The following is a 119,943-nucleotide window of genomic DNA, read 5'->3' as shown; positions in this document are numbered from 1 at the left end:
GGGAATTTCTTCAAATTATTACCAGCTGTCACTTAAAGATGAATTGATTTAGTTGTCAGACGACAAAGATCGCAGTGACCTCATATTTTTGTCAATGTAATATGTCAGGGACACGTAAACGGTCTGAGACTACACTGGCTGGTGGAGGCATACAACAGCAGGGTAGTAATTCAACTTCTAGAATTGTCTTTACTGGAGAAATCAGACTTCAAATCTGTCCAGATCAGCAGTTTTTTTCCTCTGTCCAAGGATCCTCCTGTTCCCCAAACATGAGTCCACCTCAAAACTATGTAATTTCATCTCTTCTGGTTCCTTTATTAGGCGATTTGACTTAGAACATTATCACACCTCACAGCCACTGGTCTCCCATGAGGCCGAGGATGTGTGTGTGTTTGTATTGGAGGTCCAGGAACCATGCAGGGTCCTCTGGGTGGCGGGAGCTCAGACTGGAATGTCCCTGAAGGCACCGACGCTGCACCAGTTCCTCACCACCTGTCCCTGTTGCCCTCACTCAAACCAACCTGGAAAGAATTTCTTAACCCTTATTTAATCAGGCATGAGAACACAGCACCGGCCTGGACGAGTAACTGCAGAGGGATGAAGTGTTAAGTGGCTACACACACATGCACACATGCACAGGGGTTGACAGGTACTTCTGTCCAATGTCATCCACTCCACTGGAGATCAATGCCTTGCTCGAGGGAATCTAAATTTGAAGAAGACAAGAACATCAGGTTGTAGGTTAAAAGTTTTTCTTTCTTCTTTTTCTACTCTTCTAGTTTCCAATAGCATCAGTGACCAGTATCTCTCAATGTATTTTTCCATTAATCAGTGAATGTTTAAGTTGATGTTAAAGACATCAACGGTCTCAAGAAAAGTCAAACGATAAAGCCAAACCAGACTTTCCGATGGTCCCCTTCCTTATTTCAGACATTAGCACTACACCACAATATATACCTATTTCAGTTGGATGGTGGTTGACATTAGAATATTTCTTTTGGAAATGTGTTGGCCATAATCTCGCACATCTTCCCACAACAAAATATGTTTTTTGCTGCTGCAAAATAGCTAAATACAATATCTCTTCATCAAACCAGTTTATCTGAATTAGAGGACAAAAAGCTAAATGCTGTACAGAAAGTATTACTGCAGTATTTAGCTTATATGGAGGACTTTTCCATTGACGATCTCGTGCAAAAATACTTTGACAAGTAACCAAGTAAAAAGTCTGCTGTCAGAAAGCTACAACTGGTTTATTTTTAGCAGCTCTCATAAACAACATTGCTTTGTGTTGACACATTTTGTTGTTTTGTGGCTGTCAACATCGTGGGGGAGGGGGGGTAAGTCTGGTCTCAAAGGATTCTGTGAACTGGTGACTGCCTGCAGACGCAGAGAGAGGAGCGTAAGAATGTGTCTCATCGCTGGAAAGAAGTCAAGAAGTCTGGACAGTGTAGCACCACACAGCTAAACACTTCAAAATGAAATCCTTATGTCTTGGTGAGTAGTAGTCCACCATAAATCTACTGCTCAAATATGTATTTGTTTGAGTTCATTATAAAGAGTGAGGGCAGTGATCTAAAGCTCAATGACTAAGTGCATGAGAATATCTCAGTTTATGATCTATTTCTCCACCTTACATATTTGTTAAGTCATTATATATACAGTATAACCTTTCATACTTTACATGGATATTGCAAAATCAAGCAAGTTACCATGCTGATTTGATTATTTGATTAATTAAGATATAATGCAAAGATCTTTATGAAAATAATAAAGCATGTGTATTGTGCCAATATCAACGAACAGTTGACATCTGGTGCAGATCCAGATAATGATCTGGATTTTGTGATCTTGAGATCTTAATTCAGTTACTGTATGGTAACAAATATTCAACCTTATCAAAGAATGGATATTTTGACTATGTTTAAATATTGCAGTCTGCAGAACATTTCTGTCTACACAGTACATGCAATGTGGTGATTAAGTCGCCAATTAGCCTTGGCAGAAGTATTTAAATTCAATTCTATTTTCATTTTAAGGTACTTTGCATAGAACGTTGAGACCTTCTAGTTTTAAAATCAATCAAATTTTAATTTCTCAAACAAATATGTATGTTCAACGCAGTTCTGGTGAGTTCAGGGCTCAAATACACATATACACACACACACACACACACACACACACACACACACACACACACACACACACACACAAAGGCATTTTGGTACAATGAAGGTATGTCCATTAATGAACAAAACGGGCCCATGAGCAGATTGGTAGAGGAGCTGGCACACAGAGTAGAGCTGTTTTATAAATTGTGTTCCCATAGAGGAGGTCAGTGTACTAGAGCAGCTTTATTATAATATTATAATATTCACTTACCAAGTGATGATGGCTGAGCAATATTATCTTCACAATTCGTGTTTGGTTGAAGGACAAGCAATAAACCTAAGCACTGGTTTGGAGGCTGCAGTGTTGACGTGCTCGACCCTCTGATAAACCTGAGTGAGATGTGGCTGCCAGTTCGTTCCACCTCACAGGACCAACTATTAGTTTCTCCTGGAATGAACAGAGTGCATTGTTTATTGTGAGTCATGCCCTCCAAAAAAACAAAAAAAACATAACCACCTGAAACTGGAATTTTATTTCTTGGTTTCAAACTCTGGATTTTATTTAACATAAAAATGTAATTACTGCCTTGCGGTTGCACACCTCTGCCAACCAAGTTGCAGGAAATATGGTCACAATCACCTCTCCTGTTCCTAAACTATGGTGTTGAATCGTGGCCAGAAGAGATTTTTTACAGAATAATACGAGCTCAAACTGAAGTTGACCTTTGACCTTGGCTTATATATTGTCCTTATTAATAAGTCAGCCAATTCTAGGAATGATTGTTAGATAACATCAGATTAGGCAGCAGTGCGGATCATCTTTCAATGCTAGCACTGGTGAAAATGACCAACACTGTCAAATATCTTATTCAGCTGAAGTGACTTATAGATAGTTTGTCCTGTGGGAGACGTCCAGTGGCAGATCAATGCATCTCTTGTCTGATGTCCGGTGTGAGACCATAGTTCATTCATCACGTAATGAAGCAGAGTTCATTACAATACTTTAACATTGTAATGAACTCTGAGTTTTGAGTTTTGTTGGAAGACATTGGGGTTAAAGGCACATTCCTGAGCAGCATCAGTTAGGATGATCCGTGAGGAACCAGCTGTCTACAGATACATGCAGTCACACATATACTCTATATAAAATACCCTCTGTATTATAGGTTAGTAGACAGACTCACATTTGGAAACATATTGACACACAGGTTTCACAATATTGACAGATTCATAATGAAGCCACTGTCAAGCCAGAATTAGACAATGGCTATAATAAGCTGCAGTGCATACACTGTATGTATCATGGCATAGCTTAAACCACTGAACTACACATAGATCTGTTTTGTTCTGTCGAATGAAACAAAGAGGCTAAAGAGAACAATGCACCAAGTCTTCCAGTTAATTCATTTTGAAAACAATCTCAACCTATACATATAATTACACTCCACTGCTGTAGGTTGTACATGCAAAACATTCAGACCACTTTTTTAAATTAGGAGGCTTTCAAACAAACCATGTTCCATTTTCTATTATAAATGAAAAGCCTTTACCTTATCCAATTTTGTCACTGCTGAGTGATATGCACCCAGTTAATTAAATGTACCTTCATGAACTTAGCCTGGACTTTAGGTCGTAGATTATAAACCACTACATAGACCACTGTAGACTACCTTCACACATCAGGTCTTTCCAGGAGATTATTGTCAGTGGACTCAGGGTGGACAGACCGTAAACTAATTTCATCAGCCATTATAAAGCCATCACAAGCAAAACTGAAGCGGGGTATTACCTTTATGATCAGCAATAATTAGTTAATATCTTTCGTGTTGGTATTGAACAGACATCCTAAACGTTCACGGTGGCAGTAGAAAAAATGAGCAAACCCTTTGAATTTGATAATTTGTCGGACCACCTTTAACAGCAACAACCTCAATCAAGCACTTTCTCTAACTGTGGATCAGACCTGCACAACATGAAGGAGGAAATAAAAATGACCTATGTTGTAACAGTCTTCAAATGTCTCAGCTCTCTTGAGTTCTCTATGGGTTTAGTCTCTGGACACGCCCACTTCTTAGGTTGAGGCCATGCAGTAGATTTACTTTAAGGGTAAAACAGAACAAGTTTAAGGGTCATTGTTCTGTTGTCCTTCTGTTGTCCTTCTGTTGTCCTTCTTTTGCTAGGGATGCTTCCCACTCACAGGTGCTTCTTGTGATAGGTAATGTTTGAGTGTTTTTTTAACCAACGCCTTTAACTTTGTGTCACTGATATGACTTGGACTGACTCCAGTCACCTTTTGTTAGCCTCACAACTTTGATTTTATAAAATATGGACAACAGTGATACAATGGGGTTTTTGACATGTCCCTTTAGTGTCCACCTTCATAGCTGCTGGATGGAGCTGTCCACTTTGTCCTCACTGAAAGTAATAAATTAAATAACTTAGGTCGGCCCAGGTGACATGTCACTGTGTGTGTGTGTGTGTGTGTGTGTGTGTGTGTGTGTGTGTCTGAGAGAGAGAGCCTCTGAAAAACGTTTTAACTCTAGCTCTCTAACCCCCTCTTTCATCTTTCACTCTCTCTCTCTTCCACACACACTCCCTGACTGCTAAACACACACACCCACACACACACACACACACACACACACACACACACACACACACACACACACACACACACACACACACAGAGAGAGAGAGAGAGAGAGAGAAAGAGAGAGAGAGAGAGAGAGAGAGAGAGAGAGAGAGAGAGAGAGAGACTATATAAAATCTATTGCAATCTCACTCACTGCACACACACACACACACACACACACACACACACACACACACACACACACACACAGAGAGAGAGAGAGAGAGAGAGAGAGAGAGAGAGAGAGAGAGAGAGACTATATAAAATCTATTGCAATCTCACTCACTGCACACACACACACACACACACGCACAAACACACATGACCACACAGAGAGAGATAGAGCGAGAGAGAGAGAGAGAGAGAGAGAGAGAGAGAGAGAGAGATTGTTGCACTCTCACTCTCTTCCCGACACTCGCTGAGTGCCTCACACAAATTTAGAGCGTGAACACACATTGAGAGAGAGACAGAGAGAGTATTATTAGTATTAGCACCGGCAGGGGGCGTAGCAGAGGTTGTTTTCTGTCATCCTGTGTCTTTGTGCGTCAAAGCAGACTCGCTGGAATCACCGTGGTGACCGAGCTCCGCACTTTCTACTGCGCCAGGATTTCAGTCACAACTGTGAGCACGGACCTCCTGAGCTGCATGGATCACAGCAGCTGGTCGGAGGGGGAGATACACACCTGGATTCCGGCCATGAGGAGACCTGCACGTGGAAGTGGATCCATGAAGGCTGCAGTGTAGGACACACTGAACAGAAAGTTCACACAACTCCACCATCAGGAACAAACAGGTACGTCTGCTTATCACTTGTGGATTTATTGATTATTTTGCTACAATAATGATTATCATCATCATAATAATAGTGAGTGTGTTTACTGTGTTTCTGCTGGTTCACACACTGAGACGTGTCTGCAGCCCTCTCCACCATCCTGTCTCCTTCAATCAACTTAATTTAGACAAGGTGCACTGCAGAGCTAAGTTATACGGTCCAGGGTGAGGGGTCAAAGTCCTTCTCTAACTGGGTCTCAGACCTGCTGGTGAGGAGGGTGACATGCTTTCACCAGGGGGAGGGTCCCTCATTAGGAGCCAGAGGTCAGAGAGGTCAACTCACACGGTCAAGTGGGCAGAAGCCCTGTATTTATTTAGTCTGAGTCAGTGTCTGCAGGGATTGTCAAGCAGGGTGATGAAGTTGCAAATGAGAAAAGTGTCAGAAGTTTGACTTTAACTGACACTTATTGAGCCACAGACCCCATTTGACAAGAATTATGGTTTTAAATGTTTTATTACTGTACGTGTAGGAAATTCATTACCAAAATAATCATACATTCAATCAGCATGTAACTTATGGATGAAATTAAAATGAATTAAGTTAGAAATATATAGCAAATTATTTCCATTTTTGAAGGGGACCCCGGACCCCACTTTGAGAACCCCTGATTTATACAGTCACAGCTACAGGCACAGTAATGTGATTTTTATTTTTTTTTGTACTATTTACTGTTAATAATCCAGAGGGATAAAACATTGTGTGGAATCAACTGTAGATGGACAGAGATTAAAGCTAAAGTTGGTCTTCACCCTCTTGTGCCTCTGGCCACACAGACAACCATTGTGTTGAAAATGCCAGGTAGCACTCAGGTGTGCGCTAATGTAAACTTCTGTCTTTACACTTCAGTGTCCTTAGACTCCAGGAGAGCTATGCAGGGAGCCTGTATCTGGATTACCAGGTAACCTCATCGGATTGTTTTTATTTCTTTATTCATTCATTTGTATTTAAATGTGGATGGATGTCTGTGATCTTATTTTTTGTGTGATTGGCTCATTCTCTCCGCACCATTTCAATTTCTGAAACCATTAAGGTCATTTGAGTCCAACTACCTCTGTGTTTTGTCTGTAGAGTTTCTGTGCTGCTGCTGTTGCTTTGCTCAGATCACCTGGACTGCCAGCAGACAACAGACCACAGGAAGGTGAGCAGCAGTTGTGTAGCAGGTGGTGCCACTGGCAAAAAAAACTCTGTTTAAACATGTGCGATCTGTTTTTTACTCTCACTCTCGTAATAGAGTACTTATACAAATATTTCCAGGAACTCTTTTATCAGCCTAATCGCGCGTGGTTGGCACAGGCGAGTGGAAAGCTCGTCTCCAAACATGACTGCATCTTGTTAACGTAGCAAAATGCCACCTCAAGATATAGACTTTCAAACCACATTCTTTTTTCCCAGGGGAAACCTGACCCGGGTGCTAATCTGTGAAATAGCAACTACAGAGTGAAATGTTGTGTTGATCGCAGCGAGAACCAGAGGGCTGATGTCGGCGGACCACCTCTTGATCTCTGGGGCCACAGGAACTGCATGGATGCAACAAGTGTATGAAGATGACTGACAGATCAACTATCATGTCAGGGTGTAGGGGTTTTGGTGCGAGTCAGCCCCATGTGTTTCCATCGGGAGTCCAGCTGTGTGACCTATGGCTGACACGGGAGATGACAGTGGCGTAGAGTTACAAAGGCTGAGACAGGGAAAGGGGAGGTGGAGGGAGGTCTGAGGTCTCTCTGAATAGCTTCGCAGGCTGATTGACAGCCAAAGAGCTTCCTGCCAACTCTCCCTACTGCTCCTGTATTCTCTTTCCATCCGCTAAAAGTCATCGCCAGCTGAACTTTTTACGATGGCCATGTGTTTGCCCAAAGAGGTTGCTGTGAATGGAGACAAAGTGGCCCTTAAAGAGCAGGATTTCCACGCGGCTCCACGGACAAAGTCGCCTTGGCACAGGACTCCTGCTGGCAGGTTCCTCAAACAGAGAGTTCAGTGATCGCAGCTAATATGTCCCTGGCGGGGCTGCACAGGGGATAGAATCAACATTTAAAAGTGCAGGTAGCCAATGGGGGATAGGCCACTAACAGACAACCACTAATCAGCCAAATCACGGTTTTATAACCATGAACAGAGGTTTGTTTCATGAACAGTGGTAGGAGGCAGAGGAGCACGATAGTCATGATGGTGACATTAGGTCACTGACTTGAGCTTTTATACAAGCCATTATCTGGCGGAGATTAAAGTACCGTTGATGGAGGCTTTTCATCAATCCTTGGCATCCACATCTTGTAGTGCTATCCTGTTTCTTTGCACTTGTGGTGTGAGTAATTGTGGTTATTTCTGTCTCCATACAGGTTCATCAAAGGGCAGAGCCCCAACAGGAGTTCAAGGCAGAACATGGAGAAATTCAGGGCTCCTGGGGTGCCTGGGGGTCCTGGTCAACCTGCTCCCGGAGCTGTGGAAAAGGGGTACAGGAGCAAAGCAGGCCCTGCCTGCCTGCTTACACTCCAACCCAACATTCGTCAAGAAGATCTGGAAGTCATCCTCAGCAACCGGGCCACGTCATCTCAGCCGTGCAGCCGACACTCTCTCTGCACAGTGACACGGGTAGGCCTATCAACAGCAGTCGTCGAGGTGAGCTGAGGAAGGAGACCCGACCAAGTGGACGAAGGTATCACTCATGGTTCTGACTACAAAACAAATCTATGTTGTAATCGTTGAATCTCCAAACTTTCTACTGCTGTAATTGTGTTCAGAAGTGTTCAGATATAGATGAATAACAAAATGAAGAGAATAAAGCATGCAGGTGCCTTCATACAAGGCACAAGGATCACTGAATGCTTTGAAATGAAATAGTCTATGTAAATGATGTAATTTGTAAGAGAGGTGATGTACAGACAAGTATAATTTATGTGAGGCATCTTCAACAGGAATGAGACAGGTCTGATAGTTACTGGTTTTATACTTAATGATGATTATCAAAAATGTTTCCTGATTTTATGATGCTGTAAACACGAAGTGAAACGTGGAACCATTTGGCTATCACCATTTGAATGAAAAGATCTGCAGCTTCTCTGTACGCTGCTCACACTCATCGTCTTTCTACCAACCGAGAAGAAAAAGGTTCCAGGTTCACCTTCATTCATAAAATTCTGATTACACCGACATTCCTTGTTGGGGCTGTTAGGTGGCATGGATTCGTTGGTCCCTGGCACCACACCAGCTCCCCTGTGATTGCCAGAAATCCAAAGTGTAGCCGACAGCAAATGTATGATTAATCTGAAACATTCATCAAATTGGACAGCAAAAACATTAAGCTTGATTACCTTGACTACTGTCCTACCTACCTTGATTACCTTGACTACCGTCTGTAGTTTCTTCGGTATATTGCAGCTCATGTCTTTGCTTGGATATGCAAGTCCTTAAAGACCCTGTAGGGCCATGATGCATGCTGAGTAGCCTGGTCTAAAAGTGACTCTGTGGAGCTGTCACTGTGGGTCATCTGACTTCCCTCCAGTGGAAAGCTAGTCTTTTATGGCCGGAGTCAAAGGCTCCGCTTGTGCTTGGCAGCTTTGTGACCTCCTTCCTGTTGTGCTTGCCTTTAAACAAACAGCACTGACAGCTGAGTAATGGGGGGTTGTTTGAGTTGGAATCTAAGGAGCCAAATAATGACAAAAGCTCCCATGATTTCTGGTACTGGGATCCTGGTGCTCCCAAAAAGTTCTTGTCCGGGTAAAGCTGCTTGACAGTTTTCTTAGTCAATGAGGACATTTAGCTTAAACACCCCAACAGAGGAAGAAACTGATCCAAATATACTGCATGGCCCCTGAGGTACAGGATGTAGTTGGCTCTTATAGAGTTAGTAGGCAATAATTTCCATAGTGAGACAGATGATAGGTTAAGTGGATTCACTTCTGTTCTTTTCAGCTGGGTCTTGTGTTGCTCCAGATATGGAGGTGATCATTGGTATACTGTCACTGGTTTAGGTGATTGTCTTGTTTATATTTTCAGGAGGCTCGGTCCCATCGTCCCAGGGAGGTATGGCTATGGGAGAGCTCCGTATGTTGCTCCGTTGCAGACGGACACAGGCCAGGGATCGGGGACGGCTGGCCCCCGCAGACAGAGACGCTCGGCAGCTGCCCACCACCCCACAGCCATAGGCCAAGGTGGCCACAGGTCAAACAACCTGGACCCTTCTAACAACCTCCACCGCTACAGCATACCCTACGTGCAGCCAAGGGCACAGCAGCCCACAAATAACCAAGTCTGGGCCCCCCTCTACCAACCTGGATCAGTCCACCAGGCTGAGGACCAGCAGCCACAGTCAGGCAGCCAGACCTCAGGGTCCCAGCAGCACCACGCAATACCCTATAACCCTTTACCTTCTTCTTTCTGTACGGGGGAGCACGCTCGCTACAGGATCTGTAACAGTAATGTACGCAATATTTTCATATCATCTGTGTATGATGAGAGGCATTTAAAGGATTTTATAATGTCTAAGCACATCAATGATAACACTCATCACTGCAATGTCTTTATCACTTTTTTGTTAATTAGTTGGTGAAAACATAAACTCTCCATTACAATAAAACAAACTGGAGCTGGCAAATACCTGAGATTTTCTACATCGTTTGGATTTAAATATTTACTTGAATTTAAAGCTGTTTAATACATTAAATATTATTAACTGGTAGCTTTAGGTAAAGCTTTTGGCTTAGGAAACCTCATCAGTTAAATCCCAGCTGTAATGCACAAGTGTGAGCTTTGCTTATCGCATTCATGGAGTCCATCCTTTGCATCAAAATACATCTAAACAGACGCTGGTTCTGTATATTGTCTCTGGTGTGCCATGACGCAGATATTTAAGCAAAGTAAAGCAGACCAGGGGCTTGTTTAGACAAAGGAGATATGAAGAGACACGAGGGAGATTAGGTTTCACTGGCGAGCCTTCATAAATACTGGAATCTAACTACGTTTTGGCAAGAACGAACGAGCCACAAGTGGAAGGTTAAAACAGTTAAAACAGGGCAGGTTGACTCCAGCAGTCAATCAGAGGCTGCAGAGCATGACAATGAGAAATGTGAGCTTCCTGCAGCACTGAATCTTCATGGAAAATAAATGTATGTATGTGTGTGTGTGCCTGGTCCTTAGGCCTGTCCTCCATCCAGCAGAAACATCAGGGCTGTTCAGTGTTCTTCTTACAACAACCGACCTTTCATGGGCAGACTGTACGAGTGGGAACCCTTCAACGAGGGTAGGTTTTATCGCACATATTTATGTACTGCATGTGTCCACAGCGTGTGCACGTATACAATAAATGTGTATGTGAGAATATTTTCACATTTGCAAAGACTAAATTTTAGAATAGTCCATAGTTGTAGTTTTTTCTGTGGATCTTAGGACCAACATGCTGTTTAGCTCTTGTGCTGGAGACAACTAACAGTGATATAGATTTTAACAAATGAGTTGTAATAACAAAATCAACTTTTATTTAAAAAAATATTAACAATGGATAGTGTTACATCAAACAAGGATAAACGTCACAGTCATGTGGTGCTATGAGGCTGTACCTAGGCAGAACAGTGCTATTTCACCCAAAAATGAAAATTCACTCATTATCTACTCACCACTATACCATTGGAGGGGTGGGTGAAGTGTTTGAGTCCACAAAACACTTTAGGAGTTTCAGGGCTAAACAGTGTTGCAGCCAAATCCTAATTGAATTGTAGTAACTGGTGACCTTGTCTTCAAACGTAAAAAAAAAAAAAGAAAAGAAAAGAAACATAAAATGCCTCCATACTGCTCCTATGGTGTCAAATGTCCTGAGCCCCGAGATTCAGATTCGATGCGAAAAGGCGTCATTTACACCATGTTTTTAGCCTAAATGTCTGCTAAATGTGTGCATTAGCATGCTAACGCTAGTAATTAGCAATAAACACAGACCAAACACAACCAAACTAGCATTTCCTTTGCCAGAGCCAATGCTAGCGTTGCTAAGACAAAAAAGGTCTGAAACATAGACTGTATATAAAGATGGATGATATGTCAGTCACCAAAAAGTGAAGCCAAAGCATCTTGATCGCCTCCTGGTGGTTGGCTGTAATATAGGTCAATAAACCCTGCCTCCTCCATCTTCGTGGATGGGACAAGGACCAAGTCAAAATGAAGTACACATGAAATAAACTTTTCTTAAAGATGGTTTCCGTCATTTTAGGTAGTTCTTATAACACAGATGAAAGTGTTCATTCCCCCTGTAAGTTTGATTTGATTAGTTATTGGTAAAAATTACTCAACACAATAAAAAATGTGTTAGTTTTAAATGTGTAGCAGCAGCTCCCTGACCAATGAGCCATATCAACTAAGGTGTGCTGTGATGTCAGACCTTCAGTATTTTACCTGTCTGCCTCAAAGATAAATGTTCATTCACACAAACTCTCTGACCCTACTCACTCCACGTATCCAGGCAACAGTCAAAACACCTCCTGAAATCTCACTTCTCAGAGAACACTAATGGAAATAAAAGTTTCCAAATTAATATCCTGTCACACAGATGTGTATTTTGAGATCTAGTCTTTGTCCTGCAGTATTGACTGACAGCTAATGCAGATGTAAAGATGAAATAACCCCAGGTAGATATATGAGCCTGGATCACGTGACACCCATCTTGAAGAGTGTTTAAACATACTCTTGTGTATCTGTCTGAGAAATATTTGGCTTTTCAGGTTTGAGAAAATATCTAATTGAATAAGCACCTGAACATACTGGAAAGAGCAGGGATCGGGATCCTTTCACTGCGGTTTTTTGTGTCATCAAATAAAACAGGGAATGTAGTTCCAAACAAATTAAAGCTAACATTTATTGCTTTTTAATGGGACATTATGTTACTATATAAGGGGTTTCAAAATTATTTTCCAAATTTGAACTCCTTTAGGGCATCTAGCACACATTATACCTAAACTATTTAAAATGAAACTTTAGGTCAAGTCACAAATCAACCAGTCATTTTGTTACTTTTCAATCTTATCTGATGTTGTTATAGATCTGTGACTGACTGAAATGAAACTCATAATTTGAATCTGACAGAATACAGCTTGAGGGTCGGACTTCAGCAGACGTGCCAACTATTTACATTAGTACGATGGTAACTGTTGTGGAAGTTTTCTGGAAGCTGGTGAAAGGAGAACTCAGGCAGCAGCTGATGTCTTATGCAGAAGGTTTTAATGTAGACTTGATGTATCAAGGAGACCAGAAGGTGGAACAAAATACAAACGCTAACAGAGTAACATGAGCAATTGTCACCCCCAAGTCTGAAGATGTCTCCCACAGCATCCCCATATATCTTCCTCTACTTGTGTCACCCATTCTAACAGCACATCCAAGAATTGCTGTTACCCTCTATGTTACATGTAGGGGTTTGCATCCTATTGGATATTTAAGCCTAAAGCATGCATTCCTGAATCACGTTGTGTCCCTATGTCTTTTCACTGGTGAAATACGCAAAAGAGTTAAAGTTGGTGAGAGTTAAAGTTGGTGCCTCTCTGTCTGGCTCATCTGCCTCATCACCCTCAACGTAGACACTACAATGCACTGTTGGTTGGCCCTTTATCTATAACCTGACTTTGGGTACTGTTTAAAGAGAGAAGGGAGTATCTGTGTAACTAAACAGGCACTATTCTCCTGTACAGATATAATATACGAGCAATATATGAGCAATATATGAGCAGATCCAAGTTAAAATCTGGTCTCATTAATAATGTATCAATAATATCCAATCTTCAAAATTGCAAACCTGAGCCTCACAACAGTTTGAGATCAATAGTGGAATTGATCTCCAAATGCAAATGCCGAGGGATGCAATCTACTGAGTTTCATTGTAGTTATTAGTTTTTGTTGTTCATCATGTTTTTGTTAATTTTGTTTTGCAGTTTGGTTGCCCTCTATGTTTTGTCACTGTGTGCTATGAAAGTAATATGTTGTCAAAACGTCTCTGGATACCTAAACCAATATCAACAATCTCCTCTCAGTTCCTGGGGATCAACACTGTGAACTCAACTGTCGGGCCATAGGGTTCAGGTTCTACGTGCAGCAGTCAGACAGGGTGGTTGATGGGACGCCATGTGGACAGAATGATACCTCTCTGTGTGTGGCGGGAAAGTGTACGGTAGGTCTTTTATAATTTCATACTCTTTACTCTTTAAGCTATTAACTTTTTTTCATGTTGGGATTTGATCCAGCAACCTCTCAGTGACAAGGCAGTCATGTTACTTCCTTCCATGGTGTTTGTAGAGACGTTTACCTGAAAATAATGCAGGCATGTGTTTTGCAGAAAAATTCAGCCTTAGCTTTCTCAGGCTTCTGTTTTTATCAGTTGTCATGTTGTCGTAGCTCTGCAACCTTCACATTTCAATATCTTCGAAACAAAGTACAAATAATATAAAGACATGGATGATGGATGGAGACTTAACTGTCAAACTCATTAGTGGATTACTGCTTCCACCCAAATGTGCATTGTGAATGAGCAGGTTATTTTAGTAAACACTTTTTTGGATTTTGGATATTCCATGGTGCAACATTATCATATGAATCATATTTGACAATGAGTCATTTTTCTGGTATATGTTATCTGATATACAGTATATATCTCTATGTCTTATAATCAACTAACCCAACCAAACCCAACCTATACTTTAACAATAACCCAGTCTGAAGGTTTAATCCCAGCCCAGACTCATGTCCCATTTAACTCACACATCACAGTCACTTCATTATATAAGGTGTGTAGGAGCCGGACAGTTCAACTCTGTAGTGTGACTGTTTTGCACATGTCAGGCACCAAGTCTGACGCAGTGATGGTTGTGAGCAGCAGAGGGCACTACAGCATAAGACAGCTCCGTGAAAAGCATGGAGGAGTGAAGTGAAGGTCAGGGTGAAGCTCTCACTTCCCCCTTGGGCCAAAGCTGCAGATCTGGGATCTCAATGTAGCACATAGTTGCACTTGTGACCCCATATTTAATGCACACCATGAAAACACACCTGTGAGCACAGAGCTGGAGAGACATGAGTCGCTGTGTGGGTCTGCTTATGGCTGGCTATGTATTCAGCGTTCTGGATTCATGACTAAATTCCTTTCAGCAGAGAAATATGTTGAAGAAAGGAGGTCGTTTCCAGTTGCTCGTGCTGACCTTGCTGTGTTAACCCCATGTATTTCCCATGCGCTGTAATCCAGCAGAAATCTTTGCAACATCAAGATTTAATCAAAACAGAAAACCCTCTGATCTCTCATTTTGGCCTTGATCAGAGTCTCACTGTGATCACAGTCAACACAATGACCCTCCATCTGGGTAGGTTGAATTATTACCAATAATGTAAACTTAACCATGATTTATGGGTCTGAATCAAGTAATAACACACAAAAAAGTGAATAATTTATTTTCCTGCCTTCTACTTTGCTGGATGATTATTTTAGGTTTCAAACTCATCATCAGCTTTTCAGAAAAGGGAGTTTTTTTCCCCATCTATATCCCCACTGAGATTTTCTCAGCTGGTTCAGCCATTTGAACTGGAGATCACCCAATAAGAAAGCCAAGAGATAATATAAAAACATCTGGATAATTTAATTAAAATCAGAGCTGCTCTCAACAGTGAAATTAAACATGATTGTTTGGTAGTTGACCCGACAGACTCTGCACTCCCCTCCAAGGGTAACAGGGTAACACGACTCAGCAGATACATACAATGACATATGGAATAAACATAAATGCACAGGAGAGATGATTGTATGTATTTTGATTTAAAAAGGGGGGAGGCTGGTAAAGAGAGTAAGTAGCCCATCTATTCAGTAGCAGCAGAAGGAGCATGGAGCATGAAGGAATCACGGGGAAGAATAAGTGTCATTCACTCATCTTCGGTCCACTGTGCCTGACGTAACGTGATACTTTTCAAAATACTATAACACCAAGCAAAACTTTTGAATTTTAATGTTTTCTAAATTCAAAATACCAATCAGTGACATTTGATTTTCATATACCATCTTTTCAAGAGGTTTAGCATAGTGTGCACATGTCATGACTGTGGATGACACAAAGACTGTGTATAAAGATGGACGACGCATCCCCACTTCCCGGATATGTACGCTGCTATCTTGCACAATTTGACCGAGAGTGTGAGGGGATAGAGCCGAGTTACACACGTTCGCGCAGATACACAAGCTTGACCAATCACAAGTTAGTCTCAGCTATCAAGTGTGACGTTTCATCCCGTTTTTGTGGCATCAAATTACTAATTACAACCAGAAATTAGCACCTGAACATACATCAGTGTAATAAGAACTACCTAAAATGACAAAGACCATCTTTGAGAATACTTATTAGGCATGTCCAATTAATTAACATGGATGAGGCAGGACCTATGTCCTGTACTGCAACCAGCCACCAGGTGACGATTAAGATGCTCACTTTTGGGGAGCTGTCAATTATTTCCATCTTTATATACAGTGTTTGGAATGACATTGTCTGTATGTTGGTTCACCATTTCGGTTCTGACTAAAGTATAGGATGCCATAAAAATGCCATGCAAAGCTGTGACATTTGCTCAAGATATCCAAGGTCTCTGGATAATTGCTACGAATATGGTGATGACATAATTTTTTCTCGAGTGCCACCAGCAGTTTAAAATACCAATTTGTCCGATGTTTTGATTTATAAACATGACTGTAAGAGTGATATTTCCCTTACCCTCAGCTGCACTCTGTCTTTAGTAAGTAACACATGTTAGCATGCTGATGGAAGCATTGATCTCAAAGCACTGCTGTAGAAATATCACTGAGCCATTAGCATGACCGTGTACTCTACAGTTTAAAATACAGATGACAACTGACATCCTATTATTGAATCTTGTAATATCATTTAATAGCTGATTGGAAACCAAAGCACAGCTCTGCACCACAGTTACACCCTCTCAGATGAGTAACTGACAGCGAGACTGATGCAATTTGTCTGGAATATATTTTACATGAACAGGTTTGATTTCATTTTAGACCCCTTTGTGAATCTCATTACAATTTGACATGTTGTTGCATCATTCAGCTGTACACACTTATCTAACAGCTGAGTAATATAATAACCTTCAGGCCTTAGTTTTTTTGGGGGCTGCAGCAGCAGCAGTAAGGAGCCATGTGGGATAAGTGACTAGTTTTGATGTGGTCTTGACAGCCTCCAGCTCTGCCCAGAGGCCAACAGGAGTCTGCACAATCCATTGTGTGTTTGAAAATGTGTGTGTGTGTGTGTGTGTGTGTGTGTGTGTGTGTGTGTGTGTGTGTGTGTGTGTGTGTGTGTGTGTGTGTGTGTGTGTGTGTGTGTGTGTGTGTGTGTGTGTGTGTGTGTGTGTGTGCACAAATAACAATATGAATAGTACTTGGGATATAGTAAGATATTGCTCCAGATGAGAAGATGATTTTAGAGCTGATTAGTGTGGATGTGTGGGACGACACCCCTTCAGTAGAAAACTGCATGCTTGTTGGTATCCACTGAGTTTAGGCTGAATCCTGCCTTCCTACCAAAGACGGTAAAATCTTTATGGATGACCACCGGCCACCGGCCACCCACACATTTTTCCCAGTGCTGTTGATGGTTAATCTGACTCTGACTTCTGGTCAGTGTGTTGGTGTAGGAGAGAGCGAGAGGAGGAGTGAGGCAAAGAGTGCTGTCTTCTGGTTGTTTAAGATGCCATTCGGTTTCAACCTTTAAAAATAAACTGCAGATTCACCTGCACGTGCAAATTTTCTCTCTGCACATGCAGCACTCTCTCTCAAAGGGGATGGTGGGGTGGCAGAGAGTGGATGGCAAAATTGACAGTTTATTAAACGGATAGTTTACTATGAAAATTCACTCATCATCTACTCACTACTATGTCAATGGAGGGGTGGGTGAAGTGTTTCATTCCACAAAACACTTAAAAGCTTTTTACCCCTAAAACTCCAAGTGTTTTGTGAACTCAAACACTTCACCCACCCCTCCAGTGTCATAGTGGTGAGTAGATAATGGGTGAATTTTCATTTTTCGGTGAACTATCCCTTTAAGAGGGTTTGTGTTTTTGTTATTTTGATGCTCTGGATCTTAACAGTTCAACTTTCTTTGAGTCTGTCTGTCACATTTATTACAAAAGAATTAGGGTTTATTTTCCTAAAACTATTATGGGGATTATTTTCAAAAAATAACCCCCAATAAACACAATAAATTCTAGTAAAGTCAATTTGAAATGAAAGACTTGTGCACTACATGGTTGAGTAGTTGTCTCACACACAGCTGCTGTGAACTGGTGAACTGTCCCTAAGGCACAGAGAGGTGTTACTGATATACTCCAACCTGGAGCTGTGCCAATAGCTGAAATGCATCTGATTCAGATCAGATCAAAGCAAACAATTATTTCAAACTAATTATACAATGGAAGCATCCCGCAGGTCACAGCCTGTCTTACACAGATACTCTACATTTTTCCTAGAAGCCCAAAACACATAGATGACTTTGCCAAAGGAAGAGCTATTTGTCATTGGGTAAATGTCTCTAAGGATAATTTTGAGTTGACTAGTTGTATGTGTACGTATTTATCCTGCTCATTATTTAAAGAAGTATGCTCTTTGTTGCGCAGTGATAACATAAGCTGCTTTCAGACATGCACTGAACTCCTGAAATCTCCTGAAATTATCCGATGGAGCTGTATGTGAAAACTGAAAATGTCAGGGGCTGTGGACATTCTTCACAGTTTTTCTTCCAAGCTCACTAGTAAAAACTCTGGATAATATCCGAATGAGCCCATGTGAGAATATAGCAGGAGATTATGCAGAGAATTTAAAGCGAGAGAGTGTGTTGATGACATCTCTAAAACGCGATGGATGCAAAACTGAAAAATCGAAACAAAAAGGACACAAATATCTCGGGATGAAAAAGAAGAACCACACATGTAGAAGACGCTGATGAAGATGTCAGCTTGCAAAGACAAGATTCAATAGCTATTGGTGATAAGGGTCGATGCTGGTGTCGATGTTTATACACCATGTCCTGCCTCCTGCATGCTCTACGCAGACACCACCCCTCACCTGAACGCTCGTCATATTCTCCTGCTGTTGTGAATGTGTCTGACTCCTGCGCCTTTCTTCATCGAATGTCCAGACCCAGTTGTCCATACATTTTCCCAAGATCATTTCTGAAAAAGGCTATATTGTATGCACTATATGCAAATCAATACCCAATATGATACTGAACATTTTGAGTTTTAAAGCTTGAGTGTCAGTGTCATTAAATCCAAAAAGTTTTTAAGGTCCTTGTTTTGTCAAGGTTTTGTACTGCAGAACCAGACTGTTGCCTCTGCTTTCTGTCAAATTACTTTATACAACGTCAACCACTAGTGCTGTGTGTCTGGCTGCTCTGGTATGTTCTATAGCATTGTTTATTTTCAACTTCTGCCCCTGTCGGACAATGGTAGAGTTGTCAAGTCAGAAGTCAGACAGAGTCAGGAGCTTGACCTCACTCACCTTTTGTGAGTTATTAAACCTTAAGTTATATTTTTGGCTTTTGTTTTAGTCCCCCTGCGTTTTTTTTCTCTGGCAGTGAACAGATTTTTATACACTTAATCATCATAATGAAAAATGAAATATAAACATTTTGACTGTACCTTTGTGTTAGGGAGAAATGTGACTTAAATATCCTGTTATTTTAACTTTCCATAGAAACCAAACCATAGAGGCCATGTGATCGCTGCGGTGACACATCGCTGTTGATTTTAAGGAAACACTGTAATGACCACATGGCGTGCAGTTTGTGTGGTTCCTGAAACCTCTCTCTGACACCTTTTATGCAGCAGGTTGAATAACAACCTAACTATGTCCATTCGACCTTTGGCTCCTGGTGCCTCTGCAGGCGGCCTCCATCTCACATTTCTGAATCTGACGCTGGGCCACCATCATATTGGCCTGTAACAGAGACTTGTGACTATCTTGTTTTACAACCTGAAACTAATGAGACAAATGAAGGTCTTTCAAGGTTCATACCCAGTAATTTGCAGTGTGGTTTTTGGACAGGACTCTCAGTGCATGGATCGTTGGCTTCCATAAATTCTCTGTGATATTGGAGTCTAAGTACTTGTACTGAACGCTTTAGGTTAGATGATGTAGTAGTTTGAACAGAGCACAACACGCTTAGAGGTCTATAGCCTAGTAGAGTGCAGCGGGCCACCTTTTTCTGACTGAACCTGTCCAAAGCCAGAGAGAAAAGGAACCAAGCCCAATCTGATCCCGACAGGATTTACAGGTTTGTTTGTGCCTGAAAATGATGCGAGCAGTTAATGTAAGCTGCACTGACTTTGTTTCACTGAGTGTGTCCTTAATAGGCATGGCTACTTCTTGTTTTCCGTGATCAGCCCAGCCAATGTGATCAGCCCTAACCCAAATACTTCAAAAATGTTGTCTGAACCTGGCTCGCCCCGTCAGGACCTGTCGGGACCTTACGTTCAGGTCGGGTCATAATAATAATGATAATAATGATAATAATAATAACTTCGAAACTGCAGTTACAGGGAACATAAAAAACAAGAATACAAAAGATCGAATACAATAATCAAATTACTACAATGTGCACATGTATCTAAAATCAAAGACAACAAATGATATGACACAACATGATTGAAAATGTCCACACTCAGTAGTCTGGACCATTTCCATCAAAATATCTAAGTGTGACAACACGTGTAATGAGCCTAAAACAATTCAAAGGTTCAGTAAAAGCACATGGCAGATTTCAAGGTAGATCAGTTTTTATTTGTTTGTGCTTGTGCTCAGTTACACACTATCTACATCCTGACTGTAAGGGAGTGTAGGCAGCTGTCCACTTTGAAGGACACTCAGCTTTGTGTGTGCTGCTGGGTCTTTACCTCCCTTCATGATATGTCCTGTCTCAGGTGGCTCAGAGGAGAGACTTCAAACCTGCTCAGCAGCACTGCACTGTGGATTGGAAGGCTCAGCAGAGAGCTGATGAAATATATGGGTTTGGACCAACAAGAAAAGGACAAAAAGATTTCTCTGAGGGTGAATTCAGTGGTGGATGTAAAATCAATTTTTTAAAAGAAAATAAAAGCAGGAAAAAATACCACACAGACAAAAAAACAAACTAAAACGATGACATTACTCTTTGAAAGTTGTTCTTAACGTGCTAAGAGAGGGTAATGATTGTAAGTTTAGGATGTTCTGCAGTTCAGGAAGAAAAACAAGTAAAAAGTACAAACAGCTATAAACCTGCACGTAAGTGAATGGAAAATGTATAAATGTAGACGTGCAAATAGGAAAAAGAATCCCAGTTTGGACAAATGTGCAAAACAGGAAACTTGCAAAGAAGATAAACAGTAATTTAACAGTAAATCAAGTGTAGGTGAACTGAATGAAGTGTAAAGTGGGTCAACAGTAAATTAACACTAGAGCCGGTGACAGTCTGCAGTAAGAGGAGTGTATGACAAGTGTATAAAATATCTAATCTGCTCCAAAAATAGATTGGTATGCTGTATGATTCTATTCTGGTTCAAATAACTTATATATCATACATAATCATGTATAATTATTTTTCAGTTGTTTTTATTTCCTTAAAGAAAACACTGTACATAATTTTAGAGATATTATAGGATTATCTCAAATACTTGTTATTGTTTGATCAGTTTCTTTGGCCTAACTTTTTGTCCTCGAAAAGTAAACCACTTTACATTTCTCAGGACTCGCATGTCGACATGAGCACATTGAAAAAGCCGGTGCTGGAACTCCCCCTGAATGCAGTCACTCATTTCGGATGAACAGTGAAAGAAAGATCCCTTTATGGTGGGAATTCCATTCAGCTGCCACTTCTCTCCCTTTATACCAAGGAAGTGCATTTGAGAAGGGTGTGTGTATTTTTAAAGGGCGATCACTGACCACACACTTCTCTGCTGGCCGTGGTGGGCCCAGCTGAGGGTAAAAAATCTATCTTGCCTGGACTATTATAGACCCTGTGCTTGGTTTGCACTGCTGAGCACACTGAAGTCTGAGACGATGATGAAATAACATTGTGTACAGTTGTGAGCGATGAAGTATAAATCGCTTTGATTCGTGCGGATGATAAATGTGCCACATTTTACACAAGCCTGTAGAAACTCTTTTTATCAATATTAATGTGTGCTAATAAGCAGTGCAGCATTGACCTGACAGTTGTCAGCGCAACGTGTGATGTATTGTTGTCTCCTAATAAAGATGACAGATAGAATGAGGCTGCGTCTGACCTGGTGTCAAGGTCTCAGCCGCAGTCCTCCTCTCAGACTGGCATGTTTCCCAGCGTGGCCCCGGCACAAACTCATCAAACAGGCCACTCCTTCTTCTCTACTTCTCTGCTCTGACAGCTGCATCTGTTTTATTCATTCTCTCACTGTGGTGGACGGGCAGACTTGTTAAAAGGGGGATGAGTGCTCTGATATACAGCCTGGCTGGCACAGACTGGTGGAGGTGCCTCCATCCCATCTCTGTCACGACAAGCACCAGCTGTAGGCTCACAGGGTGTCCTCCATCATCACCCACAGCACATGGTTATGGATTCATGTCAGCACGGCCTCTCGTCAGTAATTGGACTCAAATTAGCGCTAAATAAATTCAATAATGTAATCGTCTGATGCTATAAAAATGGGGGAAACCATGATGACAGCATGGTGACTTATGATTGGTCAAGCGCTTGTATCAGGGGGACATCCGGGATTGGGGATGGTTTGGCTTCATTTCTGGACAGTAGGAGGAAGTGGAGACACGTCATCCATCTTTATTTACAGTCTATGGGTTTAACTAGTTTGGCTATCCCCATTGGTCATGTGACCCTGATCTGTGGGGTTGTCACAGTCGGTCAGGAGTCTCCTGTGGCTCGAGGGATGTCAGTGGAGGTAGGTCAGCTGCTCCATCACTTTAAGACTGAAATAATGCAACAACTAGCCAATTGGATGGCTTGTCAGACATTTTGTAGAAACCTTCATTGTCTTCTCCTCAAACTTTTCATCTAGCGCCATCGAACAAATAGAAAGTTCAGTTTGTCCGATATCATTCTTTGTCTAATAAATACCTGAAAAAGGAATACTGTTCCCATGAGTGGCCACAGCTGTACTTTTCTTCTTCAGCAGCAAAAGCGTGCATGCTAACTTGCTGGACTGAGACATTGATTGATTGATTGATTGATTGACATCATACCTATTAAAAGTCAGTAGGTGTTAAGCATGTAGCATTTAACGCAAAGCACAGCTGTGTCTAAGTTCAGCCTCACAGAGCTGCTAGCCTGACTGTAGAGGCTTACTCTTGTTAAACCATGACTTCAAATATCTTAAAAGACTTTACTGCCAGGAATAGCCTCTTAGAGTGCCAGTATTACTTTGTCTGCATTGTAAAGAGAGAGTATAAATGAGCTGAATATAGGTTTTGATGTAATGCTCAATTAATCCGTGGAACAGAGATACACTGTTTCTTCTAACCTTCCTCCGGGGAGTCAGAGTTCAGGTTCAGCTGTAGAGCAGCAGCAGCAGCTCTGGAACAGGGATGATACATTATCCTTCTTAGTGACACTTCTTAGGGCACTTGTTGCTGTCTTTTTGGATATGAGAACTCCAGGTTGGAGGGTAGTTTAGACACTGGGAGGTTGAGATGTGAAGAAGATGACAGATTGATGTCTTCGTTTTGGTCTAAACTTCCTGGATCTTGACGGGGTCCTCAGTCCCCCCTACTGGCTCTCACTGGCCCATGTCGGCCCTTACTGGCGCTGTGTGGCTGGTGCTGTGTTTCCATTACATTTGATTTATCTCTGGCGGCCCGTCACAATATCAACATTGTTGGCCACTTATTGATTTTTTATGTATTTATAGATTTTTTACAGTTTCACTTTTATGTCACTGTAGAGCTTTGTTTAGCACCTCTCTCTCTCTCTCTCTCCCTTTCAAACACACAAACACACACACACTGAAAACGTGCCCCATGGTGGGATCTCACTGGGTCACATTGGGCACCTGAAGCACTGGGAGGGTGGGCCAGTCTGGAAATAACCCTCACCAGCCTGACATGATATGACATGATAGAAAGTATTAATGTATTGCTTTGTCACAAAGTGGAGTCTAGCTCATTGTATGTATTTGATAATAAAGACACCCCTCGCTGTCATCTAATGCCACAAATAGAATCTAACTCTGTGCACTCTGCGAGGAACACTGAGGTTTAACTATGGTAGTCTTGTTTGCTCTGGGTTCCAGACACTTGCTCTACCCTGCCACACGTCGGCTGGCCTCTGCCACAGCTCATAAAGTCTTTCTTCAGGAGACAGGGGAGTGTCCAAACCGCTGACCCATTTGATGTGTTTCCATCACATCGGTGGTTTTACTTTTCATATCCGGTATTTTATATTAGGTCTGTTAATTTCCCCTCAATAATAGTTGTTTTTTTCCCCCCTCAGTTCTGCCTTTTGTCACTCTTGAAATGATATTGTAAAGCATAGAAATAATGTTTGTATGAGCAAATTTTTTAATACATTGTCTGGATTATGTCAGTGTGGTGCCACACAGGAACACAGGACCACAGGGAGAGCAGAAGTTGAGCCGGTGCTCGGCTCTGTGTTGAACTTCCATTTCCTGATCATATTCCCGTTGCTCAGCACAACAACAACTGGGCCAGAACCCTCAAATACTGATGTCAGCAGAAATAAAGAAAGTATTTGCACAATCAGACCTGTGTTGATTTTCCTTTTTGGTCTTTTGGAGTCAAAGGAGCACCAAAAATACGATGAAGGGAGATAAAACAAAGTGTAAGAGAGGAAATGAAACCCTGTGTGGAAGATTTTTTATGATTTATTGTTCTTTATTGCCATTTTGTTCTGTTTAATCTACTGAACCGCTCTTTTGTGATGTATGTTGCACCGTCTCAGTGATGCACTTTGTAGTCCTGACATGATAACATGCATTTTTCTCAGAATTTTGCAGACTCTTGATATCATTAACTGACTCATGATGGTGTGTTCAGTACGTGTGGAGACCAAGCAGGTGGACAGATCTGATAGATGGATACGTGGCCGATAAGCTGGACTGATGACAGTGTCTGGGGGACAGCTGATGCATATCGCGCTATAGGTGGCTGACACACAGCAGGTTGAGTGCAGTGAGCCCCAGGGTCCAGTCTTGGAGTCAGATTTATGGGGGTGTACTACACAGATACGAGGTTGTATATTTAGCACTCCGCGGTCACACAGGTCTTCCTCAGACAGACGGCCGTTGACAGTGATTGGCTGCTATCTGGGTGGCTGTCAATTGAAGGGACAGTTGAGCACATTTTATGCCTCATCGGTTTGTTTGGAATGTCAGAGATCTGGAGCCGTTGATGTGTGGTCAGCACTCGCTGGGTGCCAGGAATTTAGGGTCGTTTGAGAGTAAGATAAAAGATGAAGAAGTGGGTGTGTGTGTGTGCTTGTAATTGTAGGTGTTTGAGAATGTGAGAATATACTATATTTGTGTGTTTGTGTGCTTGTAAATGTGTAAATCTATTACTAAGTGAGTGTATCTACACTGTAGGTTATCTGTTGCCTGAGGTCAACCCTCTGGTAAGTGTGTCTCTTATCTGAAGGCGTCCAGCTGCACTGTACAGACATTAAACACAGAATCTGCTCCATTTGTTCCTCGTCTTGTCAGTCAGTCACAGTTTTGTGTTTCACAAAAGCCTCTTGTTAAGGTCAAGTCTGCTGAGTAACTAATGGGGCTTGGAGCCTTCACAGGCCACATTCTGTGACCTGCTATCAAGTCTCCCTCAGTGAAAAAATGCAGTTGTCACTATTCAGGCAGACTTGGTTTTAAGACAATAACATTTATTTTGGATTCATGTCTGTTCCAGGCTGAAATCATCAAGTTTCCAGTTTTAATCAGTTTCTAAATGTCCAGACAAAGTTCTATTATGTGTGAACATTATGAACGCATCACTAGAAGTCCAGACATTTCCTATAACGCTAAAAAACAAAATATTGGTCAATTGTTCAATAATAGTCATTTGCCAATTCAGATACACATGCTTTCTTTGTCTTGGTTCTGTGTGCCATAATGATGAGGTGGCGATTTAAAGGGGCATTCCACAAATTTGATATATGAAGATCATTTTAGTGTCTTGTGTGTCTTCTGTGGTTGTGGTTTGTTTGTAAGCAGCATTACACAAAAACTACTCAACCAATTTCTATGAAATTTTTGGAATGGGCCAGAGGAAGAATCATTTTGGCGTCGATCTGGATCAGGGGGCAGATCCAGGATTTCTCTTTTACTTTCTTATCATTGATTAATTCATGGATCTCATGAAAAAATCCGACATGTTTAGAGGACTGGTATTTATGAGTGTGTGCAATTTGGTGCCGATCCCAATCAAAATCTGGATTTAGTTAATTTAAATGTGGTCTCATGAGGGGATTGTTCAGCTTTGGTGGAGGTTTGCACTTTACTGACATTCTGCTTTTTGTACTTTGCCATCCAGATATGACACCCTGTTGTGAAAGCAGAATTATGGAAATAAGCGCTTTAGCGCGCAATCTTAAACCAATCGGATCATCCTAGGAAGCTAGAATATACTGTATGTTCCATTGATGGCCATGATGTTGATCCAAACACAACAGACGGAGATGGGAAAGCAATCACAGACGTCAGCTGCTGGAGTGTGTGATTGAAATGAAAGCCCACAAGCAGAACCTGTGCAGATGCTCCACGATGGCATCTGGTAGGAGACCTCTGATGTACAATAACTGTTTTATATCTCCCTCTGCAGACTCGTTTTTTTTTTTCAATGAAGCCAATATAAACAGCAGCCTGCCTCAGCCACACCTTGCCCCTCCCAGCACCAAATCCCCTCAGTCCACATGCTTTATAGATCAACTCTCCTCCCTCCTCTCCACTCCTGCCTTCATCAGTCAAACACATTTCTTAAAGGGAGCAATCATGGGAGGAACATGCCCGGCCTTGCTGACTAATACATATCCCAGATGCACAGAAATCATGTGTTCTCTCTTCCTGTGTTCTTACTAATCAAGTTAACAGATTAGGCTGTTTTTGGAGGAGGTGGATAAAAATGAATAGAGATGTTGGAGTTGACATTTGTTGGATATTTTGAATATACCTGCCAAGAAGTGGAAGTGCTGGAACCACATCCTCTTCCCTCATCCTTAACTGTGGACATGTATGGAGAATGATGCACGGGAGATTAATGACAGAAGCATTACAGCTGCCAGGTACAGTGTTTCCCTCTGAGGCCACACCTGCTAAAGTGTTTGCAGTCATGGTTCTTCTAATGAGCTTTGGTTTTAAATGTCCAACAAAAGCAAAGTGAGGCTGGAAAGGTGACAGAGACTAAGAAGAGGGGCTGAGTACAAATATTGTGTGAGTGTGTGTCTGACAGTGCACAGCCCACCTGCTGTAGAGCATGACTCTGACGTGTGTGCGTTGGCCACTGGAGGAATCAGGCGCCTGGAGCCAAAGCTGCTTCGAGGCTGACCCACTTGTTGAAGGAAACAAAGACCCGCGGGTGTACTAGAGCGTCAATCTGGCCTCTGGGCGCTATGCCTCCATAATGAGATGTGTCCAGATCAGAAGCAGCTCAGGGGGAGCTGGAGACCACGTCTGTAGGTCCATCATGACGGATGGGCTGCTGAAAAGGGCCGTTCCTTCCTACGTGTCTGCAGCTGGACTGTGTTTTACTAGAGAGATTACTTAGCCACTCACTGTGCATATACTGTATGTGTTGCTCCATGGTGTCTCTGGTGTCTGTGTGTGCGTGCGTGTTTGTGTCTCGGTTGAAGCCGTTCCAACATAAGCCAAGCCAGTTGCAGGTGTGAAGATAGTCGTCTCATGCTACTCTTCTGCCGTTGGAGAATATCATAAAAGGGGGCAGGTGGTAACTTGACATGAATATCATTACCAACTAAATACTTTGCAATCTGTTCAGCTAATACCTGGTATAGTCCCAAGGTTCATAGTAGCTGTTAATTTTACTGGTGTTTAAAACTTTTCAAATTTTCACATGGTTGTGTCAAAGCCAAGGGAATCCTGTAGCCCATTAATTCAATAATTCATTACATATATTTATCTATTTACTCATCTGTCATTCTTCTCTATATCTGCCTAATGGACTGTAATAGTGTGTTTTATTTTAGACATCTTACATCTTTATTACCTGAAACTAAACCTGTGTTTTTGTAGTAATTTTTCATGCACATGGAAAAGAAGTGTATGCTTATAGCTGTAGTTGTTATCCGCTGTGTAGTAATGCAATTTTTAAAATGACAACATTTTTTAATTACATACTAAAATGACCCTCAGGAGAGCACATATCTCTATCAATGTCCAACAGTCCCCTTTAATTCAATCAAGCTGCACCAAATTTCACACACTCACTATCAAGATCAGTGAATTATTCCCTGGGAAAACGGTGAAAATATTGAAAAAAACACCCTATTTCACAATGTTAAAGAAAGTGCAAAAGAAACCCTGTTTCCACCCTCTGAACCAGATCAGGTAATTACGGGTAGGAATCCGACGTAACTTTTCTATATTTCAAGCAATACATCACATCTACATTATGATCTATTTGAAAAATAAAATAACTGTCTTGTCCTGCCATTCTGCTTTGGAAAGCATTAATCTTAGGCTCATTTCATCAAATCTATTTATTGTATTATTTGTTTTGCTAGCTCTGACTGGACTTAGTAAAGTTGGCTGGTATATATCATATACTGAAATGGATAAAAAGTTTGTAAAAGTCAAGGAGGATCATTATAAGTTGCAACAAGTAAAACTCATCATAAAGATTTGTACTAGTATCGTATCGTGTCATCTTGTCCATCCTTTAGTTTCCCTCCATGTGTGCTCGGCTGCTCGGCCCATCTGACACACAGCCTTTCAGTGCCTGTAGTAGTTGATTGTGCAGGGGCCTGTTGTGGTCTCAGTGTGCCACTTCAAACCAGAGAAGTTTTCAATTATCTCATGTATATTGAAGGCCCAGAAGTCTCTTTGTGCAGGACCAGGTCCAGCCACAATGTCCCAGGTGCATTTGGGCCTGTCGGTGCAACTTTATGAGAAAACCAACTGTCAGAAACGAGGATGAAGAGCGGGGCCCTCTTCTTACTGCAGTGTGTCCTGGTGAATTAGGGTTAAATGTTGTGGAAACAACGATGGGACAATAACAAAACCATATGATGAGTTGGGTCTTATTTGCTGCAGCAGTTGTGCTTCCAGTGTTGCAACGTGGCTCGTAAGGAAGTATTTGGGGCTCAAAGAGGGAAAGGGGCCTTGTTGTTTTTGAGTTTTTGTTACTGTATCTTGGGAGTGAGCAAAGAAAAGTATTTAATATATTCCCCTCAGGATCACAAGGCCGTGAAACTTTATTATTTCCCTCTTTTTTATGGTGTGGTTGTATTATTAGGAACAAGCATGAAGGCAATCCCCTGCTTTAGTGTGTAATTCTGTACTTCCTATTTGCTGGCATCCCTTAAAGATGGCAAGACCACATGCCAATTATTTTCACACAGTGTAACCATGGTGGTTTTGCTGACACATTCATTTCAGCCGCCCTGCATAGTATTTCCTTCTCCTCCTACTTTTTCACATTGTCACATTTGAAAATATTCCCCAAAAACTTCCCCCCTGACATCCAATTCACTGTCAGCTGCTGCCCTCTCCTCTCTACCTCCTTTCCCTGCTGTCTCCCTTTCCCTCCCTCCTATTCCTTTTCTATCTCTCACTCTCCCTCCTTTAAAAAAAAACTCTGGTCCCCCCCCCAATTCCTCCCCAAGCTGGACCTCCCCCAGCTCAGTTTACAAGGGGAGAGCTCGTAGAGATCTGCTCTGTAGTGAGAGAGCTTCATTTTTTTGGGCATTCTCAAAGCTGCTTTGGCAAGGAGGAGGCTGACGGGAGCGGCCGCTGGACTCGTGCGTGAGCCTGAGTGACTGGTCGGACCATTTGCGTGGCCACATGAGAGAATGCTGTCAGGACTGGCTCCTCTGCTGCTCCTCTGCCTCCATGTGTATGTGCAGGGGAAGCTGCGGTCACAGGTAGGACCTGCTTCACCTATGTTGGCTCCTGGAAGAAGAGAGGGGATTGCGATGGAGGCTAAAACTCTGCCTGTAAGAGTTGCATTGCATGATTTGTTGCTCAGTGTTTGCTCTCTCTCTCTGCAATTAGGTTTAGGACGTGGTTGACACATTGCTGCATGCTTGTCAATAAGAGAAATGTTGTGTTTTACTGGACACGGTGATGAAATTAGCTCAGATTAGGACGTCAAAATCCCTGGGTGTAGATGCAAGTAGGCCTGGAACTCATTTCCATTTAGTTTTAGTGCTTGTAAGCAGAATTGGAGAGCGTCACTCCATTGTTTGGAGATCGTCAGTGCAGCCCTGTGAGGTGGTCCATCTCCTGAGTGGAGGTATTTACAGTATGGCTGTTTTCACTGTGGCTGTTTTCACTGTGGCTCTGCTCACTCTTGGAGCTGTTTATTTTTCCACAGCACATTCACTGGCTGCTTGTGGGATTAGATTTCTCTCCGAGTGGAGGACTCAGTGAGTCAGGCCTGTCCTGGGACTATAAAGATGTACTGAACTCTATTAGGGATAGACTGCGAGCCTGAATTAGCCCGTCACTGCCTGTGGCTCGACTCAGTTGGTTTTAGCTCACCTGTTTGCAGATGATTAATGACCCCGGTGTGAGGTGCCTGGGGTTGTAAATGCAAACTTGTGACGTGCCAAGGTCTTGATGAGTACGTCTGCGCCAGTTCTACATGGTTTCATTCAAATATTGGAATCTTTCAACGCACAAAATGTGGGTTGAGTTATGAAAAATAATAGAGCAAATCTTTGGGGAAATCAAGCTGATAGAAGGAATTATGAATATTGGATAGAATTGGATCCAGCTATTACTACTGTAGCATGATGAGTCCACACAGTAGTCTTGTCGATATAAATTTAGCTATTGTTCAATCATGGGAAAAAAAGTTTTGCTGTGCCAGACACATGGTTTTAAAAGGTTCTACCTAATCTCTTAATTATTAATGGATGTTTTACTCGTAAATTGCAATGAAACTATCACTGTGTCATCTCCCTGTCCCTTTAAAAGCCAGGTGTACTCGCGTCTTGGCAGATTTATGTTACAATGGTGAATTTTCCAGGTAGTAGGAGAGAACGCTTCTCTCCAGAGGAAATGGATCTGCTGGCTCGTGAAGGCACGACAGCAGGTCATCAATGTGTGTAAGAAGTAAAGTGTTAGCTCGATGTGCCCCTGCCCATGTACTCACATATTACTATCTTGATAATGTGTCATTGACTTCAGAAGTTTTTGTTGGTCAATCATGAAATCACTTTTCGCTGTCTCAAGATAGCAATACGGCAACAATGCACCTGACCACACCTCATTTTAAGACCAGCATGTTCATGGGTGCTCAGATGGACATAAGTGCATTTAGTTTTGAAACAGCATGGGCGCTGAAAGAACTGTGTTGGCATGAAACCTGCAAAGCGGTTGAATTGTACTTGCTGCCGCTTTGGGCCACGTGTAAGATAGAACCCCATTATCTTGTGAGTCAGTTCAACTCAGTCTCACTGTCTGACCTCTTTGGAGCAATTAAAAAACTCCAATATTATACATTTAAAATAAGGGGGCGGCTGTGGCTCAGGAGGTAGAGAGGGTCTTCCACGAACCAGACGGCACAGTGGTTGGTAAAACTGAAAAGCGCTACATGAAAACAGCACATTTACCATTTAAATCTTGGATGTGGGATTTGGGAGGAGTGTCAAACCAGTCGCAGATATACAAGATACAGCGGATCCAACAGCAGATAAAACAATCAGGAAAGAGGATCTGTAACAAACGTACAGAGCCACATAGTGCAGCTCCTATCAAAATACCAACCGTAATGTAACTGTTAGTTATGTTAACTGCATTATATGTTGAACGTCCTCCCTTTATCATGTCACCAGTCCATTATCTCCTGGTGTTAATCCCCAGCAAAAACCATTCTGTCATCCAGTTCCCAAAAACAGTCAGAGCAGTGATGTCAGGTGAAACCCTATGCATTTTAATGGCTGTAGATCCACCGTGCTCACTGCTATTTCGGAGTGCTTTACAAGCATGGAAGCCTTTAATGAAGATGCTGTGCCCTTCGCCCCGGGTTATGAGGGCAGCTGGTGGTATGGACGAGGCCTCTTTTTTACTGTTAGGATCAAAGGTCTCACCGCTGATTCCTATCTGCCGTCACCACTTGGCTTTAAATGATCATGTCTGCAGTTGGCACGATATCCTGTCAAGTGATGTTACACTAGCATAAAGTTGAAGAAGCTAAAAATTTGTTGGAGGAATAACTCCCCCTTTGTTTGTCGTCAGCTCGTCTCCCTCTTGTTACAGGAAATAGTCACAGTGTCTGTGTTCCCATTTGAGTTTGACACATGTTGCTACTGACTACAAGATATCTTATGTTGTGGAAAGTGGAAAGCTGAGAGATTACTGTCCAAAACACCAAAATGTGTTTCTGTTTGTGGCTAAAAATAACCACAGTCCTCTAGTTAGTGTTGCCATTATACCAGAGCCAGAAGTGAAATCTGAGGAGCAGAGACAAATTGAATAAATCTGAGCTACTGATGAAGTCACATCTTCCGTAAAGAAGCAGTCCAGAGTCAGAGTTTGATTCCTCTTGGAGCATCCTGCATTAAAAAGCTGCTCCTGCATCACTCTTTAATAAAATGTCCACTGAACACACACACACATATATATATATATATATATATATATATTCTCTTTGTCAAAATACAATGTCAGGTTTTTGATGAAGGGGTTTGGTGGCTAGATAAATAATTAGAGTCTGATCGATTTATTAGTACATACATGATTTGGTAAAAGACCAGGCATGGAAATAAAGCTGCAGCATTGTTCTTGTATTTCAGTGTAGCATCCAAATATGTCCTGTTGTTATGGCAAGCCTAAATTTAAGATTTGAAATTTGACTTTATTGTAACTCTGTTCGCTCACTCTGTTTATTCCAAGTGACATTGGATCAGGTTTACATCCAACACCCTAAACTCGTATAGACCTGTTTCAACACAGAAGAGAAATAATGAAGAGTGAATAGGACTGTGGAGGAAGCTGGGAGAGCACCTTCACCTACCCCGGAGGCTCTGGCTGTGTGTGGGAGAGCCCCGTGGCATTGTCAACTGCCACAAAGACGTTCATGAGTGGGACTTTTAATGTGACATCTAGACTCATAAATGAATGTAGTTCTTTGGTCTTCAAAGGAACCCTCTCTTGCCAATGGTAGAACAATGAAGTGAAGTCAATTCCTCTTGCATATCCTATATTATGTGGTATTAATGCAAATTCATATTTTTAGCTCGTATACATTTACTCCTATAATATATAAGGATTGTCTTCAGAACATCATTACCAATTATTGATGTGCCCTAAATCATGTCCAGTGTGACGCTCACAAAGAGGAAGTGACACTTCACTCAGTAAAGACAGTTAATCAGGGCTAGTCTGCGGTTCACTCCCTTTATTAATGAGCGTGTCAGATGTGAACTCGCTGGCAGTAGCTTCCACAGATGCAGATGTGTTTGAAGTGCTGACTGAAGAAGAAGCCGTGTCGCCTGCCCCTGCTCATTAAAACCAGCTGAAAGATCCACAGCTTCCCAGCATGTGGGAGGCAGATGCTGGTAGCCATGACGACCGCAAAGTGCACGTCACATGAAAGACAGGGGGTCTGTTATCGTGACATATTTCATCCTTATCTAAACCTTACTTTAAATCAATCATAATCCTACCTGATTTATTAATTTTTTGGTCTTTGAGATCTTTGTAAGATCTCAGTAATGTCATTTCCAGACGCAGCGCCGTGACTCGTGGTCACTTCCACTATAAATTCTTTGTCTTGTTGCTTCTGTATTCTCACCTGGAAGTCAAGTTAGGGCCTGATCGCTTCCCCAGATGAGCTGGTGTGTCACAGCTGACCAAGTCGTGATAACTTCACGGGCTGTTGCCAAAGAACGCTGCACATTTTTGATGTGTGAAGAGCTGTGGAAATCCCCAGTGTTCAGCACACAGCCCCCTTTAACCCAGCGCTCATTAATATGTTCAAAAATACTGCACCTCTTCCATCCTGACATGTTTTTTTTTTATTATAGGAGTGCAGATTATAGCATACCTTTATTCCCAGAGTTCTCCAGTGAGGAGCTGTGCTAATGTCGCAGCGTCATCTGTCTGACAGGATACACACTGACATGAACAAGAGAAAATCATTTAGCTTTGGAATGGAACTTGTACATTTTGTTTACAGCAGTGTAAATGGTACATTTTAAGTCACGGAGAATATGTTTTTAAGGAGACAGCAGTCCGTGTCTCACAGTAAGGGTTTTTTTTGTTTCGCTTTTGGCAGTCAGTAGGAGAGCTGAGCAGTAAACCTCACAGACTCAGGTTAGAAGGTTCTGCTGGGATCTGACTCTGAGCCTCAGCCAGTGTGGATTCAGACTCAGGGGGGGGGTTGACCACTGCACCATATCCAGACTAAGAAAACATCCTTTTATTCATAACCCCCTGATTTTATTATTGTTTTACTTTTTCTTTTTTGGACCAGCAGCATGTAGCCATGTTAGTTTTTAGTGGTTGTTAGTTTCTTAGCCGGTATTAAAGGGATAATTCACCAAAAATTGTAAATTCACTTATTATCCCCTCACCACTGTGCTGATGGAGGGGTGGGTGAAGTGTTTGAGTCCAGAAAATACTACTGGAGTTTCAGGGGTAAACAGCATTTCAGCCAAATCCAGTACAATTGAAGTAAATGGGACCCCTTCTTCAGATGTGAAAAAAACACAACATGCCTCCATACTTGTGTGGTGTCCAAAAGTGTCTGCAAGCCCCGGCATTCATATTCAACTAAAAACAGCATCATGTGTTTTAAACATAAATGTCCTCTGTTATCCTCCTTGGAGGCATGTTCACGTTCTCATGGACACCGGAAAACAGCACACACTCTCGCCAAAGGGCACGAGTGGGGTGTGCGTTCGCATCGCTACGTCCGTTAGCATTGATATTTCCTGTAATGGAACCTTTAGGCTTAAAACACTGTGTAAATGATGCAGTTTCCAGTGGAATATGAATGTTGGGCTAGGCGCTCACTTGGATGACACCACACGAGCAATATGGAGGCATGTTATGTTTTTTTTCAGTTGTTTTAGTACCTTTGAAAAATTGGTCACCAGTTACTTAAATTGGATTGGATTGGGCTGCACCATTGTTTACCCCTGAAACTCCTAAAGTGTTTTGTGGACTCAAACACTTCACCCACCCCTCCATCGGCATAGTGGTGAGAAGATAATGAGCGAACTATCCCTTCAAAAGCTGCTGTGACACAGGCTGCACCAGGGAAATACCCAGACATTGCTTCAGTACTGACTCCTTATATTCTCTTGGTGTGAATATTTTTTACTTTGTGTGGCCTTGGTAGCAGCATTAGCTCCCTGACCTACAGTGTTGTGGGAATGGGACATAAGAAAGAGGCAGCAGTCACATAAACTTTATATATGCATTGAATTCTGTCAGAGCCCCTATAAACATTGTATGTTGACATACTGATGATTTACTCTGTGATTTGGATACAAGTCACTTGATTTATTGGGAATCACTGTTTTGAAAAAATATTTGTATGTTTTTATATGTTGATGTGATACAATCTAAATTGTGTGTTTACTGAATAACTGGACTGGATTGAGTAATGATGAACACTAAAAATTTATAAAATGCACCACACAGGCAGCTGGATACATTTCAGGGATAGAGGCAGAAGGTGAAAGAGAGATACATGTTAAACCTTGTGCAATATGTAATGTGCATATTTGAATCTGTTCTAGTGGTTATAGTTTGTGTGTATGTTCCCCAAACAGCTGCCAACATCTGGATGCTGCTGATGCAGTGTAACTCGGTGGTCCAGCCATAACCATCTGCTGGTGTTAACTGTCAGCCTTGAGCTTGATGCTCAGGGGCAAATTATTCTGTCTCAGCAGCGTAAAGTCTCACTGACAAATGTACACACGCCACACACAGACACACTTTCCAAACTCTCACACATTCATTGTAATTTTTAAATACATTTTATATCCATAATTCCAGTTTACTTGCCAATTATCAGACCGAAAAGAAAAATAACTCCTAAATGAAAGTCACAGAAAAAAGTGCATCACTGTGAATATTACCCCAGTTTGTGCTTCTCATACATGAGTAACACATACTGGAACTCGGTTGAGAGGGAGCAACCTGAATACACTTGTGTTCCATACAGTACTTACCGCTTGCCCTGTAGTCTACTTGTCTGTGGAACTTCCACCAGCTCAGCTCTCTGTCCCTCACCATCATGAAATGTGGCCATTGCAGGCTGAGGCTGCCCAGCTTGAACATTCACTTCTTCTCCACTCAAATGATGCTGCAAGACTTCATGTATGCTCCTGCTGCTGCCGTCAATTTGCGACATTTCGAGGTGTCACACTACAGGGAGTCAAGCCTCACTCTTTCTTCCTGTTTTCTTGGATTTTTATCCATATTGTTTTACTCGTGCACTGTCTCATGAAGTTGTAACCATGGTATTTGACGTAAACTGTCTCCATTCGAGACTCACACTGCTCACACTCTGGCCACTCATGGGCTGCGTTCAGAAAATCCGACTCCACTATCACAAAAACGTACGTCTTTTTAAAACAACTTTATTTCTAACAGAAGGTATGCACAAACTGTATGGTACCCTGTGCTGTAAGTTCGCTGACAGTTATAATAAAGTTTCCTGTCTAAAACAGATTGGCACATCCTGAGAAAAAATGCTTTCAGGTTTTACAGGGAACATTTAATCATTACCCACTCACAGAAAATAACATGGAAACAGAATTAATTGAAAATGAAAATAAAACAAACTGAGCTGAAATGTTGAAATAATATAATAATATGAGGAATATTCGTGGAGAAAACCTTATATAAGTGAAGAAAAATCTTTTTTGTATGTGTGCATTCCACAGTCAGGGGGTTGAAATAACCTTTATATTTGTAATTACTTCTGATGATGTTTTTGTGACCTATAAATTCAATATGCTTGTTAATCACTGTGACTTCTGACTGGACAGAGAAGAAATCATCATGTGAGGATTCAGTTCTGGATCATGTCATGAGAATAAAACAGCCGTTCTGTTTTTTAGATTTACGTGGGTGTGTCCAGTTGCAACTGGTTGTGTTGCTTTAAATCCGGGGGCATTTAAGAAGGTTCCATAGCAAAATGGACTATTCCAACGCACCCATGCTCTGCGTTTCAGGTCTTACTTCTTCTTGGGTGATAACTTGACGCGCAAGAACCAAATGTTTACAGTAGTCTGAAATTAGGATGTAAGAACAACAACTACAAGACAATAATCCGAAAACTATATTGAAAGTGTCAGTGGTGGCGAACAGCTCGTGAGGGGGAATCTGGATGCCCTGCTCTTTTTTAAAATCTTTGCTGTCCCCATCGCCTTTTTAGCAAACACACCATTTGAACCACTTGCTGAGACACTTGGGTGAAATTACACTTTACGTGAAGGAAATTTTAAACCCTACACATTACATCTGACATTAGATATCATTCTGAGCAATAACCTTTTATTCATATTTACGAGCCACAAACCAGGCCTGCTACTTGGATAAAAGCTCTAATACTGTAACATTATGCCAAAGCGGTCGTGAAGAGATTTAGTGCCAGTGCAACTATATATCTTGACATTGTGTATGTTTAATCTTGGGGACGATGCAAATGGCTCACATTTGCCACATTCTCCCTCACACTCTCTGATATTGGTTTAGACAGTTGTTCGCTCGCTGCCTTTAAATCTTTATTTCAGAAAAGAGACGCCTCCGCACATGTGTAGAGAAACATGAGTGAAACAGCAAACTGGGAATTTTTCTTCAGTTACACTTTAACAGACAGATCAAGGGGCCTGTGCAAATCATCACTTATATCTGGGCTGCAGAGCGAGGCTCAGCAGTAAGTATGTGACCTAGATAAGAATTTAACTGCTGAAAGTTGTTTGAGCTGAAAGTTACAACTTGGATTCAGTGTGATACAGGATTTTTTTACACCAAAACACATGGATTGCATATGCAACATATCAATTGCACTTGTCAATTTACCCCTGTTAAAGCTGCACTTATCATTATTTATATATTTTAATAATGGTTCAGATAAGTGTGTCTGTGTAAGCTGGAAGGTGTTACTCATAGTGATGAGCCCACTGTGATTTATCTTGTGACTATTGAGCAGCGTTGACATTTGTCTAGTCACCATAGACATAAATGGACAATGTGACAGCTCCCCAAAACTGAAGCCAAAAAGTCTTGACCACCACCTGGTGGCTGGCTACAGTATAGGTCATAAATCCTTCTATGTGCTAACCCATTAAAGGCACCAAATGAAACACTCAAATGATCCCATAAAACCTGAGGGTTTCACAAACAAGCTTAAACATTTGGCTGTGATTATAAATCATTGCCTTTTCCCTAAACTTCATGAACATTTTTTAATAAACTGACAAAGCTAGCAAACTCGCCGAGATCCCACCATTCTTCCTCCTCCTCCTCCTCCTCCTCCTCCTCAAACATGTCTTACTGACTGAGCCTTGGGAGAGGCACACAGAGATTATTAACAGATTATTGTTTGATAAAAAACAGTTTGAATATGATTGACAGCTGAGACTGATTCGTAAATGGGCGATGGTGGATCACATCTGCGCAGATTCTGGCTACAAATGTGCAAGATGGTTGCGTTCGTATCCAGGATATTTTAGCTTCATTTCTGGACAGTGGGAGGAGACACACATCTACAGTCTGTGTATTGTCCATTGTCTGCTGGATGTGTTACTGTTCAGCATCTTAACTTTATAAAAACATGATATGACATGATGTTTTGTTCTTTGTTTGTTTCCCAAGTTGCCAAAACCCCCTTTCATACTGCTCTAAAATCCTGTTTTTATTGAAAAAAAATCTCCTCCAACATGTTTCATATCACTAACAAGCCAAACAATGGCATTTCTCTGTAGCCTGCAGACATACTGTGGTTATGCCATAAGCCTGGAAATAAAGGAAACGAAAAGCAGCCGAGGGTTTAAGAGGTTAAGTGAAAGGCCAGTGAGAGCCCTTCCTGCTATTTTTAAGGTCGCGAAATTCGCATGACCCCAGACGATAATTGTGGTTTTATTAATTTTAAGAGCCAACACAGCCATTTTGTGTGATAGAGTAAATATTTAACCCCACTATTTACAGTTCACATGGTGGCTACTAACCATAACTCTGAGCCCTGCAAGTCAACAATAGGCCCAGACCTCAATGTTTAGGAGGCCCAAGTTTATTTTTAGTATTCAACCATTAAAGCTGCACAGGGGGGAAAAGTGCCACCATCATACCATCTGTAGGTCAGTGTGGAGGTTACAGTATGCTTCAATAAGAACCAGACTAAAACTTACGCCTGAGAATATCTGGGTCTAATTCCTAATGTCTTGTTTTTTTTTTCTGGCAGCCTGTGGCAAAACGTGTGTGTGGTTTCACTTTGTTGGAAATACTCTGCAGTACGATGAGTTTAACCCAGCTGCATCTTGTGGGTGCATAACGTCAGGATTAATTAATAGATGATGCTACTTTCTGTGGTCATGAGTTGACTGATTCAGCTATCCTGACACATACATGTAACCAGTTCCAGATAAAGCTAGTTTTTTTTCTAATGAAAACTGGGCAATTTCCCTCAACAGATGGCACAAGCCAGTGCCACCCACAGAAAGAGGGTGACAAAAGTCTCAGTGCGGAGAAACCCTACCACACTGAGACTTCTGCTTCTGCTGATGGGAAGAGCCAGCGAGCCGTTCACCGAGCCGTGGTTTCACTCATGTGTCCCGACATCAGCGACACCTCGGTTTGACGGGTTCACGGTTAAGGTCACGTTTGTCAGAGACAGCCTGGAGAGCAGATGTGACAATCTGGGGACGGGGTTTATTCGGGGACAGATTAGGATGTTATTTTGTGCTGCGTGCTACCGCAAAGCTGAAAAGTTTGTCCTGACAGTTTAGCGATGTTAATGGTGCAGCTGTCCAAATCACTAGATATCAAATACTCCCTCAACTCTCTAATGCTTCCTGCACTGGAGGTGCAAAACCTCCCGGCTTTTCCCACATCAGAAGAACAAAATCCCTGTGTGAGTTTAAATCCAGTCATATTATATTAAATCAACTGCTCAGATTTGTGAGGTCGGGTAAGTTACTCTGCTTATTTTCCACTCCAAGGTGAATATGTTTTATTTCCCCATCCCAATGGCCACAGACGACCTCTGACCATGTCAGCGTCTGTTTTATGAGAGGAATTTTTTTTTCTTCACTTTTTTTCAGGCAAATGCTGCTGAGCTGCTATAACTCTGTTGGTTTAAGGCGTTTATGGTGGGAATGGAGATATTCATTGGTAGTCATGTCACCAACAGCCCTCCTTTGGTGGTTCCATTTGTATTTGTTTTCCACAGTGAACTTACTGTAGCTAGTTCAAATGCCCACCAATGTGTTTTACCATGCATTATGCATTCCTTTATCTCTGCACTGTAGCTGCTTTATATTCACTGATGTGTAAACTGAGCGCATGAGACGCAGCAGTGTGTCCCTGACTGTTATCATGTTGTGTTTAGTGATTTCCATCCTAGCTTTCATTCTTGCTCCGTGCTGTAACTGCCACATAATTCCACGTTGACCACAGGAGCATTTGGCAATTGTGAAGTATTTTTCTCAGCACTCACAGTTTGCTGTTCTCTTCTCTCATCACCTATTTCCTGTGTGGAAGGAGGCACTTCATGTTTTTTTTGGCACAGGTGGTGTTTTGGCTCAGAACGGAGTGATCTGCTGTGGGTGGGAGCGAGCCAGACTCTCCTCATTTTTACTTCCATCTTCTCATCCCTTTACTTTATATTTTCTCATCCCACTGCTGACCTTCTTTTTTCGCCTCTCTGTCGTTCCGCTGGTCTGCAGCTAACTTACGGCTGCTCTCGTCCAGCACAACCTACGATTTTTATGACTTATTAGACACTTGCTGTAAATTAGTTTAAGTCTTTAGAGTTTAACACCTCACAACCACATGTAGAGCTCCACAGCCACACATTTGGTCTGCCATATTTTTTATGAGCATTATAACCAAGCAAGTGCACGCAACACAGTAGCTCTGAGAGAAATGTGTTTCTGTTGCAAGATGGAGCAAGAGAAATATGTCGACTGCGATCAGGGCATCCACGTGGAAGCCAAGCGGGAGCTGCTCACTAGAAAGCCTGGAGATTGGCTGCTGTCCAATCACAGGAAGGCTTTGGTTTATTACGTCTTTCCCCCCCACATGATGTCCTCTCAGCTGGTTTCCTTATTGGCGACTGTGGTCTCTCTGCGACTGACCCGGTGTCCCTGAGTGTACGGTAGCTCCGCCTCCACGGGACCAGTTTTGGCTGCTTCACCACCTGTTTGCACAGCGAGTTACTTTTACTGCCAGTTTGAGTGAATTTATGGACTGCTGATGTTAACTGTTGTATTTTTACTGTACCCACATTTCTTGTAATGTATAACCGCCGAGGGGACAGAGCAAGCCGGGGTCCCAGGGATAATTCAGAGGCCAAATTGATGCCTTCTGGAAACTTAACAAGATCCCTGGTTAGTTAGTTATTGTACAGTAGTTACTAATGTGAGTTTATAGAGTTCATTTAGCAAGTGCAGCTGGGTTTACTTTTGAAAATATAGCATTTTATCCCAAATTAGCTTTTTATATGACCAAGTATATGACTATGTGGTTGGGGGGGCGGCTGTGGCTAGGGGTGGGGGGGGTCATTACTTGCCAGACGATTGGTGGTTTGATCGCCTGCTTGCCAAAATATCCTTTAGCAAGATACTACACCCCCCTGATTGCCCCCTGAATGCTGTGCTTGCTGTGTATGATAAAAGAAGTACGGCATTTAGTGCTGTATGAATGTATGTGTGAATGGGTGACTGTGGATGTAAATAAAGTGAATTGACTGTTTACACATCAAGTAAACCTTTTAAAGAACTATTTTATTTAACACTTTGATGCTTCAGCGTCTGCACTGTCACTCTGCAACGCTCTCACAATCACAATCTTTTCCCCTCCTCTGTGTGGCAGAGTCTCGGCTGCGATGACTACCTCGGATCAGGGAGGGTGATGGACAGGTGCGGCGTGTGTGGAGGCGACAACTCCTCCTGCAGGCTGGTCTCTGGAGTCTTTAAACACAGTCTTACCAAGGTCGGCTACCACAAGATAGTGGAGATCCCAGAGGGCGCCACCAAGATCAACGTCACAGAGATGGTGAAGAGCCGGAACTACCTAGGTGGGGAAAAAGTGGAGTTTCACAACATAGACCTAAATTAACCAAATAGAACAGTGGTCCTCAGTCTTCTCGCTCAAGATTAGTTTGCTTTCTTTTCTTCTCGCTACTGTTTTACATCTGGTTTACATCAGGCAGTTGGGAGGAGCATCTTGAATGTTGTTGAGAGTTCAATAAAAACCTATAGTCCAGAAGGCTGAATGCCAGAGATATATGAAGAGTTTGTAATCACACTGGAATTAACCGGGATCCAAGTTTCCAAGTTTCCAAGTTTTCTGTTCTGCTCTGGTAAATCTTGGTTAAATTTATATTTCACATTAAATATATTTTACATTTGAGGCTTCGCAGCATTGGCTGAACTCCTTGTGTTGAGCCAGGTTTACAGTTTCATCAGCTACAGCTAAAAAAATGGAAAAAAACAGAAAACTCCACTGTATATAACATTATCTTACAGACTAAATGTATGTAAAAGAAATTATTAAATGACCCATTTAATAATTAAATCTCCCCCGGTGCGTCATTTTCAAAGTCACGAACACACAGATAACTGAGGCGCTCTCTCGCTGTCTTGCCAAATTAGCGCATTGATCTGGGTGTCACATTTCCATCACTGCCGATCAGAGCCGATAAAAACCCTCCACTGTGGGAGTGAGGCATGTCCCTCTGAGTCAAACCCACTGTACAGATGATTAGTGTCTTTACAGAAGTGCTAAAGTGGACCACTGTGTGTTATGTAATGAGAACCATTGCCTCGCTGAGCAGTAGGTCCGGATGCAGGCATTGATTTTTCCCTCAAACAGCACGGAAAGTGCATGGACAAGCTTTCGGTAGAGGATCTTACCCATTGATCCTCACCTTCCTTTTTAATTAAGGTGCTCTGTAAAACAAACCAGGAACACAAGGAGGATGGATTCAGTGGCTACGTCTCAAATCCCAACTCACCTGGATGCCAAGTTCGCTCTGCTCTCCCTCCTCCTGTTTAAAACATGCACCTTCTGCAACATTCACTCACTGTCTCTCTCTCTCTCACACACACACACACACACACACACACACACACACACACACACACACACACACACACACACACACACACACACACACACACACACACACACACACACACACACACACACACACACACACACATACTGGACTGTTAGCATGGCTTTGGATGATACTTGTAGAGCAACAAATCATGCATGAACAAAGCCTCCATTCACTGTCACAATGTTAGTGAAACACAAACATCCTTGATGATAAACAAACAGACATCATCTTAGATTGCTGTTTTTTCATTGATGATCTGGGAACAAAATTGCAGGTTTGCAACATGAATTCTGAATTTGCTTTATAGGTTTAAAAAATATTACCGCAGACAAGGGCAGAAATCTCACAGGAGCCACCTACTGCATCCTCACCACGTCCATGATTTCCCCTCAATAGGCCTCTGTTCTGCACTGTACAAAGTGCTTTTAGTTGTCCAAACACTCTTTTACAAGCCTGTCTAATGTTACATTTCTAATGCCTTTCTAATGGCCTCTGGTCCATAATCCATGAAATCAGTGGAAAACATTTTGGGGGGTTTTGTTTCAGGATTTGCATGAAAGACTTGCCAGCACAAACAGATTTTCACGTTTATAAAAGGCATCGCTTTGAAAGAGCACGAGAGAGCGTTTATTCAGTTAGCTATAATTACTTTTCTTTGGGTGGAGAAAGTCGGTGTAAGACCTTTTTGTTTTTGTTTTTACTACACTTCTCATTATGTCTGAATGGTTTTACATTAAACGATAATTATGTGGAAGAGGCTGTGGCGGTACTTTCCTCCTCAGGGCTGTCAGTGGTGATTGTGTGGTTGTTCTCTCCGTCTCCTGCAGCTCTCCGAAGCCGATCGGGACGATCCATCATCAACGGAAACTGGGCTATTGACCGACCAGGGAAATATGAAGGAGGGGGGACCATGTTCACCTACCGGCGACCCAATGAAATCAGGAGCACGGCCGGGGAGTCCTTCCTCGCTGAAGGGCCCACCAATGAGATCCTGGACGTTTATGTGAGTGGCGAATCAGTTTGGACTTATTGTAGTGACTCGATCCTTTCATTCATACTAAAACTCACATGTTTGGCCAGGAAAAATACGACCTTTAGAGCAGGTATCACATTTTGTGTGAGAAAATATTTGAAGGTCAAAGGTATTATTTTAGGATTGTTGACTGAGTCTCCTCTACTCTCTGTCAGATGATTTTCCAGCAGCCGAACCCTGGTGTTCATTATGAGTACATTATCCCCTCAGAGGAAACTGTCGGCCCTCAGCAACCAAACCACAGACCTGAAGGTAAACGAGAACCACTCTCTGCCCCCACACTGTTTATTACTCTAGCTTTTTTTCTCATTACATTTTATAAACACAGTGATTAATCAAGACAATAATAAGTAACCCTAAACTTACCCTACCCAGGTAATAAAGAAGTGCTCTGAAATGCATTGAAATGGACTTGTTACTTAGTATGTTTACTAAGGAAATAAATATATGCTAAACAATGCTTTTAAGAAATATACTAAAACATAAGCAAATGTTTGCAAAATTCTAATTTATTTACTGAAATAATGTTTTTTCTAAGTTTCCTTTGTGTACCGACGTGATTCATAATTCAACTTTTATTGTGTTAAAAACACATGTATGCCAATAATGCTTAAATGTGTACTGCAACACATTTTAAACATTTATGTGAGGAACATGTGCCAGTTTTAAAGCACTTTTTTAACATTTTTATATATTTATTTTACTAAAGCAACTATATCACTCACACTTAAATGCAATGAAGCAGTAATTCATGCATTCTTACAAACTTCTATTGTATAATCAATATAATCGTGGAAGTATAGATTCCCACGAAAGAATACTTTTTCTACTTTATCCATCCTGTTACCATAGTGACTCTGATAATATCTAATTTCCTGTGTTCATGTCTCAGAGAACACTGTGAATGGTCAGGGAGGATACGACCATCACAGCAACACACACCAGGAAAACGTTGATGCAGTGGAAGGAGGGAGGTATCCTACTCGTCTCCCTGACAACCAGGTACCTGTACAGCCACCTAGACGAGAGAGAGACTACAACTGGAAACTGAGTGGTGTTACAGAGTGCAGCTCCTCCTGTGGTAAAGGTAGGGAAACACAACACAACCCAAAGCTTTAGTTTTTTAGTTGCAGACATCCCTAGTTGTTTAAAATTTGAATGAAAATGTCCCAATGTCACGTTATTAACACACTATTATACTAGTATATAATGGGCATATAATATGTATGTACTAAATTAAAAAGTATCAAGAATCAATGCTTACTAAATGGTCAACTCTTTGTCTTTATTTCTGAATTTATTTATTACTATGCTAATTCGCTGTGCTTTTAAACACTGCTAGTCTTCCTGGGGTCCAACATGAACACATTAAATAAAAAATGTTTAAAACCATGTGGAAGTACACACCACAAACAGACAATAATCATTTGAAATTATACAATAATACACCAAGGCAATCACATGAGAGCTGAAATAAGCAGCTGTTCCTTTAGTGACGTCTCGAACTCTATTCTTAATATGTATGATGTTAATTGGTTGTTCTGTCTGTTCCAGAGTCTTCATTGAAATATCTGCTCTGTGTAACTTTTCAGGATTCAGATACTCCGTCTTTCAATGTGTCCACCGGCTGAACCATGGCCAGGTGTCAGATGCTTTGTGTGACAGCAGCAGCAGACCAAGTCCACAGGAAGAGGCCTGCAACCTGCAGCCCTGTCCAGCATTGTGAGAGACCACACTCCTCTGATTTCACACCCATGCACATCACTGAACAAACTTTCTAAAGTTGACCTAGTATAGTTTACAGGCACTACTGCTGATGAGCCCTTTTTGAAAACTGAAAATGATCCCAAGTTAGAAAATCATTATTCAACATCATCTCAGCTGCGACTGTGAAATGGTAGAATTAAATTATTTAATTCAAATTAAAAATGATTTACAGTTCATTTTAACATCACTAGCTTCGAATGATGGTACTCGAAACAAATTATCCCTAAAATTCTTGTATTTAATTGAAGAAATAAAAGATTTACAGATGGAACAAAAGCAGCTTCTCAACATGTCATGCTCGAGAATAGAGAATCAGAACACATCTCCAAATGAAAAAAAACATGAAAAACAGCTAATAGCAGGCTCCTGTGATTTCCTCCTGAGCAGCTGGGATATTGGGGAGTGGTCTGAGTGCAGCAAGACCTGCGGCCTGGGTATGCAGCACCGACAGGTCCTGTGTCGCCAGGTGTACGCCAACCGCACCCTCAACGTCCACACGAGCCGCTGCCATCACCTGGAGCGGCCAGAAACAGCCAGCACCTGCCAGCTGAAGATCTGCAGTGAGTGGCAGATCCGCTCCGAGTGGACGGCCGTGAGTGCAGCAGTCAATCACCAAGTGATTCAGTCATAATGTTACAATGTTATTTCTACAGAAAGCAAAGAGCATCATTCTAATGGCATGAAGCTGTATTTATACAGTGTGTGTCTTTTAATGTTTTATCCCTGACATCAGGGACATAACTTCTGTTTCTGTTAGTTTTGATGATGCTCACATCCTTTTTACTTTGACGCTGTGTCAGCATGTTTTCAAAGGTGATGAAAGAAAACACAATGTTTCCAGCTGTGCTTTCCTCCACACTTCAGCATTAACCACTTGCGCTCTGTCTCTGTAGTGCTCTGTGCCGTGTGGGCTGGGTCAAAGGTCGCGGGAGGTACGCTGTGTCAGCAACGTGGGCGACTTTGTTCCAGATGAGGAGTGCAACATGAATCTGCGGCCGGTCGATGCAGAGAACTGCGACATGGGAACCTGTGCCAAGAGCTGGTTTTACACTGATTGGGGGAATAAGGTGGGTGTTAAAAGTCAGTGTGAGACACAGCAACCTTCATTCATCACTAACAACAGAGGGAGTCATTGTACAGGTCTGTCTTCATGCGTCAAGTAGCTGCTCTCGATAAGCAGATTCTAAAAAGATCTTTTAATAAAGATTTTGACAGCTTGAAGAACCTGGACAAGGCTTCTTTTGTCTGCCCTGATGATGGTAACACATGATGATCCTCTCCTGCTGCCAACAGTTTTTGGGTGTAGCTCTTATCTACGATGACATGACAGCTCTCCTAAATTGAAGCCAAAGCATCTTGATCGCCACCTGGTGGCTGGGGCTGCAGTATAGGTTATGAATCCTGCTTCCTCCATGTTGGTGGATGGGACATGGGCCAAACAAAAAATTCGAAATACAAGTCAAATACATTTTCTTTTGAAGATGGTTTCTGTCTTTTTAGATTTGAAGCATGTGAACCACATAAAAAAATTATAAAAATATAAAATCACTAAACATGTGCCTGAAAGTTAGGCATGACACCCCATTACAATAATAAAAACTAGAATTAGGTCAAATCAGGGAATGTCGTACGTGTTTAAGTTTGGATTTGAAGGAAGCCCTTGATTCAGCCTGCCGTATTTACGCAGGCATGGCGTATGTTTTCAGTTTGAAAGTGGTTATGGCCTATCTAGCCTCAGCCATTGATCACTGAACACCATGAAATGTAAAATTGAATGTCCACTCCACAGTGCTCTGCTGAATGTGGGATGGGTGTACGGACGAGAGGACTCCTCTGCCTGAACAACCAAGTCAGCAGCCTTCCTCTGGAGGGGTGTGGCAGCCATCGCCCCGCCGACTCTCAGGTCTGCAACAACGGCCCCTGTGAGAATCGCATAGAGTGGTTCACAGGCCCCTGGAGCCAGGTATGAAGACGACAGGAAGTCACGCTGGGCTTAACGGAAACTTGTCTGGAGTAACTAAAGACAGGGGGATTTTACAGAGACTTTACATTGACTTTGTCTCTCTTTTGCAATGCTTAATTAAATCCTTATGGTCTTGTTGTATGTGACCCAGTGCTCTGCAGAGTGTGGTGCAGGCAGCCAGCAGAGGTCAGTGGTTTGTCTGATGAGGTCAGATGAAGGATTCAACGTCATGCCCCCGTACGAGTGCTCCTCTCTGGATCGACCCCTCAGTCAGCAGAGCTGCAACCTCAAGGACTGTGGAGCAAAGTGGTACCACACTGACTGGAGTGCTGTGAGTACCACATCAAACTATCTCTCCTTTTAAACAAAGCATGTGGTTCTTACTCTTTACTACTCTGAACAGGGGATTAATGGCCTGGATCGCTCCTGTAGTTTAAAACCTCTGTAGATGATTGAATGCTGTGTTTACTGGTATGTGGTTTTGTACACTTGATGAAAAAAAGAAATAAATGAAATCTGTCATACGTAGGGAACTGATATTTATGACTGTGTGACATGTGGTGCAGTTTGACTGGATTTAAGGAGACTGTTTAAGACCGGCTTGTGCTTCACTGAGTGTCATACTTATTAGCAGGATTACGCAAAACTGAACCGGGCATGATCATGATCCCAGGATTGTTTTCCACTTACTTTAACATTGCGAGATCCTTTTTTTTTCAAAATTTCTGTTTATTTCTTATAAGAATAATTTATGCATCTTGATGAAGGAAAGACAGATTTTCACATGTGTGTTCAATTTGGTGCAGATCCAAATAAAAATCTTGATTCACTGAGTTTTAATGTGGTTTCATGAGGGGACTGTTGGGCCTTGGTGGATGTATGTGCTCTACTGAGACCTAGTTTTGTGCTCTGGTTGCATTTGTTGTGCAAAATAGTCATTTTCATTTTCTTCACAACCTATCGTGAAAAGTATCACTTTTTTAAAGAAAAGGATAAACATTGGTCCCTCTTATCTGAATGCCAGAGTTTAAAGCTTCCTGAATGTGTTCATATTTCATATTTCTCCATGAAATCAAATAAGTGTCAACAACAATAATAATCAACAACAATCACATTTAATAAATAATAATGAACGCTGCTCATCTGCCTCAGCAGTACCATTGATCCGATTTAATTAACAGCTACTAAACAGCCAACAACTGTTTCTACACTGTTAGCGGTGCCCTGAAGTACATTCCCACATCAAACCAGTGACAAGAGCAAAAAATTTAATATTCTAATCTGTCATGTGAAAAGAAAAAAATTTATTTATAGGATCCGATAACTCAGTGAGGAGCTAATTTGAGAAAATAAGGTTTCAGTGCCTTTTAAATGTTTGGATATCGACATTAATCATGTTTGCACAATAGCAGCAGTTTTAGCACTGGACTAAATTCAGGTTGGAGTTTTTATTAACCATCACCAACTCCTGTTCTTCCAGTGTTCAAAAACATGCGAGGGAGGTTACCGTGTGCGGGAGGTGCGCTGCCTGTCTGACGACATGCTCTCCAGTGAGGGCTGCGATGAGCTGCAGAGACCAGTGGAGAAGGAGGACTGCAACCCAGAGCCCTGCATACCCAGCATAGGTCAGTCATCTGCTAGCATGTTAGCTGGAATATTACTCACCGGGATGAATGCATTCCTATTGTATTGTATCATCATTTGAAAGATTACTGTTGCCAGCTGAGAATCTCCAGGAATAAGTGTGTGTTCTATCTATCTCGCCCCGTAAACCCTGAACTGAAGTTGTACCTCGAGCAAACCTCAAACTGTGTCCAACAGTAGAAGCCCTTTCAGCACTGGGGAGCTATGAATGTTCAGCACTCTCCCATCCCATGTTTCCATGTGTTTTCTTTGAATGAGCATCATACAGTATTTGCTTCTCTTTGTTTCAGATGAGAACTGCAAGGACAAATACTTCAACTGCAACGTGGTGGTCCAGGCTCGCCTCTGCGTGTACGATTACTACAAGACGACGTGCTGCGTTTCGTGCTCACGTGTGGCCCACAGACAGATGATTCACCGGGGCCGCAGCTAGCCCTGTCTTTTTCTACCAGGGTCCCTCAGCTCCATGTTGGGGGCAGACTCTAAACACGCCGCAGGCGATCTGGTCCGGTGCTATCCCGGGGAGTGGACCGGCCGGACCTTGCCTAAAATGGACATTTGTTTTCTTTTGCCAAGTATGGAAAGTGAAGAAGGAACATTTCTGCTGGCTCTCTTGGAGACAGCTGCTTGGAGAAAGGCAGAGCTAAGAATAGTGGAGGGCAGGGATCCTGTCAGTGGATTAACCGAGCCCTGATGGGGTGAGAGAGATCAGTACCAAACTGAGAAACTGACAAAAATGTATTTATGGATTATAACAACTTTCTTTTTTTTGTTTCATGGGAAGCAGTTTGCAGCCGACTGAAGTGGATTACCTATGAAGAGGAGAGCATGTGTAAAAAGTTTAACATGGACTATGTATAGACTGTTTATGCTCTTTACTCCATAATGCTCAGATTTATGGCACAACATCATATGAAGTTGGTCCAGTTTCACCTATAATCAACTATTTAACTTTGTTGACCAAAGATATGTAATATCTTACTGTGCATCCATGGTGCTGATCCTCTACACAGAATGGATCCACAAGGGAAAATATCAGTTTGAATTCTTTGTGGCCCAGACGACATGTCTTTCTGATACCTTGAGCAATCTGCAGACCACTCCCTGCACAGCCCTGAGGTGCTGCAGCCTTTGTAATATGTTTGTATATATGTATGTATGTATGGTGAAGTGAATCAGACAGTCCTTACAGCAGCTGAAGAGAGAAAACGCCCTCTTTATTTATTTGTGTGGCTCCCTGGGGAGGACACTGGTTTATCGGCCACCAGTGATTCCCTTCTTGGCTGTGGGGATAAAAACCTTTGTTGTGTTCCTCCACCAATCACAGCCCCTGAACTGAATGTAGGCATTCCACAGCCTGTTTGATGGTAGAAGCAGATGGTCAGAAATCCTAATGTATTTCCTGGAGCGGTAAAAACAAACTTTACTTATTATATATATATAATTTTTCTTTTTGTTCCTGCGGGATATGATCATCCCACCATCACCAATCATAACTACATAGAATTATCCATAGAAAATATGATTAATATTTGATTGCACAGATAAATCATGGCAGTATTTTACAGCTGGTATTGCAGGTTATATATGAGGTTTACATTCATAGTAAATTGTTTCTTATGGAACAATATTCTGACCGAGCTCCTCTTTCCACAGTTCCACACTAAACCAGCACACAGTACCTCTCGAGGGTTCAGCCTTTGTTGTATTCTAGCTGTTATCATTTCCCTCCAAGCATCAACTTACCTCCGATCCATAAGTACTGTATGTATCTATGTTTAAGTTAAACAATCAAGAAGAGTGGAACTAAAATAACAAAAATCGTTCACTATTCAACACACGACTGGAACAAATAAAACATCAGAATTTGCCTTTTTTTATTTTATTTCAAGTGTTAAGCAGTTGATGTATTGTTCTTGAAATTCTTTTAAATAAACAGTTTTACTAATTATTTGTTAACTCAACCGCAGTTTGTCCTTGTGTGACTCAGTTTGAAGTCCCAGTGGTTGAGGAGGAGGTGATGTATTTGATTGAAGTCATCCACCTAGAGGACAAAGGCAGTATTGCAGCAAACACATGCACAGCAGAGGTTGCACTTCCTGTAATGATGATATATTATATTTCATTTGCGTCATCTATTGAGGAAGTGTCTTTCTTTCTGGTTAACAGAATCAAATATAATCCGAGGGAAACATCTGACTGGGCAAAGGTTTGTGGGAATGAAGGAGACTATAGTGCACGCAGTGTTTATTCTCATCCTTACTGGATTTATGAATAATTTACAATTCTGCAATGACTTGGTGTAAAAGCTGTTAAGAAAAATCCAACAAACGCCATAAAGATCATCAGTATTAATGCAGTTTGATCTGTGATCCAAATGGATAAATAAACTTTAAAATAATTAAAATTCAAATAGGCTCACAGTGTAAATTAAAAGGACGCTTCATATTGTACTATATGTCATAAAGAACAAACACCAGAGCAAAGAGCAACACTTACATTACTATTAATTGACAAATAACATGCAGAAACAAGATTCTTTCTGTTTAATTAAATTATATTCAGAATTAAATTAATTAGTTACAATCAATATAAATGAGATTCAAATTACTTTAATGCAAATTTGTATCATTTAAACACACCCACTCATTCTGTCAAAGGGAGCTTCACTGCTCTCTGGATTCTGTCCAATATGCATACAAATATTTTTTAAAAAGCAAAATTACGTCACAAGAGTTTCCAAACTCCAACGCGGTGAATTAAATGAGTTCATCTGGAAACTGAAAATCTAGTCTGGCCTCAAACTGTCACAATCACCTAATATAATAACAAGAACTTAATTGTATTTGTTGTATTCAGAGGAACCTAAGGTGCTGTCCTACCCACAGGATTCCACTAATGAATGATAGGAGCTCAATGCAGTGAAAAGAGCAATATACCAGTGTTACTCCCCATCTATAGAGAAGCAGACAGGGAGTAATTGAGAGCCAGAGACAACAAGCACCCGTCTGCGCCGCAGAGTAAATGTCACTCTAGTGAGCTGGCAGCATGGCATTTCTGGAATAACTGCCATGAATAAAATGATTGAATATTTTTTCCTCCATGAATGCCATGAAAACATCCTGTATTTCATTATAATGAGAAACATTCTCGAACACAATGACTTTGTGTCTCAAAATAACGATTGAGATAATTAATGTGATTTAAGCTTTCAGGACGTTTGGGAATAAAAAGGTTCCTGTCAATGGTTCCATAACTGTCAGGCTCCCAAATTCCACTGGAAGAAAAACGATCAGCTGTGAATTATTATAGTCAGCAGGAAGCAGGATGTCTGCATATACCAGATTATTACAGGAGAGAAACAAAACAAATCTTTAATGTGTTCTTTGTTCAAATTCAGTCACCATCTCGAACTCAGCTGGAAGGTGGAGATTAACAGAAAAATGATTTAGTTATAAGTTATTTTATTTTATCATTACCAGTATTTAAGGGGAATTCATGTGTTTTAATAAAGCTTCCAGGGGATCCTAACCCCCAGGTGGCATTGTCCAATCTCTACTTGCCTTGATTACAGTTGGTTTGTAGGTAAATCAGATAAAACAAAACTAGTCGACGGAAGTAGAAGGATGTGGTATGTGTCAGGAAAGAATTTTTCAAGTAATAAATCAGACATGGTGGACTGATATTTGAGTGTGTGAAGATTTGAATAAAAATGTAAATCTAGTGAATTTAAATATGGTTTCATAAGGCGATTCATGGGCCATTCTAGTTAGTATAGCACTTGACTTACATATAGGATAAAATACATACAGTACATACCAATGTAATGAGAGTCAACCAGAATCAACTCTAGCCCGAGCTGCCTGAAAATAAGTTCTGTCTCCCTGCAACTCCACCACTTTGTCCTTAGTTTCCAGTTGTTTCACTGTTTGCAGTGTGTAATGAACAAAGGGAAGTGGACTTGCTTGTGTTGTGTGTGTGTGAAGTTGCCCACGTACACTTACCGTGACCTTGATGACTGAGAATCTTCAGATATTCTATGAAAAATGGAAGTTGGGTCGGCTCAGGCAGGAGTAAAGGTTATGGGAGAGTTATTTACTAAAATCCTACTGCATTCAGTGAACTTTATTGGCAAAGTAATTATTATTAGTGACAGAGGAAATAAAAATGACAATCACAAAATATACAGCAGCTGCACTGTAACTAACATGAGTTGAACTTTTTCTGACTTGTTGAACTTGAAATGTTGTGACATAAGTTTGAAAAGGACATGGTGGAGGCCCATGTGTCTCATGTCCCTAATCCGTCCTGGTTCCTCCTGCAGATGTCCTACATCAAATTACAATGCTCATGTGATTATTGCAGTTCTGTGTAAATTGGCATTTCAGTGATTTGATGATGTTTTCTCTCACCTTTGGCCAAAGATGTCTTGCTTTTTAATAATTGACTATTTCTCTTCAAACAGAATCTATTGAGTCTGCAGTGAGAAATATTTCGAGGTTTACATGCAAATGTGTAAAATATGTGTGCAAATTAATGAGTAAATCATCTGCCTACTCTGCACCGACAGGAGACACATTGTGTGTATGTCACATGTGAAGGTATCCTTAAGCTTTAAGAGGTGTGAAAACCTGACTAAGCCTGACTAAGAAAGCATAAAGTACTCAGATTGACCACCTTGTAATCCGGACATCTTGGTTATAAATCTTGGTCTCTGGCCTGTGGTTTTATTGATAAGACACTAAACACATCAGATTCAGTCCACACTCCACTAAAGATTAAACTCTAACCTCACAGTGTTTTATGGCTCAGTGATTTCTGCCTCATTCACTGAGTTTGCAGGTGTATCAGTGAAGACACGGTAAAGTGGAGTATGGGGTTGGTACTGAACCTGCAAATGATGCTCTCTGTGACTCTGACAGCTTAGATATGAGTTAACACAGGAGGTAGCCACCCTAATGGATGGTACAATACGGGGAGGGGTCTTTGTTGTTTGTTCCAATCTGATATCCCGACAGTTATCTCCTGTGGTTCTCTCTCCCAAAGAGGATGCAATTTACTTGTTCTCCTTCCTCTGGCAGATCTTTTTTTTATATACAGGCACCAAACTCAGCATTTCCAACGAAGTTAGAGTAAAAGTAGTAATGCTTTATAGGTCATAGGTTATATCCCTCAGATTCATATTATTTTCACCGTGGTGGCCCTTGTTTTTTTAATAGTATTCTCGTACCTGCTTCTCAATAACACAGATGGAGATAAAGAATGTTATTCCTCTATTATTGTTGCTCTGCTCCACACCTATTTCACGTGTGACTTCCCTTCCCCACATCTTAAACCATCACCCTGCATGTTTTCATAAAACAATCCTCAGATATAACTTATATCTGTAATATCGGTTCAGAGCTCGAATAGGTTTTTAACACATAAGAGCTCATCAGTTTTTTCCACATCGTGTTGTGCTGCTGACAAAGTCGTACACTGTGTTGACATAATTCTTAATATGATGCAATTCTGCAATAGAACATGTGTTCTGTTTTTCTCTATTAGAAATTGCAGTGCATATATTGGCCCAAAATGAATTGTTGTGAACTCACTCACAGTTTCCCAAGTGATATAACAGTCGTTATATGCTCCACCCCTGCAGTCACCAGCAGTTTGACTCAGTCAAAGTTGAAATAAACATATGTAAGGAAATTAACATTGCTCACGTCTCCACTTTGCTGTTGAAGAAGTCTGTGTAAGCCAATAGCATACAACTAATTATAACAGCTAAAGACGTAAATGGTAATTGTAAGGGGTATGGCTTGGGCCAGTAGTAGTAGTTTGTATGATTTTTATAAAATAATCTGCTGTGCACAGTTGCAAATTAAAATGTTTAATTTGACAGGTCAAATCAACGTTTACAAAGAAACACAACAGTAAGAATTATTTAAAAATACATTCTTTTCCTATGACGCAGAGAAATCAACTCTGTTTCTGGGTAGAGATTATCTACCCGGGGAGGAAAAGCTAAACATGGCACTTCTGAAGGTGAGGATTTGTTTTGGCTAAGTATAAGCGTGAGTAGCATAATCACTACCATCTGGCATCAGAAGACTTGCCAAAGAGCAGCAGTTCAAGTCATCGCATGAAAGAAGTCGGTCTGCTATCAATCAATTATTTAGCCTGGCTGCAAAGGATGTTATAAAAACTGAAATGGCCCTTGATAGGAAAAAGGTTCCTACCACTGCCTTAAAGAGACCATTGATAAAATCCACATTATAAAGATACGATATGAAAATTTATGTTTTTGCTTGTTAGAAATCTTGTCATGTGTTGATTTCACTTCTTAAAGGGGTACATGTAAGTTTTTGGATTTGCATCTAAAGGGCTGAATTTATTTTTCCCCCATATATTTTACTATGGATGCACAAGGTTTTGCTTGTGTAAGTGTAGCAACACAATTGGCTTGATATGTTTCTCGTTTGGCTGTTACAAAGTGGTTGGAATGGTTCGGGGGAGGGTCAGGATATGTGTCATTCAACTGCCATATTTAATGTTACTAACACTTCTATCCAGGTTTCATTACTTGTCTTTATGTGTTCTAATACCATGTCTGGCTTTGCTATCACCTCTTGATGTATAGAGTGATTTTGTAAAATAGAACGGGATGGGGCTAGCTGGGAATATCTTGCGGCAACATAATACACAAAAGGTCTTTCGACATAGCATCAAACATTTCTTCAAATCCGGTTGATAATTGCAGTTCATTTTCTACTGTTTTAAACCAAAATACTTACATATAGCACCTTTAATTATAATCTCGATTGTGTGTTATGTAAGTGAGATATGAGAGTAATAACTTCATTTTTAATAAAGAAGATTCTTGGTTTCATTGACCAGCTCAGATGTTATGAGAGATGTCATTCAGAGTCCTTCACTTCAGGCGACGGGGCTGAAGCTTTTTTCAGAGTCGGCCATGAAAGCCTCGATCTCCTCCACAGTGCGAGGGACGCAGGTCAGCAGCTCCATACCAGTTGCTGTCACTGCGATGTCATCCTCAATGCGAACCTGCACACAGTAGTGACACAGAAGTTAGTTAAACATGTTAGAATTACACAACCAAATAAAACTGTGGTGGCAGACTGACCCCTCCAAAGCCTCTGAAGCGAGCCAGCACTTGGTTGTTGATGAAGCAGCTCTGGGTAGCGTTGGCCAGGGCCTGGTCCAGCAGGTGGTTGATGAAGTATATGCCGGGCTCCACGGTGAGGACCATCCTCTCCTGCACCAGACGGCCCATTCGAAGACTCCTCAGTCCAGGCTCATCGATGCGCTCAACCCCCTGAGGAGCAGAACAATTTGTGACACCCAAGCTAGATAGATATAAGAAATACCTGACTGTTAAACAGTATTGAGCCTAGTATTTATACAACTGTATTTGCATTCTGGATGGATTGAGGAGCACAGGCACAGTTCCAGGAAACCTGTGAGTTTTAGCTTAGACTTTCGGATCATTGCTTCAAACCCTTATATCGAGATAAAGAGAAGAAGCAAATACTAGTTCATACTGGGATTTGAGGTTAATTATGTGAGTCTATTGTTTGTCATGCATCTGCAGAAGATCCACTTTTTCTGCAACGCATCGTCTCACAAGGTACTTCATCAGGTGGTCAATCAGCAGATCCACTGGAGCTACTGTGGGTGAACTGTCTACTTGACATGAGAGAATAAAACCTGACACATCTGTGTTCAGACTTCCCCTGTCCCTCAACCTGTATCAGTTGCTACAGCTTGGCCTTTCTGTTCCTCTCTCACTTCTGCATCGAGAACTATTTTATTGATGACACATGAATAAAAGGAGAAACAGGAGTGTGTTTTTTCTTGTGTCCACTGGATGGTTGTTATGTCTGGCAATGTCAAGTATCTTCCGTCCTCACCACAGGGTAGCCTCCAACGTCGTGCACATCAATGCCCAGCAGGTGTCCCAGTCCGTGAGGCATGAAGACGGAGCCTAGGAAGACCTTCATCATGTCCTCCACACTGCCATTCAGGATGCCAATCTTCACCAGCTCCTCCAGGTGAACCCGGTCAGCCAGACGGTGCATGTCAGTCCACTTTACACCTTCAACACAAATAGCTTGGTTAATAAAGAACATAAATGTGTTTAATCATAAAGTACGCGAGTTGATATTTTGAGCCCAAAAGTTTTCAAAATAGCTATGAATCTAAATAGTTACTAAATACTTGGTAGATGCAAATAACTTAGTAAAGTTATTACTAAGTTAAGCTGTACTGAAAACTACTGAGTAATTAATCAAGTCAAGTACCACCACAGTGGTTATTATATGACCAACAAAAAAAAGATGAAATTCATCAGTAGCATTTGCAGTTAACCCAGTTAGTAATGTGTTTAACTGAAAACAGATGATAACCTGGTCTGATGGCAGCCATGACGGCTTTGGAGGCCTTGAGGACGGCCTCGTAGATAGCCCTCTGGTCTGGAGTGAACCTGCCGTTGGCTGGGAAGGAGCAAGTGATGTCTGATGAGTAGCAGTAGTACTCTCCACCCATGTCGAACAAACTGCAGGGGACAAATTATCAGATAAATTATATTTGATATATATATCAAATGTATTTTCAAAGTACTTTTGGTTTGTGTCTAAAAGTTTTTTTAGTATGTTTAAAGTTGAACTAATATCCACAGACTACCACAACACTGACGATTACAACTCTAGCACAACAGTAACAATGCCAGAGTACTAAAGACTTTCTTTCATGCTAATCAGGTCCGCAGTTAGGAAATATAATACCTACTCCCTCTTTTAATCCAGCATCTTAAGAGCAAAGATAAAAGATGTTTCCTAAAGACCAACATTCTGCTGGTGGTGTCCACCTCTGCCCCTGCTATCATGCTGGCTGCATTATGAATTATGATCTCCCCGCTCACGATGCCTTGCCCCAGTACGCACTGGCATGGCTCCCACCATTCGGGCCATGTGCCCCCAATTTTGCATGTTTTTTCCATGGCAGAAAATCAGCAGGGAGCGGATGATGATGCTAGCTGGGTAGAGGTGACAGCTTTGAACACCCCCTTCCCAGTCTGGAGGGTGAAAGCTATCCATGGCAAGAGTCCTCTGACTCAGCTCCCTCCAATGCTGGCTCCTCTCCCAGATATTCCCTCTTTTCACTGGAAGAGATGGAGTGTGAATGGGGCTGTTGTTCCCCTGCCACTCCTGCCTACCAGTAACCTGCCAGCCTTTAGGGCACTGCTGGGCTAAACTGACAGTGGTCAGCAGGACAGTGTCTGATCCTGGAAAGCTCTAGGCACCAGTCACCCACAATGTCCCTATCACCAGGGTGCAAGTTGACACGGAGCATTGTTTTCCTTCTGTTCCTTTCCTGGAGCCCCGCCTGACGGCCCTTCAGCTCCCTGGGTTGACCTTTTTGGCAGATGTCGACCTAGTCTTCCATCTCCCAGTGTTCAAGTCATCACCTTAGCAACTGCTCGACCAGTGTGCTGCTCAAATAGAAATGGCTCGCCTCACTGGAGGGTCCACCAGCGAGCAAATAGAAGCTGAATGCCATTCTTGCCCAGATGTTGTGGGCCAGGTTCAGAGAAAATAAAGGGTTGTCTTTTTTGTGGGCAGATATCAGATTACTCAGGTATTACGTACGGTAGATGTGGACCTGATTATGGCTTGAAAACCCAATAGTGACAGCTCTTAGATGGGTTCATAGAATCTTGGGTTACTTTATGTAACCAATGATCTACAAACTGATGAAAGTAAAAGAAAAATCAGGAAGCTACTCACCACATGTCTCCATCCATGATTAACTTGTCATTGGGAGCCCCAGCATGGCCGTAGTGGAGAACGGAGGAGTTATGGCCCCTGGGGTTGAACACACAATGCTTGAATTAAAAAGACATAGGTTACATATAACCACATATGAATAACATCTACACTACATGGTGGTAATTGTGTTGAATGTGAAATTGTTTTCATAGAAGCTGGAAATTATTTGAATGGTGTATTTCAGGACAGCATCCTCCTTCAAGCTTTTAATTTGCACAGGGAAGTAGTTTGCATACTCGACCACTAATCTCTTTGAGATGCTCATTACACATGGCCTTAAATACAAAAGGTCAGAGCGTGATTAGCAACGTCTCAAAATTCTTCATCCATAGTGATGCTGCTCGCTGGCAATAACCAAACAACAGAGAGATAAGGGATGTGTTGTTTTAACAAACAGACATTTTTTCTGGTCGGCAGGGTTACACACTGCTGCTTCCTCTGCATCCTAAACCTCTGGTTGTGTTCAAGGCTTTGTAAGTGCCATACAGAATGTGATACTGTCAACATCTAACCTTAATTCCACCTGTTATTCCAGTGCAGACTAAAGTAGGTCAGACATAAAGTTGGTAAAAAGCACATACGTTCCACAGATACAGGTGTAGGAGGTGTGACGCATCCCTCCTTTAGTGTAGCAGTAGTGCTGGAACAGGCTGAAAAAAAAAAAAGACAGCTTTACATTTTCAGCCGCTGTTAAATAATCCATTCTGCACTCATTTTAAATCATCACACGGTCAAGCACATCAAATACAATTATTCTTTTATTGTAACACAATTTTTAACATCACATAAACTAAGTTCTTAATCAAGATGGATCATCAAATTGATTTTGTTCCAGCACATTGCACTTCTGTCCGTCCCGGGAGAGGGATCCCTCACATGTGGCTCTCTCTGAGGCTTCTACGTTCTGTTTACCCTGTTAAAAGGGTTTTTTAGTAGTTTTTCCTCACTCTTGTTGAGGGTTAAGGGCAGAGGATGTCACACCTTGTTAAAGCCCTATGAGACAAATTGTGATTTGTGAATATGGGCATTACAAATACAATTTGATTGATTGATTGATTGATATATAAGAGCCCTGAAATTATATTCTATGCTCAATGAGTCTTTGTTTTTGTTATATACCTATAGCCCATATTAAAGCACAATGGACACCTGACAAGGCTGTTAGATGGCTGTGTAACAGAAACGCCAGAGAAACTCTGCCTGTAAAAACAACTATAGAGTGTTGGACTGTGATAAAATGCCACTTACCTCTCCATTTCATATTCTTTCTGTCCAGGTTTCACATTCTTCATGATCTACAGTGAAAACATGTTGATATATGTGGTTACCGAACTACTGGATAAATTATTTACTGAAATAAGTGCCCCTGTGTGGACCTGGCGGTACAGTGGCTCAAAATGCAAAACCTTCTGTAAAACAGTTTGCAATGTTGATTACTTGCTGTTCACTTGAACTTTATATAGAAATGGTATTTGCATTAATGCAGTCTAAGTAGGTGAAGTTTTGTTATAACCTAATTCGTTTTCTGGTATCTTTCTCTCCTTGTTTATTTGATGCTGTTGCACTTTCTGTGTCATCTCCAGTTTTAAAACAACATTAACAAATGTGGATTAATCCTCAAACATAGTCTGCAGCATTTATGCAAAGTGGGTATAAAGAGTTCAAATGTCACTGAGGGGGCCTGCGAGCAGATGCTGATTAGAGAGAACACATCACGTCATATCTGAAAACCTACCAAAATTAGAGACTTTGGGGACTTAAGGGTAAAAACATACAACATAAAAACATCTGATCACACTGGTGATCAGTAAAAATTAGCGAAATAACAGAGGGAAACAATACTGAGTGATTTCAGAGACATAACACTGTGAGGTGAACTGCTGCTCCACCCCTGAAGGTTATTCATGGTAATAAAGTTAAATCCTGTGCACAGGAAAAATAAAGCTTTAATGTTACAGCTTATTGGTCAAAGGCTATCTGTGTTAACCGCTGGGCTCTAAGCTACAGGATGAAGTTAAAATCAATAGCATTTAAACAGTTCACAGCCTCAGAGGATCCTGACGCTTTAAACTCAATGAGCCGCTTGATACACTTTGATACTTTAGGTTTTTAATTTGAAGCTCTGAACTTTACATTTCTTTGTTTTCATCTTTTTATTGTTTTAAAATTAAAATATACTAATGTTGGTGTCCTGTCTAACAAAAAAGGATCTCACCATTTTGTGGGCTTCACTGGAAATCCTGTTGGTGTAGCGCAGGACCTCCAGCTCCATATCATTCTTAATGAGACGGCTGCAGAAACAGATGGAAACATGAAGTCAGAATTCATTCAACTCTCACGTTAAGCTCAAGGAATGCAGTATCTGTAGTGTGATGGCTGAAGATCCTCCATCCATTGTCTAGACCACTTATCCTGTAAGGGTCACAGGGAGGCTGGAGCCAATCCCAGCTGACATTTGGCGACAGGCGGGGTACACCCTGGAGAGGTCGCCAGCCCATCACAGGGCTGACACACAGAGCCAATCAAAGATCCACACTCACATTCACACCTCTGGGCAAAAATAATGAATTGGACATGGCTGAAGACATTTTTGAAATTCCTGTAATGCCCACTGTTAATAAAGTAGCTTTGAAATATTTTTCAGTCTGTCCTGAGCTGAGATTTCTATCCAGTTGATAGACAGTCTCATGATCTACATTTACAATTCTAGAGATGCACTCAAAGAAATGCTTATTATTACAAATGAACACATATAAATATTTATAAATGAAATATGTAAGTGAATTAAAGACCATTTCAGCTGTGTATGCATATATATTTGCCTTCAACGTATTTCCATTGCATTACCATGGAGCTAAGTCTTGACCCCATGCTGTGATCTTGACCTTTGATGAAAATCAATAGTACAGGTCCCTAAACAAGTTTAATGGTGTAGAACTATATATAAAACTGTACCAGCTTTGATTTAAATCTTGGCTCTAAGATCATTTGGCTGATTTATTTGGGTTGGAAAAACAGTAGCTGCACCTTAAATGACTAGAAATTAAGAACAAACTAAAGAGTATTAAGGATTTCTACAACAATAGAAGCAAGTAAATAACACAAGGCAGCGGTAACCAATAGTAACACTAATGAAAGTGCAAGAAAAAATAGCCCATCAAAAAAAAAAGAGAACCATGGGAGCTGTGGAGAGAAGAGGGGGCGAAGGGGTTCAATCAAGTCCTTCTCCTCAGGAGGTGTGCCTGAACAGCATTACTCCTCATTTCAGAAAATGTCAATTCATCTGGAGGCTGCAAACTCTAATGCCAAGGACGACCAGGCAAGCACGAAGTCCATTACAGCTGTGTAGACCGACCTCTGACTCTTAGAGGGGAAAAAAGCCCCTGTTTCTGATTACACACACACACACACACGCGCGCGCGCACACACACACACACACACACACGATAACCTGACTGGGCAGCTGTAATTAAAGAGGTTTGTGTATTCAATCTGAATCTGACTGAAAAATGTGACTTGGTCAATAAAATTATAAAACAAATTCTAATTACTTACCATTCCACAATGACTGGGTGTAAGAGAGTGTTGTTCACTTGGAACCTGATTTAAAAAAATGTAACAAGAAAGAGTACAATTATAGATATTTAATGCAATCTGATGCTAATGGTTATTTTACTTTGATAATAAGAACAGAGACTTTTCAAAGCAGTGAAGGTCAGAGTGTAGAGGGGATAAAATAATGAAATATATTCAGTCAAAAGACAAAAGAAGAAAAACTAGTGCGAAGGACAACAGTATCATTACATGAATTGATAACTCACAAACAAAGGCAGGACTCTGTGCCTAATTAAATACAGTGTGTTCAGAAATAGGTTAATCTGCAGCAGCCAGTGTGCATAAGAGTCTTCTGTATCCTTCCCCCCCCATAGTAAAAGAAAGTACAATGATGTTCATGCAAATTGATGCCAAATAATCATACCCACTAATTCCTTCAAAGGAGGCTTCACGGCAGGTGCTCCCACTATCTGTATTCTGTCCTCGCTGCATGGAAAGAAAAACAAACAAAATCACCACCAACTGCATTTAAACACAGAAACAGAGCATGAGGCTGGTTTATATTCATGATGATGATATATTCTGTTTTGGAAAGAGAAGTTCGCATGAATTATCACACTGCATCTTTAGCAGCTGATCAATAGCAGATATTTTTGTCACTATCAAACAGTAAACTAACAAACTGGAATGATTCTGTTTATTTTTGATATGATGAATAATTAAGCTGGCTGTTAAAATAAAGTACAATGAGATGGGGTGAAGCACATTAAACTAAAGCTTTTACGGGCTTCCATTCCTAAAGACGATTATTTAAAATACTCACACACCTCACTCGATTAGTCGATCTTGGGATCAGTCATCTGATTTCTACTAAATGTATCTAACTTTCCTTTCCTTCCCAAAATCCTGGAAGGAGCTGTAGCGGCCCAACTCCATCAGCTCCAGACATGAGCTCTATTAACCCTTTCAATCCACCTTCAGAACACACTACAGCACAAAGGGCCCTCATCTTCAATGACTTCCTCATCGCTGCAGATTCTGGTCACATTAGAACCCTCTCCACTCCACACACAGTCTCCTGCAGCAGTCTTCTCAACTGTGTATCCAGATATCTTGCTCTCATTGGTGCTGCCTTCTACTTGTTTTACTCTGAACTCTCCAACAGAAAACAGTTTGTTACCATTGTAACAAATCTTCAGTCCACAATGGCGTACCCCAGGTCTGTGTGCTTGGACTCTTCACCATCTGCATGCTCCCCCTTGGTCAGATTATCCACTACCATGGTCTAAACTTCCACTTCTATACTGATGACACACAGCTTTATTTCAACACCTAACGCAATTAAGTCCCGCATCCTTTACAAAACCCTCCTCCTCACCAATAAATTCCTCCATGCCCTGAGTCCCCAGTGCCTGTCTGACCTCTTCCAATGTTATATACTCCATCCTGAAACCTATTGTCCTCAGGTTTGGGTCTACTCACCACACCCCATACTAGCTTCTATTGTGATAGGATACTCAGTGAGGCAGCCCCCAACCTCTGAAACTCTCTCCCAGAAGAGATCAGCAAAGCCCTCATGAAGGGTTTTGACCTCAAATTTTCATTATCCACAACGAGCATTGCTATGATTATTTTCTGTCCTGGATTTGGTTCAGTTTTACTCTCGTTTTCCTAACTCTGTGAATCGCCCTTGGAGACCTTGAAAGGTGCTATATATATATATATATCAAAGTTATTACTTATATTATATCACTACCTTCAATCAGGTAGGAATAAGTGATACATACCAGTGTTAGGAGCACTGCTGGTGTCAGCTTGGACAGGACATCAACAATCTGAAGGGAAGCAGGGAAGAAGTGATTAGTAGACCGAGACCCACAATAGAGCAGCAGAAACAACACACATCATCCCTCTTCTACTCTCAGGCAGCAGAATAAAGGTCACTCTGGCAGGAGCCATTGTGGCAAGGTGGTCTCTCTGGTTCTCTGCAGCACGCTGACTCCTCTGCTAAAAGCCTAAATGTCAAGATTCCTAACAAAAGACACCGTGGTGATCCTGGAAGATAGTTTTTATATATTAAAGGGATAGTTCACCCAAAATTAAAATGCACTCATTATCTACTCACCACTATGCCGATGGAGGGGTGGGTGAAGTGTTTGAGTCCACAAAACATTTTTGGAGTCTCACAGGTAAACAGTGTTGCAGCCAAATCCAATACAATTGAAGTAAATGGCGATTACTTCTTCAAAATTCAGAAATCAGCGAGTTACTGCACGAGTTCTCATCGTTTCAGGTTGAATTATAATGTCTGGGCTTACGAACACTTGGATGACAGCACAGGAGCAGAATGGAGGCGTTTTGATTTTTTTCTGTTGTTTTTTTACGTTGGTAAATGTGGTCGCCATTTACTTCAATTGAACTGGATTTGGTTGCAACGCTGTTTACCCCTGAAACTCCAAAAGTGTTTTGTGGACTCTTGCACTTCACCCACCCTTCCATCGGAATAGTGGTGATTAGATAATGACTGAATTTAATTTTTTCTGTGAACTATCCCTTTAAAACTGGCTTCTTAAAACAATAAAAGCAAAGCACCTAAATCACCTCAAATCTACATTGCCGTTTCATTTATTGACATTAGAACACGTGTCGTGATTGAAATGATTCAAATAGTGGTCATTTTAATATCTAAAGTTTTGCTGTGATTCTGTGAGTCAGTGATTAGCTAATACAACAACTTTAAAAGATAAAAAAAGATTCCTTAACCACTATATTGACTATTGACTGAAAGTATGAAAAACAATTAGAGACTTTTAGCAGAGATTTAGTAGAGCTTTAGCCTTTAAGAGTTTTAAATGTATTCTATGCCCAAATAAGATTCACTCATATTTGGAGGAGTTGAATTAAACACACTTGTAAGTCAAGTAAAACCAGAATGTGGAGCTTTCTATGCAGAGTAATGAGGTTTTCTTAAAATATAATGAAACCAAAATCAATGCAAACACTTCAATTAAAGATATTTGAGATCATACGCGACTTGCTGAACAAAGTTTTTCCTGAAAATGTTGTCACAGAGATACAGGATCTGTTACCTCCATCTAATACCTCAGGTAGGTGGAGAAATTTAAAAATATGAATGGATGAGTCATCAAAAGGTCACAGTGTAAATATAGAAATGAAATGTGATCATAAGTGATTAGTGTGCCAGTAGAAGCTGTGATATTATAATCTGCATATATAGTTTTGATTTGTTAACATGCATGTTTCCACAATAGCTCCAGAGCTGTCAAGCCTCCAATATGGCTCCCCTGGGAATCTGCTGTCAACACTTCTATACATGACTGTTTCCCAAACTCTTAGTCTGGACAGAAGTGAGTTATTTTTTTTTGACTACGTTAATAAACAATTCCCCAGATAATTTAGCCTGAGCTGTGCCCACTGATGAATTGTTCCAACAAATTAATTTTCAGTATGGTGGTGCACGTGCTTTGGATGAGCTCAGCTACTCACACTTTCACTGATGCTATGAATTGTCCCCCAGAGCTTTTACATCACAATGTCCAAAACATCTAATCAAATGCAAACAGGCCTCTATCTATACATTTGAATCTTCACATCACTTTAATCCCTTTGAATAACAGGTTTAGTTGAGCAAATATAAATGATGCCGGTCCAGTGTTTTTGCTGCCACTGGTCTTTTTCTTTGACAAGAGGAGAAGAGAAGACGACTTTCACCTTTAAAACAGTCTGTGAAGTCAATGATGTCATTTCCTGTAACTTCATAGCTCGGTGACTTTGCATCAAGGTTCAGTTACTGCACATGAAAAAGGTCACACACCCACAAAGAGACGCACACAAACACTGACAGACTTACATCAGGGGCGTATTGCACCTCATCAACAGCGTACTTCTCCTTGAAGTGCTCTTTAGTAAAGATCCTGTCAACAGATGCAAAACATACAAGTTGAAAAGAGGAGTTGAATAAATTATGTTTATGTTACAGTTTAGGGAATATTGACAGAATGTATGTGCTTAGGAGAAAACAGGGCTGGGCCATATGGCCAAAAATTATATCAAGATAAAAATGTACATGTGTGGATATTGATAATTATCACAATAAATGTCACAAAATTATATTTTATTAGTTTAAAGACTAATTTAAGGTTTTGGTTTTAATCTTCTTTTTAATGACAAATAGAAAAATGTTTCACAAATCTGAGGTAGATCATTTATGTGTCATACATCCTCACTGAGGTTACACGATGCATTGGCAATATATCGATATGACAATTAAATTGCAATAGATATTGTTATTGTTTTTTGCCCAGCCCTAGGAGGAAAAAACAAAGGGAGAAAGTAAAACTAATGATGAACTCAGTACATGAAAGTGCTGATCAAGTAACTCCTGATTGAAAGGGGCTTTTTATACAGACAACAAGAATATGAGGTTTATACATGAAGGATAAGCAAACATGTGACACGGTCGAGAGTCTGCAGGTTATTTCCACATCTTTGTGTCCTGTGTTTTTATTGCTCAAGATTCACACAAACGCTAGGAGGTCTGGAACAAAATGTATGTATTTATCTAAAACCTGAATTCACAAATTATTCTAATGTAACTTGATCTTGTTGCTAAATTTTATATGAAATTGAATTATTCTTGTTAATCAACAATTTAATGTCATTTTTTAATAGAACTTTGGGCATTTTGCAAGACGATGAAACCGAATCAAGCAATAAGTAAATCTAAAAGTAAATATCACTTAGTTGATTTGAGCCCTGTGTCCAGTGTGTGTGCTAAAAAGTGCAGTTAGTGTAGTCAAATATATCACTACGGTGATTTGGGTCAAGACAAAGTCATTAAAATGATTTTGGCTTCATTTTAGATGAACTACAAACAAACTTAATCTAACTGTGGAGCAAATGACTTTATTAACCCTGTCGAGCTCCCAGCTCTGCAGTCGCTGGTGATGATTGTTGGCCATGTACACAGCTCTGTGAGGATTGGTGGGACTCACTCTCCCATCCAGGTGGCATAGCTGTCCGGCAGTTTGGGAACGAAAAGGATGGATTTCCCAGAGTCTACATCAATGGCTCCGTAACAGTCAGGCTCAGTTACTCCAAAGGCCCAGTGGAAGAAGGACTCCTGCAGAAGGGGAACCATCAGTTGGGAATGTAATAGTCAGCTGAAGGAAAGCAGGGTGTCAGCTTATTCTGGTCAGGAAACAACTGCTTCCTCTGTTGGGGGGCTGGCTAACACTTTTGACACAGTGAAGAAATTAGAGCTTTCCCTTAGTACTGGCTGACAATGAAACAGTGCAGATGGCTACTTTATTATATTCATTTTTTGTTACTGATAAAGTTATTTTGATCATATAGGTGCATTTTACAACCACTAGTCTCCAGGCAGACTTGGGCACAAGATCGGTAGATACTGCTTTAGCTGCGCATGTTAGAGTGACAAGCATACAGGCAGATACACCTCCCCTCACTGTGCATCAATTGTGGATGATAGAGTACTGTGTTCATGTTCAAAAAGGCAAACCCCCACCCCAGGACAACCACCACCATAGAAACACATGAAGAATTTAACAGACAGGGTACACCCTTATAAGACAGGCTACTTCAGAAAACACAGGAAAGTGAAGATATCACAATAAGCATTAAAGAACAAATGTACACATAAACTCCAGGACAGGCAGATGGGAAATGAATTCACTTATTCAGTGGCTTGGGACCAACATGGTTCATGGATGGAATATTAATTACAAGACCTTGCCCCCACACCTCAGCCTTAGTCTACAATATTGTCAACAATCAAAGACAACCTACCTGTCTGAAAAGGACGTCTGTGTCAGTGCAGTACCTCTGTGTCTGCTCTCCCCCCTGCAGCACCACCACTGACTTTGGAACCACTCCGTCTTTAGCTCTCAGCCCTTTGCACAGTCCTCGTCGGTTCTCTGCAAAAAGGGCAGCAGACACCCTCAGGGTGTCATTACCCAGCCAGAAGACAGGTCTGAGAGGACAGGGAGACAGGGGATTGGGTGGCAGAGTCATTAGAGAGACCAGGCTTTGGGTCTAGATTAGGATTTATGCCATAGATTATTTATTATTTATGTGAGACTGCATGTCAAATGTGAAGTAGACTAAAAAGACAGAGAAATGGAAAACTGGATAGTTATAACAAGGGGACTGTTTCACTTTAAAGCAAGTTCATGTGATGGCCACTGCGAGTATTAGCTGAACGCAAAAGTGACATTTCTTGATTTACCCCCCCCCCCCCCCTCTGCTGTAATCTTTCATTGCTGTAAAAAATATCATTGAAGAACTGACATCTTGGTTATTTAGCTTTTCCACATTAGAAAATAAAGCAGGAGCTAAATCCAATCATGATGGAGAAAAACTTTCTCAGGGTTTGGTGAGGGAAAAAAGGTTTAACCTTGTTTGATTGTAAATAATTTTATTCGATTGATTCAAATGATGTGGACAGTCAGAAACTCTGACCCCAACAAAGAGATTTAGAGATAAACAGCCAAAGGTTATTATATGTCATATACAACCTACAAATCTGTGCCCTCTTTTCCAACTTCACTGTAGTAAATACTTTCTCTCTCTACTCAATAAAAATCCTCTTCATCAAAATCATAGGGGCTGCAGTGATAATTGGCATTGTATTACTAGTTCCATCTGGAGGAAATCCTCAGGATTGGGTCAGTAGGTTGCAGACTGACTTCAGACATGGATACAGAACCACCAGCAGCCTTGTGACTGAGAGCTGTTGGTTATAAATTTTAGTCTCTAATTGTGCTTTTATTGATAAGATAACAAAAGACATCATATCTGATCCACCGTATCAAAGGTTAATCCATAACCTCACAGTATTGCATGGCTCATGAGTTTCTGTATCATTCACTGTTGGCTGAGTTTACAAGTGTAACTGTGAGGATTAGCCACAGTGAGGAGGTGTGTCAGTGAGGTCTCTATAAAACTAGGTTAATGTTTGTCTCTGGTGTTGTTCTGGATTACATAACGCTGTGATTTGTGGCCCTTTGCGCTCCAATCTCTGCAACCTGAGAAAAGCACATATCTGACAGAGGTCGTCTTATGTCTGCTGATAGTTTTTATCATTAATCACGTCAGAATATTATTTTTATTTAATTTAACCTAAAGATCAGTCTCCGTTGTGTCGTGATGGCAAGAACATAAATGTTGTTCTGATGAGACTCTAAATACATAACACATAATTACACTTTTGAAAGTGAAGGCATGGGCATTATAACCAGTGTCTAACAACAAATACATACATAAATATCTAATTAATTAGAAATAAATAAGACATATCACAGTGGTCCGGGGGTCTAATATAGATATTGATATTCTCCATAATTACATTCTTTAAATATCACATTTCCTGACGCGTGTCTCTGAAAGCAGCTTCGGGTTCATACACCAGTTTAAAAATAGAAACCTGAGGTAAACAAAATGTTTGAGCAATCAAACATTTAACTGAGAGCTGCTTCTGGTCTTTGGTTCAACAAAGTACAAGTTCAGCACATCACGGACAAAGTGAACTTGTCAATATGCTGCTGTCAGTTTCACGGTCCATGGGTCTGACAGCTGTGTTATTACCAGGCGAGTTTAAATCAGTAAATTAGATAGATTTTTAAAGTATCTATTATCGATCTATCTGTCGATCTGTCAGTCACATGTAAATGTGGATGTGGTCTGACAGCGGAAATGTTAAACGACTCGAATCTGACTTTAACAACTACATCATATGTTCCAGTTGAATTGAGTGGAGTCGGAGGAGTGAACTCACGGTGGAGCAGCAGCCATGTTGATTCCGGGTCCGGACTGTCACGTGACGACAGAACTCGCGTGGGTTTTGTTCTCCTGTGACGCCGATCAGCTGACGGGGCGTCGTGCTGCGTTTAAGCAACATGGGAAATATCACCTTCAAACGAGAAGTAGTACTGTAAACTGACCATAGACTGTATATAAAGAAACTGAGTCGTGAGGCTTCTCTAGGATTGTTTTCGCAACGGCTTTGGACATTTGCAAAGCAACAAAGTCGGGTGGCTGGGGACACACACTAACATCACATTTCTGATTGTTCTGCAGAGAAACCTTTCAGTAATGATGAGAAGGTTGCTATTTTATCAGTACCAGGACACACACACACACACACACACACACACACACACACACACACACACACACACACACACACACACACACACACACACAAACACACACACACACACACACACACACACACACACACACACACACACAAACACACACATTAAGATAATGGTATAGATTATTGAATCCATTAGATAATGGGGAAATTACAAATAAATATGATGTTACTCACTTATTCACAGGAAGGAGAGTGACCCTGGATCAGTAGGAAGAGGAACATTAAATGTCCCCACTTGTGTGAAGATGGAGACAAAAGTTATATATATTTTTCAGCATATGGATGAAAAACAGACATGTTAATGCAGGAGTGGGTTGAGTGTCAATTAATATTTTTGATATGCTGATCCATTTCAATGTCTTTTCTCCACTGGAGTCCTTTAGAGTCATACACAGCAAATAATTGGGCTGAAGTCAGTCATGAAAACATCTATAATTACTCTATGATGTCAGAGACGCAGGTCAGCAGCTTTCTGTTCCTCTCTCACTTCTGCACCAAGGACTATTTTAGTGATGAGAGGAGTTGTTTTGTTTTCTTCTTAAATCTACCTTATATCATCTGTTCTCACCTCAGGGTAGCCTCCAACATCATGCACATCTATCCACAACAGAGCCTATAGGTGAACTGTCATCATGTCCTCCACACTGTTATTCTCCTCCAGGTGAACCCCGTCAATCCAATTCACACCTTCAACACAAACAGCATGGTTTATAAAGAACATACATTTGTTTGACCTAAACTTTGAGTACAAATATTGACACTCAAGAATCTCTGTGATCTAAAGAGCCACAACTATTGTGTAGTGACAGGACTTTGAATGGAGCCAGGTTAGTACAGTCATGGAATCAACATTACTGAATGGTGGAGAGGAAGCGTTTCAGCGTTACATTTTCTGTGTCTGTGGTAGTTTGGCCAAGTAAGAGGAGCAAACATCTCTAGTCGAAAAATAATGAGTTGCTGTCCTGGTGCACGAGCAATAATCAAGGACCCCTGAACCTGAAGCTTGCTTTAGTCCACTGTTCACAGAGACATAAGCTGCTTCAGATGTATCATGTAACACATTACATTCTCTGTTCACTGAAGGATTTTGTACCTCAATGGGTCTATGACATCTTGAAAGTTTGATCTCTCAAATGTGGGGGTTCCTTCTCAAATCATATTGAACATTCGAAAGGCAAGGCACACCCCATTTGTGCTCTTAAACTTAAACACAAGTGAAATATACTGACTGGCACAGAAATAAAGGTAAGAGTCTGACACTTGACAGGCCTGTGTTTATACTCCAAGGTGTCTGAGAAACAGTGACATCTCAAAACCACCAGAGGCAAGCAAGTTGTCAACATAGACATCCTCCTGTCCATCTTAATGGTCTTTGACATGTTGTTGTCGGACATATAAGGAACAACAAATACTTAGTGTTATACTGAATGTAAAAACCTGTAATTCATAGACATCTGACATTGATACAGACAATGGTTCTTCAGTCACATGGTCAACCAAAGAAAAGTCAGCAATCTGATACAGTGGCACATGGCTTTGGTCAAACCAGAAATGGCAATAGAAAAAAAGCAGTTAATCATTCAAACAATTGAACTACAGGTATTGGTTGCCATTGTGTTTTTACAAAATGACGTGGTATATGCCGTGATTCTTTGGTGTGTGCCACTTCCTTAGCACTGAGATTTTAAACATATCTATCCTCCAATTCGTTAATCTTGTGATTGTAAATGGTGACCTACTCTGGTTTTTAAGTTAAGCTTCAGTTTGTCTGATGGTTGACAGGACAAATTCCTTTAGAGCTTGAAATTTGTGGGAAGTAATTTTACAAAGAAGTGTGGTTGCATAATGATGACCATCTCCATTCTCTTTCAGTCTTACTATTATGCTCTCAAAACAAGCTAAAAGTACTTACTTTTATACTTTGATAACAAAGAACATCAATCATTCAGTCTTTTGTTCTGAATGACTAAGGTCTGTATCTTGGGCTGTGCAAGAAAGGAACAGGCATTGAACAAATTGCTGGGGAATAGCAACCTGATTTGGAAAAGTGATCCTCAGAGGGACAGCTGAAGGGCCAACCACTGGAAACTTTCAGCAAGATGTGGGTGGTCCAATCAATTATGAGTAAGGTTTGAAGTCTCTGGAAAGAGCATGTAGTGGTAAGCCAATCAGATGTCTGTATCTTTAAATAACCTTAACAGGATATGAATAAGGCCCAACTGTTTGACAGTGAAAGCATCTCTTATAAAGAACTTTTACATTATCTCAGAAAGAACTGGAATGAATAAGTCAAGGAGGGCTTGAATGCTTTTGTTGCAAGTTAATTTAATTCAGCACTCCCAGATGTTTCCTTCAGAATTTTGGGCAAAGGCTCTTTGCAAATTATAGAGAAACATTAGACTGAACATATACAAAAGAATGGCAATTTAATTTTTTTTTTTCTTTTTAAAATAAAAATAAAAAAACAGATCAGAGATCAGGAAGTGTGTGTGTTGTTGTGATGGACACATGTTTGAGTACAGTAGAGAAGCTGCTGTTAAAACAAACCCACATTTCTTCATGAGTACTGGCAGAGAGGTCTGTGGATGGAAAGCTACTGTTGGTCCAGTGTATGGAGTTGTTGCAGGGAGTTGGTGGGCGTGTCCGCCTCACTCTTTGTTGTTGTGGTTGTTGTGTATGTGAAAGTTCAGTGTTCAGGCTCCACCTCAAAACACTCTCAGTTTGTATCTGCACTCTGAAATCAAGGTTCAGGAATTTAAAGGTAATAGCTACGACCACTGGGAAGAGGGTGTGCTTGCCATATGCACTCACACACACACACACACACACACACACACACACACACACACACACACACACACACACACACACACACACACGACTTCATGCTATGAGATGTGAAAAGAGCTCATGAGACCAAAGCTCGGCCAAAGCCCCCCCCTGTGGTCCCCTTCTCCCCCCCTCTTTCCTGCATGGTCCTCCTCACACACTGGCTGCTTTCACACCAAGAGGACAACCTCTGCAACTCATCTTCTTATTTTTTATTATTTTTTAACAGTTGTGACAGAAAATGGTTACAGAAAACATTTCATGCAGACTTTTTTTTTTGTTTGGATGTGGTAAACTGGAGCTCCCAGAGTGAATCCACACCCCTTCAGTAGAAGACACGTATATGCACGTCCTCATTTAAAGCAATAGCATTTCTACCGTTTAAAGAATCTGCTCAAAGAGGAGAAGAATCTGGACATTCTGCCGGGTTTTTTGGACATGTGGCTTTCCATAGAGGCGGCGATTCTTTTCTCGACCTGTGGTTCTTTTCGATAAATGGAAAGCAGCAGTGTTTCTGGACAGTCCCACATCTTACACAGGTCCTTGAACACGGCCTTGTGGAGGACATTGATTATATCTGGGGACATGTCTAAGTCAATGTTTTGGACTTCGGGCCATGTTTTTTCAAAAAGGTATTGAGTGAGGTGTATTGATTCGTCACACAAGTTCACTTTGGACTTTGCATACACTCGAGTGACGAACTGGTCAATGACGAGATTGACATACATCTTTTTGCGGGGCTCTGCCCGTTCCATTGCACTGTTGATCTCTGAGACCGGAGATCCTACGATGGGCTCAATCTCCATTAAAGCGGAGGTCACCCTCTTGGTGTAGTCACCAGCCTCTTTTGAGAACCACCAGTTCATCAATGGCAGGAAATTGATCACTCTCTCCTTTATGTCCGCGTACATCTTTCTGTGGGACTTAGGAACAGACACTTTCGTCACTTCAGCTGGACTCGCCACTAAAATGTCAGTTGCGATGTACGTATAGAGGACATCGGTAAGGACGGGGGCGTTTGCAGGTGAAACTCTGTCCTTGGTCTCTGTCAGAAGCAGAGACTCCACACTATCCATCAGAGACTTGACTGACTCACTGCTCGGGACTTGTGTCTCCTTACTGAACTTCTTCCTGACTTGTGTCCCCATCTTGAGCATCGATGCTGTCGCCAAAAACTTTGCAAAAAGCTTCTTGATCCTCTTCCCCACTCCTTTCCAAAACTTCTTGTGGCTCTTTGAGGATTTGGAGCCTCTACTCGAATCAGATGATCTGACGCTCTCCTCTTCACTAATTATCTGATAGATTTCATCTGCAGCAGCTTTAAACTCCAGAGAAGATTCAGATATCAGCCCACTCAGGTCAGATTCTGACATTTCGTCCACAAGGGGCTCGATGATGTCGCTCACCTCCTTCCCGATGATTTCCTGGACGGCCTCACTTGTCCTATAGTCACTGCTGCGGACTGATGATTCTGAGGATGTTCGTCTGTCAGAGCGAGAACTGCATGATGAAGTGTCAGTGCGTGAAGAGGTTGGTTTCCCCCTAGGGAACTCGTTTTGACTGCGTAGTTTCGGCTTGAACGAGCCTTCGATGTCGCCGGCAGATTTCTTCAACACTTTGCAAACAAAATTGACCATTTTCTCAAGTTTGTTGGCTGTGGTCTGGTGACACTGTGGCAGTCTGGTGGAGCATCCGCTGGTGGAGCATCCGCTGGTGGAGCATCCGCTGGTGGAGCGCTCAGACCAGCGGGAATTGATCCTCTCTGTCATCTCCTCTGCAACCAACTCAGTGAGTTGATCCAAACTCACAGACTTTTTTAAGCTGCCCGGTGCTAAACTTTGACGGAGAGCGTCTCCCAGACTGGACTGGATACTCTCTGCAGTAAAGGGAAAGTCGTTGTGTCCATGTGCTGTGATCAGGTCTGAGGACACAGACAAAGTCATGTTCAGAAGAAGTTCTGCCAACAGAAACCTTGTGACGTTGTCTGGTGTTTCTGATTTTAACAGTTCCCACTGCTCCGCAGTCAACTTGGTATAAAGATCCTCAATCTGCATGCGAATAGTTTCAACTGTCATGCTGGGAAGCTCCAATGCATTAGATGTATCCATGGTGAATGTCTGTATTGCAGTCTCCTCCATATCTGGGTTTAGGTCTATTTGATCCGTTTCTTTCCACTTAGCGCTGCTGACCAAGGTAGTACAAAACGCCCCTTGATATGGAACATGAAGGGTATCTTCTTCCATAAGTCATATAGACACATCAAAGACATGATAAAGAACCAAAGACAATTTTAAAGATCTCAAATAATGTTGAAGATCAAAGCCACAAAAAGATTGTGACTCTAATAGAAAGCCCGGCCTCTTGTTCAAAGACATTTGTTATTTTAAGGGCGTTTTCAGTCATGAATTGCGAAGGATGTCCGAGCCTCTTCTTCTTCTCTGTTTGGTTTATTGGCGGGTAGCAACCAACGTCAAGGTGCATTACCGCCTTCCACTGTGTGTTGAACCCCCCCGCACAAAATATTTTATAGAAGAGTCAGTGGAGCATGTAATGCTTCACTTTAATAAGTGTGTTCGAGAACGAGAAAAGCTCAAGAGGAAAAGTGCAAAGCAGAGAGGAAGAACTAAGCTTGGAAATAGTAGTTACCTTTGGAATAGGGAGTATGTTCCATTAGCTGAGGGAGACAGGATTGGACAAACTGATTTAATATGAGCTAGATAACTCTGATATACACTCCAACACAGGAGGTTGTCACCCGCCACTCAACTGAACGAAGGAGAAGCTATCAAATATCAAGGGTAATAAGAGATACGCTACCGAATGGGGAAGAAGAGGAAGTAGGATATTGAAACACACAGTAATGCACCTTGACGTTGGTTGTCACCTGCCAATAAACCGAATAAAGAAGGAGAAGAAGACTTGGGACTGGACTTTCTCTGGCGATCGTCTTTCACACGTGAAGAACGCAGCAGGAGGTCCTGGGCTCAAACTCTTAAATTCAAGGAAGCACAACAACGAGAAACAGAAAGTAAATCTCGACGAGTTGTGTTTCATGCTGTACTTTTCATAACCCTTGTGTTGTCCCTGCTTCCCCCAGCTGTTGGCCCCCTCACATAGCCCACCCCATATTAGGACGCACACGTAGCGCAATAGGCAAGTGAGCAGCCCTTGCAGATGTATTTGTTACACCCGCGGCACATGGTGTGAGTTTTACAGTCCTTTTTCCTGGGGCATATCTGACACCTCTTCCTCTTACTCGCCCCGAGCGGGGCTGCTGCTAGGGCTATGGAGGAGGCCTGACACTCGGGTCGAGCGTCGTAGTCAACAGCTCTCTGTGCGGCGGCGGCTTTTACAGCCTTCACAACCGCGGCGGACGCGTCCGTGCGGGGGATGCGCCCCTTCGTGCGATGAACGGAGTCACGAGAGCCTTTCCCAGCTGCTCTAGGAACACCCTCCGCTTGTTCCGCTTGCCCGGCATCCAGTCTGGGTTGATCTCTCTCCATATCACGAAGGCGTTGTAGGAAGAGACTTCGAGAATGTTGTGAAAGATGACCAGGGGCCAGCTAGGTTGTCCACGCCACCTTTGTTGCGGTTGTAGTCCAGGACGATGACCGGTTTCCCGTCCTCGCGGTCGCTGATGTCAGCCTCAGGGTGCCGTGTGCTCAGGAGCACCACATTCCTGTTTTTCTTTGGGATGTAGGACACGAGTGGCAGTGGGCGTGAATGTGAACTTGGATGAGAACACCTCTCTTCCCTTGACCGCGAGCAGCCCGGTCGGGAGCTCGGGCTTGTTCTTCCGAACCGTGCCGACCACGGTGATCTTCCTCTCCAGGAGCTGCGCGAGTTCGTAGGAGGTGAAGTAATTGTCGCACGTGACTTTACGACCGTGCAGTCCCTCCGTTACATCGAGCACTACCCGCAACCCCTGGTTCCATTCTGGGCGTCCGCCGCTCGGCTTTCCGGTGTACACTTGCATCTTCCAAGCATAGCTTGATTTCGCATTGCAGGCCACCCACGACTTGATCCCGTATTTCGCCAGCTTGCTGGGCATGTACTGACGGAATGGACACCGGCCTAGGGAGAAAAAAAGGAGGAGAAGAGATGAGAGGAGATGAGATGAGGACGAGGACTAGCAGCCGCTATCTACATAACATAACTAACATAACATAACATAACATAACATAACATAATAATAATATTAAAAAAAAAAGACTAACCTCTGAACGGAACCAGTTGCTCGTCCACGGTCACTTCGGGCCCCGGGTTGTAGAGGTGCGGTAGCCGCGACACCCACGCGTCCCAGACCTCTCGCACGGCCGCCAATTTGTCCGTGGCTCGTCTCGTGCGTCTCGTCTCGCGGTCGTCGAAGCGCAGCAGTCTGGAGTACGTGTGGAAGAGTTTTAGGGGCATCGTGGCACAAAATATCGCCCGGCCGCTCTCGGCGTCCCACAGGCTGGCGGCGGCCTCGCCCCGGGACCTGTACACGCCCGCTAAGATCAGCAGCAGTCTCGTCCATCCCTTTCCATTCGTCACCATATTTTCGATGACCCTCCCGATTCGTCATCTCCAGGATGATGTTCTGTACCGTCGGTGTGAGGAACAGGTGGAACGTCGAGGCTAGGTCACCGGTGCGGGACGTCGCGTGGATCGTGGGGCCCCGGGGGACCCCGCTTTGAGCCGCAGCAGAGGAGGAGGAAGAGGAGGAGGAGGACGAGGAGGAGGAGCAGTGGCCCTCCTCTCAGCCGTATGCTCTCGAGGACCATGTTATTTCCCCGTTTCTTGAGGGGAAGGTCTCTCTTTCCACGAGTCCGGTGGTGGTGGTGGTGTCGCCGTGGTCTTGTCCTCCTTCTTCTTCTTCCAAGGATGAAGAATCTGCAGAAGCATCACCCACTGGGTCGTAGTCTTCGTCACCGTCGTCGTCTTCGTCTTCGTCGCTATCGCCGTCGTCTCCGTCTCCGTCTCCGTCCTCTCTGTCTTCTTCTCGGTCTGCTTTTCTGTCTGCTTTTCTGTCTGCTTCTCGGTCTGCTTCTCCATCTCCTTGTCCGTCCGCTTCTCAGTCTGGCTCTTTCGCGTCCTCTTCGGGTTCAGAGGATGGTTGCTGGGAGAATAGCTGTTGGAGAACCTGTTCTCTGGTGAAACGCTCCTGACGCGACATCGTGCCATGGTCCGTGAGAGAGTGGCACACTGAGACTTATATGTGGGTCTAATGTACCCCCCCTTGATTTCAATTGGAATCAGGTGTGGGTCTAAATGACCCCACAGAGCACCACAGCGCCCTATCTTGGAGTCTAAATGACCCCTCCCATGACAATCGAGAATGACAATCCATTGGTCTCAATTACCCCAGGAGAATTGGATAATGACAATCCTTGGGTCACCCTAACCCTAACCCTGACCGGCCAGGGCTTGCGTATGATCACACGCACGCACTCACGCATGCACACACACACACACACACACACACACACACACACACACACACAGACACACACACACTCTGGGTCAATTCGACCCAGGAACAACACAAGGGTTAAATAAATTAATTTTAAAACTTCTCAGTAAAATGAGTTGAAATTTCATATGATGATTATCATGGTCACATTGGAAGAGAGAGAACTTAATCAAACCCAATTTGGGGAGATTTTTCTTTTTACCTGCAGAGATTGCTCAGATTGCATTCATAAAAACCTTTCTTTTATTGGTTTGCTAGAATTTTCTAGGATTCTTGATAAACCCTGACTGTTAGTGAAGGTGTCTGAATACTTGAATACTTTAAGCCACAGTGTGTCAATGGTTACAAGTAGAGGGTAATCTTGAGACAGAGCCCACTGGAGCTGTGCTCTGTCTCCTTCAATATCTTATTGTATCATCATATTTTCCCAGTAACCCTTATATCATATGGGTCTTGATAAGTAATGTTAGAGGTTAGTTGTATCAATTTTATCAGTATTATCAATTATTATATAAATACATTATTAGAGTGGTAACCCGCTTATAGTAATTATGTTTGTCCTGGGCAAAATTGATTCCTTTAGGCAGTTGATTACTATAACGGAATTGCGTAGCTTCAGCATTTCCTCTCCCTCTCTCTCTGGCAGACACACACCGACACACACGCAAACAATGTCATTGGACACACAGAGAGAGACACAGACACTGACTCAGCTGAAATGACGCCACAATATCAACAGTGATCACCACATAATAATCAATACTGTTCTTAATGAGTAAGATCTTTCTTCATAGCCGTGTGTGCATCAATTCATATTTCAGCTCATCTCTCCCGCTGAAACACACACCGACACACACACACACGAACAGTGTCATCGGAGCAGTAAATTACTGACAGAGACGGTAAAAACATGTATGAAAAGATCCAAACAAACAATGTAAGCTTGATCACTATAACCAAATTATTTAAACAGCTTTTGTATGGGAATGATTCTGCCCCAAGCTTAATAAGCGGTTTCCACTGTATATCAATACTGTCAATAATTTCACAGCAGTGACAACATTTTCTGTGTGTTGGTATTTTGATCTCTTGGTGAGTAGCCCATTGTACGTCATTGTAGTTGACAGATGTGCCCCCCATTATCGGCTAAAAGTCTTGACAGTATTGTGATGGAAATTCATCTTGAGATTTGAAATAATGAAATTCTCAGACTGGAGTTGCCTTTGAGTCTTTATAATAGTAAGCTCTGCAGAGGTTACACAACAAGCACGGGTGCTCAAAATAGAACTGGCCGCAAGTTCACAAAAGCCAGAACTTATACAAAGAGGCGTTTCATAAAACATAATATGAAAAAAGACATGAAAGACATGAGATCATCATCTGTGCCTGTCCGTCCGCTGTAGCAGTTGGAAGAAAAACATCACCAAATAAGGGCATGCACCCTGTTGATCAAGGTCATAGCAGTGAGACATCGCCAAATAAGGGTTCCATCCTGTCAGGTAGACAGTGTCACAGCAGTGAGACACCTGGTCAGGGGGATTTCCAATACCTTAGACACTGGTCAGTTGAATTTTCCACTACAGTATGATCACAGATAATATTTTTAGTCATTATAGCGATATTATAGGAATATTAATAATGATACTTCAGGCCTCATTTCATATTTGTTTTCATATTTTTTATGGAGTCCTGCTACATATTATATAACTTTAATTACTGCACTGCAGTTGTTTGCCTCTGCCAGCCAGTGCAGTTTCTGTGTATATATTTTAACAAACTTTTTTCCAGATTTATATAAAGGTCACTGTAACCTTTGACAACTGAAATATAATCACTTTATCTTTGAGTCCAAGTGACAACTAATTAAAAGTTGAAGAAATTTACTCAAGCAGTCTTGAGATATCGCATTCCGTTACCTTGACCTTTGTCCACTGAAATCGAAATAATTTATCAATGAGTCCAAATGAATTGTGCCATTATGTAATAAAATTCCCTACAGGCAGTCCTAATATGTCACATTCACAGTAACATGAGGTCACTGTGATCTTGATCTTTGACCTCCACGCACCAAATTCTAATCAATTAATCTATGAGTCCAAGTGAAAGTTTCTACCAAATTTGACATTCCATCAAGCTAATCGGGATAGTGCACCAAAAAAGGAAAATTCAATCTGGGTAGGTGAAGTGTTTGAGTCCACAAAACACTTTTGGAGTTAAAAGTAACTGGGGACCTCTTCTTCAAACGCAAAAAAACCCCGCCTCCATACTGCTCCTGTGGTGTCATCCAAGTGTCAGTTAACCCCGACATTCAAATTCGACTGGAAACGGCATAATTTATGCCATGTTTTTAGCTTAAATGTCCTCTGAAATCAGCTAACACGATATAGGATCCATCAATATGATCACGCTCTCTAATTTGTGATCCACCATCATGATCTGCAGCTGCGGCCCTGGATCTGCAAACGATAAAGCACAAAGACTCCAAGGAAGAAGTCAAGTTAGTAACATGCATTGATGAGACATTAATGTCTTTAATGTGATAATGAGGGAGAAGAGGAAAGAGAAGCTCCATGTGTCATGTGTGCCCCGACATTCTAGACCTATTGCAGCATAACTAAGAGCAAGTCCAAGACAAACCTGAGCCAGCTCTAACTATAAGCTTTATCATAAAGGAAGGTTTTAAGCCTACTCTTAAAGGGGACATAGCATGCCCATTTTACCACAAGTTGATATGGTTCCTTGGGGTCTTAATGAAATGTCTGTAACATACTTTGGTCAAAATACCACAAGGATCATTTAAAACAGCACCCTTTTTACCCTGTATAAAACAGCCCTCCACAGAGTGACCTGTTTTGAGTGCCTGTTCCTTTAAATGCTAATGAGCCAGCTCCCCCCTCCCCCCTCTCCCCCCATGATTTTAAACGATATAAATTACATATTTTATATGATATAAATTATCAAATATGCATCCCATACTTTGTATTCCCCTTCTGTTGTCCTGGAGTTTTAACGCCATGTAGGGAGACTTCCAGTGCCTTGTTACGACACAAAATCCAGGAAGCTCAATCGAGTCACTCAATCATGACGTTTCTGACTTAGAGGAACCATAACAAAACGCGCGAGTGTTTTTTCCCCAGAGTTTTTGGGTTGGTAGACATGCCAGATACCCACATTAACCTGTAGAAGCACTAACAAAGTGGAATTTGCATGCTATGTCCCCTTTAAACTATTTTTAGAGACTTTAGGGACAACAAGTAAGCCTGAATTCTGGGAGCCCAGTGCCCTAGTAGGCTGATATGGTATTATGAGCTCTTTAAGGTATAATGGTTTAGTGAAGCTAATGCAGGGGAAATGTGTTCTCTTTTCCCGGTTTAGTGTTAGAACCTCTTTTTTATCTGAGTTTAATAAGAGAAAATTGCGGGTCATCCGGGTTTTTATGTTCTTGAAACATGCTTGGAGTTTAGTTAATTGATTACACTATTCTGGTTTTATTGATAGGTATAATCGGGTGTCATCCGCATAGCAGTGGAAATTTACAGAGTGTGTCCTGATAATGTTTCCTAGTAGAAGCATATATAATGAGAATAGAACTGGGCCGAGTAAAGAACCCTGAGGTACACTGTGGTTAACTTTGGTGCGCACAGATGACTCATCATTAATTTGCACGAATTGGAATTGATCTGAAAAAAGGATTTAGACCAGGTTAGGGCGGTTCCTTTATTGGCAATTAACTGTTCTAGTATCTGTAATAAAATGTGATGATCAATAGTGTTGAATGCTGCACTAAGATCTAACAGGAAGAGGACAGACACAAACCCTTGATCTGAGGCTATTAGAAGGTCATTAGTGACTTTTGCCAAGGGTGTCTCCGTGCTTTGATGAGCTCTAAAGCCTGACTGAAAGTCTTCATAATGATTACTTTCCTGGAGATATTTATACAGCTTATTGGCTTCAACCTTCTCAAGGATTTAAGACAGGAAAGGGAGGTTGGATATTGGTCTGTGGTTGTCCAGAGAGGGTTTTTTGGGAAGAGGTTTGATTACATCTAGGACTGTGGTACATATCTTAATGATAATGAACGATTGATTATATTCAGTAAAGTACTCTTAATTAGGGGCACAATTTCTTTAAGTAACTTTGCACAAATTTTCCTCTATTAATGTTGAGTAGTAGGCAGTTCATGCTTTGTGGAGGGCCTTCTTATATACTTTAACACTATCTTTCCAGCATAGGTGATTTTCAACACAGTTGTTGGAGTGCCACTTCCTTTCTAGTTTTCGACACTTAATTCACATATGTTGGAATTGTACCAGGGTGCTAATTTGTTATGTTTTACACGGTTCTTTTTTTAGAGGCGCTATAGAGTCTAATGTTAATCGTAGTGAGTTTACAGAGCTACCGACAAGATGGTCAATCTCACTGGAACTAGGGTTTTTAAAGAATTGTTTATAGTGAGGTAGGATATCAAGTTAAATGTAATTGGAATTATGTCCTTAAATTTTGCTACGGCACTATTAGGTAGGCATCTAGAAAAGGAGTTTTGTATTAATGGCAAGTAGTCTGATAATGAGAAATCGAAGGTTATTAAGTTATCGTCCCAACTCTGGGTTGTCATTTGGGGTTTATAGAGTGAGTTATATTCCTAGATAAGAGAGCCACTCCAGTCCAAGTGGGATAAATGTCTTCTCTCCTCACACGACCAGGTTTCCTCCAAAAGTTTGCCAATTGTCTACAAAGCCCACACCGTTTACAGGACACCTCGACAGCCAGCGGACAGTCACCCAGCCGCCTTGGGCTCCGGGCTGCTCGGGAGAAGTCAAGGTACTGCTAGCAGGGGCTAAGGTGGTTAGGTTGTCATGACATTTTAAAGAGCTATGCTCAACCAAGTTGTTATTGTATTTGGGGGGGGGGGGGGGGGGGGGGGGGGGGGTCACACCGCTGCCACCAGTGTAATAAATGTTTGCTTAAGGTGTGTACAAGAGATGCAGAGGGTTAAAACAAAATAACCTTTATTGATACAATGTTACAGCACACAGCCTGGCACACAGATACAGACACCACCTCGGCTCTTAGCCTTCCCTCAGAGTCACTCAAAAAGGTGTCTCCCCTCACAGGTGCAATCATTTACCCCATCCCGCCCTGGCATACAACATCACACACTACAATATGATTAACCATGGCAACAATACAGAGTTGCTTCTACATTTCTTCACACGACTTTGAATTATATCGATCCATATACATGTCCATATTAAGGACAATGTGGCACAATGAGCAATGACACTGATAAATACAGTGGTTTCAAGGATTAAAGAAAAACTGAGAAAGAGATACCGTATATATGCTGCTTATGTGTTTTTATGTGTTCCTGTAAAAAAGTCTTCATTTAAGTTCAAATTGAGGGTACAGTATTATTCATCGCCAGTGTCATGGTTAGGAAGGTGCACCTGTTAACATTTGTAGGTGTCAGTGTCCCTACATGAGAAGTGAGAGTGAGATAATGAGTTTCTCTGTTTTAGATAAAAAAAGCTAACACTGTGTGGCGATTGTCAACATATAGTTATACTTTTGTATTTTGCAGAAAAGTTAAATGTGTGGCACCACACTGAGCCTGTGTGACATCATTCTGTGCACCGCTACAACAACACAACAGGATAAGAAGTCTTGTTATTGAAGCATAATAATTACAACATACATGTTCAAATACAAGCATCAAACTCATTGTCTATGCATGGTTCTACTTACTTTCTTCTGATATTGGGGAAAGTCCATCCTTCATTACGTTTTTGAGAAGGGAAAAAGGGTAGAACAATTTCAACTTTTCACATTAATGAAAATTTGGTTAAGAATTTAAGTGCAGTGCTTTAAATATTAAGGATTACTGCCCTCTTTTGTGAACTCCTCTTGTCAGGGGTATGTTGATGAATCTAAGCCGGCTTCCTAAGGGATATCCTCACTATAGTTGATGCAGAAATGCAATAATTTTCTACCAGGAAAAATACACGCTATGGTATATAAGCAAAACTTCCTCAATGATACTTGAATGGACCTTTCTCACATGGTGGCAACTCAGCTCCACCTCTGCAACAAAATCCAACATGCTCTTTTACTCTTTGCTGCCACCAGGTGTCAGCGTTTCTCCCTAACCACCACTCTTTTCGGCTACATTGAGGATCCCTGAAGCAGCTTGTGCATTGTCAGTCAATTTTCATATCACACAGGGAGTGTGCAGGATAAATATTCATAATCTGTTTTACAGTGTTCTAGATATTGAGTCAAAGATATATTAAGCTTAGTATGCCAGGCCCGTGCAAGGTAAACTTTAACACCTGGTGTGGATCCTCTCAGTTACTTGAAGTCGAGGATAAATCTTATCTTTTAGGATACAAGTGTATCTCTCTTCTTCAGTTCCAATGGGCTGAGATTAAGGTTAAGCTATCAGAGGAGTGTTTGTGAAGGGTGTGCTGTCAGAGGTTTTATATAGGAGGTAAATCCAACAGTGTTAGAGAAACCTGTTAAAAGTTTAGGTGGGTGGTTAAATGCAGTGCTTGGTGATAAGCAGCACATCCAGGGCCTGAGACAGCAGGTAATGTATGGTATTTGGAGAATAGAGAAGTCCGGTCTTAGAGGAAATCTCAAACTGTGGTGCCTGCAGTTTTTTGCAGCCACATTTGTTGTGGCCATTGACCGTTTCAAAAGAAGCTGGAATTAATGTCGAGATTTAAAACTGGAAAGAGGAAGCGAGCCTCATGCTGCCTCAGCAGTGAGAACCTGTGTGGAAAAGGAATTCTGGTGCTCCCTATAACCACAGAGGACTTTAAATGTGCAAAAGCAAGGTTGCAGGTGGGGGTAGTTGATTTAAGCATGGCTACAGCTGAAGATAGCAGGTGTAAAATGGGTGTATATCTGTTATGTCAGCCGCTGGTTTACTTCTAGGTCATTTCACTCATTTAGAAACCTTCCTCAGCAAAATACACTTTTCCAACACATCCACACTGAGAATGGGGATGGTTGCCCTGGAAAGGCATTCTGAGAAGACTAGTCTAGTGCTCCCAGTTCCATCTGCCTGCTCAGCTCCTCCAAGGTTTGGGACAAAAATCCTTCCATCTCATGTAATGAAAGTTGACAGCTTACTGTCAGTAGGAGTTGATCTGGCTGTGTCGTGTAGATGAGAGACTTGTTGTTCACTCAAACATAGAGTGGCTGGTTTAAGTGAGTGTTGCGTCAGGCTAAGGTGATATTCCGGCCTTGACAGGACTGTTATCACGATGTAACTGAGAAGAAATCAGGAGCTCAGAGGATCATGTCAGGATTCACATCATTTCTGGGTCTGTGAATAAAACAGATGTTTTGTTTTTGTATATTTACATGGCTTTGCTCAGGTGTAAGCACGATGTTGGATCACTTTAAATGCTGCCACCGCTATGAACTGTGGGATGAAATTTTCTCCTTTCCTTTTAGAAAGGATGGTCCTGTCTTTCCTCGGCCAAAAGAGATAAGATAGAAATCAATGAAGCTTCTTTCCTTGTCATTTAGAGAATTCAAGCAGCTCTTATAATGGCGGCTGCTGAAATACTTGACCAGGAGAGTGGAGCTGTCAGTTACACACAGTGAATCCACACCCACATGTTCCAGAAAACACCTGTAGGTGAACACAGGCTTTAAAGTTTGACATATCTTCCGTTATCTAGTTAAATACAGTATATAGATGAATTCATGTAGAAGACAACAGTGATTATAGTTTGTAACAAGTATGCTGCATCATTGTAAGGTTGGACCAAGCGGTTATGGCACAAACACTGAGACAAACCCAGTTCTGCAGTCCAAGTGTATTCTTTTTTTTAGTTGCAACTTATTTCCTCTTGCAGCGATATTTACGGTGCAGGCCTGCTTTTTAAAGAAAATAAAGACAGAAGGGAAAAATACAAAAATAGTACTGGTAACAAAAACTACTAAATAAATAAAAAGCTAAACTTTGGTTAAACACAAAAAAATCTCAGCTCTGCATTAGGCAATGCCCTTTAACTATTGGGCCCTTGCAGTTTGCACTGGTTTGACTCAATTCCAGGTAAGATCATCACACTCTCCCCCGAGGACCTGCAGCCTCCTCCTTTATACTGGCTGGGTCCTACCAAGAACATTGATTGTTAATTAATAATCAATTTTCAAAAGATCCTCTACTGGATAACAATCATAGCAAATACACTTGTGGGTCCTATTAGTCCTCAAAACAATTTAAAACAGCATGTATCCTATGACAAACTCAACCACCCTTCAATTCTACCATACTTGGTGCCTTCCCCCAGGAACCCCTGTTTATAATCAGATGGTATCCTCCATTACCGTTTCGGGGGTGTCTAACAGCGGAGCACAAGCACAGCAGCGAGGAAGCAGGTGACAAACTATTCAGTCGTAGTGAAACACTTTCCAACAATAAATATAATGTTTAATGTGGACACCAGTCACTGTGTCTTTATTTTAAAATGCATTACCTGTATAATATGCCACTAAATATATCCTGCTGTGTACGAGTGTGTATATTTATTTAACAATGCACATTTATTCGTGCATTGTTGTTTCTGATTGACATGTTGTGTCACTCAAATGTCCTGAAACCAGTTTAAAAACATGGGGTTTACTTGAGCTGAATGACAAGAGAGGAGCATCGCAGAGTGAGACCACATCTCTCAGAGGCCTGAACAAGAGGAATCTGAAGCAGAGCCGAGGTCTCATCAGAGAACATCTACTCCCAGGTCATCCAGAGCACATCCAGAAGGTAAGACAGCCCGTCTTTGTGTGTCCCTGTAGCTTTGCTGGGTTTCTGCCTCTTCAAACAAAAAGCAGCACTGAAGTCGGACAAGCACAGGATCTGTAAGTCCACTGTTTGTTCTGAGTCAGGTGTTCTGAGGTCTTCTCAAGTGTGGCTGAGGTGAAACATTTTAAGGAATATTTAGGTGATTTAGACAGATTGTTAACTCTCCAACTGTAAAGTGTTATGGAAGTTTTCTGGAAGCTGGTGAAAGGAGAACTCAGGCAGCAGCTGATGTCATATGTAGAAGGTTTAATGTAGACTTGATGCCTCAAGGAGACCAGAAGGTGGAACAAAATACAAACGCTAACAGAGTAACATGAGCAATTGTCACCCCCAAGTCTATAGATATCTCCCCCCCAGCATCCCCATATATCTTCCTCTACTTGCGTCACCCATTTCAACAGCACATCCATGAATAGAATTGCTGTCACTCTCTATGTTACATGTAGGTGTTCGCATCCTATTAGATAGTTAAGCCTAAAGCATGCATTCCTAAATCACATTGTGTCCTTACGTCTTGTCCCTGGTGTAATTTAGAAAAGAGTTGAAGTTGGCGCCTCTCTGTCTGGGCATCTGAGTTGGTTACATTTTGACTAGTCATACTTATGACTAGTAGGAATTTTCATGTGAGATATTAATATCATGCTTACTGGTCAAAAAAATATCTTTAGTTGTTTTGAACACTCAAACCTCCAATTTTCGAAATCTGCAATACTTTTCACTTTTGTGTGTGGGGGGGTTTCTCATCATAGATCTCTGCAGTTTAGTTGAATTATTACTACCTTTTAAGTCTAGTTTCAAATATCTATGATTAAATTCTGAAAAATAACCATTCTGACTAGTTTACATGTGCATGTCATCTCAAATTGAGTAGAATTAAAGATGTATTGAATTATGACTAGTCAGAATAACATTTTAAGTATATGAAACTGGAATTTTAGTCATAATGAAGTTGCAGATGTCTGTAATACACATAGAAAGAGCATTGTAAAAGAAGACAAACTTGCTTTTCAAATAATCTTCATGTAAAAATGTAGCGCTTGCCTTTATATCCAATTAATAATTGAATAATTAAAAAAATCCACAGATGAATCAATTATCAATATAATTGTTCTTTCCAGCCCTACAAGAATCTAAGCAGTGAATCATTCAAGTTACTGTCACAACACAGTTTTCTGCTCACATTGCTAATATGGTCGTGTTTGTCCTTTATTCACCTGTACTGGTTAAAATATGTTTGGAGGCTGATCCAAACCAGACTGTGATGGACGTACAGAGAAGAGAAGAGTGGTGCTTGACTGTGTGTTTCTGTGATGAGTGATCATAAATGTGGTCTTTGTCTGCTGTGAGTCATGGTCTGAGACAAACTGAATGAGACTGAGTTGATGGGATCAGGTGTCATTGTTCATTTTCAAACACTGGGCAGATGTGTGACATGTGAAGGTGAGCTCAGACATGTGTTGACTGTGTGTCCTCCAGCTCTCTGTCAGCTGACGGCTCTCCTCCAACATGCTCCTCGTCCTGGTCTACCTGGCTGCACTCAGCCAGCTGGCTGCTGCAAGTTCGAACATGCATTACTTCAACCACATGGCAGCCATTTTGAAACCCTCCCAAATTATGGGTTTAGGGACATTAGCTGAACAGACCAAGAAACGAGTGGCAGAATTATATGAAGTGAAGCAGGAAGATAATTAACCAGCTGAAGAGTTGGTGATAAGCTGTTGTTTGAAACTACAGCTGCTGTGGGCTCCTGGGAGCGGTTTGTTCCATAACATTTGTATTTGCAGCTTTTTATGTGCTCCAACCTGCTGATTGACTAACTGTCTCTCACCATGTCTCCATGTCAGCCTTTGGAAGATTTGGCAAACTCTATGATCTGATTCATCGTGAATGTCCCATCAGGTTTTAAGTGAGGACTGAGTTCAGCTCCAGAAGGTGAGACCTGGTCACTACGTGAATGTCCCACTGACGGCTGCACATATACAAACCACTTGGAAGTGTGTGTTTATGTGAATGAGTCAGGCCCAAGGGAACTCCCCTGACCCTCTGCTGTTTGCTTCCCCTCTCCAGCTGTAAGATGAATTACTCTGAAACTGCTGACAGAACCATCAACTGCACCAGAGTGACTGAACAGTGAGCAGAAACACGCCTGAACACACACTCAGTTCTCAAAGACAGAGAGACAAAGCATTCCTCTTTGTCTCATGCTTATCTGTGAGGGAAATAACTTGCTCCCTTTGATGTGGAAAGTAATAAAGTACATTTACTCATGTACTTAATATAGTATTTGTCTTTAATGCTAGAGTTCAGCAGAGTGAAGCTGTACAGTTCTGTTTACCTGCAGATTTACATTACTAATATAAAATACAACCCACAACTTAGGATTCAAACTATATTTAATATATACATCATACATAAATTGATGATATGTATGTACTTGAAGTGCTTGCTCATTGTGGGAACTCATGGGTTTTTCTATAATTTTTAAGGTCTTGACCTTCTATGTAGAGATTGAGATAATATTGTGATTTCGCGCCACACGAATAAAAATGTATTGAATTTGAATGATTGTGTAAAATTTGAATGCAGGACTTTGACTTGTAGTGGAAGATTTCTTTTCTGTGGTGTTGTTACCTTTAATGAATTGTACGATCTTAGAGCTTATTCTGTAACTGATGAACGGATGAAGCTGAAAACTAAAACACACATGCAGTCAGACGATTCATATCTTTTTATCTCTGTACCTTTTTAGTGTTTGTGTTTACAGGAATCAGTGTGAGACTTGGTTTTAGTTCAGCAGACATGCCACTTGTCCTGTGATTATACAGAATGTGACACAGCTCTGCTCACCAACACACCTTCATCTTGTCTGTTTTTCTTCATTATCACTGACATTGAATTTTCACACACTTCGATTGAACTTTCTATTTCCAACAACAGCTGTAACCTCCTGAGGGAGGCGCCCTTCACCACCTGCCACAACCAAAGAAAAAATTAGCCGAGGGAGCTAGCTTCCGACATACAGTCAGTGGGTGGAGCAACAGGAAGCAATTTACCTTTTTTAGCAACTGTGACCATCACAACTCAGGCAGAAACTTAACATTTAAGAAAAATCAATGAACATTAAACAGAGGCTGTGATGTTTGTCACATTGAAAATGACACAATAGCTCCCCACTTTGGAGAATCTGGAGTCAGTTACATTTCAATGCCATGGAGTGCTTGCATCTAAAAAATGCTGATAGTTACAAAAACAACAACCAGAATCTACTCACCACATGGTTCTATCAATAACTGAATTGTCAATGGGAGCCCCAGGATAGCCGTAGTAGATGACAGAGCAATTATGTCCTCTGGGTTGAACACACAATATATGAACTCTAATTAAAAAGACATATAACCATGTATGAATAACATTTGCAAGGTGGTAATCGCATTTGATGTAGCTTATAGAAAAGTACTATTGAAAAAATTCTAATTAAATAGTGTATTTCAGGACAGAATCCTCATTTTCAAGCTGTTAATTTGTACAGGGAAGTAGTTTGCATACCCGACCACTAATCCCTTTGAAATGCTCCTTGAATACAAAATGTCAGAGCGTGATTAACAATGTCTCAAAATTCTTCATCCATAGTGATGCTGCTCGCTGTCAGTAACCAAACAACAGAAAGAACTCTAAACTCGGATTGTGTTTAAATCCTTGAAAGTGCCACAACTTCGGAACTTAAATTCACCTGAAAATGGGGAAGAGTGGAGGTAGGTGGCATAGAGGGAGTAGAAAAGAGAGAGGGGTGGGAGAGGGGGAGAGAGCTGCGAAATGTATGTGGGGGCCAGCCCATGTTGAGGTGTTATTTCCGATGGAAACGGATATTTGTCTATCTGAGAGATATGACTTGAACCAACTAAGGGCAGTGCCAGATATGCCGACGCATTGCGATAGTCTATTGATCAGAATGTTATGATCAATGGTGTCAAATGCGGCACTGAGGTCAAGGAGTAGTAATACCGTGCAATCACCAGCATCAGCAGACATTAGTAAATCATTAGTAATTTTAAGGAGAGCGGTCTCCGTACTGTGACGTTTACGGAATCCTGACTGTAATTTGTCGAAAATTTTATTATTCTCACACACGTCTAGCAATTGGGTCAGAACCACCTTTCAAGAATTTTGGATATGTAAGGGTTTTTTGAAATGGGCCTATAATCCAGTAGTGCTGGAAGAGGCTGGAATCAAAAGTCCACAAGTCAATTTGACATTTTCAGCGGACACCATGCTTTTAAAGAAAATACTTGTTAGCAGAAATGCTTTTACCATTTCCTTCCTGACGCCATGAGAATTAATTCAGCACTCATTCTTCACAATACTTCATCACACGGTCAAGCACATGAAATTGTTGTAGATCGATCATCCATTGATTATAGCCCTGCAAATATTCCATTCTATAATTCATGAACTTCTTCTATATCTAAAGTATATGATAAAACACAATGGACACTTAAAAGATCTAACATATCAAGCTTGCTATCTCAGGCTCTGCTCTCTCCCTGCTCTCATCCTACCTCAATGGCCGCACTTACTGGGTAACTCGGAGAGGATCTGTGCCCGAACCATGTCCTCTTACTACTGGGGTCCCTCAAGGTTCTGTCCTGGGTCCCCTCCTCTTCTCTGTGTACACCAACTCTCTCGGCTCTGTCATTCATGGCTTTTCCTATCACAGCTACACTGATGACACCCAGCTAATCCTCTCTTTTCCCCAATCTGAAACACAGATAGCAGCATGAATCTCTGCCTGTCTGACTGACATCTCTCAGTGGATGTCTGCACACCACCTGGAAATCAACCTCGACAAGACAGAACTACTTTTCCTTCCAGGGAAAGGCTCTCCCACCCATGACCTGACTATTACCTTTGACAACTCTGTGTTAGCCCCCACCCAGACTGCTAGGAACCTGGGTGTGACACTCAACAGTCATCTCTCCCTTACTGCCAACATTACTGCAACAACCTGTTCCTGTAGATACATGCTGCACAACATCAGGAGAATACATCCCCTTCTCACTCAGAAGGCACCGCAGCTTCTGGTCCAGGCTCAGGTCATCTCAGGCCTAGACTATTGCACCTCCCTGCTGGCTGGTCTACCTGCTAGTGCCATCCGACCTCTGCAGCTCATCCAGAATTCAGCAGCTCGACTGGTTTTTAACCTAAGTTCACTCACAATACTCCGCTCCTCCGCTCCCTTCACTGGTTACCAGTGGCTGCCAGCATCCATTTCAAAACACTGGTACTTGCGTACCATGCTGCGAACAGAGTGGGCCCAGTCTACATCCAGAACATGGTCAAACCTTACACCCCAGCCCGTCCACTCCACTCTGCATCTGCCAATCGGCTTGTTGCTCCCTCACTGCGATTTAACCACTCAACAAAATCACGACTCTTTGGTGGAACAAGCTCCCCAATGGACAGCAGAAAGTCTACACATCTTCCGCTGCAGACTGAAGACACATCTCTTCTGACTACACCTTGAATACAAAATAAAAAGTAGCACTTTAGTAGCACTTATATGGCACTTACATAGGACTTTGTAGTTTGGCTTTCCTGTAGAAAATTATACTTGCTGGATTCTTGTTGTTCTGGGTTTGTACCCTCATGGTTGAATGCACTTATTGTAAGTCGCTTTGGATAAAAGCGTCAGCTAAATGAAATGTAATGTTATGTAACATGCATGGCTGTGAAACATGTGACATAATATGGAGTACTCACTCAACGGTATATATAAAAACAATTTTTCCATTTTTAGAATGTTGGACTTTTCTGTATGTTCCATGTGAGCCAGCAGGGTGAAATCCAACATGTGAGTTCATCACCTGCTTCTCATTTAAAATGTCATATTTAAGACTTTAACTCATCCAGTAATGACACTTAGTATCTAAAACACTTCATCCACAATACATAATACAAAATAATTACTTAGTGACTACAGTGGCTGTATCAGCATAATGATGATAGTGATAGGAGGCGTTAGTCTCCATACGCCACTCAGTTTATCATCATGTGACTATCTGAAAATAAAGTGTAATGAAGCACCTCTCACCGCTCCTGGATTATTGTCAGATAGTATGGGCAAATGCCACCAAAAAAGAGCTGAATAAACTACAGCTAGTACAGAACAAGGCTGCACGCTTTGCTCTACAGTGTCCTTACAGAACCAGCATACAGAGTATGCATGCCAGTCTCCACTGGCTAAAAGTTGAAGACAGGATGGCTGCTGCACTTCTTTTATCAACATGGCGCCTCTTGCAGTCTAAAACGCCAGCAGATCAGTATAGGCAACTAAATAAAAATGTAGCCTCACATAACTGTGCCACTAGACGAGTAATAGAAGGTAGGTTTTCACTCCCCAAAGCTAATATCAATTTTCTTAAACGCACTGTGGGATACAGAGCCATGAAGTCATGGAACCTACTACCAACAGAAATTATAAACGTGACACGTAAATGTATGTTCAAAAAGCAAATAATAAAACACTTGGGTACAGCATACTTGTGACACTAGATGGTGACGTACTGTACATAAAAATGTGTAGTATTCTCTTACATGGTTTGCAGTTTTCGCTTCTATGGAATTGGATATATCAGTGTTTTATATCATGACAAAGGTAAAATTGCATAACCACTATGTTAATGTTTGATATTTGTAATGTAAAATTGTATGATCATTACTTTTATGTATTTTAACTTTTGATATTTGTAATGTAATGTATGTTTTAAATGTTTGATATTTGTGTGTATGTTTTAAATGTGGACCCCATTAAAAGTAGCTCTGTCTTAGGGTAGAGCTAATGGGGATCCTTCTAAATAAACAAATAAACAAATAAACTTGCTTGCAAACTTTATATATTGACTCTACTTGAAGCAAAGGAGTCTAAGTAGGTGCATCTATTTCTGCTGAGCAGAACTGTTTAGCCTAATTAGTTTTCTGGTATCTTTCTCTCCTTGTTTATTTGATGCTGTTGCACTTTCTGTGTCATCTCCAGTTTTAAAACAACATTAACAAATGTGGATTAATCCTCAAACATAGTCTGCAGCATTTATGCAAATTGTGTATAAAGAGTTCAAATGTCAGTGAGGGGGCCTGCGAGCAGATGCTGATTAGAGAGAACATTGCCTTGAAACCTTTAAGGACAATGTCATATCTGAAAAACTACGGAAATTAGAGACTTTGGGGACTTATGGGTAAAAACATGCAACATAAAAACATCTGATCACACTGGTGATCAATAGAATTAGTGAAATAACAGAGGGAAACAATACTGAGTGATTTCAGAGACATAACACTGTGAGGTGAACTGCTGCTCCACCCCTGAAGGTTATTCACGGTAATAAAGTTAAATCCTGTTCACAGGAAAAATAAAGCTTTAATGTTACAGCTTATTGGTCAAAGGCTATCTGTGTTAACCGCTGGGCTCTAAGCTACAGGATGAAGTTAAAATCAATAGCATTTAAACAGTTCACAGCCTCAGAGGATCCTGATGCTCTAAACTCAATGAGCCGCTTGATACACTTTGATACTTTAGGTTTTTAATTTCAAGCTCTGAACTTCACATTTCTGTGTTTTCATCTTTTTATTGTTTTAAAATTAAAATATACTTATGTGAGTGTCCTGTCTAACAAAGAAGGATCTCACCATTTTGTGGGCTTCACTGGAAATCCTGTTGGTGTAGCGCAGGACCTCAAGCTCCATATCATTCTTAATGAGACGGCTGCAGAAACAGACGGAAACATGAAGTCAGAATTCATTCAACTCTCACGTTAAGCTCAAGGAATACAGTATCTGTAGTGTGATGGCTGAAGATCCTCCATCCATTGTCTAGACCACTTATCCTGTAAGGGTCACAGGGAGGCTGTCCTGAGCTGAGATTTCTATCCAGTTGATAGACAGTCTCATGATCTACATTTACAATTCTAGAGATGCACTCAAAGAAATGCTTATTATTACAAATGAACACATATAAATATTTATAAATGAAATATGTAAGTGAATTAAAGACCATTTCAGCTGTGTATGCATATATATTTGCCTTCAACGTATTTCCATTGCATTACCATGGAGCCAAGTCTTGACCCCATGCTGTGATCTTGACCTTTGATGAAAATCAATAGTACAGGTCCCTAAACAAGTTTAATGGTGTAGAACTATATATAAAACTGTACCAGCTTTGATTTAAATCTTGGCTCTAAGATCATTTGGCTGATTTATTTGGGTTGGAAAAACGGTAGCTGCACCTTAAATGACTAGAAATTAAGAACAAACTAAAGAGTATTAAGGATTTCTACAACAATAGAAGCAAGTAAATAACACAAGGCAGCGGTAACCAATAGTAACACTAATGAAATTGAAAGAAAAAATAGCCCATTAAAAAAAAAAGAGAACCATGGGAGCTGTGGAGAGAAGAGGGGGCGAAGGGGTTCAATCAAGTCCTTCTCCTCAGGAGGTGTGCCTGAACAGCATTACTCCTCATTTCAGAAAATGTCAATTCATCTGGAGGCTGCAAACTCTAATGCCAAGGACGACCAGGCAAGCACGAAGTCCATTACAGCTGTGTAGACCGACCTCTGACTCTTAGAGGGAAAAAAAGCCCCTGTTTCTGATTACACACACACACACACACACACACACACACACACACACACACACACACACACACACACACATACACACACACACACACACACACACACACACACACATACACACACACACACACACACGATAACCTGACTGGGCAGCTGTAATTAAAGAGGTTTGTGTATTCAATCTGAATCTGACTGAAAAATGTGACTTGGTCAATAAAATTATAAAACAAATTCTAATTACTTACCATTCCACAATGACTGGGTGTAAGAGAGTGTTGTTCACTTGGAACCTGATTTTAAAAAATGTAACAAGAAAGAGTACAATTATAGATATTTAATGCAATCTGACGCTAATGGTTATTTTACTTTGATAATAAGAACAGAGACTTTTCAAAGCAGTGAAGGTCAGAGTGTAGAGGGGATAAAATAATGAAATATATTCAGTTAAAAGACAAAAGAAGAAAGACTAGTGCGAAGGACAACAGTATCATTACATGAATTGATAACTCACAAACAAAGGCAGCTTAATTACATTACAGTGTGTTCAGAAATAGGTTAATCTGCCGCAGTGTGCATAAGAGTCTTCTGTATCCTTGGTAGTTAAAGACCCCCCCCCCCCCCCCCCCCCCCCCCCCCCCCCATAGTAAAAGAAAGTACAATGATGTTCATGCAAATTGGTGCCAAATAAACATACCCACTAATTCCTTCAAAGGAGGCTTCACGGCAGATGCTCCCACTATCTGTATTCTGTCCTCGCTGCATGGAAAGAAAAACAAACAAAATCACCACCAACTGCATTTAAACACAGAAACAGAGCATGAGGCTGGTTTATATTCATGATGATGATATATTCCAAAAATAACCAATGGAAAATATTTAGTTTATTGCATCTGTAGAAGTAGTGAGAGGAGTATACATGAATTATCAAACTGCATCTTTAGAAACAGATCAATAATCAGTTTTTGAAGCTGACACCGATTGTAAATAGCAGATATATTATGCCACTTTAGTTCAGTTAATACACAAACACAATAACAGGATTCATTGTTTTTTTGTTTTGTTATGATGAATGAGCTGAAGCACAAACATAAAGTAAGACAAGATGGGGTGAGGCACATCTGACTGAAGCTTTTACAGGCCTCCTTCCCTGAAGACTATTCTGTAAAAATTACCCACACGACACACTCAACGAAGAGTTGCTCTTGTCATCAGTCGTCTGATATCCAGTATATGTATATATCTCCGGATATTATCAGGTAAGAATGAGTGATACATACCAGTGTTAGGAGCACTGCTGGTGTCAGCTTGGACAGGACATCAACAATCTGAAGGGAAGCAGGGAAGAAGTGATTAGTAGACTGAGACCCACAATAGAGCAGCAGAAACAACACACATCATCCCTCTTCGACTCTCAGGCAGCAGAATAAAGGTCACTCTGGCAGGCGCCATTGTGGCGAGGTGGTCTCTCTGGTTCTCTGCAGCACGCTGACTCCTCTGCTAAAAGCCTAAATATCAAGATTCCTAACAAAAGACACCGTGGTGATCCTGGAGGATTGTTTTGATTTATTAAAACTGGCTTCTTTCTAAATGTAAAGCAAAGCACCTAAATCACCTCAAATCTACATTGCAGTTAGATTTTTTGACACTAGAACACGTGTCGTGATTGAAATGATTCAACTAGTGGTCATTTTAATATCTAAAGTTTTGCTGTGAGTCAGTGATTATCTGTGACAATAACTTTAAAAGTTGAAAAAGATTCCTTCACCACTTTATTAACTATTGACTGAAAGTATGAAAAACAGTGCGCCAGTAGAAGCTGTGATATTATAATCTGAATATATTGTTTTGATTTGTTAACATGCATGTTTCCATTATAGCTCCAGAGCTGTCAAGCCTCCAATATGGCTCCCCTGGGAATCTGCTGTCAACACTTCTATACATGACTGTTTCCCAAACTCTCAGAATAAGCAATTAGGCAGTCTGGACTGGAGTGAGTATTTTTTTTTTTATTACATTAATAAACAATTCCCCAGAGAATTTAGCCTGAGCTGTGCCCACTGATGAATTGTTCCAACAAATTAATTTTCAGTATGGTGGCGCACGTGCTTTGGATGAGCTCAGCTACTCACACTTTCACTGATGCTATGAACTGTCCCCCAGAGCTTTTACATCACAATGTCCAAAACATCTAATCAAATGCAAACAGGCCTCTATCTTCAAATTTCAATGCTCATCTCTACTTTAATCCCTTTGAATAACAGGTTTAGTTGATCAAATATAAATGATGCCGGTCCAGTGTTTTTGCTGCCACTGGTCTTTTTCTTTGACAAGAGGAGAAGAGAAGACGACTTTCACCTTTAAAACAGTCTGTGAAGTCACTGATGTCATTTCCTGTAACTTCATAGCTCGGTGACTTTGCATCAAGGTTCAGTTACTGCACATGAAAAAGGTCACACACCCACAAAGAGACGCACACAAACACTGACAGACTTACATCACAGGCGTATTGCACCTCATCAACAGCGTACTTCTCCTTGAAGTGCTCTTTAGTAAAGATCCTGTCAACAGATGCAAAACACACAGGTGGAAAAGAAGAGTTGAATAAACACAGTAAAAGACAAAAATAGATGGATTATGTTACAGTTTAGCGAAAACAATTTATGGATTCAGAAGAAAGACCAGAGGGACAAAGCAAAACTAATGACAACATTAGTACATTGTTGTGCTGATTAAGTAACTCCTGAGTGAAATGGGCTTTTTATATAGATGACAGGAATGATGCGAGGTTTTATAGCAATTACCTTGTTGCCAAACGTGTGAATTATTATTGTGAATCTGCAATCAAATTTCATCTTAACGAGGATTTGGGGCATTTTGCAAAATGATTAATTATTTCCAAAACAAGCAATAAGTATATTCAAAAAATCTATTATTTGAGCAATTCATAATGTCCAATATAGTGCAAAAAAAGTCGATGTATAGTCAGAAATTACTATGTTGTGAATTTTAGATGCATTTACAATTAACTAATTTAATTCAAACACAATCTAACTGTGGAGCAAATGATTTAATCCACCCTGTCGAGCTCCCAGCTCTGCAGTCGCTGGTGATGATTGTTGGCCATGTACACAGCTCTGTGAGGATTGGTGGGACTCACTCTCCCATCCAGGTGGCATAGCTGTCCGGCAGTTTGGGAACGAAAAGGATGGATTTCCCAGAGTCCACATCAATGGCTCTGTAACAGTCAGGCTCAGTTACTGCAAAGGCCCAGTGGAAGAAGGACTCCTGCAGAAGGGAAACCATCAGCAAGGACACAAATAAAGAAAATTATAAGTCAGACGGAAGAAAGCAGGGGGACAGCATATTCTGCTCAGATGATTACATGAGGAAAAACTAGGATGTTGTGCAGTTTTAGCTGGATTTACTGAGGTGAATACATAACTCAGCAACAAAATGTTTAATGTGTTAATTCATTTATGTTCACATACAGTCACAACATATTTCTCTGTAAGGCAGGTGTGACACATTTTTGCAATCCATTAATGCTGGCTATCATTTTATTATATTGAACTTTTATGGTAATCAAAAAAGGTTTGATTAAAAAGATTAAAAGTTATGGGTGTACATTTTATGGGATGGACTTGCCCGGACTACATGGGGATACGCCACTCAGCCACTCCAAGAACATCTTTATGACCATTGCCACTTATCGAGATCCTGTTTGAACATGTTAGTATCGACCTCGTTGGGAGATTTCACAGAACCACACAAGGATCATCACTTTGTGTTGGTCCTTGTGGATAATGAAATGTAATATCCAGATGCAGTGCCTTTGCATACCATTTCTGCAAAACAGTGTTGTGAAGGCAAAGCTTCAGGTCATGTCCTGGGTGGGGATCTTAAAAGATATCCTAACCAACCAGGGCACCCATTTCATGTCATGCACACTTAAGGAATAAAGGGTATGTACTCAGACTGGGTATAAAAAACATAACTTGGTCTTCGTGGACAGAAAGGACGTACGTGTTTCTTTGAATAGAGCGGGGAGGTGAGATCCAATCTGAGATCCGATCACAAGACGCATGTGGGGCCACATTTTAACGCCAAGTGTGAACGCACACACTCAGAGCTGTCCACTTGTGATCGGATCACAGAAACCACAAGTCAATACCCGGTGTGTACACGGCCTATGATCTGTTCCATTGAGAGTAACTGAACCTGTGTGCCAGAGAAGCCAGGCTGAAACCGCACTGGGAGACTTTGGGTCCCTTTGTTTGAGAACTGGGTCAGGAAACCCGCTGCAGCTTCATCTCCCATCTGCTTCATAAATGGATGATGTTATTAATATTATCAACTATATTATTTTGTTTTTTCACTTGGTTGACATGTTTGGCCACATTTTCTCCTTCTCTGTATGTAAGGCAGAGAATGTTCATTCTGGCAATACCTGCTTACTGGCCATAGGTGTAGAGTCATCAATAAAGGAAAGGGAAAGGAAACTAAATTGTAGTGGAAAGCAACAGACTGACAAGCTTCTTAACAAAGAAAGTCAGTTGAAAAAAAGAGTATTAGAATAAACACTTCCCTATAAAGTTTGAACTGGTCTTCATTTTTAATTGTTGCGGGGAAAAAAAATACAATTTAAGACTAATGCCAGGTTAAATGGAAATGTGTTTACATTGTCACTTATTTAGTGATGCAGTATGTGATTAAGTTTTAGAGCCTGATAATTTGCTACATCAATTCAACAAATTAGTGTTTTTGATTTATAGAGAAGGTAGAGGAACCAGAAAGGGTATCATTAGACCTTATTTATCATTTATATTTAACAAATAAAGCACAAGAAATAAGGTTAATTAAGGTTAGAAAAGTTTCGATTTTTTAAGTAAATGTGTGGTTTTAAATTGCTATTTACAACCTGTGTGGGAGAAAACATAGGTTAGGGCTTGGCTAATTCTTCTTCACAACAAGGCACTAAATGTTTTTAAACTCAGACAGGTCTGAGAGGACAGGGAGACAGGAGATCGGGTTGCAGAATCATTGGTACACATGGTGAACAAGACAACTACAATCAGTCAACTATTAATTGTATATATATATATATAAAATCAATCTTATAAAACTAATTTCTGAGAGACACCATGTAAAATTTGAAGTAGCCATGCACAGGTACAAACTCAGATATGTGGAGAGAAACTACCAAAGGCACTGAATATTCTGCACCAATTATATTTTTGGGTAATCGGCTTAAGATTTTAAACCCTTTCTTCTTAACTTCACTGTATTTACTGCTGTCTGCCTTTGTGGGGCAGTATTTACTGATATCTTGCTTAGAATTGTTCTACACATTCTTTATAATAAGTTCTACTATAATACTTCTTCAGATACTAATAACTTCCCCATATCCTAAATACTTTTTATTCAATTTCAGTACTTTGACAAATTTAATATTGCTCTCTCATTCTATCTCTATCTCTACTTAAAAAAAAAAACATCATCCAACTTATGGAGGCTTCAGTGAAAATTGCTACTTCAGGTTTTCATAGCAGATACTGTGAGCAGGTGCGGGAGAATCATGTATCTACTGAGCAGGTAGAAGAGACTCATTATGTCCTGAGTTCTATCAGTCGGAAATCCTGAGTATTTGAAGAGTAGATCCGAGTCTGAGGAATTGGGTGAACCACAGCTCAGCATGACTTCAGACTGACATCAACAGCCTTGAGAGGTTTTGGTTATAAATCTTTGTCTGTGGTTGTGCTTTTAGTAATAAGAAAAACACACAAACAAAACGGATTCACTCTGGACTGTACCAAAGGTTAATTCATAAGTGAGGTGTCTTAAAACCACATACAGTTTTGAAGGCGCAGTCTCTGGTGTTTTGGATACATCCTAATTTGTGTCTGTTGTGTGCTTCCATCTCTGTTAACGTCTCTGGAAGACGTCATCTCAGGTCTGATGACTGCTAATATTTTTTATCATTGATTAAGGCGGGGGAATACAACAATATAGATGATTATTGCAATTTAATTCTAATCAACATATTTCTTATGCATATTTCTTATGCACAGTGAGAAGGTCTAACACATAATCGATCGACCTCCGATTTATAAAGTGATGTGTTGTTTATAAAGAAGAGTTGAAACCACAACCTTCAATCAGGAGCACAAATCAGTCTTTAAATAAATAAATAATAATAAGGCATTTATCATGATAATTATGGATTCAGTGTTGACTAATTATTATTTGTATCTTGAAATACATTTTTGGCAAGGCAAGTTTATTTGTACAGCACACTTCAACAACAAGGCAATTTAAAGTGCTTTACATAAATTACAAAAGACACCATGACAATTTGTAAAAGCAACACAAGACAATACAGAACGCATTAAAAAGAAATTAAAATAGTTAAATGCAAAATAAAAGAATATATATACATAGAATAAGAAATAAAAGAGTTAAAATAACAGTGCAGTGTCAGAAATGAGTAATTATTTGATTTGATAAAAGGCCGTGGCAAACAGGAAAGTCTTCAGCATTCGATAAGCATTGGCCATATCAACCAGCCCTTATTCTCCTGTTTTCTTATCTAATAAAATCTCTTAAAACATAACACATAATTATAATCTTAGTTATGAATTATTTCAGATAGATACTGCTTTTAAAGTACAGGAACAGTTCTTGACATTATTACCAGTGTGAGAAACAACAAATGCATAAAAAATAAACAACATATTACAGTGGTTCAGTGTAGTGTAGTGTTGAATGATGCCCTCATCTCCCTATCCTCGAGACCATATATCAACAAAGTCATGTGACTGACGTTCGGAGACTGGGCTCGCCGCTGATAAAGCTCCCCGGTGAGCACGTCTCCTCCTCTTGCCTGAACGCCTCAGCCCATTCTGAGTGACAAGAGATGGGGACGGTCATCATTCGGTCTCATAGATCCATAGTTATAGTCAAAACTTACGATCTATTTTGACCTCACTCAGACCGTCACGACAGTCTTTACCTTGGATGACTAGTACCATCAAGGTCGCGAGGAATAGAAGACTCCACCGCCTCACATCCCTGCCCAGCAGCTGAGAGCAGTACCGCGGAACCGAATGGTGCGGGAGATGCCACGTTGACACTGTAGAACCTGGAGAACGTACAGGGAGCGCTCCATGTTGCTGCTGCACAGATTTCTGAAAGAGGAACCCCCCTCAAAGCTGCCCAGGAAGTGGCCACTCTTCTTGTAAAATGAGCTACCAAGTTATCTGGGACTGGAAGGTTCTGTCCAGAATAGGCCTCAGCGATAATGTTAACAATCCAATGGGACAAACACTGTTTAGACAAAGGGAGGCCGACAGGAGGTCTGCTGCTCGATTTACAATCCCTGGGATAAAGATTGCCTTGCTGAAAGGCCCAAAACAGGAGTTTCTGCGCCACCTGGAGGCAACACAGTGGAAGAACTGTCTGTTCTTATCAAGACATGCCTGCCCTGGATGGAGGGAAGGAGAGCCTTCAGAGCAAGGTGAACCACTCTCAACTCCAGGATGTTGATGTGTTTGCCCCCCCAAGGAGGTATCCATGAACCACGCACCTTCCTGCCTTCCCTGACTGCTCCCCAACCTGTGAGGGAAGCATCTCTCGTCACCACTGTCCTCCTCGATGGAATGTTCCCGAGGGGGACTCCTTGGAGCAGGAGTGCCCGGTCCCCCGAAGGGCGTAAAGCTTGTCCGTGTCACTCGAAGTTTCATGTGTCCAGCTTCGGGTGGAGCTTGAAGGCATTCAGCCAACTCTGCATTGGCCGGGCCCTGAGGAGGCCCAAAGGAACAACGGCTGCTGCGGCTGAAATCATCCCCAGCAGCCTCTGAAAATTGATAAATTCTAGTTGCCTGCTGAGATGGAATCGTTCCAGGAAGGCTAGAATCGTCATCACCCTCTGAGAGGTGAGGGATGCAGACATTGTGAGGGAATTCAAGCAAAGTCCCACAAAAAAACCCTGCTGACTTGGCTCGAGGTTGCTTTTCTTCACATTCACCTTGAAACCCAAAGACTGTACATGTGAGATCACCGTGTGGGTATCTTCTAATACTTGGCCAAGAGATGGAGCACAAATCAGCCAGTCGTCCAGGTAGGGAAGGATTTTTACTCCCGACATCTGGAGAGGAGACAAGGCAGCCCCAACCACCCTGGTGAACACCAGTTGCGAGAGGAAAAGGCCTAATGGCAGGACCTAGAACTGATAGGCTTGCCCCTGGAATGCAAACCGGAGAAAGGGTCTGTGGTCTGGACAGATGGGCACATGAAAGTACACATCTTCCAGATCCATTGATGTGAACCACTCCCCTTTTTTCCAGCATGAGGAAACACGTGGAGTAGAAGCCAGCGAGCTGTTCGTCTTGATCTACTTTCATAGTCGCATCCTTCTGCAGAAGGGTTAACATTTCCTGTGTCGGGATTTGAGCCTGGACTGGGTACCTGACCATCATCATGCGGACCCAAGAGAAAGGGGGGGTCGCCGCAGAAACTGAATTCTGTACCCCATCGATACTGTAGCCAGAACCCACGGGTCTGAAACGGTTTCTTTCCAGCTGTTCAGGTGTAGCTGGGAATGGAATTTGGCGGACGTCCCCCCACCCCTAGTCAGCACCGCCCTGGGGTCTTGAACCTCTGGGGAGCGATTCCTCTGGAGTGCATCTCTAGCCGAAAGACGGGGATGAAAACCTTGTTGACGTTGTAATGGCTGTTTAGAGTCACGAGAGGTTGTGAATCCTTTCGCCTGTCGTCTGCTATACACCCATGGCTCTTTACGAGCCCAGGACGATCAGTGGGGAGGCTAGGAGCCCCTAAGTTTATACCTGGTAGTCACAGCCCTGCTGAACGTGTGCTGTACACACTCTCTGGTAAGCAGAGACCATTCAGCTTTATCTAACACACCCTGGGTGTCAGGATGAAACACGTGTGCTGGCACGATTGTCATATTGGTCAGCTCTTTCCTGATATTTTTGGGCAGAGTTCTCTGGGCCAACCAAATCTGCCTCCATGACATCATGGCATCATCTATCAGATCAGATGTGGATTTAGGCTGCTCTAGCCCAGCAGCGTCATCAGACTGCTCATCACTTTTAAAAAGGGAATTTTGAGCATAGAGAGAGAGAACATCAGGCTGAACCAACTTCTCCCCCTGATAGGAGGGTAACCTGTCAGGGGAGGATTCCTTTGAGTGCCCATGCCCTTATGCCCTCAACTCTACCCAACCTCTCTCACAGACCACGTATGGCAGCTATGATTTGCAACTGAGTGTCATCCTGCTGACCAGCGGAGCTCTGTGAAGATTGGGGAGCCTGTTTTTTGTCTGAGCTCCGCCTGCGAACAGGGTTGTGCTCATGCCTGTGTTTCCGGGGGCCTTTCCTTGAGGCGAGTCCCTTTCACTTAGTTGGGCTGGTGGAGGCTGCACTGCCCCAACATGAACAGACTGCTCCACCCTTCTGGCTCTTTGAACACGCTCCTACACAGGCAGTTCAACTGCTGCCACACAGGGGTTCTTAATATCATCTATCAAATGTGCAATGCCCAAACAAGTAGGGCATTCACGATGGCCATCACGGGGGTCCGTGACACCCCGGCAAAAACGACACAAATGTGACATCATTTCTGTGTTACTTTTTGTGATTAAAAAATAAATAAATAAATAGATAAACAACAGCACCCAGCAGCTACGGATAGCTTATGAAGGGCAACTAGTAAACAGGCTGCTCGCAGCTGGCCACAATCACATAAAACGAAGAAAGGGGTAAAAAACTTGTAAAGGTTATATCCTTATATCACTGAATAGTTTTAAAGATATTTTATCTAATTCTATGGGAGTTGAATTTCTTTCTTTCTTTTTGTCTTTCTTTGAAGTATGAATTTATTATGTTGTTGCTGTTAATTTATCAGTTAAAACTTGGGTTACTATATTATCCTTATTCCAATCAATTCATTTCAGATTTTCCATATTTTAATTGTATAATTATATGTGAGTTTTGTCTCAGTTTTATGTATCCTTTTATATAATATATCTATTGCTTTATTTATACCTTTATATGAAAACACTTAGAATATTTTTTTTAAAATATATTTTAGACTTTTCTATCTAAAAGACTTTCTTACTCAGACACATGGCTTTTATTACAGTTTTTTACTTTCCCACTGTTTATAAATCTATTGTTCAGTCAAGCATAAAAACTCACGTACAGGATTGATACTATAAAGATACAGTATAGTAACGTGTGTGTGTGTGTACACATATATTTATGTGCTTCATGCAGCTCTGATATGAATATTAATGAGGCCAAACTAAGAGAATTAGAACTTGTTCTATAATCGACAGGGAACAGTAAACTGTGGTGTTCATACTCTAACATGCAGACTTGGGGAGACATTATTATTTGAATATTTAGTCATGCGTCTTTTGCTGGAGTTTTCAAACAATGTGACTTACCTTATAAGCCATTGTACCACATTTCATTATTTTTAGAACAGAACAAATCAAAAAAAGTGTAATCTTTAAGAAACTCACTAAACATGATGCAACATAAAATTTTAAGTCAACACTCAATATTTCTATTCCAACCAGTAGGGAAGCTTAATTACTTAACAGGAGTCCAAGTACATGTAATTACCTTAATTGTCTGAAAACCAACGGAGTTGTGAGACGTTTAGAAGCGAATATAAAATGGTAGAGGATGCTGCCTCTTGTTTTGATTCTACACTGGTGCTTTTACAGTAAGATCAATAGGGGGAGATGCAACTCTCTTTTGACACAGTGCAGGGGAAGTCTGAGAAATAATTAATTATTATGACCGACTGCAGAAACACGATGCTGGTAACGCAAAATAATGTGTCAGAAAAGACAACATCCAGGGACAGATGACGGACAGCACACACACCGAGTAACATGAGCCAATTTCACTGTAAAAGGTAGATGTCTGATGATAAAGTACATGGCATAAAGATAATACAACGCCTGTCTCTCATCCTCGAAATAAAGTTTGACAATAATTAAACAAAATGTCATTAACAGTTCCAATACTGATAGATAGAAGTGATCTTCAATGTTTATTTTAAAGTTTATGTGGATACTTTCCACACAAACAAACCAAATGCTGTAGCTCCTTGAGTGAAAGATAGTTTAATATTCTGTACAGATTATAATATAATGTATTTTTAAATATCATTTCAACTTGTATATAACGTGTGTAGGGCTATTTGGTATTAATATTCATAAGAAAATGAATATTGAACATTGATTTTCAGATTGTATTAATAAGATTCCTAACCTTTCCACCACCCCCTCTTCCAATGCAGTCTAAACTAAATGAGGCCACTGCTCTCAGTAAGTTGCACCTAATTTGAACTACATGCAGTTTTTCTCACTACTCATTATATCCGTGTGCATACATTTGCCACATCTAAAAGTCCACCGTATAATCCAATCAGAGTCATCCTTGTTTTTCTTGCAAAACACAATAATCTTACAGAAAAGTCACAATAGTTCATAAACTAATCATAAGCCTCATTCACACTCTTTCCTGACACACACATAAATATACAGTATATATCCTCACGTTACACACTTTTGTTGTTTCCCCTCAGTGGCCCCCTGGCAGAGAGCAAATGTTTCTGCTGGAAGCACAAAGGAAGACTCTGGGACACCAGGCATCAAGCCACCACTGTCACTGTAGACTGAGTGCCAATTCCCCTGCATCCTAAGTTTTTATCTCTCATGCCAGCTGTAAGTTGTGCTGATACAGTTGAACTGCCCGGCTTTGAACTCAACACTTCGCCCCTTGCGGGCTTTGGACATTTGCAAAGGAAGGAGGGGCGTCTTCAAAGACACGAGGACTTGGAGGACAGAAAAGGGCCAAAATAAATACATGTTTAGGCCATCAACAAAGTCCACCCGACTTGGGGACACACACACTAACTTCACATTTCTCATGGTCCTGCAGAGAAAACTTTCAGTAATTATAAGTATGTTGCTATTTCATCAGTATCAGGTTTTCTTTCCTTTCGCTATAATTACTTTCCAGACATAATATATTATATATCTATACATTCTTTTGCTATGAAATGGCTTCCATAGATCATTTCTATGCAGTCAAGTTCTTAGTCAACATGCTAATTAAATAAAGAAAAAAAGAGAAAATGATCTTGTAATTTAGCATTCAATCCATAGATTAATAGTGCAAATTACAATATGCTCCAAGAATACAAAGGAAATAAATACTGTGCTTCTCTTATTCACAGGAAAGACTTACACTGAAACAGAAGGCAGAGGAACAGAAGCTCTCATGACTTGTGTGAAGCCTGAGAAGAAAAACAATGTAAATTACTGTATTTTGACAGAATGTGTCAGTTTATGGATGAAAAACTAAGATTTAATTTATAATGCATAGCAGGAATGATTTGACAGGTTTCTTTAAACATTTTGAATTTGCTGATCCATTTAAATGCATTGTCTCCATTGGAGTCAATTATAATCTCCATTTACCATTAACTTGATACCAGACACAGATGGTTTCTAGCACAAGCTCAGAAATTAAAATGAAAATATAAAAAACATAAAACATTTATTCTACTGTTTTAATTACAGTCATGTACTTTAAAAGTTTAAAGGGAAGACATCAAACAAAGCAAACATCTTTAGACAGTTTACAATGATGTACAAGCAAATCTTTTGTGAGAGGTACAGAACGGAGGAAGGGAATAAAATAGAGACTACAGCATGTCGTGGACAGATAGTCTCTAGGGTGAGAGTGGGATAGTATTTGTGAAGTTTGTCTGATGATTTAATATAGAACAGAGGTAGGACAAGATAAGCATGTTGCTTCTTCCTACTCCTTGATGAATTTTTGTTACTGAATATGTTATTTGTTTTTTCTACTTCATATGTTCCAGATTATCTATTTTTTTATACATACATTTTTTTCCTATCCTTTAAAAACGTTTAAAACTAAAGTACACTAAGGCAGTGGTTCTCAACCTTTTTTCAGTGATGTACCCCCTGTGAAATATTTTTTCAGCCAAGTACCCCCTAACCAGCGCAAAGTATTTTTGGTTGAAAAAAAGATGTAATACACAGCGCTGTGCCATCAGTGTCTGATTTATTAAACACTTATATTTTATTGAATGTTTATTAAATAACTATTTTTAAAGGATTTTTGAATGGATGCTAATTTTAAATATATTTTTAAAAAATCTCACGTACCCCCTGGAGTACCTTCACGTACCCCCAGGGGTACTAGTACCCCCATTTGAGAACCACAGCACTAAGGTAACTTTAAATCAGGGGTGGGGGGCCTTGGTAACTTGTAATTAAATCATAAATATTCCAAAAAAGCAACTCAGATACAACAATATTCACATTATAACTATTTTTGACTGTCAATAAAATAATATAGATGTGAGTCTGCAATAAAATTTTAAAAAAAGCTGAACCCTTATTCAGGTGAAGTTGCTGCTGCTGTGGAGCTGCAGGAACCAGGCTTTGCAAAATAGTTCATTCTCAGTTAGTCTCGACAAAGAAACTGAAAAAATAAAAAAAATACACTCAAGGACACTGCAAGAAATCTCCATTTTATGCTGAAACAACAGACATGACAAATACAGTATAGGCCGACAAGCTGTTTTAATGCGAGGGTGGAAGAACTGGGAGTTGATGGAGAAAGAGAAGCAGCTCCAGCCTCACATTAGAGAGGTTAGTGTATGTGTGCAATAATTTAATATGTCTGAGAAGGGTGTTATAAAAACTGAAATGGCCCTTGATAGGAAAAGGGTTCCCCTCCATGCTCCAGATTTTACAACCACAAAGTCAAAATGAGTACAAAGAAAATACTAAAACAAAGTGTACGTTAGCACAAACATGGTAGAAATTGTTTTTTCTTAGGATTCTTTATTTGAGAAAAGGGTAATGCAAGTCCTGCAGTGGTACATTTTGTGTGGAGCCACAGCCTCAAGTATAAACAGTCTTGTACTAACAGCTCTTACAGTGATATGTGGATCCTAAGTTATTTTGCAGAGATGGAATCAGGAGACCTTCAGCTCCCAAACAAAGTATAATTTGTCAGTGTTGTGTGAGGATCAGGTCCAGTACTGACCAAAACACATCTTAAGCTACTGAGGCCAAAGTGTCCCCCGGTTAGGGTGTTGTGTTTATAAAAGGTTAATCCAAACTGACCATAATTCAGACCTCTCACTGCAACCTTACAATCCAACTGGGCTGTGAGAGTTTAATACTAGAAAGCCAGATAAGATTACCCTTAGTTTCATCCAGAAAGCAACACTTTTGATTCAGATTATTTATTCTCCTCAGATGACAGGAACAGGGTTTAAGTGAAACACAAAAAGCTGCCTGCAGGCAGGTGGACTGAGCTGAGAGGGCTTTTATTATGATAATACCCTCTGGTAAGCCTGTCTCAGAAACGTCTGTGGCAGAAGTGGATAAAATCCAACTGAAAGGCACACAAAATATCATATATAACATGAAATTTAGCAATTCAATTACATTGACCTCCTTTAAAAGCTTGTTTGTTTGTTTTGTGTCTTATTTGCATGCCAACACATTTAAGCAGCTCCATGATAATGTGTGGAGCAAATCTTCTAGTAATAGCTTCACTCTTCTGGAAGACTTAAAAAAAAAGACGTAAACAAAGGCCCCAACCAAGATTAACTTGAGAGTCTGACATTCATCTCAATTGTTTCGTTGCCACTGTAATTTCATTTTGGTATTACTACCAGCCAATTTAAGGCACAGTATCCAACACTAGTTTGAATGCTCCGAAAGAACGTCCAAGTTGTTCCAACAGTATATTGTTGGAGGTTATCCTGCGAGCCTGAGTTGACCAGTAACGCTTGTGCTTCATTTTCTTCTATTCTTTAATACTGTGTCAACCTCCTGCAATTGGTGAGAAAGTCTGAACTGCCCCCCAAAAAATGTCACACTGCAAAAGAAGTGAACAAATATAGTTTGATCCCGACCAAGACCACTTCTTTTTTTCTGATAAGTTTTGGTCTGTTAGTCTTGACCGAGGTCCAAGGCTCCTTTCACACCTTTTATTTTGGTTCAGACTAAAGAAGAACGTTCCTGAGCAAACGTGTGTGAAGGTGTGAAAGCTTGTGTCTCTATGCTCATGGTATCGCCCAACAAGGGGAAATGAGTGAGTTTAACTCTTCCAGCCCTAATATTAATTTTATACATTAACTTTAGGTCACTTGCAGCAGCAAGTCCAGATCCAGCCACTATCTATACTGCTTATCCTTTGAGAGTCAAAGTGGGGGACTGGAGCCAATCCAAGGTGACATTGGGAGAGAGGCTGGGTACACCCTGGGCAGGTTGCCAGCACATCACATACAGAGACATCCATGCTCACATTTACACCTTTGCAAAGATTGAGTTTCCAATTAACCTAAGCTGCATATATCAATATCAAAGCTATGCCTCTTTTTTATTTGAGACCTTGCCTCTTGTCTGTAATCAATCTGCCTTTAGCAGGTTTGATTTATTTATTCATAAATGTAGTCATAGTCTCTCTGTTTTGTTTTGTGCAGGACCATCAACCAATTGGAAACATAAATTGCAGCTCTTCTTCCAAGCTGCTGGCTAACAGTGCAAAGCTTTACTTGTAGTGGAGAGCTCAGGTGTGAAGACAAGCATGAATATGAATGTGAATGAGGAGAGTGCTGAAAAAAACCGGAATACACAAAAATCTATTTGAAATTTAAAATAGCCAGTGGGCACAGCTCCACTACTCTGCTGTTTAAATAAATATAATTGTTAATTAAATTAAACTGCAACTTTATCTGATACTTAATTGTGAGAGTTTTTCAGCCCACAGGAGATAAACTCTGGGTAGAAGAAAAAGAATATTACATAAAAAAATTAGATTATGTGGGACACAGGACACATTTCAAACTTTGTGTTTATGATCAGAGCAGTCGAAGATCAGAGACAATGCTAATCAGTTCAGATCAGTGTTCAACAGTATATGTCTTCATCATCGCAAATGCTTTCTTCCTTCCTTTGCCGATATGCAGCTTTAAGATGTTACAGAGTGATCTCTAATCATCACATAAACAGGCACATCGAACACTTGAGCTGTTCTGACCACTCAAACTTGTAAGTATGTCCTCTACAAGAAGTAAATGAAAGAATGATATGCACGGTCCCTTTGCATTAAAATGACCTTGGATTTATAAGACATAAAGCCGTCTTTATAACATATGCCAATTAAAGTTTTTCTGATACTAATGCACTGAATTAGCGGGTTGTAGGTCACGGCTAATGATCAAGATGAATTATCGTGATAAGCCTGTGTTCATGCAGCACTAACAGTTTTATTGTTCACTGATTTCACAACAAGAATCCGCCCCACAGTAAGAACACAAGCTCTGCTGATTTGAATATTGTTCTATGGAATTCATAGACATCTACCTGCATGGAAACACAAATTTCTAACAGAACAGCTACACAAAGGGCTGAGTTAAATGGAGAAAGGAAATTGTAGATAAGGCTCCCTCACTATGAGGTCTGTTGAAGGTAGCATAATGCTGATTAGTGGCTTCTGAAACAAGCCAAGGCTAATTACTGCAACACACTGCACACCAGTAAGAAATGGAACAACGTTGCTTTTACATACTCTACGAAAACTGAAAAAGGAACATTTTACATTTCCTCTCTGTGGGGGGTTAGCTCAATTTTGTTAGGGTACATTTTTATACTTTGATTATTGTGACCATGACGTTAAAAGTCTGGTAGGTCTGCTCCTGGTATTGGTCATCTGTGAGGGTAGAGACAAGCAACCTATAAGGTCATTTAAGTTGGAGGTCTTCTTATGTTCATCCTCCTCACAGCATGTTGATACAGTACTTATTCCCTCTGTTAATTTAAAAAATAAACAAGTCAAGTAAAATTAGGTTTGATTTCAGCCTTGAAAGGTCCAAGCAAAGATGTAGCATTCTGTGTTGGCACATAATGATACACTTTACAACATATTTGGAGGTTTAGGCTGCTTCCACCAGGCTGTTTGTATGAAAGGAAACATCACGACCACCTGCGTGACAGTCTGAATCAATCTTGCTTCTGTCGATAGAACTGATCTATTGAGGCCACATGCACACTGCTCCAAGTGCTTTCACTATTAATGCACCTGCACAGATCCATTCGCTCATGTTTACTATAAAAAGACTAAAAAAACAAAACCTTTGTGGATACTTTCATTAATGCCTTCTATTTTATTAAAAAGTGGGCTTATATGTTTTATATACCAGGGAATAAACATGAAGAGGACTATCTATTTAAACATGTGAAAAATACATTCAACTATTAATTAGGTGAATGAGGGGACTGGCAGCTACATGCACATAAAAACTCATACCAACCAACAGCTGACTGAAACGTAAATATATACATATTTGAAGTCTTGAATTTAGCAAAAACAATGTGCGGTCATGTTTATTTACTTACTATGAAACTTCAATCCCTCAAATTTTGACAGTCACAACGTTTGCATCCCCACCGGTGCAATGCTGGTGGCACAGGTATGACGTGCCAATTCCTTTCCATCTGCCGAGATGCCAGAGCGAGAGATGAATGGTCAAGTAGAGACGACTCTGCTTGTTTCCATCTTGTTAATATGCCTCTGAGAGGCCCACTGTAGCTAGGAGACTCACTAGAAGCTGATCTCCAGAGACCTGAACAAGATAAACATGGCTATGGAAGGCAGCGGAGACCTTCTGAGCTGCGTAAATAACCCTGAACAAAGCAGAGGATGACTTGTTCTTCTATGCTTTTTGCACAGAGGGAACTAGATCGGTTATGATCAACAAAGAGTCTAATATGAGCCAGTCAAGTCCTTATTGCTGATTCCACTTGTAAAAAAAAAAAGATAACTGAGCAGTCCCCTATCTGACCAAATTTGAATTTTCTTTGCTATTGTAATCCAGCTTCAGGTTCTTTCGCCACTTCATGCTAGTCAAATAACTAATAATTGGTTAGTGCTATGTGTTTGTCGGGAGCAGTTGCCGATGAACCAGCTTCTTTTTTTTTTGGGGACCAAGATATATAACTGGTAGGTACTGAACATGTATAGATCTTCACAAAGGATTTGTGGTCGGTTGCTGGCACCCTCACATTAGCAGGAGTCCTTTGGTTCATTCTAATAAAAATTATAATAAATCTTCAGTTATGTAGTGATGTAAAGTCTGGAGGTCACAGTGGTGGATAGGCATGAAGTACATTTACCTATAATTATCCCTTTTATGAAACTTAGAAACACCATGTTCAGATATCAAAAAAATTAATGAAAAATTGGAGCATTGGAATTGGAAATAAAATAAGCTTGTATCCTGCGAGCCTTGGTTTTCAGAATCGTCTAATGCCAGTATTTTCTTCTGGTGATGGTTTTGCATTTCTACAAGGAACAGGTTTATACCCTTTTTAGTATTGTTTTTCTCACAGTGGTCAACTACCCTGTACCATCACAATCATCACTGATGGCTATAAGGAGGCTGTCACCACTGAATGTCCCATTTTTCATGAGTGAATTGAAACATGGATTGGTTTTCATATTAATGTTCAAACTGCACAGAATGCTTAATAAACGGATGTTGTTAGTTACTTCAAAATGAAGTCCCATCTATATTTATATAAATTCTTCTTTTTCTACAGATATTTTACATCTACAATTATAAGTTGAGTCCTACACCTAAATATCAATTCTTATTCTGCATTTATGAGCATTGTCAAATAGAGACAACATGTAAACACAATAGTGTCGTCCTAAGGGAAAATTGCAGAGTTCCACTGCAACTAGGGAATAAATAATGGAGGATAATATTTATATTCTTTTATATCCGCTGCATGTAAATTAACATCAGGGAGTCTGCAGGGTAATTTCCAGCCTTGACATTTGCACATGTAAACACTGTTGGAGCAAATTAATTAGCACAAACAGCAAAACTATCTCCCTGCAGGTTTCAAGAATTGACATTTTACCTTTCTGTAACTAGGATGCAAAAGCTGTGGTTGCATTCAGATGCCAATGGGTGCAAGTGAGAATAACAACCCGGGCATGTGCATGCATGCTCAGTGAAGTGTGTTAGAAGAAAAAAAAACAAATAAAGGCTCATGAAGGAATAAAACCTCTTTTTGATGCTGTTAGGCATTCCAAAGGTTCTTTAAAAAATGTGAGTAATTAAACTATAACAGATGGTGGGGAAAAGGGATCAGGTTAGTGTAGGCAGACCCAAATCCACATCAAAGGGCCTCTCTGTCGGCAGGTTAAGCAGCAGCCACATCCATAACCCAGGACAGCTGGTTATGATTGAAGAGGATTAGGGACAGCATACATATTTCATCAGGATTTATCCTCGTCAAATTGTAAAACTGGATTGCTCTAAAGCCACTCACTTTAACTGCTAAATAATTTCAATTATTATGCAACTTCTATGGAGGTCAGCTGTACCAGTGTCCCAAGCATTTGGCACATCAGTCGTTATTACTCTCAGATGTCCTTCAGGTTTATCAGTACTGGGGTGGATGGAAATAGAAAGGCTCTGTTTTCATTTCAGAATGACATAAATGCCTGTCTTGGATGCGCAGTCTATCAAAATCAACACACAAGGACTTGGAGGGAAGCTGTAGAAGAACCGTGACCCTGAGTCTGTGCAGTGCAAAGGCTTTTCTTTGTCTACAGCTGTCTGAGCTTTCTACGAGAGACATTTGACTACTCTGAAAGACGAGGGAAACGAGGTCTACTTTTGTTTAATTCAGCTCTTATCCTCCATTAACTTCAAATTGCACTGAATAATGGTGGGTCATTTCACCCAAAATGAAGATTTTCTCTCCTCTATGACTGTGAATCAGTCAAATATTAATAAGTAAAATAAAATTGACCCAACGTTGTTCAAAGCAGTTTTCTGATTTCCTTTCTTGTGCTTTGTCAAATGTGCTTCTTACAAAGTTTCAAATAAATCCCTAACCACAATGCACCAGTAACTGAAGGTCCACAGGCTGCTTGTTCCCTGTAGCTGTTTCAGATTACTGTCTTACCTCAGACAAACCCAAACATAGTTCATTTAGCAGATGGTTTCATGTGGACTGTTGATAGGAGACCATCAACGTTGGTATCTTATAACCACACTGTAAAAGGTCTACTTAGTCATATTACACAAGTGTTCTTTATTTATTTCTAACTATCCAGTTGATCCACTCATTAAAGGTGAGTAGTTGTAATTACGTTCACTTGAGTAAACTGGACTAGTGTTTCTGGAGTGAACGAGAGCTCAGTGGCGTAAGTGGCGTAAATCTTTAGTTTCATAAATTCACAAAACTTTAGTCATTAGCTGTTACTCTGAGCTTCTGCTTGCTTTCATTGATCATTCTGCGTTGTGCTTTTGCATTCATCTTAGCCGGTGCCCACTCCTGGGGTGAGCAGCCGCAGAACTGAATCTTCTCCATTTAAAGAAGTCTGACTGTGGAATGATAAATATCTAAACTCTTTGAGGTGACCCTTTCCACCTTCATTCAAATTAACTATTCTTCTGAGATCTTTCACATCAGCATATAGTTCTTGTGAATAGAAACAGTTTTAATGAGTCAAAGTGACACAAAGTTGCGCCTCCTTATCTCACTGAATGGACTCCCGACTTTTATCAGCTTTTGTTTATGTAAAATACTCATTCCCACCTACATTACATATTTTTTGATGTATTCACAATAGATAAATGGATATAACAAGACCAAACAACTTTATCTACTGTGGATTTGTCACCTTTGGACAATATCTAATCCACTTAATAAAGTCAGTACCATGGCCGTTACCTTTCAAGGTTTTATCTGGTGCACCCTTAACATAAACACAAATGCACAACACCAATGCACACAGTACAAAGAGACTGGGATAGAAAGAGAGAAAATGTAGTTACAGATATAGAGTGTGTAAAGAGTGGTATTTGGACCAGGTGTGGGTATATACAGAATTATGGCTCTGTGAAATTTGATCTTTAAAAAAATGTAGAATGGTTTCATCAGGCTGGAAAGGCCAGGTGTTCTGTCTGAAAGAACAACATGGGTGAACAGATTCATGAGTCCTTCTGCAGTTCACGAGGACACACACACACACACACACACACACACATGCAGTCTCTCTTCTATATCCCTCACTTCTATTTGTGGATTTTAAAATGAACAAACTGAAGGCCATCCAGCACATTAACCTGCACTTCGCCTTGTTTACATACTGTTTGTGCAAATATGTATAATCAGTGTGAAGAGGTTATATCTTCATGGACCAAAAAACAAGTGAATATGACATTCAAAAAATGTATCTAATCCCATAAAAGATGAACAGCTCTGAGCGTGGATAAAATCTGATTTTATGATGTGGTGCACAGAGACAATTGGGCTAATTTAGATCAATTACGTGTACCTGGTGAATCCAGTGTCAAAACTGATAAAGGTATGTAGAAACCCCTCTGTGCTGCTCTGTTCTTAATGTGGGATGTAATTTGAAGACTAATAAAGTAGGTGAGAGATGGCTGGGTGGGGAAAAGCTACAGATGAATAGTGATAGGCTGATACATCATAATTTCAGTCCCCCCTTTGTGTGATGAGATGCAAGGTGATGAGATATGCCCACTGAAGTTTTCTTTTTTCTGCATGTAAGTGATCATAGTCTGTGAAATTATACTAATCATGGTCAGTGTGTCATGTTAGTCAGTGAACATTCTGTTTTGTCAATCAAATTCTTTTATTTCTTATATTTCAAACATGCAGCACCAGGGAAAATATCAAGTGAATGTGTAGATCCTCATATCACAGCGGATGGTCCGAGGTCATAAATACTCATTAGGTGAAGATATTGAGAGTTGGGGGAGACTGGCATATTAATGAGAATAAAGAAGCTTGTGCGTGTGTGTGTGTGTGTGTCATTGTAATGAGTTGATAATATTCCTAACCCTGCAGAACAAGCTCCACTGATAGAAACTGTGGAACATAAATGTTATTTATGCTTTGGAGGGGAACGGGGGGTAGAAGTTAATTGCAGATATATTGGGCTTTACATTCACACAGTGATGCCCCCTGTCCTCTAGTGGACTGTGACAACTGGTTATTCATTTAGCATCGACACTTCATCGGCACAAAATAATTGCCTCTCCTGCCAGGGATAATACGAGATTAAAATATTAATATAATTTAGAAAGATAATGCATGCAAAACTTTTTTTTTATGAACATGATTGGGTGTCCAAGGAAAGATATTTTTAGCCGCACAACCTCTGGCCAAAGCAAAACCAGAGTATGTGCTTGAAATGTTAACTAGTAGACTGGTAGACACTCCTGTCTCTGTAGCTGTTCAAGTGAAGTCTCCTTATGAAAATTGGCAACAACATCAGCAATGGCAGACAGAACTGGAATGGCCCTCAGAGAGCCAAACCTCTGCCAAGGCTCAGTAGTACCCTTATGAAACCACATTAATATTCATCAGATCCAGATTTTTATTTGGATCTGCACCAAATTGCGCACACATACATATTAAGATCCATAATTTATTCTGCGAGAAATCAATACAAATGTTGAAAAATGCCCCTAATACACGTAATTATGAGTCCTCTAAATATGTCTGATTTGTTGCCATCAAGTTTTCTGCATTATATCTCGAAAAATTCTTCCCTGACCTGCACCACATTCTTACAGTAAATTTCGTGATAATCTCTCCAGTATTTTTTACACAATGCTGCTAATTTATAGACAAACTTACTTAGATGAAAACATAACCTCATTTTGGGAGGTAATAACTGAGCTGCAATTCCATGAGCTCCTCATGTTAGATCCTCTCCAGTTAGCCTGGGTAGAACATTCATGCTTGTCAGTCCCTGTTAGTCTCTGCAACCATACCACAAGGGGGTGGCACTAACCCCACTCCTGGCTTTTCCTCCTGGGAATTGGTAGTTAGAGGCAGGAGGACGTTTTCCCCTCTACTCTTACAGAAAAAAATATTATCTTCAGCCACTTTCCTCTGAGGTCATGACGACCCAATTTCCTGCTTTTTCAGGCTCTTGTAAACACATGTTGCAAAATAAAGAAACTTATAGAGCATCATCCAGCAAGCGTTACCCACCAGGAACTTCTTCCAGGATTGATCTCTCAAAGGTTC

General features: G+C 41.0%; 3 protein-coding genes and 1 pseudogene across 5 annotated transcripts; 1 reads left to right on the top strand and 3 right to left on the bottom strand.

The window, feature by feature from the left end:
* The first annotated feature begins 5,218 nt into the window (after nt 1-5,218).
* On the top strand, nt 5,219-51,396 carry LOC117759146 (thrombospondin type-1 domain-containing protein 4-like). 3 transcript variants are annotated; one of them, XM_034581085.1, is made up of 18 exons: nt 5,219-5,536; nt 6,422-6,473; nt 6,644-6,713; nt 7,912-8,228; nt 9,569-9,992; nt 10,709-10,811; nt 13,582-13,718; nt 41,789-41,993; nt 43,868-44,043; nt 44,229-44,325; nt 44,966-45,160; nt 45,666-45,795; nt 46,228-46,432; nt 46,734-46,907; nt 47,630-47,803; nt 47,955-48,134; nt 49,284-49,428; nt 49,738-51,396. In XM_034581085.1, exons 2-18 carry the CDS (start codon nt 6,445-6,447, stop codon nt 49,878-49,880), a joined length of 2,904 nt encoding a protein of 967 aa, XP_034436976.1. In that variant the 5' UTR covers nt 5,219-5,536; nt 6,422-6,444; the 3' UTR covers nt 49,881-51,396. The 3 variants fall into 3 exon arrangements, with proteins under 3 accessions (XP_034436976.1, XP_034436977.1, XP_034436978.1); XM_034581086.1 differs by lacking the exons at nt 5,219-5,536; nt 6,422-6,473; nt 6,644-6,713; ... (2 more) ...; nt 10,709-10,811; nt 13,582-13,718 and adding an exon at nt 29,412-29,724; XM_034581087.1 differs by lacking the exons at nt 5,219-5,536; nt 6,422-6,473; nt 6,644-6,713; ... (2 more) ...; nt 10,709-10,811; nt 13,582-13,718 and adding an exon at nt 29,413-29,652.
* Nucleotides 51,397-55,306: 3,910 nt separating this feature from the next.
* pepd (peptidase D) lies at nt 55,307-70,772 on the bottom strand. The gene is made up of 15 exons (XM_034580465.1): nt 70,652-70,772; nt 68,665-68,848; nt 67,851-67,978; nt 66,707-66,770; nt 64,623-64,670; nt 63,260-63,321; nt 62,836-62,880; nt 61,496-61,571; nt 60,529-60,575; nt 59,862-59,930; nt 59,239-59,316; nt 57,859-58,007; nt 57,364-57,548; nt 56,577-56,768; nt 55,307-56,497 (listed from the first exon to the last, which is right to left on the bottom strand). The coding sequence occupies exons 1-15, from the start codon at nt 70,666-70,668 to the stop codon at nt 56,369-56,371; spliced, it is 1,473 nt and encodes a 490-aa protein (XP_034436356.1). The 5' UTR covers nt 70,669-70,772; the 3' UTR covers nt 55,307-56,368.
* Nucleotides 70,773-71,706: 934 nt separating this feature from the next.
* On the bottom strand, nt 71,707-78,130 carry LOC117759346 (annotated as a pseudogene).
* A 9,248-nt stretch (nt 78,131-87,378) lies between these two features.
* On the bottom strand, nt 87,379-107,241 carry LOC117759345 (xaa-Pro dipeptidase-like). Its single transcript, XM_034581416.1, has 12 exons — nt 107,230-107,241; nt 104,373-104,557; nt 103,787-103,899; nt 103,582-103,660; nt 101,758-101,761; nt 99,919-100,046; nt 99,256-99,319; nt 98,039-98,086; nt 97,456-97,517; nt 97,007-97,051; nt 95,812-95,887; nt 87,379-87,444 (listed from the first exon to the last, which is right to left on the bottom strand). The coding sequence occupies exons 1-12, from the start codon at nt 107,239-107,241 to the stop codon at nt 87,394-87,396; spliced, it is 867 nt and encodes a 288-aa protein (XP_034437307.1). The 3' UTR covers nt 87,379-87,393.
* Nucleotides 107,242-119,943: the final 12,702 nt, after the last annotated feature.

Source organism: Hippoglossus hippoglossus, chromosome 3, assembly GCF_009819705.1.
Source record: "Hippoglossus hippoglossus isolate fHipHip1 chromosome 3, fHipHip1.pri, whole genome shotgun sequence".
NCBI classification, from domain to species: domain Eukaryota; kingdom Metazoa; phylum Chordata; class Actinopteri; order Pleuronectiformes; family Pleuronectidae; genus Hippoglossus; species Hippoglossus hippoglossus.
The sequence above is the reverse complement of the archived record's forward strand: the minus strand, read 5'-3'. Positions and strand labels throughout refer to the sequence as shown.

Excerpts from the sequence above, each read along its gene's own strand:
- pepd (XM_034580465.1), bottom strand. Across the intron at positions 67,979-68,664 it reads CAGACGTCCTTTTCAGACAG|GAGTCCTTCTTCCACTGGGC; the intron begins GTAGGTTGTCTT and ends CCCCTTCTGCAG. Across the intron at positions 60,576-61,495 it reads CCAGTGAAGCCCACAAAATG|ATCATGAAGAATGTGAAACC; the intron begins GTGAGATCCTTT and ends TTTTCACTGTAG.
- LOC117759345 (XM_034581416.1), bottom strand. Across the intron at positions 103,661-103,786 it reads TATTCCTCGCGACCTTGATG|AATGGGCTGAGGCGTTCAGG; the intron begins GTACTAGTCATC and ends CTTGTCACTCAG. Across the intron at positions 87,445-95,811 it reads CCAGTGAAGCCCACAAAATG|GACCCAGCCAGTATAAAGGA; the intron begins GTGAGATCCTTC and ends TGTTCTTGGTAG.
- LOC117759146 (XM_034581085.1), top strand. The coding sequence starts at position 6,445 with ATGCAGGGAGCCTGTATCTGGATTACCAG. Across the intron at positions 6,714-7,911 it reads AGACAACAGACCACAGGAAG|GTTCATCAAAGGGCAGAGCC; the intron begins GTGAGCAGCAGT and ends GTCTCCATACAG. Across the intron at positions 44,044-44,228 it reads ATGAGATCCTGGACGTTTAT|ATGATTTTCCAGCAGCCGAA; the intron begins GTGAGTGGCGAA and ends ACTCTCTGTCAG.